General features: G+C 46.7%; 3 protein-coding genes and 1 long non-coding RNA gene across 4 annotated transcripts; 3 read left to right on the top strand and 1 right to left on the bottom strand.

Annotated features, from left to right (window-relative positions):
- The first annotated feature begins 19,698 nt into the window (after positions 1-19,698).
- On the top strand, positions 19,699-22,593 carry OTOS (otospiralin). Its single transcript, XM_013956774.2, has 3 exons — positions 19,699-19,750; positions 20,094-20,120; positions 22,215-22,593. Exons 1-3 carry the CDS (start codon positions 19,699-19,701, stop codon positions 22,397-22,399), a joined length of 264 nt encoding a protein of 87 aa, XP_013812228.2. The 3' UTR covers positions 22,400-22,593.
- A 1,123-nt stretch (positions 22,594-23,716) lies between these two features.
- LOC106496187 (uncharacterized) lies at positions 23,717-28,997 on the top strand. The gene is made up of 3 exons (XR_001294556.2): positions 23,717-23,801; positions 25,744-26,539; positions 28,508-28,997. It is a non-coding gene; the product is annotated as an uncharacterized lncRNA (long non-coding RNA).
- A 7,579-nt stretch (positions 28,998-36,576) lies between these two features.
- Positions 36,577-43,430, bottom strand: ADIPOQ (adiponectin, C1Q and collagen domain containing). The gene is made up of 3 exons (XM_013956768.2): positions 43,375-43,430; positions 39,598-39,841; positions 36,577-38,594 (listed from the first exon to the last, which is right to left on the bottom strand). The coding sequence occupies exons 2-3, from the start codon at positions 39,806-39,808 to the stop codon at positions 38,068-38,070; spliced, it is 738 nt and encodes a 245-aa protein (XP_013812222.2). The 5' UTR covers positions 39,809-39,841; positions 43,375-43,430; the 3' UTR covers positions 36,577-38,067.
- Positions 43,431-72,560: 29,130 nt separating this feature from the next.
- ST6GAL1 (ST6 beta-galactoside alpha-2,6-sialyltransferase 1) lies at positions 72,561-134,149 on the top strand. Its single transcript, XM_067301963.1, has 8 exons — positions 72,561-72,601; positions 74,470-74,631; positions 115,135-115,264; positions 116,904-117,585; positions 121,663-121,760; positions 127,581-127,682; positions 129,345-129,519; positions 131,460-134,149. The coding sequence occupies exons 4-8, from the start codon at positions 116,955-116,957 to the stop codon at positions 131,699-131,701; spliced, it is 1,248 nt and encodes a 415-aa protein (XP_067158064.1). The 5' UTR covers positions 72,561-72,601; positions 74,470-74,631; positions 115,135-115,264; positions 116,904-116,954; the 3' UTR covers positions 131,702-134,149.
- The last annotated feature ends 2,188 nt before the right edge of the window (positions 134,150-136,337 follow it).

The raw sequence follows: 136,337 nt of genomic DNA, 5'->3' as shown, positions 1-136,337 counted from the left end.
CCCTCTGCACACACATTGGGGGAAGCTTGCAGAAGGTGGAAATTCTGGTTCATTCTGTGCGCAACAGTCACAGAGAGGCCTGTAAAAGGCTTAGCTGTGCACTGCTCCTTCTTTGCCATGAGAGGAGCAGCAAGTTTCACTCCTGTCCATGCCTGCCTTTGCCTCCCGCAAGGAGGTGGGATACATGAAGTGCCTGCTACGGCACCCTGCTATGGCACTATAGCAGCACGCGCCATGGCCAGCGTGTCCTGCTTTGGAAAACAGACGTTTTCTAAGGCTCAGGGAAAGGCTGGCTACCTGACATGCATCGAGGAGGAAGGGGACTATGCTCATCTGGCAAATATAATCATTTCCCGATCTCATTCAGGCTGATGTAAATCAGTGTGAATTTGCATGGAAAACAATGAAGCAATAGTAGTATGAAGCCAGTACATGTGAGAGGAGACTCAAGCCTCATGCCTCCAGCTTATATTTAAAACACGTTGCCTACATGGATTGCTGAGTATGTGACATAATTAAGATAACACTTCATATAGTGCTGGAGCAACATGAAACAGCGCCTGCCCTACCTGACCTTCCCTGCATTATTGGGAGCTCATTCATACCCAGAGCACATATAGACTGAAACAACAAAAGCATATGCACTGCTATTGTCCCATATGTGCTCAATTTACTCTTGAATATTGTCATCTACAGAATATTCCTGAGCAGGAGAATAGCTGAGGTGATGGACAGTACCTGACCATTTTCTCAATGCAGTTTGATAGATATAGACTCTGGTCACAGCTGTTCAACATTATGCTGCTGTGGAGCTTCCATTTCTCTCTCCAGATCATCCCATATGATTTCAGTAGATCTGGAAGCTGGGCAGGCCTATAGCTATTTATTTACATGCTATCTGGCCGCTTCTTCAATGAACAGCCTTAAGCCATCCGGAAGATTCTCTAAATTACTGCCTTGCATTATGGCAAAATCCTCAGCAGATCAGAAGAAATGCTCAGGAATGCATTTCCCCAAATGGTCCCAATCCTGCAAAGACTTACGGACTGTGGATACTTCTATTAATGTCATTTTTATCTGCACTGCATAAAGATATCTGTATCTATCTACCTATCTATCTTTCTGTGGCTTACACATATGAAAGCAGGCTCAGGACCTCCATATATGAGGGAAAATGAGGATATGAGGGAACTAGAATCTGTGAATATATTGTAAACTCTCTGAAACAAATCCAGCCTCAGCATGAAAGCCCTACTGAAAAAGTACATAAATCCATGGGTAGGTTCACCAAACAGGACTTAAACACATTTTTCCAGTTAAGTACGTGCTTAAATGCTTTCCTCAATAGGAAAACATGAATGGATCAAGGTTAAAGTGAACACAACCACCCTGTCATCCCAGCAAGGCTATCTATGGCCCAGCTAGATTTGCTATATGATCTGTGAGTCATTCTAATACTACCCCATCTTTGCTTCTCTGCCCTTTCCCCAAAATGATCTGCTGTGTGGTACTAAAGCTGGTCTGAGGGAATAAATTTGCTTTGGTGCAGCAAAAAAAAAGATGTTAACCTGAAATCCTGCCATGATGGCCCTGGAAAGCTAAACATTTCCTTGCCTTTGATATGGTTTAGGGACTCCATTCCAGTTTTTCACTTACCAGCTGAAAGTATTCAAGTAATGTCTCTGAACAGCACTTCAGCCAGCTGATTTAGTTGCTCTGAGCTGCCCGTTTAACAGACCTCTCTTGAAATGGTTTCCTTTTCCAGTAAGATCTTCATTATGACCTACAGAGAGCCACATGTTGCCTGGTTTTGTAATCTAAAGCCAAAGAAGGGTGGATATCATCAAAAGCTGAGCGGTAAGATAAGGTCATAAGGACTGATGGGAAATGCTTTTCTGTGGAAAGCAAGGAAACTCAGCATATTTTGGCAACTTTCAAAATGTCTCAAGACTGGGATCTACACTTGTGCTATTTGGTATGATGACAGGCTTTAAAAGTGCTTTTCCCATGAAGGGAAAGGTACAGAGCACGTCACTGCTGCGGTCCAGGCAAGCGTCATTCCCAGGAGGGTCGCAGCACATGGACACATGCATCAATCCGAGTGAGGTCTGAGGCGAATGGCCTGATGACACCTATAACTTTCCATTACTCTTGATGTTTTTGTTTAAGCAAATGCAAAGCTGCAAAAGGTTTGATTTGCACTGAAGGATGTATTTTTTTTCCCAAAATAGTTGAACAAGAACAAGAAGCATAACGACAGAAAGAGAAGTAGAATGCAACAGTTAAAGTGATAACAGGGAAATCGGTCTAAGTTTCTGCATAAATATGTTTGCAGGAATAAGGCCCATCCTAGATCCAGGGACATGATTAAAACTAGAAATGCATATTCTATCTTTTATTATTATAGTTATTACTATTTAACTCAAAAGAATATTTTAGTCTGTAGTTTTCCATCCTTACAGAGAGGCCTTTTTAAATCTTGATCTATGCTTCAGAAAAGAGGTTTTTCTCTCTTCTGCTTAGTAACAGGAAAATGATATATATTAAAAAAATATTTTTCAAGCCAAGTTGTCAAAGTTTCACATTTCTCACTATGTAATCAGATCTAGCAAGATCCCAGATTCTGGAAATGAGGGTCAAGACTTTTGAGGTTTTCCCACCCATAGTATTTACATTTACAAATGCTTCACAAGATTCTGAGAAGTGCTCAGATTGATTTTCTCATGTTTGTTTATCTGCATTGACACTGTAGCAGGCTAGCTTATGAAATAATAATGAGGCTGTTTCAGTGTAACACATAAGGAACTGCAATTTTCATATAGATCCAAGTCAGACAGGGCCATTTGTCATATTTGTAGCTGACCTGAATGAAGTCGCTGCTGCTTTAAACCCGTATTATCTTTCCCACCCTGAATTACATTATGGAGCTCATTTAAATTCTGCAAATATCGATGAAGCGATAGTGCTTCTGTTGATAAAATTGTACCTTGGGGTGTTAGGCAGGCTGCACACATATGGGATTAAGCACTGAACCAGTACAGAAGATGAAATCCTGGCCTCATCAAAGCTGATGACAAATCTCCCTTTGACAGCAGTATGATTGGGCTTTCTCTTTGTCCTGAAGGTTTCCCAGAGAAGGAATTAGGAGGAAATAACAAAAATAATAAGGTGCTAAGCCCTGAGTGCACAGACCCCAAATGTAATCAGTTACACAGTGGCAGCAAACCTGAGAACTTCACATAGCCACTTGTTTTGCATCAAGAGACTATGTTTTTTCTGCAGGTCTTAATGCAGCGTTAAGGTCTGAAAAGGGGTTTCAATGAGAGTAACATGGCAATGTGCTGAATCTCAAGAATAAATCATGCCCATTATTTCTGAAGGTACTCTGCCCATTGCCATTTTCACCCACACCTGTGATGGCAACATTCACATTTTCTCTATATGCAGCCTCCATGAAATCACACACCTTAGAAAATGCCATGTGCTTTATGTCACTAACCCAGATAATTCAGGCAGCAAGCTACAAAATATTATTGTTGAATTTTTTGAAGATTTGTCTGTAGTGAAGTGACACATACAAAATATAAAACTGCTTCTATAAATGCTAAACAAACACTACAAGTTTTCCAGAAAGAAAACATAAAGAGCTACATGCAGATAATCCCTCTTCTGTCCAGCTAGTCCCTTCAGTGAAACAGCTCCTTGATACTCTAATACCCATACTTTTCTCTGTGAACTAGTCATACAGTGGTAAGCAGCTGGTAACCATCCTTCAGCAACAGTTTTATACTTCTGACTTTACATATTAAATTTTTTGATGGAGTTAGCTGTTGCTTCTGGGGAACACAAAAGAAAATAATGGTACACAAATGTATTTTGTCTTTGTGACCTTAGGAGGCCAGTTTTATTTCTTTTTGAGCAGCAAGAAGCATTTTTCAGCTCACCTACTTTTTCTCTGGTCCTTCTCTCTGAAACGCTGACTTACCAAGTTGGGCCATTTTGCAGGACCAGATGCTCTGGGCTTGTTAGCACTTTTCTATTGGCTTCATGTCATTTGTTCTAGCTGAAGAGGTGACGTTTGAATAGAGAAGCCCTAGGGCACCAGGGATGTGGGGTGCAGGGTGTCATGCCACAGTGTCCTGAGACGGGATGGGGCACGGAGGGAATAAAAGCCAACCCCGGTGGAAGTGGGGCGAAATGCCCTCTCTGTGAGCTGCGCTGGTAATGAGGAAGGCAGGGTATCGGGCGCTTTGAGGGCTTTTGTTGAAACCCCAAAGAGAAATTGTGCCAGGACCCAGGAGTTTAATGTCCATTTTTCTTGACAGCCGTTTTCAGTGTCCTTGCAACAACCGTAAGAGGGTGACATCTGTAAAACGGGACTAAGGCAGCTTCCTGGCCCTGCAATATGGGTAACTCGAGTAACACGGCGAAAGGGTTGTGTAATTCCCCGGAGGGAGACAAGGAGAGCCGGGATGACGGGGTAGACCAGGATCTCCATCTTGCGCCCCTTGTTTGCCTCAAGTCCTGTTTGTGTTTCTGTGAACTTTCAATGTGCAGCTTTGGCTGTTCTTATCTATCTTTGATACTAGATGCGCATTCAAATTGGTTTTCCACATATTTCCCAAATTTGGTCACATCAGCATCAGGAGGACACAAGCAATCCCAGCGGTGTTCAGTCTTCTCTAACGGCTGAACCAAATAATGAAAGGCATATGCCTTCCTATTGTGAAGATTTTCCCAGCCTTCCCTAAGTAATTGATGTCAGAATCAATATGCCCTTTTTTGCTGCTATATCTCAGCAGTTTATGGTAAGTTTCCTTTTTAACGGTGCCTTCATTTTTTCAATTTCCTGCTCTTAGAATCTGGTCCAGTAAATTCCTTATTTGGGTTTTATGGAGTTTTTGATCATACTTCTTAGAAGATAATTCTTTTGGGATGTCACAGGCACTGAGGAGCTCGAAAGAATTACCACTGTTGACAAGATGTTTGACCATGGACAAGTGTTCTTCATTAAGAACAGGTTTCATTTTCTACTTATAAAAACAAACTTCCTGCACATTCCTGTTTCAAGGAAATGGCCTTATTTTTATATAGACAATTTTATGTTTGAAGCCAGCAAGGGGCTTGGTCCTCCTTTGGCCTTTTATCACATTCCTGCTTGCTTTCCCTTGCCCTTGCTGAACTTTAGAGAAACTCCTCTCAGTAGATCATCAACCCCTGTCCTAAAACAACAAGAAAAAATCCACTAAAATGATCTTGTGTGGTTTTCACATACTAGCACAGACTGCTGAGCCTACCAAACCTCCACACTGGAACAAAGACTAAACTCATCCCACCCATCCTTGGTTCCTACTAGGTTTGTGCTTGCCTTATTTTATTAACGATAATTCCTAGTTCTTCTGCAGTGCTCTGTGTCCATAATCTTGCAGCACTTACACTGGTGTGGAAACAAATGCCCAGAACAATAGCACGAATTGCCCGTGGTTACCCAGAAATGCAGTGGTAGAGCTGTAAATAGAGCTTGGGTCTCTTGGGTCTCAATTGAATTAATTTTTTCTTCCTTCTTAGTGTCATCTGAGCAAAAAGCTCTTAACCAGCCTCCTTACCTGCAACTCAGTACAGCAGACTGCAGGCAGCTGTGCATGCGGGAGCAATCCAGCTGAAGTGAACAGAACTGCTTGAAGGCTTAAAACCAATCGTCTGGAGGAGTTACCTGATACCACACAGGGAAATCCAGCGTTTCCTGAAGACTCCTAAAGACTTCAATGGTTTCTAGTTTTGATCCTAGCAGAAGCCCTGACTCAATAGACATTAAAGCATGTACTTAATTAAAACATCCAACTTATCCCGTTCCTGGGGAAATAAGGCAGGTGAATGTGTGTTTAGCTTATTTTCTGTCTTTGCAGAATTGTCAGAAATATCTGTTGATTCCTCTGTTATCTAAAGCTAAGTAACTCTCACACTTTCCGCCTGGCTTTGGACCACTGCGGTGTTGTTTCTGGAAGAAATGCCAGCATTACAATTTATGGCCGTGTTGCAATAGGAAGACTGAGTCTCAGGCGTGTGGGTTGCCTCCTCCCCCCAGCCCTGCACCGTGCCTCCCCCTCGTCCTCTCTGTGGCCGCAAGACTGGGCATTTCCCTGTTCTGCTGGTACAGATCCCCTTGGCGGGGCTCGCGCAAGCAGATCTGTGGGCACCCCACTCATATGGGAGTCAGGCGCTGCTGCTGGGATGCATCCCACCTCTCTGCAGTGATCTTAAAGCCAGGCGGCCAGCGCAGAGCAGCAGCACCCAGGTCTGCGGGCCTGGCTCCGCAACCCATCCGGATTCAAAACGGTTAAGTATGGTCAAGGATTTCATGTTACCCTTGGTTTACTTCCATTGCAACAAACATCATTATTTCCTTTTAATCTTTTGTTAAGGACAAAGAGAAGAAGGCGGGGAATGGGAAGGAGGGGGAGTGCATTTACATCATTTGTAATTTAAAGCTTTAAATGAGGCTTTTATTTTATTTAAAGCCCGTATTCACTTAGCCTTTAGCAAAAATTTTCAAATAACAGAATTTCCCACGGAATGGCATTTCCACATTTTGAGCAGCTCTAATAGCAATACTTACCTCAAAGGGGCATTGTGAGCCTGAATTAATTAGGACTCCATCCTGACACGCACTGGGCCCTCTGGCCCCGGTCCAGCAGAGCACTTAAACTACATGTTTATCTTTACGCATGTGAACAGTCCCGTTGATTCAGCGGATCCCTATGCATGTGTTTAAAGTTGAGCATGTGCATAAGTGCTTTGCTGGAGCAAGCTCAAAATACTCAGCACCTTGCAGCCTGAGCCCCTCATATACCTATAAAGCATCTCCAGGTCTTCAGAAGAAAGGCAGTGCTGTATGAAAGAGGCATACGTTTATATACGGAACCACCTCCTTAAAATGTAACCGTGAAAGTCTCGGTAGATTTGGTAGTACTTTACCTTTGGTAGTACAAGGCCAGGGGAAAAGCACTTGTTTTTTTTATAAGTAGTATTTAAAATATTAGCTGCTTCAGAGCTGATACAAAAATACCAGCTGCATTCATTCCAGACAGGAAGAAAAAACATGCAAACAAGCTCACACGCACACACACACATGCGCCCAGTGCAAAATAGTTTATGTAGAAGGATTTATAGTCTTTATTTCTGGATCCTCCTGTTTCATGCAGATGAAAATGGGCATTTTATCATCAGTGTGATGATAAAAGCACTGGGAAGTATGTGAGAACAAGACAGAGCAAGAGAGAGAGGTGGGCCTGACTAAAAGCAAAGAGAAAAAACCCTGGTGTGAGGGTGGTCTCACATTAATGAGATAATGGCAAAGTTACAGGAATGGCAGTCGTTTGTTAAAAACTATTGCTGGTTATAATTGAGCTGAGGGGTGGGGAAGGGAGGTGTGCGTGGTGGGAATAGTAAATCATGTTTACAATGTTTTGATGAGGCCTGGAGTTGATTATGTGTGTCAGGCACCAGCTGCCACAGCGGTTTCAAAGGGATTAGGAACTGTGCTGGCTGAGGCTCCGAGGAGGTGTTGGGACTTTTTGTGCTGTCTCCCATACGTGCCGTTCAGATAATGAGGGAAGGGAGGACACTGGGGACTGGAGAGGAGAATGTAGATCTTTGCCTCTAGGCTAAGCAAAAGGTAATAAGCAGACTAGTGGGGACATTTTATAGAAAGGGTGAGGGATTTTCCGGCAACTTGTTCAGTGGGAGTAAGAAACTAGCATAGCAGTTAGGCTTCAGAGCTAAGGGGGAAAAAAGAGTCTTGTGGTTTAAATGTAAGGTTTGAAATACCTGCTAGTGGTCAGATTTTCCCTTGGCTGGAAATGGTGAAAATAGAAGAGACAACTGAGAGGATGTACAAACTTTGCGAAGCACGCTGTTTACAGAGGAATACGTGCCTTGGGCTAGAAATCAGAAAAAGATCTAAATAATAAAGTTCTTAACAGATATCTCCATTTATTAAGAAATATTGTAAGGAATGGGTTCCCTCTCCCTGTTTCTTTGCCCCAACTACCCCTTCTCTGCTGGATCTTGAGTGTGGGCAGCTTTCAAAAACAAGTAAGTAATGCTCGTGTGCTCTCCTCTAGAAATACAGACGTCTTCCAACACCCTCTTCCCACCAAAACACGGTTCCCGCTGTCTGGTCCCCTCCTAGGATGGTCTCAGCGTGAGAGGGCCTGGTTGCTGAATGCTTAGAAAGTGTATTTCGTCTTTGTTCCCATCCTGAGCTCCCACCAACACCAGAAGAGCTAGAAGTTGGAGGGAGAGAGGGGAGGGTTAAAGCTCAGCGTGTTTTAAAGATGTTAAAAACAGATTCAAGCATGATTTTAGATTGAACGTGCCCAGAAAGTGTTTCATGACTGTCCAAGATCATGCATTTATATGACTTGCCAAGATCACACAGGAAGGCTTTAGCAATACTAGGAACTGAACCCACATTTATTAAGTGATGATTGAGGGCCTTGCCAGTGAGACCCCCTTTCTCTCCTAACATGATCACAAACTCCTTAAGAAAAACATCAGTAGTTTGTTTCTTTCCCCTCTGAAAGAGAGACATGTTGTCAGGGCCCGGAGGGCAGTAATAGCCCTAATGGCCCTGACCAGCCTCACCTGGGACCCCCACACCTTCTCTGCCCCTGGGCCCAGGAGCCTATTTAAGCTCAGCCCAGGGCTATCATTCCTTGCTTGAGCTGTGCTGGAGAGGTGCTGGGTTCTAGAGCAGCTAAGGCTGTGTCCCTGTCTGACCATGGCCTCTAACCTGTGCCTGTGTTTCCTGGACCCCCAATGTGCTGGAGCCCTCCCCAAGGCAGGCTGGGCTCAGTCACTGGTTAGTGCTTCCTTATGTGGACAGTGAGAGCATAGCTGGGGTGAGCAGGGGGCCTGTGGGGAGGCCTGGGAAAGTGTGTGTGTGTGTGTGTGTGGGGGGGGGGGGTTGTGGCCTCTTTATCACTGCAAAGGCAAGTGGGTGTCTCTGCAGAAGGAGATTCTGGCTTGTCCTTGGGTACAGGGTAGGGACTAGGAGGAAATTGTGATACCTCCTTCAGTCCCAGGAACAGTCTGTCCAGGTGCTCAGGAAAATTAGTATATGTCTTGGGAGACTGGCTTGGCTAGGCAGAGATCTCATGACTGAGCTCCAAAGCAAACAGGCAGGGTGTAGGTGGTCCTTCTCTGCCTGGTCCTCACTGATGAGGTCTCCTAGGCCTTTGCTGTGTAGACAGGGTTCAAGGAGGAGAGGTGCTATAGGCACTGGGAGAGGAGGTAGGTATTGATCCCTGGCCAGGCTGGGGGAAGGAAAGCTATTGGGGGAGTTGAAATCATGATGTTGGAGCACCTGCTCCAAACCTACAGGTGCCTCAAATCCATTGATGTCTGTCAGCTTGGCTCTTCTCCTCTCCCTAGTGCTTTAACTCTGGCTTTTTGCATATCCCCAGAGGCACCTTTGCTTCAGTAGGTACTTCAGTACTGAGAAGATGCTGTGGACAGTGTTCTTGGTGTCTCATTCCTGGCTCAGTAGGGCTGCGCGCATGCGATGCCTGCTCTTCCACTGCATGTGTGGCCCTGCTCTTATGCAACACCATTGTGTCGGGACTCAGGCAGAAGGAGCTGGGGTACAGCTTCCCCCCACGCGGGGCAACCCGTGGCTGCCTCCCTAGGCACGTGCCCTGGATGATGCGCTACAGCCTATGTGTGCCTGCCAGCAAGCAGCATCGAAGCTGTGATGCTCTCTTGGTGCCATTTCTGCTCCCTGGGCCAAAGAGGCAGTGTAAGTGTGAGTACTCAGCTGAATATCCCCCAAGGAGAGGGTTCTCATCCTCAGTTCTGGGACTGGGACCCAAGAGTGGGAGGGAAAGGAGGAAACCTTTGTTTGACATGAGACAAAACCTGAGGGATGGAGGGTGTCCCTCATTGCTTAGGATGTTTCAGATAGTTTTAATCTCTGCATTGTTCCAGCAATCAGAATACCTTGTAGGCTTTTTACAGAGCGGGGGTGGGGGGCTAAAAGCTGTTGCAGTCAATAGCTGGGTTGGATTTTGCTAGACTTATTCACTCTAACTAGTGCTGTATTTGGTTGCCTTGCCTGAGATATCTTTGAGAGATACAAGTCTCTAGGGAAGGATCTTTACCCTTGTCTTATGGGAATAGGAATTTTTGCCTGCTGAAGCAATAAAAATTAATTTTTTTGACTTAAAGGTGGTGACAATAGACAATCATAAACCTGTAGAAAGAAATTACATAAATCCACCTTTTCAGTCTTCAGTGCATCTTTTCTTGGCATAATAACTGAGCCAGTTAATGGTGAAAGTGGTGAATGAGTACCAGCTCACTGGCAATGAGCTGTGTTGGAGAAAAGAGTTGGACTGTGCTTTGTATTGCATAGCTTGAGCTTTAAATGGAGTATTGACCCAAATACTTCTCATCCACTCCTGAAAACACTTAAGGAGAGAAGTGATGGTAGCAATAGCAGGAACTTGGAAGTTGTACTACCTCTTCTCCAGGATGAGAAGGAAAATCAGGAATAAATATTTGGACTTTTCTGAGCAAATGTTAATGCTATAAAACAGTGTCTTGAGATAACATCCCTTTCTCTTTTCTGAGATGGTTCTAATCTCCTAAGGCAGGCAAGTGTTGTCCTGACTGTAATTAAACTAGGTGACTAGCTAAATGTGTGTGAAATACAGGAAAAGTTTGAATGCCTGAGAACTTAACTAAATCCTGTCCTTACACCGGTACAGTTAGGAAGACAGGGACCTCCCAATGTCTGCTGCAGACAGCAGAGGGAGCCGGTCACCTTCCTACTGCAGTGGCCAAGGCTGGAGCTGCTGCGGGAGGCTGAGGGCTCTGAGCTTTTGCCTGCTTGGGAGCTGCAGGTTGCCTACTGTGTATTGCCACCCAAAAACAAGAGTAGGGAGGGCTTCCCAGGCTTCGTCTGTGTAACCAAAGAGCTCAGTGGCCGGAAACACACTGCCAACAGAAGACTTCCTACTTCATGCAGATTGTATTGGTCTGTCAATGAAGAGCTTCATACCATGGGTCCATTAAAGGTGCCTTGCAGATGCATGTGTCTTAACTTCAATCTGTAGTGACAAAAGTTGGCATTATAATTAATATTGAGTTATGTTGCAGTCCAGGTTGTCAGTCAATTTCAGCTGAAAATTAATAGGAAAATAACCTGTAGGATGTGGATTACAGGACATAACCATTAACTGAACTCTACAGCAAGTCATGCTGTAGATGAGAAATGCTTCACCTAGTGCTTAAATAATTGTAAACACATCAAGTTATTTCTGAGTGCCAAGGCCAACAGGCCAATATAAAAGCTAAGATAATTTCTTTCTACAAAGCAGATTGTGGATCTCAGATGAATAACTTGGATCCAAGAAGGCTTAAACACCCAATTAAAATAAACCCTTGAAGTAGGCTATCTACAAGACTAAGTTCTGCTTCTATTTAAGGCATGAACTACTTAGGTCACTGAAATGTTTGCGCTCTTACAGAAGTGCAGGGTTAGCTCTTTCTCTCCAAACGAAGCATTAGTATTGACCACTGTTACCCAGATAAAACTGGGGGAGGAAGATGACTGTTGTTCCATCTTGGGGTGGTGCCTGATCTTCCTCCCCTTCAGTCTGTTTTAAGAGAGCAAACCTTCTCAGGTTAGAAAAACAGTGATTCTCTCCTGATAAGCCCCTGACCCTCCTTGGTTGCTTTGCTAACCTTGAAGGCACATAGTGCAGAAGACAAGCATTCCCAAATCCTTGCTGCTCTGAGCTGGGGAGCTGTATGCCACTTTCTCCATGGGACTGGCCCAGGCTGTGGCAGGGGTTGGGAGTGTGGAAGGTGGCCACTCTTGCTCACAGTTTCTGATTATACGGATGGAGGCTCTTCCCCTGTCCTCTTCACGTTTCTTACTCAAAACCCAGTGGAATATGAGTTTTCAGCTGTAATGTCACTTGCAGGTGGGTTACATTGCAGCTCTCCCCATGGTAGAGCAAGGAGGAAGGCTGTGGTGACCACAGCGTGGTGTTTGTGGTACCCACTACTGGTCGGCCCTGGAGAGGCAGTGCCACAGACAGGCCAAACTGATGCTTGCAATTCTCAGTATGTTTTCCTTCCCACTGGCCAGGCAGAGCGACTGTTCAAAGCTGTGATAACAACTTGACTCTCTACTGTAGCCTTAAGTGAAGATGTCCTTCTTCTTGCAGGACAAAGAGGAACATAAACAGGCTTCTAGAGTAGTGAGGGACACTGTTCTCTCCAGTGGAAGTGCTTCCTGTGTTGGCATGTAGTTCTTCCACAACACATTAATGCACTTGTACAGTTTGAAAAGGCTTAAATATGCTTCTAGAAATAAAAATGCTGGGATGTAACATGTCTGTGCAGGTCCTTGCTGGTAGAGTGCTTGCAGTGCTGAGCAGCACTTCTTGGTGGTGAGCTGGGTCTGAAAATTATATCCAGATCAATGTATTTAACTTGATAAAAGCTACATCCTTGTAGAAGCCTGTCTTCCAAATGTATGTATCCCCATTTGCTGCTAAAAAAAGTCCCTGATAGCTGGCTGGACTCCCTTAGTCCTGGAGCAGTTGCATCTGCAGTCAGCAAACCTGGCCTGAAGGGCAGCTGCATAGGGCCCAATCTTCATGCTTGGCCTTTGGTGTGGAAACAGCTACAGTGGTACAGCCCCTAACATAGTCATCTGATTATTGGTATTAAATACACTAGCAACTTGCTCAGGTTTCCTTGATGGATTTTTTTTATAATCAAGTCTCTTTTCATCAATCTTTTTTCAGTCAATTTTATTCTTTCATAAAGACAGAGCTGCTAGTGGACAGGTACAACTCTGGTGATACTGAAGTAGCCTTGAAATATGAATCAAAGGAAAGAGGAAACCCTGGATGTAAAGAAGCTTCTGTTCATCCTACTAAAATCTTAACATTTAAAATATTTAATGTGGTCTTGTACTTAAATGATCTCTGCTTTGTGGAATGAAAACAATAAACAGTTGCTGATTGCTTAATAGCTTAAGTGCAGCTGGGGCATTCAATCAATCTGAAAAGCAATTTATATTTCAAAACTGTGGAGGTTATTGCTATGATGCATCTAACCATAATGGCAAGGGGAAAATATGACTTCTCTTGAGAGCTATGGAAGCGCTCAGCGGCCAGTCTGTCAGATGCCCTGCCAAGTTCATGCTAGGCTGTGGGGAAGAACTGAGCAGGGCTGAAGCGAAGAACTGACCAACTTATCCAAAGAGGTGTCTTGGAAACATTGAGGCCTAATGTGAGTGCAGAAAGGGAGAGGATGAGTCCCAGAGGATCTCCTGCCAGACCATGGGTGCTGCAGCCTCCTCTCCCCCCCTGCAAGCAGAGCAGCTCAGAGACAAATGCTCCTAATGGTGATAGTTATATAAGTGAAAAAGCAGGGATGATATCTGGCCCTATTGCTCTGAGCAGCTCAGTCTGGCAAGAGTTGGAAGGACACACCAGTGTCTGGCTTCCTGGCTCAGAGAAGAGCTGGAGAGCTTTGGTTTGTGTGGAAAGAGCCAGACTAGGCTATAACACAACTGATGATGATGCAGCCACCCTTATCTGTTGAAGAGTGCAGCTATGCTAGGCCTAAATAAGTTCTGTCACCTTGTGATTTAAATAAAGCTGGGTTGGTACAGCTGCAGTGAGCAGCAAAGCTGTCCCTGTTGTAAGAAGGGGGGAATGTGACTCTTCACTGCAGTACATCTTCTGTGATCCTTACTGGCATTTCCAGCCTGACTTCCTGTGGAAACAGGGCGTAGGCAACAAGGTGGGTCTCTTGAATCCAGTCTTCCATTTTGCTGATAGCATTTGAAACCATTAGCAAATTCCAACCAACTTTGGGAGAGGTGAGAGCCTAGATATTATGTTCCTATAATTTGCATGAAACTTGGTGGATGGACAGTGGAGAAAGCCTTATGTCAGTGGTGATAAGAAGGGAGAATTTGGCCCTTAGCCATTCTCTTTGGCCCCAGGAGCTGACTGGGAGTAGCTGCTGGGCTGGTGAGCAGCCTCCAGCAGCACATGCGCGGGCTGGGAAGCCAGACCTGCTGCTTGGAGCTGGTGGTTCTGCCTGAGGGCAAAAGGGACAGTGGAGGAGAGCTGAGTCCCGAGGAAGTGCTGAGGATACCATAGCTCCTCTGAGAAAAGGCACTGGGATAACTGGGAGTATCATATTGTGGGGAGCAAAGCTGCACTAGTTCTGCTTGTCAAGCTGCTTTCTTGCTTGAGTTTCATAACCTGCTGCTGCATATGGCACCTCCCACTATCTGTGGACACCTGAAAACTCACTTGTATCTGCAAAGCTAATCTTTCTTCAGGCAGGAGTTAAAATGCTATGTCGAAATGGATGTGGCTCTGTACTCTTTGCTCTGGTGTCTGACTTGCATGATAAGCATACAGCTATTCCTTAACCATACAGTTTATAAATCCTGACCTTTACTTTGACAGTTATTAGCCATAATGCATATGGAAGTAGTTCATTGCAATTTGGCTATTTCTAATTGCACTACAGTTATTCTGGTAATTGTCTTGTAAGTATTGACAGTCACTTGCCAGCAGAAAACATGTCTGCTAACAAGATCTGGAAACATGCAGTATTTCTCTAAAGCAGACTTTAACAGCCATAGGGTCAGCCAAGGAGTTCATCTGACTTAGCAACACAGGATGCTCAAGGAGGAGAATAAGACACAGGGCAAGCATGCAGTGCTGCTTTGTCAGGCTACTCTCGCAGCTCAGGTTCAGCCTTCCTGAGCCAGACAGCTATTGTGTAGTTGATAACACATGATGGACTAATCATTTAGTCTCCCCAGTGTCCTGTGACAAGGTCTTCCACAGCTTAACTGTATCAAGCCATACCTTTTGTTCTGAACCAGCTTTGCTAGTTCAAATTGCTTCTATTCATAGAGATCAATGTCTTTTTACCTCTTTGCCAGGCTGAAGAGTCCTAGTCTGCTTTAGCTGGTTCATGGCTTTGAACCTCCTCGCTTTCCTTGTCTGCACCTTTTTAGTTCTGTAACATATCATCCTGTGATGAAGAAACCAAAACTGCATGCAATAGGCCAAATGGGAGCAACCACAAATCCATACAATGGTTGAATCTCTCTCCATCTCCCTATTTGATTTGCCTTTTTGACTGACTGAATACTGAACAACATTTTATGAGAACTATAAATTGTAGCCCTTAATCTCATTTCTGACTGGGACTGGTTAGCTATCATGGGCCTTTAAAGTTGGGCAGATATTTCCCCAGGTACATCATTTTGTTTAGTTTCATTGGCCATTTTGTTATCCAGTCACTCAGAACTGAGGTCCTCATGCAATTCCTTCTCATCAGCCCTGGTCTTCGCCATTCTGAATAACGCAGTATCATCAGAAGACTTTGTAGCCTCAGTGTTTGGAAAAGTAGTAGAGCTCAAAGGAAAGAAAATAAGGCTGTGAATGCCACTAGCGCACTTCAGATCTGTAAGCAAAGGCTATTCTATTCACATGAATCTCCCTTTGGCCTGGACCATCTGGACCAAATTTCTGGAGGAAATAAACATTTTTTTTTTCCCAAGGATGTTCTATATATCATCTTCATAGGCTGTGTCTAAGGTACAAAAGTGATATAACCCTACAGAGTGCATTTTGTCTGTTCAAACCAAAGGCCAAACACTTCAGATGCAACTGTAAAGTGCTATTTATTTAAAAAGGTTCTTAGAGCTATGCATGCACTTTTGCCTAATGAGTAAATAAGAAACATTCTGTTTCTTTAAAACAATATACAGTTCCTTTCAGTGCTTGGGGAATTATGCAGTTTTGTGGGGTGTGCCATGTAGCAGCAGTCTAATATAGCTATGTGGAAGCAAAGGCATTCCAAAACTTGCTTTTTTAAAAATCCTTGTTTCTGGTAATAAGGAGAGCTGACTTGTTCCACAGTGGCTGGCTATGTGCAAAACAGTCCATTAGAAATGGGTCCACATGAAGGCAGGTTCCCGGTGTTGGCAATTTCAGGACTGTTCCCCATCAGGGAGCAAGCAGCACAAACAACTGCACTGCCCAGACTGCATTCCCCTCTTCCCCAGGGAGCTTCCTGAATGCTCCTATTGATTTCTGTCTGACAGAGCTGATTGATGGATGCGGGCTCTTTTGGCTTCTCACAGCCATCTACAAAACGTACATATTGATTGGATTCTCTTGGGATAGATTGGTGGGATAAACTCATTACCATGGGCCCCTCTTATAATGTAACAAAGCTTTTATGAGTCTATGGCCTTCCCATCCTAAAAAAAAGAAAATACTTATTGCAAATTTTGGGATAAGGTTCTTAAAGAACTTGCTGTCAGCAAATAAGTGTTTTGAACTAAGGTGCTCTGAGAAAAGAGCAAAAATACTGGCAAAGCAATGTTTTTTCAAAACAAGCAGAAACAAAAATACTGGACTCTTTCAGCGGCTACTGTGTTAAATGTTATAGCATCTACTGAAATGTGTGGTTGCTGCTGTGCTAAATTTGCATTTGCGGGCACCATGGAATTTTCAATTACTGCTCAGCAGTGTGAGAGCCTGCAAGGCAGTGACCACTAATAAAGGGTTCTGCCAGCTGATCCATACCAACATTTGTTTTGGGCATAGAGTGCTGTTTCATTTGCCTTTTGCTTCTGGAAAAAGGGAAAGGCTCTCTGGAGTAAAAAAGGATATTGAATGAATGTGCTTGCTGCATATTAAAAATGCAGCATGCTAGTGCACAGGGTGCTTGTTGGTAGCCCCCAGAAGATCCGGTGCTCTGTTTGGCATGCTGGACTCACCGTGCGCATTTATTATAACTAAGCAAGTGAGCAACTGGAGTAGCGCTCTCCTGTTCAACAGCTTCTGAATTAAAAAGCCAGTCCAACTCATTACTTCCTCTTCAGGTCAACATTGTGTTTAAAACAGACCCAGTGGCGGGAAGTAGTCATGTAAAGCAACAGAACCTTTGATAGAAAAGGGATTAAAATTAACATTTAAAATAACCATCTCTTGGCTCTATCCCCTGCTGTAACTGTTTTAATGTTAATTCTGATCCTCTTATTTCCTAGGCTTCTTTTAGCATGGAAAACCCAAGAATTTATTTGCAATTCTAACCTGTGCTTTAACAAATGGAAAACTCTGAGAAGAGTTATTGAAAGCCTGTAACTGCTAGACAATTGTCACACTACATCAGATCTGTGATCCTCCCTAGCACTGAAAGTGGGTGATTCCAAGCCTCAAAAGACAGAGTAAGAAACTAAAGGAGGCAGAGGTGGGGCACACTGCCAACGTATGTCTCATTGAGCCTCAATAGTTAGATGAATCCTCCTAATAAGATCATCCAGAGTTGCAGCAGACCACATCGTGATCTGAGTGATCTTGACCCTGATAACCTCAGTGACTGTAATCCTCCTACAGCACCAGTAATTCCTCAAGGGGACAGCTGCAAGATGTGGCTATGTCAGTAATGTTATTTTCCTTTGTCATCATCCAAAACACATTATCTTGCCACCCACTTGGAATTACACCTCTCTTATTGATAGCCAGAATAAAAAAGTATTGATGGATGCACACAGAAGCAGCCATATGGTACTTATTTAATTACAAGCTAACAACTTTTGTGTGTGTACCAGCATATGTCAGTGCTTCCCATGGCTTATTTGAATATGATCTACAGATTAGGCAGTGAAAGGGAAAGTGCGGTGTGTCTTTACAGCTTGCTGAGCGTGTAGCTGCACCAAAGGATATCATGGAGCGAGGGGTTACCTTGTTCCTGTGGTAGCTGCCATAACTCAGGCAATTGGGGCAGGGGTGCTGGCTGTATGTGGGTGATAGAGGAACCACTCCCGCAGGCCTTGAAAATACTGAATGGGAGAATTAAAGCCTTTTTAGAGATGGAATAGGTTCTGCTTTCATAATATTTTTCTTTTCAGCCTCCACAGGAGTTGGCACAGCTTGGTATGCTACAAAGCACTCTTTTTCCCTTGCTCAGAACATCTTTAATTCTTGGCAGGACTGTCTTAACTCTGCATGTAGATAGGAATAAACTCCAGCAAAGCTGGGGCCTCCTGCAAGGCCACTTGCTTGGGTCTGTCCACTCCCAGCCTTTGTGTGAGTATGCAGACTTTCCCTGCATGATGTTCCTGTGACAGACAAGTGGATGTGAAGTAGAGCACAGGGGCGATGTCCCATCCCACAACCACCACGAGAAAAAGAAGTAATAAGTCTCTAAGATCAAGACAGGGGAGTGATTTTTGTGGACTTGGAGGAAAGGCAACTGAAAACTCGCAGGGAGCATGTGAGCTTAATGACCGTGGTGAAAGTGAAGACTGCAATGATTGTATGATTGGCTCATCACAGGGTGAATGTGAGCGATGAGCTCTGCGCTGGTGTTTCAGGCTCTCCTTGCCAGAGTGGAGCTACCTGAAACAGCTGCAAAGCTTGGCAACGTGACCTGAACTGGCCACATCTGCACAAATCAAAGAGCTCTTCTGGCTATACTTTGTTCCATGAGTAGCCCTGCTGCCGTCAGGAGCTTTATGACAAAAGAAAACCAAGAGGTACACGTTGCTGGAATATCCTCCAAACTGCTTGTCTGCTCCAGGCTTTTTTAGGTGCTGGATACCTGCAGCAACCTGCAAAGGGTGGAGCCCAAAGCACCCGTTTGTCATTGGGAAAAGTCTTTTGGGGAAGTCAACATAATAGGAGAATGCCTTGGCAACACTCTTTGAAGGCAGCAGTACACTCACCATCATAACTGAGGTCATTAGGACCTAATCTCTTGTTTAATGTAAGCTAATTGATTTCTGTGGGCATTTGGTGCCTATATACATTTTAAGATCTTGATTTTAAGAATTCCAGGTAAGAATACAAAATCAGTGTAAAATGTTTAAGGTCCTGTGCTTCAGCTAGGGAGGGAACTTCATGTGGTTAGCAATTTGCTCAAATAACACTTCAAAAAATCTTTCTGAAGAGAAAGAATCAAGGAAATAACAAAAGTAGTAACTGCTGAACTTGCTTCTGGACTTTCTTCCTCTGTCTTCAAAATACAGAAATGTTGTACAGAAATGCCCAAGTTGATTCTGCAGCCTCTTGATATGGATGAGATTATGATATAATGCAGATGTGAGCAGTTGAAATGCTTTCAGATGAAGGTGACAAAATGAGATTAGGGTAGTAACTCAGTGACGTTTCTTTCCTTTTTCCCCACCCTTCCTTAAATGGTGCTGCTATTCTACAGCAATAGAAATCCTTCTGGAGTTTTGTAGCTAACTCTGAGCTATAGACCTTTACTATTCTAAGAAGAAAAAAAAAGGGGAGAGGTAATTCCTAAAGTGAAATTAAATTAGCCACAAAATAAAATATTTACAAGACACTTAATTTCTTGTCAGTTCAGAGGACCTTTCTGGATTTATGCCACCTAAAAATAAAATACCAGTACACAGTTCATTACTGTAGTTCTTTTAATATTTTTATGTTGCAATTAAGAAACTGTAAGGAAATGTAATTGGATCTTGTTATGCCAAAGCTGTTAATTAGAATCTATTTTGGAATAGGTTCTTCTAATAAAGAAATAATATGCTTTGAATAAATACTAATTTCTTATAATCTTTTATACAGTTTATTTTTCAGAAACATAGTAACTGGCAAAAAGATGAAGTTTATTGGCTTATTTTTCTTCTGTATGCTGATGAACATACTAAGAGGTAAGATTGCTGCTACATTTATTCTTGTTTATTTTTTTCAAGAAGCCAGAAATGGTTTTTATGTTACTAAATAGAAGAAAATGAATTAGTATCAAATATTGCTTGTGTATTAGTTGTAATTGCTCTGGCTGTTAATGAACAGTATTTGGTTTATACTACTGAATGACTGCAAACAAGGAATTCTTTCTTCGGCTGTTTTAAGAAACAAAAGGTTTGGCTACAAGTAGGGACCTACTTGTGCTTTAAAGAACTCGCCAGCTTCTAGCTATGCAGCAACCCTTTTGTAAACAGAAAACCCTTCTGGATGAGACCTGCCACTGATGAGTTTTCTGTTTGTTTACAGCTGGCCGGACAATCCAGGATGGAGATGGTAACTCTTAATGTTTTTTTTTCTTCCCCTTTGTATCACTAACAATTAGAGTCATTTGTAACTCCCAGACCTGATCCCTACCAGTGATTTCAGCAGGAACACTTACTAACCGCAGTGGGCTGTGATTCAGACTCAGTGTTTTCATCTAGTTCTGGTAGAGAAAGAGGAGAGTGAATTTTAAGAAATTTCTTTAGAAAAATCACTTAAAGGCTGACATATTAGTAAGCGTAGTGATAGAGCTAATATATTTGCAATCTTCAAATGAAAAAACTTGCAGCAAATATGATTCATTAAAGGCAAATCCTCAAGGAGGTTATGGTCAAGTCATTATCTGCTTTATGCAAAAATGACTTTAAAAACACCAGACTTCTAATCACACTAGGCTCTGAGAATTTTGGCTATCCTGAACCTTAATACTAGATGTGTGTTTGTTTATTGGCCAGAAGCAAGTTCCACAGCAAAAATCTTAAAACTTACAAATTGCCACAAATCCAGCTAAAAAAAGGAATATTGGAGCAATTCCCTAGAAGTTGCACAGATGTATCTGCAGTAACCATGTCCTATTGTGGGTGTGCATCTCGGTATAAACCTCATGGTAGCCAGTAGCATCCTGAGTACACAGATACAAATATGTAGAATATCATAACAGATATGGAAAAACAGAAATGTATACAGAATAACAGCAGAGTAGGATCTTAATTTGATTACTTTTAAAAAACATTTTTCCTCTGCTCCATTATCTTTCCTTATATCTCTAAACATGTATTGAATATCTCTTGTGTTTTCACAAATATAAGGTATAGAGGGCACTATTATGTTCATGTGCAGCAAATATTTCTAGTGGCAACTGAAGTCAGGTGTCAATTTAAAACCTCCAGGTAGTATTCTGTCACTCATTATCAGCATTTATGGATTTTTTTTCTTTCACACTGGGCCAATTAGCAGACTGCAAAGTGAATCTAAGGTCAGCTGGTATAAACAGTGAATTCTGCTCTGCAGACAGCATTTGGCTGGTTCATTTGACTTGTTATATGCCATCTGTGCTTGTGCACTGCAAATTTTACTTCTATGAAATTAAGGTCTGATGATAGGATTGTTGAAGGGTCTTAATTCTCACTAAAGACCCTGGTCTAAAGGAGAGTCTAATTAATGGAATGACTCCCATTTATTTAAATGGGCTTTAAATTAAATCAGAATAGTGGATTTAGCTTTGTAGCACAGAAAGACATTTGTAACAGTGGTCTCGGCCAGTATTCACATTTTTAATATGCGTCTGTGCTTGGCTGGATTTGGGTCCAATGGAGGTCAGCTCTTGGCATTTTCAGAACTTGTTTTGCTTTCCTTTTCCTGCTGAATTTGAAATCTTTTTTCAATGAGTATCTCAATTTGCCTCAGATATTCCTTGAGGATGGCCACATATGTGTCTATTCTAAGTGGCAGTGCCTTTCTTCTCCATTTACTGCCTGCTGAGAAGAGGCATAATCTAGGTCTTGGGTGATGCCCAGGCAGCCCCTGCAGCCCCGGCTTGCGCTGTGGTTTGCCCGGCTGCCTTTGCACTGAGACTGATGGGGCATAGCTGCCTGGCTCGAGGCACTGGCTCTGCTGTCAGGGATGACCTGCCTGCAGGCAGCTGCAGGCGCAGACTGTAGATGATACCCTCTTATTCCTGCCTCCTATTTTCATGTGGCAGAAGAAATGTAGTTGAGGAGGAATGGGAAAAAGTGACTTTAAATTGCAATTGCTTCTTATTTTTCAACAGTCAGGTGCCTTGCTAGAAATTAGGCAGCCTCAGGAATTGTTGAATTGCTCCAGCTGCTGAGAGCCCTATGTAAGGATCTAGTAGTCCCTTCATTCTCACCCTCTGCTGTCTGACTCATTCCTGCTGCAACTGGAGCAGAGGCTCCATCAGAAGAACAACCCCTTTTTGAGGAGAGGGGGGACTAAGGGCTGAACCACATAAAAGAGCACAGGCCAGAGGAAGTCACTAGCCTCCCAGTAAGACTTAGATCCCTAAACCATGTCGGCTCCTAGGACTGAGCTTTAACAGAAATGCTTTGTATTTTATTAATCTGATACTGCAATTTTTCATTGTAGATCTCTACCGGGAATCTGTAGCCATGCCATACTGGCCTTTCTCGGCCAACGATTTCTGGTCATATGTGGAATATTTCCGGACCCTGGGAGCCTACAACAGGATCAATGAAATGGCCAGAACCTTCTTTGCTCAAGTCCCTTTTGGAAGTCATTTTGGTTATAATGTCCCAAACCATGAGCACTAATCACTTTGCTCATCTCTGCTGAAGCTGGTGCTGAGATGTTTAAGGGAAGGTATGGCTGCCAGTGAATGCACCTGAGCTGCCAGTTCAGGCACTTGCATTATTTTCAGCACTCTTTAAACCCTGTAGCAGTCATACTTCTTGCTTTATAAAATCACAGACAAAATTAGCTTTCTTTTTACAATTTATGCTGTTGTGCAAAGCCAATAAACTCCTTGATTTTTGATTCTGTTGTGAGTTTTTTGAAGTTTTTAAATGTACAGTGCTCTTGCAGACTTGTCTGAAGATGCTGATCTCTCTGATCAGGTGCTGCCAGATCTCTTGCCTTTACTGTCAGACCCTCTAAACCTTGATTTTGCCCTGTTTGCTTGTTTTATCTGGTTGCAGAGGAGAGTGTTACTTCTGCTGCTAGCATTGCTGGCATAACAGACGCTACTTCAACAGAGTACTGGGTATAAAAACACTCTGCTACAGTGCATGCCCATCCCCTCTGCTTGGTAGTAATGCTTTGGTCTTTTCTCTGTCAGTCTATCCCCAATACTGGAGATGGACAACCAGTGTAATTTACTACAACAGAGATGCTCCTTGCAACAAAATAATGCTCTCTTAGCAATCTCCAACTAGTTCAAAGTCATTTTGTTCAGTTCAGCAAAGGCTTTAACTGATGGGCCAAGCTAGGTGTATTTGTTTAGCCACAGCTGAAAGAAGAAATGGTCGCAGGGTTGGCAAAAAATCAAAGGATGTTGTTTGTCTTCTTTTTGTACGTTTTCTCCTCTCTTTTCCCCTTTTTATGGGCAGGAGGGGGCAGTAAATTTTCTTGCCTTGTTTTCAGAGGCCCTGCAAGGGGGAGCTTGCTGCCAGATCTCCCCTCCTTTGCACTGTGTGGCTACACGGCTGTTGTCACTCAGTGACAATTTTCCTCTGCTTTGAGCAAGCTGAAATGACACCAGCCACAGGACAGCAGGGAAGAAAGCTTTTGTCTCCAGAACATTGCAGGCCATGTTCAAGTGCAACTGGTGAGCGCCCCTGGGGGGCCCGGGGCTGCCCCTGCATCCACCCACACCACACAGACAGACAGACACCCTGCCGAGCGCCCCTGGGGGGCCCGGGGCTGCCCCCAACACGCATACGCAGCACCCTCACACCAAGGGCCAAGATGGCGGTGGCCGCGCCCCGTTGCCGTGGCAACCACCGCGGGCCCGCCTCTGGGGCGCGACCATAGAGAGGCTGCACCGCCCAGCGTGCAGAGCGGCCTCGCGGCTGCTCGAGGGCACCGTAAAGCGGAAGCTGAGGGGCGGGCGGCCGGAAGCGAGGTCGTGGGGGCGAAGGGGAAGGCTGCGCCATGAAGCCGGCCGTGGACGAGATGTTCCCGGAGGGCGCGGGGCCGTACGTGGACCTCGACGAGGTGCGGGCGCGGGCAGGGAGGTGGGTTGGGGTCTGGGAGCCCTTGGGGGAGCCGGGGCCGGGCCGCCGGGCCGTGCTGCGGCCGGGCCTCAACGGCTGCGTTTTCAGGCAGGGGGAAGCACGGGCCTGCTGATGGACCTCGCCGCCAACGAGAAAGCGGTGCACGCCGACTTCTTCAACGGTAAGGGCCGCCCGCGGCGGGGGCATCGCCCCCGGCACCGCTGGCGTTGCTCTGCCCCGCTCCCTGCCTGCGGCCCCTGCCGGGGGCCGCCGCGGCTCTCGCTCCCTGCGCTTTTAACGGGCGCTGCTCGTAAAGGGTATTCCCGGGTTAACTGCTGCGGGCGGTGGTGAAATACTGCCTGCCTCTCCTCTCCCGAGCTTCCTAGGTGACTTATGAGTGTGAGGTGGCGTAATGAACGAGCTGTTCTTATAAGCAAAACTTTATATGTGCATGAACAGGACTTATTGTTTCAGGTATAGGCATTTTATAGGTAAATCTTTAATCTCATAAGATATATACATGTTTATATGTGTGTGTGTATATATATGTATGTATATAGCCAAATGGAACTTTGGCTTTGGTATATTTTCTGCAGTTGAAAGTCAGCCCCTCTCATACACACATATGTATATAGTTGTTTAGCTGGGTTTAGTTATAGATGGAAACAACCATCCAGCTGTGTAGGTCATCTTGTGTCTGGTCAATAAACACTTTAAAAAAGTACTTTTTCACAACTCAAGAGTGAATGTCTGATTTAGATATGTTATGAAATGTTTGCTGTTGTGGTGTTGATGTCACAAATGGTTGTGTTCCTTCTGAGATTAAGTGGCTTTCTCACACTACTCAATATTTAGAATACGGGGGGGAAAAAGAAAGCCAAAAAGAAAAAGCTAAAAATGATTTTAGTTTTGATATACTTTATAAAAATTTTACATAAAAACTTTTATGTAAAATATATCGAAACTTTTATATAAAAAAGAGAGGCAGCTCTCTTTTGTAAGAGCCAGCATATTCAGGAACAAATACTTTATCAAAGTTCTGCCATAAAGCTGAGATATTATATCCCAATACTATTCTAGTTTGAGACTCTTTTAAATAGAGATCAGCTCTCAGTTTATGGTATGGCAATGGCTGTATTTGACTTTTGTAAGAACAAAGACTTTGTTTCAGTTATGTTGCTAGTCTATGCTGACTACCCAAAGAAGACAAAAAACTAGGCAGTTGCAGTACTTCCCGGAATGATTAGAGCAATTGTGCTTGGATAGCCATATTGCACTACTGTGAGTGAGACTAGGATTTGAGGCGGGGAGGAGGGGGGTTCTTGGAGCAGGAGGAAGATGGTGAAAAATATTAGTAGCATCGTCTCAGCTGAAAACTTTCTTTTTCTTAATGAAGTGATTTTTAACAGTAAATCACAAATGTGAAACCGGAAATTATAAATCTGGAAAGTTCATAAGCACGTATGCTGGGATGCTATGAATTAAAGCCAAAATTCTGCAGAAGTGTGCCCACCTGAGACCTGTCCCATGCAATTGGCGCTTGTTTAGTTCTGGAGTCTGGGCTTCATGGTTGAACCATTCTGAATGTGATAGCTACTTAATGCATCTACTTAAAAAACAAACAAACAGTTTTTCAAGCTTTATTTTGTTTTCATGAATTTAATTGCAAATCTTTTATGGTGCAAGTGAAGTAGCTTTGTTTAATTGTTTTGTGGTAGGGATTACATACTTGGGTCTGCCTTTTGTCTCTCTCTTCCCCGCCCCAATGGGACGCTTCTAGAAACTGACAGTGTGGTAACTGTTACATACTTAATTCACATTTATTTCTGTCTTTAATCCAAATAATGAAAAATTGTACTTGTGTAGTATGTATATGGTGTGTATATATAAAGTAGTTTATTTTTTTAAAAGATTGATTTACCTTATTTTATTTTTCTGACTAGATTTTGAAGATCTCTTTGATGATGATGACATCCAGTGAACTTGGTCTTCCAGCTATGCAGTGCTGAGATGTGGAATTCTGCTCTAGGATCACCTGTGGTGTCTATTATTTATTCAAATAATCAAAACAGAAAAACCACAGAGAGGGGAAAAAAATAAATATATAAGCTTCTTGGGAATATGAAAGCCAGATCGTTAAAGATAACTATAAAAGGAATTGTGGACTGCCACCTCTAGGAAACTGTGTAGGGTTTTTTTGGTTTTGTTTCTTTTAAACTTTCCTTGCTGATGTGCTCATTTAATAAAATCTTGACAAAATCTCCTTCTGGGGTATACTTTGAAAGTAGTAGATATTGCTGTGTTCTGAACTTCCATACAGAACTGGTATTTTTATGAAATCATTCACTGGTTCTCTTAGATATTATGCAAAGATACCTGGCAAGACACATTACTGCTTAGAAAAGTCTTGTTCATCCCACAATATAGGATTATCTAGGACTAAGAAGGCTGCTTTTCCTGAATAGTGTCTTTGATGCATATATTTACCAGTATCGCTAAGAAGATTGTGCATTTTCTCCAGTTTCAGGTTAGATATTCAGCTGCTGTAGATACTCCAGCTTCAATCTAGGAAGCACAGGAATAAAAACTAGTAATTTTTTGATATTTTAAGGAGGAAAAAATGTTATGGCTGTGGACCATGGAAATCCTTGGATTTAAGCATCTAGTTTAATTCTTGAAATTGATTCTTCTCTTCATTCTACAGAGTCTGTATTCCAGGATTCTTTTCTCAGGCAGCAGGTAATGTAATTGTATTTGTGTTCAGGTGTGCAGTATATATGAATCTTTGTATCAGATGAATTTTGTTGTGCAGACTTTGACACAGGTTTTCATTTGTAGAAGAAAAGCAAATATGTTTGACATTGCGCCCTTCAGTGACCAAAGCAACTTTCAGAATGAAAGGAACAGGGGAGTTCTTAACATTTTGTTTCATACTCAAGAACTTTATCCTGTCTTGTCTTAAATTAGCGCTGTATTCCATACCATTCCATCAGAGAAATCACCCCTATGACTGATCTTTCTCAGGATCTGTATTTAAAATCCAGAATTGTCTTTTGTAAGTGGATAGCGTAGCTAAATGCAGTTGACTGTGTTTTATCAGACTTAGTCCACTGAATTTGTCATTATTTGAGTAGAGTGTATGAATTACTCAAATTCAGATAATCCTTAAATAATATAAGTCATCAGCAAGTTTAATTCTTAGATCCTCCTTTTCAATAAGAAAAACTGTTGTCAGTGTTAGCTTTAGCTCTTTATCTGAATTTTGCATCTGAATTTGATGAGGGAGGGAAAGGAAGAGGGACGGTTATGCAGTGAAGCTTTTAACCTTCATTTCCTCTTTAGTTTGACTTCTGTTTAGATTGTACCCTTTCAAACCGTTAATATTTCACACTTTTTACTTGGAGTGCTGATGACTGTACTAAACAATATGAAAAATCCAGAATGAAACCTTTCCCTCCTGACCTTTTTCACATACTTTCTTTGCTTGTTCTTTTATCTTAAAGCTATGTATCCCCTTTTCTTCAAGTCTTAAATGTAACAGTAAGTATGCTGACCTCTAAACTTAAAAATGTAAACATGGCAAAACTGTAGTCTGGCTGTGCTTTGTGTAGCAGAACTGTGTTGTTATACAGTAAGTCATCTTACTATGTTCCTGGGGATTCCTTAATATCCCTTGTTTCATCATTCAGATGATATTAAAGCAGCATTCTGACATTTACTCTTAGTATGTGACATTACAGCATGTCCCTCTGGAATAATGTTGCTGATGCAGTCTCATTTTTACTACACACTTGCTTAAAGAGAAAGAGTTAAGCTTTTTGCATCAAAAGAAATGTAAACATTTTTATTGCTGAGTGCTAGCAACTTCATTTGGACTGTTTTAGTTTTGCAACTTGAAACTAGGCTTGGAGAAATGAGCCGTTATCAGTAAACGGAGTTTGGAGCAGGCACCAAAGATGAAAAAGTTCTTAATTAAGAAGCATGTGTTGCCTCTCTTACTTCTTTAGCTGCTTGCTTTTGCTGGTGCCCAGTTTCTTCAAGATAGCCACTGTTTTTGTTTTGGAACACTTCCTTGTCCTAGTTTATGTATTTCTCCTTTGTTTTTCATTTATATTCATTAAACTGTGAAAAACCCAAGCCTTAAGTTTGCTCGCAGCAGGCAGAGTATATTTCATTATATCAATCCATCCTGAATAGTTAATCTTCATACATGAATGATGTTTCAGTCTGTTCCATCTTCTTTTCTAGAGATATTCAAAGGTGTTAATGCTAGTTTTGCTTGATCAAAACATGGAACCTATCTTTATGAAACTGGGTAGAGTGCAAGTAATCCTTGTGGGTCCAGCACAGTCTAAACTAAAGAAGAGTTTTCATTCCAAGTAGGTTTTTGTATCTGCAGCTAACTCCCTACTACCTTGTTCTGTTTGCCTCCAGAATCTGTCTATCGTGCTAAAAACAGTGTAAGTACTGCTGGCACTTGGGAAGTGGTATGTATTCTATCTGTAGGGAAGTGTGTTAAAGTTTTGAGTTAGTAAAATCCCTTATGAAGAATGCTGCTGAATTTCATGAGCTGTCTTAGTGTGCGCTGATACCATTGCAGATACTGTGAGTTCTAGTTGTTTCACATTACTTCCCAGGTGCTGAACTCGCACTTAAGGTCTCATACCTTCCTTTTTTTTTTTTCCCCCCCCCCTCTCCTGTCAGCAGGAAGCAAAATGAATGCGAACATTCTTCAAAGTCGGAACAGCATGATACCAAGGGTTGGCCAAGGCACTGGCTGTCAGTGCAACACCAGAAGGCAAGCGGGGAAAGCCTGTGCAGGGTATGCTGTGAGCACCTCCACTGACACTTTGAGGGAAGTGTATGAGTGTTGTGGTGTTAGCTGTCTTTATATGCTAAAGCTCTCTCTGCTTTGCAGTGAGAATGGGTGAGTGGGGTGTATGTGTGTATATAATTTTCTGAAAAAGATTGTACATTTGTAAGAATTTTCATTAGGGACTGTAATTTGTTTGGGTACTTTTGGGGGCAGTATTAAAATGGAATGGCCAATCTGAGGAACAGAATGCCTTTGAGTGTCAAGTTGCTTCTAAATTATCATTTGTCAAGTCTTTCAGTCTAATTAGACTGAGGCAATTAGCCTGTTGTCAGGAAATAATTGCAAGGTGTCAAAATCTCTAATAAAAATTGATTTAAAGGGCATTTGTCTGCCTTAACCATTTCACTTACTGAGCTTCCGTTGCTGCACCTTTAGTGGAGATTGACAACACTCATAATAGGTGTTTGAGTAAAAGAATGGATCTGACTTAACAGTATTTAACACACATTTAGGCTGGTGTATGTTACTTTATAAGCTGCTGAGTGCTCAGTATATCTAGACTGAAAAGGTTTATGGTGGAGGCAGTGAGTTTAGCATCATGAGTTGTCCTGCTGACTTCTGTGGGACAGCTTGCAGTGTGTAAAGTTGAGCATCTGCCTGAGTCTTGGCGGGATGAGGTCCTAAGTGACAAAATACTTCAGAATGGGCACAGCCGATTGTGCAGCAGGGGTGGAGGGAAATGGCTGTGAAACACTTTCCTTTTGATAGTCTCACATAGTTGATTCTCCATATGCAGGTAATTGGTAAGTGTTATACTATATACTTAAGAATGTGCAGTTCATTTTCAGTTGAAAATAATCAAGTCATTGTGAGGTTGTTCTCAGAGAGTTACAAGGTTAAAGGAAACTGGCTTTACTCTGTACATAATATTTGTGTAGTGCTTTTTCTGAGCTAGCTACCAGGTTAGCAGGAGAGCCTAGAGCTCCAGTGTTCTTCACGTCCTCTGAGAAGAATAGACAAGCTCAGACCTAGTGGGGTATTGGGTTTTCCTGGGTTCCTTTGTTTGGGGCTTTTTGTAGTTAACTTTTAGGGAAAGAGGAGAAAAGGTTTTCCTTTCAATATTTTACTTGAATAACAGTAGTAGGTATTTTTCTCAGTAAAGAAGGAATTGATTTAAGATGAATAAGTTGAGTTCTTTGAATAAACTGAGCTTCTCTGGGCTGTTGGGAAGCTGGCAGTCATCTTCCTCTTCTAAATGTGCAGTTGTTCTGCACATCAAAACAAGCTCTCTAGATGACAATGTAGCACTGTTCTCTCCAAGCTCCTGCCCTTATCAGTGAAGAGGGGTGGAATGTGACTGATGTGAGGGCTCTTCTGAAAAAGCACTAGCACAACACAAGTTGAAGCCCTTGCCAGTAGGGATGGGTTTGAGGACAAGGATGTGCTTCCATGTTACTACTTCCAGTTTTTTTCCTCTCTTACAGGCTGCCTTTTGTGTTCTCTCAAATGTCTGTCTTTGCTAAGCAGTAGAGTCAGAATTGTAATCCAAATTAGGGCTCTTTTCTCAAGTTGCTACAGGGACTTCAGAGCACAGGGACAGCAAGGCAGTGCTTTCTAAAGCTTTTTAAACTGACAGGAGCTTTTTTTGTGTGTGTGTGTGAATATTTTCTTGTTTATGGAAACTTCAGTTTGCATGTAGCAAATTTTCAGTCATCTGTAATTTTAACGGTGGTCGTCCTAGTTAGTTTGTAGTTGTGGCATAAATGTATGAACCTTGCATAACTATGTAAGTTCTTTTGAGAGAAAAGACCGTGGTTTGTATGTCACTCTGAGTATACAGTCATACAGTTTAGAGTGTTACGTACAGGGTGACTGCAGGCGAGGGACTGTGTGTCAACAAGGGAATGTATCAAAACTTTGACAAAGCAGATAGTCATGTACAAAGCATCTCTGGTACAGAGAGGAGTTGCCCGCACCAGTGTCTGGAGAGTCTCCCTGACCCAGCTGAAGATGCTTCCATGAGGGCACTTGCAGGGGGGACTTGGTCCTCAACACTGGCTGTCCTGTCTGAGAGCTTTCTCATCAACGTGTACCCTGATTCACAGATCCCAATAAAGCTTGTTCAGCAACATGCTGCTGCAGTCTTTTGGCTAGCACATTCTGTCTGCGAGATCCATCTCCTGCCCCTCTGTGCTGAGGGGCAAGAGATACCTGGCCTTGCCTGCTCGAAACCTGGAAGGACCCTCCATGCACTCACCTTCAGGTTGTTTGTTTTTCCTCTCTGGATATCACAGATGACACTGCTAAGCTGGCTCTTACTGCTTTGAAATGGTTTCTGCATCACTGTGATACAGGTAGAGTGGTGTGGGAATGTCTCTGTGTTTTCACCTCCTCCACGTTGACAGATTCACCTTTGCCGACAGATTCACTTTTGCCTTATGGTACTTAACAAAATATGGTGCACATCTAAAATAGCTTCTTTAAACAATGACTTTTCAAGGAAGTGGAGAAAGTCACACTGGCTTAAGAACAGTTGTGTGTTGGTTCATACCCCCTCTTCCTTCCCCTTCCTGATTCTATAAGGGGATTTAGAGATGAGCTTCAAGTGGGATCTACCCGTTTTTCTCCCTCCCCAGTGTCCTTTTATGGGAAGGATCCCACAGATTTCCTTTGGGGAGGGAATTGTCTGGTATACCACACAGAGGAAGTATCAGGTGGTGGGTTGGTGGTGTTTAATGTTTCCTTTTCACTGGGAATAAACCTTTTTTTTTCCCCCCATTGGAATGGTGGAAGATTAACAAATTGAGCCTGCAGTCCTGTCATATGTGTAAGAAAATTACACAGCTGTCCTGAAAGAGCAACTGCATTATGTAGAACTGGTATCCTGGCATGAGCCTAAGGATGAGCTGAGATGAGGTTTTCTGACCTACAATCTCAGCAGTTATCAGACTGAGAGTCTTTTCGTCATATACCTACATCTAACACAAACACATACCATAAAAACATGGCAGTCTTGCTCCTGGTCGGGGTACACTCAGATTGATTCCCTCCTAAGTATTCAAAGAGTAAACTTAAGTTTGATGGCATGGAAGTACAATGATTAATTAGGTAAATGTAGGACATTATTCTAATTGCTGTGTCTTCTTTCATGCCTAAGTGCCTCTAGCAAATTTATATTCAGCAAGTAAATATGATACAGTCTTATGTCTCTTTCTTGTAGCTGTTCACAGTTCAGTGCAGCTCCTATTTGTATTCCTAGTAGTTACTGGCACACAGATTACATGGGATTGAGGCACAATTATGATCAGTTTATAATTGTGTCTGAAAGGGGCATGGATGCTTTCACAGATGGTTTCCCTGCTGGAATGAGAGACTTCTAGCCAGACTCTCCTTTTTCATGCCAGCTGTAAACATGTTACTTCTCACTAGCTGCTAGTGCGGTGACTTTAATCTTTTATTAGTGGGTGTTCTTGCAAGAATTTTCTAATCCTGCCCCTTCTCTCTGCGGTCTGTGGGGTTGTGCTCTTCATGGACTTGCAGTACAGTGCTAGTTCAGAGCTTTGCAGCTGCTTAGTGTCCAAGCAGCAAGGCAGGGAGGAAAGGGTCAAACAGAACCATTATGATCAAAGGATCTGAGTGCTCTTTTTATAACCTGTCCTCATTAAAGTGACAAATAAGATGTCATTCTTGGTGTCTTAGTCATATTATTTGTGATCTAATAGGAGCTGCTGGCAACATTTACACCAAGAACAGTCTGATTTGTGTTCCTGTAGCAATACATTAGTTTCAAAGACAAAACCAGCCATTTGAACCTGCCACAGCTAAAATGGCAAAATAGTGAGACCTAATTTTGTACGAGGCATCTATTGTAGGAGTTGGTTTAAAAAAAAAAAGCGCCTTTAAATTTGTCAGGGAGCAGATGGTTCTGGGTCCTTTCCATATGCTAATGTCATTCTCAGCTGTTTTGTTATATTTTAATCAGTTGTTCAAAGCACTGCAATCCAGGGGAGCCAGCCCCTGCCTGGGATGACAGTACCTGTTTTGGCCAGGTTTGACACCCCACAGGATTATGGAGGGTGAGTATAAGCACACAGTGCCTTAGTAATGGAAAAGGCTGGCTTCATTTAAAAAAAAAAAAAAAAAAAAAGACCCTGAGCTCTTTGGCCGTAACCTCCTTACTCTCCCAAACCCCTTGGGCAGCTGTCCCCCAAATGCAGCATGGGGGCAGCTCCCTGCCCCTGGGCTACCGCGGTCAGCCTGGCTGGGTGCCTGCGAGAGCTGGCTCTGCACCCAGTGCCCCCCAGGTGGCAGGGACCCGGTTGGTGCCTGCTGCCCAGGGAACAGCTGAGGCGTCAAGGAGAGGTGTGGGTACAACACCCGTAGCATGCGTAGGGATTCGGACACTTTGGCAGCCATTAGGACTTATGGCCCCGTGGGGTCATGGCCAGCCGTGCTTGGCTGCTCCTTCTGAAGCTCTCCAGCATGATTTTGGTGTGAGTGACTCGTCAAGCACCTGCACACAGATGCCTGCAGGGCCTGGGCCTGCCTCTGGAGGTAGTAACGGAGGTGGTAAGCATGGCTTTGGGGCTCGTCTCCAGCTGCAATGGAGCAGGAGTGTTTCTGCACCTGCCCTGCTCAGCGCAGGCTGTGGCTGTTTGCTTCGCTTTTTGGGGAGAGCCCCTGTCAGGAGAGCGTTAGCCCCTGAGGAGAGCTGGGACGGGGTGGCTGCTGCTTCTGGAGGTGCAAAGTGGCTTTCGGGCAGATCGCAGGCTGGTGTTGGCTAGTTTCTGAGGCACCTGGAGGTGACAAGGGGTGACACAGGTAGCCTGCATGGCGCATCCTTGTCACGCAGCAGAGAGCAAGCAGTTGTCTCTGGGGGATGTGGGAGGAACATATGTCTCTGCAAACATGCCAAAGGGCAAGTTGTCTGGTGAAATCGTATTTGTGTATTTACAGCTCTAACAGTGTGGAAAAGTCAGTATAAAAAACACCAGTACTTTTAACGGCTTTCATTTATACCTTATTCTAAGTGTTTCATCTTGACTGTGTTTGTGGTGTTTTCTTTCTTGATAAAACATACAGTTAACATAGAAATCGTGCTGTTCTGCCTTTAAATGGAACTAGGAAATCCCTACTCGATCAGGTTTTTAGCCTGCAACTTAAACCTTGAGGTGCTGAATTCATGCTCGGTGGCTCTGTGTGAGCAGAGCAGCACAGATCATGGGGACCTTCGTTCCAATGACCCCAAGCAGCCTGCAAGGAGGCAGTCCTGCACATGAGGCTGCAGTTTATAGAAGAGTTTGGAAAAGCCATCTACAAGGGGGTAAAGAAGCTAAACAATGGCATAGATAAAAGATTATTTGTAGGAATATTCGGCATTCTTGTGGGGCGTATATGAATATGCATCTTACAAATATATTGCCATCACTCTGACATTTTTATGCCTATTTCTGGATACACAGCCTCCAAGCACGCCCACAGCTAGGACAGTGGAACCAGGACGGTGCTAAACCCAGGACCCAAACCAGAGCCAGGCTTTGAAACAAGGATACACAGGCTGGGGCCCTCCTGCAGGGCCTAGCAGCCCCGAGGGCAGCGTTGCGGTCCTTCGCGCAGCCCCCGGCTGTGCTGCTGTCACGGCGGCAAGGAGGCCAACTGGGGGATGATGGTGACCTTGGGCCTCTTCCAGGCAGTGGATCATCTGCTGCAAGGTCCGATGGCATCTGCGAGCATCCCAGATGGGGCAAATTCTGGCTGCTGGAGTGGGATGATGTGGAGGGCAAGCAACACTCTGGGATTGGGAGGGACTGCTGTAAGGGATGGTGTAGACCCAGTCCCTGAGTTTCTACCACACACTGCAGTCGTGACACTACAGCCATGGTAATTTCAGGTGGAAGATGGTGTTGGCGTGGGTAGAAGTTGTATTGATATAGGTCACACAGATGATGGGGCTGTTGGACCAGGTGGATGAGAAATCCTGGTCTCTCTCCTAGCTTTAAGCATACAAATATGCAACATCAGATGTATGTGGCAGTGTGAAAAGCTGTATCTCAGTCTCTCAAGTCCTAGTGCATGGGATAAAACTGTAAGCATATATGCTCCTGATGCGTGGTAGCAGGGAAAGGAAAAATTCATTTTGGCTGCTTCTTTAGGAACCAGCCTTTAAACGAGTGTTTTTCTGGTGTTTATCCCAAATGTCTTTTTAGTGCTTTTAGGTCATTTCCTTTTTCACTGCCTTCAGAAAATCCATCTGAATATACCTGAAAAAACACTGCAAAAGCTCTAACTTGTTCCTTTAGATTTAAGCCTCTTATGGCATTTGATCCAGCAATTGCTGCATTTTTAAATCGCCTTTTGTTTATGGATTAGTCGCTCCTCCTCCTCCTCCTCTCCCCCACCCCCCTTCCCTGTTCCCTTACCAGTAATTCACACAATAGAAGCTGGATTTTTCCCAGTTGTCTGAATTCAACGTGATCAGCTTAAGCATCGGTTTAGTCCTTGATAAATCTAGTATGGGCATTTTGGTGTTCAAAGCCTCCTGGGCTACAGGAGCTTCTCTCTTTGGCTGATCAGTCATGATGAATTCAGACTTGACAGTTTGGGGTAAACAGTCTGGACGCTAAAGTTCATCTCATTCAAGAAGGAGGCAGCCTTACAGTGTAAGGTGGTGAGATAGTAAAGCCTCGATGAAAGCTAGGAAGATAGGCAGTTTCTTGGGAAAGCAAGAGGGACCCGTCTGCATGCCTACTAGCTCAGGGTGCCACCACCTTGTCATCTGGGCAGGCGCTGTGCTTTAGTCCCCCAGCTCCCACCGCAGAGCTGGGGCTCTCCGGGGACTTGGGCAGCTACTGGCATGGCTCTCTGCTAGGAGAGGTTTCATCTTAAATTAGAATTTATTACTCAGTGCAAGGAGCCTCAGCTCCTTATTCATGTGCATTGTGCAGATGTATGTTGTAAATCTGGAGCAGTAAAACAGACATGAAAGCCTTTATCTGGATAAAGACTCTGGATTTAGTCTACGTAGCCTGAGGACGGGAGTAAATTTTGAGATCCATTTGCAAAACTAATGCCTGCAAATGTATTGCTAGATGATCTTTTTTATTGCTGCATCTGGCCGGAGACAGGGGAACTGCATTCCTCGAGATGCTCTAGCTGGCTGGCTGATGGTGGAAATACCAAAACTCAAAAAAGAGGGAGAGAGAAACCCACCTTAAGTTCGGTTTTGCTGAAACACACAGACTGACTTGACTTATTTAATGGGGATTCAATCACCTGAAGGAAAGGATAATTCTGTGATAGAGATGTTGTAGAGGACTCTCTGGAGGTAGTGTTTAGATACTACAATTATCTCCACAGAATCATTGTCTTAGTTCATGTAAATCAAATAAGCTGCTATTCTAGGGCTGCTCTGTTTGTCTGAGGCTTCTGAACATGTGTCTCTGTGTCTGTGCTTCTGGGACATGTCATGCTTCCTGGCTCTGGGCTGCAGAGCCGATCTCCCACATGAGCCTCCAGGACTCTGCAGAGCTCCCCCCTACCTTTGCCATGTGTCCAAATCTGGACAAATGCAGAAAGTTTCCAAATTCCACCTGGAGAAAACTCCTCATGAGAAAGGAGAAAATTTATCATCAGAAAGGAGGATATGTACCCTAAAATTGGATGCGTGGAAACCTTCTGGCCAGTGCTTTCAGTAAAGCTTTCTCTGAAATACCTTGCATCATGGACTTGGCCACAATGGGCCAAACTATGCACTTGCACATTCCTGCGTCGCTGAGTCTGGAGTCCATGGGAGCCCAGCACCTTTGGGAAAGTTTCTGTTCTATTAATGTTTCAACCAGCAGATGGTTTCTCCAGTTTCCCTGCTAGATTTTTTTTTTTTCCCCGAGCAGCCTGGTGAGGGTAGAAAAATGTCCCTTTCTTTAAACCCTTCCCAATGACACATATAATAATGCTGGTGCATTCTTACTGAGAGAGTTTTTTATTGTTATTATTTGTAATGTGGTAATTCACTGGAGTGTAGAAAATGCTGCTGTTGGAAATATTTTCAGTTGAAGTTCTTAATGCTGTTCTGTGCTTGTAATAATACATTAGCTCTGATGTGTGTTAGCTTGTTCTGAAGCTTAACAGGAGTCTTCTTCTTTGAACATATCTGAGAAGCTATCAAATCATCTTTTAGCTGAAAGTTGACAAACCTCCTTGGAAAAGGAGTTTGAGACCTGGCTGTTACTAGTCTCAGTCTTAGTACTCTTCACAGCATTGAGCTAACCTTGTGGAGAGCTGGGGCAGATCCCAGGTGTTAATCCTGGTAGCCCTTTCAGTGTGTGAAGCTGCACCAACTGAAGCCCTGCCCAGCTGACATGCTAACCCTTACTAACGGCATACTTACTGAGTGGGAAAAATGGTTGCTTGTCCTCAACTTCCGACTGCACTTGGGAGTTATTCAGGTAGGAGATGGGACGGGATCTTTCCTAGCTTGCCCCATGCCTACAGCCTCCGAGCTGAATGAGATGGCGTCACTTCCAGGGCCAGGGCAGTGATTTGGGAAGGAACATCTCCACCCTGATATCTGCTCTGCCCAGGAACCTCGAGGGGCCTTCTGCTTTCTGGGTCAGGCATCATGTTTGCAGGGGAGCTGCTCTCATTTCCCAATGTTGCCAGCTCTGAGACCAACACATCTGTAACCACTTCAGGATGCCCAAAGCCATGTGGTCAAAGGGTTGCTTTTGTTATGTAGCCTTGTGGGTGTTCATAAGACTTTTCAGACAAATAAAAAGAGAAGATCCCTGCCCTGAGTATGCAGTCTAAATTAGAGATAATGTTGGGTGATAAACATAAAAGGAAAAACAGAGGATTAAAATCAATGAGAGGTGCAAATCTGAATACATGTAGGGATCTGGGCTGAAGAAGGGAACCAACAAACCGTGGGCGGAAGTCAAAGGCCCTAATAAGATAGGGGGTTTCAACAGCAAAAACAAAGCCATCTGTTGCCTGTTGAAAATGAGAACAGATACAGTTTTCATGAATAACTTTCTCCCTGTTCTACTCAAATTGTAAAATGTTGGCTGAATTGTGTGACAATATTTTGAATGAATTTTTAAGTGGTTATTTTAAATTTTGTATTTAAATGTAACAATTATTTTACAGTTTTAAAATTTTTTTAAAAGGCCAACCTTATCTCAGGAGTTACTGTTTCATGATGTGTTAGGAAGGGTGTTGAACTTTGGGCCCAGATTTTTGCGAGGAGAACAAGAGCGGGGGTATGAGTGAACTCTTGGTCCCACTGAAGTCACTTGTGTAACCTCATTGATTTCCTGGGAGATAGGATCCCACCCTTGGCAACTGTAGTACCCACAAAAGACAATTTTCCAAGAAGTATAGTATAGCTGTGGTGCCCTAGGACTCAATTCTGGGGTTAAGCCACCGTGTCCCCTCTTGTGTACAACCTCCTGCTTTAATGGAGATCCAAGTCTGGGTAAAGGAGGAATCCCATGAAAGTAGAATCGTTGATGTTGTCGGCGTAGACGCCGTTGTTTTCCCCTTCCCCGTACACTTGAAGCCAGACTTCTTCCCCAGCACTGAGGTGAAGCAACACAGAACCGCTTGCTTGGTCGACGTTGTTCTTCTGGAACTGGTCGTAGGTGAAGAGCACCGCCTTGTCCTTCTTGTACAGGCTGACCTTGACGTCCGACAGGTACACCGTGAGGTGGTAGGCGAAATAGTACATGCCGGGGATGCTGCAGTGGAACTTGCCCGTGGTTGCGTCGTAGTGGTTCTGCTCGTTGTAGAAGATCTTGCTGAATCGGATGGGGACGTTGGGGTGAGGGGCTCTGCCTGCAAGCCCCACACTGAAGGCAGAGCGGTAAACGTAGGCACCTTCTCCCTTCTCCCCTTTCATCCCCGGGTTTCCTGGAAATCCTCTTGGGCCTTCAATTCCACGGCTTCCTATTTCGCCACTGTCGCCTTTGCGGCCTTGCTCACCTAGGGCACAGAGTTGGGGTTGTTTGCACTGTGCTGACGGCTGCTACACGCTGCCCCAAAATACAGAAGGAACAGCTCGACATTGTGAAATGAGGGTTGTGTCCCCTAAGTGAGGGCAGGGTTGCATGAGGAGGCATAGGGACGTTGCCTCTGTTGATGTCAGGAGAGCGTGCCTGGTGCTTGTCAGGAAGAGAGGGTGAATGGCAGAGTTACCTGCATGCAGGAATGTTGCAGGACTGTTTAGGAAAGGTCAGATTAGTTCAACATCCCCAGGACCAGAGACAGCAAGTTTAAAACCCGCTCCACACCACGCTGTGGTCCTCTCTGTGACGGTGTGGCAAGCACTCCTTCAGGCACTGCCATGTTTGTGTGTGTGCAGAGCTGCTGAGAGCAAGTGTCTGGAAAACCTCGTTAATTAAAAATGAACAACCAGCCAAACCAAACCCTTTGACTTGCTGAGAGCAGCCGAAGCACGGGCAGTGCAGCAAAGAAAGCAGTTCCTCCCCCTGCACCGGTCTCGAGAACTAAGTGCTTTGTTACTCCCAGCCACAGGGTTCGTTTGCTTTCTGGCCTCTTTTTTTTGTCTTGTGCTCTCCCGTGTTTAATAAGAAGAGACATGTTGTCTATCTGAAGACAGCTGAGAGATTTGGGGTTTACTGGGCACTCGGGGAAATCACTGGTAGTCTTTCTGTTGACCCCCCCATAAATATTGTATCTGGTTCCTGTTAAGGTGCCTGTCTACCCTGAAGGTCTGGAGAGGCTCTTGGGGGCTGGGTTTCGTGCTTGGAGTAGATGGGTGCTGCCCTGAAAGGGGAGGACAGGGCTGAGCCCGGCGCGCGGGCGCTCCGCGTCTCGAGCCTCTCCTCCTGCATTTTCCCACGGGTGGGTGCTGGGGGGGCGCGCTGTGACCCCCCACCCCATCCACCCGCTTGGGGCTCATGGGGCACAAGGCTTGGGTCTGCCGTGGGCTCTGGGGGTGGCGTTCCCAAAGCTCCTCACCAACCTTGCTCGCCTTTCTCTCCCTTTAGTCCGTCTTTGCCGTCCTTCCCGTCCCGGCCAGGGAGCCCGTTGTGGCCGGGGTAGCCGGGTGCTCCTCCCATCCAGTTGGCACACGGCGCTTTGGGGTCAGGCTGGACCTCCTGCGCGGCCGTCTCTGTGCCGTGGAGGGTCGCCAGCAGCAGCGAGCACAGCAGGAAGCGGGTTGCGCCCCGCATTGTGGATCCCGGAACGGACAACGGCTTCCTCACCTTTAAAGATAAAAAAAAAAAAAAAAAGAAACAATGGAATAACAGAGGCACATGATAATAAACAAGGAGTCTGAAGTCTGAATCAACATGCCCAACGGGAAGCGATTCCGCGTGGTGGAACGACCCTTCCACGTTCAGCGCTCTTCTGGCGCGAGCTCCAGCGCGTGGGGTCGGGATCAGGCCCCGGGAGCAGCGGCTGGCCTCGGCCCCGGGGAAAGCCGGCGCGGGGAGGAGCAGCCCCAGCAGTGCTTGCTCCCTGGTGCTCGCGGAGCTCCTCCGCGCTGGTGCGGCCGTCGGCGAGCCCGGCAGACGTCCCGATACGCGGGGCCGGTTTCTCTGCGACGCTCCGCGCAGTTCGCGACAGCGCGCTTCACTGCCCGCTCGGCTGAGCGACCGGCCGGTTGAAAGTACGGATCTGGCAGCGCTCGTGTCAAATCCCCCAGCCTTTGCGCTGGGCAGGTGCTTTCTTGCTACGGACAGAGTTTGCTAACCGTGGTCTGTTTGATGTTAGCAGAAATTACAGTCAGTTTCAATCGCTTCCGAGTGACACTAACTTTAATACTTTTTTCCACCGGAGTTATGTTTTGGGACTAAAACAACACAATTTGCAGAGTGCCTAGGAATTGCAGAGCCTCGTTCTTCCTTCGAACCAGCTGCGTTGCTCCGCAAAGCAATTAGTGCAGCTTCCCAGGCGAGCTGCTTGGTAATACGCTATGGCCAACTTGAGGCTTTGCTCTAAGGCTCGCGGAGATCGATGGGACCTTAGCGGGTTTTGGATCAGGCTTTTAGGAAGCAGACACTTTAAAATGACGGTTGTTGTGTGATACTGCTCCCTGGGCAGAGATTATACCCTGGAACAAAAAGGTTATGAGGGTTGTAAGTGGCATAATGGGCGATAAAAAAGTGAGTAACAGCATAGCCATTAGAGTCCCTTAGCTTTGTAATTTCCAAGAAAAATAGTATTACAGAATAACTCCTTTGATGGGTTGATTTTCCTTGTGAAAGCTATTTAAGTGTCATATTTTAAATAATGTCTTCTTAGCTCTGGCATAATGGCTTCCAAGGAAGTTAAACAGCAGAGGTTGCCACCATTTCAGTTTTGCAAGACGTGGGGGGCTTTAAAGAAAATTGCAAAGCTCTGCATTATAAGGCTCCAGTAGGCAGTAACAAACAAACGAAAAACGGGGAAACCTTAAAACTGTGCCCATTTAGCCTGGCTCTGCCGCTCTAATGGCTGCGCTGGAGCCGCTGCAACGGGGACGTCGCCCTTGTCTGCAGGCAGCTGCGGGGCCGAGCTGTGCGACGCCTGGGTGTTTGCAAACCGCGCTAGCTGCTGAGGCTTGTAACTTAACAGCATTACTGTGTCTTTGTGCTTTGGCAAGAAAAAGGCCGTTGTTCCTTCGGAGCGAGGGTGTCGCAGAGCCTTCCGAACCGGGGCGGACAAATGAAGCGGGTCTAGAAATCCGAAAAGCTGTTTTTGAGGAGGAAGCGTCTCTGGGAGTGTCTGGCAAGCTGCGGCGTGCATACGTGGGCGCGCTGTGAGGCGGCCGCTTGGCCGGACCCCGGGGACGGCGCACGGAAAGGCCTGCCGTGCCGGGAGCGCGGGGCCCCGCTCCGGCCCCGCTCGGCCCCCCGTGCGTGCCTCCCTCGCCTCGCCTCGCCTCGCCTTGCCTCGCCAGCCAGCTACTTGGCTGTGTGACTGTGCTGTGAAAGCACGATAGAATTAAGTAAAAACCTGTGCAAAAATTGCGTTTCTTGAGCTGTGTTTTGGTGATCTTGTCTGCGGTTTGTTCCGTTTTCTCATACGCTGCCTGGAATCGGAATAGCTTCGCAGTCGCCGCGATGCGTGCTCAGCGCACAGCCCAGCGCCGGGCCTTCTGCCGGTGCGAACTGCGACCCTCCTTTAGGTTCGGAAGTGGTGCAAACCTGAACCAGCAGGGCACCAGGTCAGCCGCCGCCTCGGGCCCGGGGAAGAGGCGTACCGGCCCCGGGGAGAGCAAACGCGTCTTAAGCGGCCTTCGCTCTGCGCTGGCGCATCGGCGCGTCGGTCGCAACCCCTGCAGGTCGGTGCCCGCTCCGGCCCGGGGAAGCTCCCGGCTTGGCTTCTCCCGAAGGCGAACCGCAGCGCTCGAGGCCCGCGGGAGCCCCGGCGGGGTGGCGGGCGCGCTGCGCGGGAGGAGGAGGAGGGAGGGCGGCGGGGGCAGGTGGGCGCCCAGCACCCGCCGTTCCCCCGCCGGGCCGCTGCTGCCCCGCGCGGGCGGTGCTCGGGCCCCTCGCCGTCCCGGGGGGCAGCACGGGGGGCAGCAGGGCAGGACGGAGGGCAGGACGGAGGGCAGCCCCCCGGCAGCGGCCTCTCCGGCCCCCTCCGAGGCGGTGCACGGCCCGCCGTCTGCCTGCGGGGCTGCTCGCTGCCGCGGTTGCCTTACGCTGTCTGTTCTTCTCCCTTCCGACATGAAAACCAGTGATATGCAAATACAAAATGATTTTCATGAGGAATTGCTATAATTTGACACTAATCGTAAGTGCTCTGCTTACCTGAGAAACTAAATTCTCTGCTATAAGCATGTCTCATGTAAGAAAAGTTTTAAGCTGTGTTTGCTAGGGCTGAGCTAGAGCAAAACTACAGCTATAACAGCCCGTTACAAAGTCTTTACCGTTTCTTTTTGTACTTCAGTCTGACACTCATTAACCTAATATGAAATGATCTGCAGATGTGGTTATGTCTGAATGTCAGCTGTACATTTTTGGACAAGTAATAGATAAACTAAGTACTTTTAGTGCTTTTCAGTTAACATAGAAGCTACCAAGGGAATAAAAGCTCCTATGCATTATGTAGAATTTATTTATTTATCAGCAGATATATCATCCATAAGAGCAACACCATTAATAAGTGCTACATGGTGACTCAGACTGTGATTCAGAATTAAAATTTCATATAACACTATACATACTTACATATATATGAGAGAACACTTTTCACAAAGCACAGAAAAAAATCAAGCTATGTTTCCCTGCTCCGATATTTCCTCGCAAAAGGAACTAACCAGTGACTTAGATTATGTTAATCTCTTTCCTTTTTGTGATCACTTCTATGCAGTATAGATAGCATACTTTCTGCCGGAGCGACAGTGGTGACTTGCTCCATGGCGCTCACGGCTGAAATCGGAGGAGCACGGGTCTCTGGCTATGAGCGGATACAGTTTGGCGAGATCTGGACCCAAACCAATCGTCCTGGGATTCTTCTAGGAAAGAAGTGAATCGAAAGCGCGGCACTGTTTACGGTAAAAGCCATGTGTTTCTCGCTGTTGCTCCTGACCGCTTTTGATTTAGGCGTTTTGATCTTTAAATGAAGAATGTTTCTAGAAGTAGGAGTATAAATCTAAATGAGATCTGCTATTCTTGGTTTAAAATAGTTGCTAGCTATTCTGAGAATAACTCTAATAAAGGAAACTTCCTGTGAACAGAAAAGTCTTTATGATTCAGCCCAAAAGAAGAGAAAACAGAACTTAAGGGGAAAAAAAAATCATGCTTACCAGCTGTTTTGAGTCCTAGTTGGCTTGCTGCAGTCTCTTTGGAAATGAAGTCCTGCTACTGCATCACTATCCCTAAGGGCATGAGGAACTGTCAGCTAAGATACTGTATTTTCCATTTGCTATTGCGCATGCTGATTTAAAAGTTGGGATTTCCCATTAATTTTTCCTGGCCATCACTTAGTTTATGGCCACTTATGTAAAATCCAGTCATGAAGTGAGAGCTTGAAAGATATCCTTAAAGGGGAAAAATAGTGGTTTGGAAATTTCGAAGGAACTGAAACAGAAATGGGTTGTTAGAAAAGTCTGTATTTGAAAGCTGAGTTGTCAAGGGCTTGACTTTTACAATCCCTTGTGAACAAGCTGCAGCTCAGTGTAAATTGGGAAATCTTGTTAGCAGCTGATGGAGAAAGTACATCTACAGACTTGCACTAACACATCTGAATGCGTTTTTTTTCGATGCGTCAGTAAATGAATTATTGTGTGAGACGCTTTTGCTTCTCTTTTAATAGCGAGTGCCGTGCCAGTGCGGAGGAATGCGCAGCGGCTCCCGGCCCCGCCACCAAAGAAGGGAATCGCCCAAGGAAAGGGGCAGCGCTGCTGGGGAGAGAATTTCACTTTAAACAAACCAAACCAAACCACTTAGTCCTTCTAAGCCACTGGCACATGTGAGTCCTGCTGTAAATCTTCAGAGTAATTTTAGCCCTATGGGTGGTTTTCAACCTATCACAAATTCTGGATTTAGGCCAAAACAAAGTAAGTCTTTTTTTTTTTCCGCTGTGCATCTTGCCTTCCTAACTGGCAGCTGCGGGATGTTGAACCTAAACTAGCTTAGGCTCTCCTCTCCGGTCGTTCCAGTGCAGGTCACAGTTAACTAGATGTAACCTAGACAAACCTCTCGCATTAAAATTGGATGAGAATAGTTACTCTGCACAGGAAAGGATGCGGGGGTGCTTCTCTACCAACGCAAGTTGCTGCTGACCCTGCTCCCTACACACCACTAGAAAAAGAGGTGCAGTCCTCAGGAACAGGAAAAATTCACCCAAGTGAATGTTAACAGGACAGTTTCCCAAACTACTGAGTTGTCGTAAAGAACTGGCTATCCAGAAAGAATAAAAGGATATTTAAATAAATACATAAATAGTTTCTTCTGTGTGCAGCTGAGAGTCAGCAAGGGTAGGTTATAAAGCATAGAAGAGAAGAATGAGAAAGGGAGGAGCTGTGAGAGAGCTACTTTCTTTCTCCCTTATTTTGGTCAAGTTGTTAGTCCAGCATTTGAAGAATTTGCTTCTTTTTCTTTCTCCCCCCCTCCACCTCTTGACGATGGTTTTTCCAGGCAGTGTTGAGACTTAAAACAATCATCCCTCATGCAACCCCGGTAAAATGTGACGGGGATCTAGCTGGACCCGTAGTATTCTTGTAAATGTAGTTTGCTACAGCTTACAGCGAGGATCCCATCCTGTTAACATAAAACAACTTGCCCTGAATAAAATAGCGGGCTTTGCAAGACCCGTTCCCGGGGCGCTTCGAGGTCCGGCCGGGCGCAGGGCGGCGGCGGCGGCGGCCCTGGTGCCTCCCCTGCTCCCGCGCAGCATCGCCGGGAGCTCGGGGCCGTGCTGCGCGGGCAGAGCCTGGGCGCGCTCTGCCCAGGGTTCGTCTCGCCTGCCTCAGACACCCCCGGAGTGTTGTTTCCTGAGGAATCGGTGGAGGAGTGGGCTCTGGGAGCTGAGATTTGAACTTCCTTTTTGTAAGCAGAGATTAGTTTTTCAGCTCTCTCTCCCCTGGGTGTGGGCAAGAAAACTAGACTGCTTTCTATGCCAGCTCCTGGCTTGAACTCCGAAATGCATGATTTGGGTATTTTATTGGGCTGCTAGTATTTGAAAATCGGACCTGAGGCGTTCAAGAGGTAACGTTCCAACTAAGGAATGGCATTTCGGTGCAGTTAGAAAAACACCACGGTGACAAACCACTCACTGGTCCAGCGAGCCGTTTCCCCAATGCTCTCGCCGTTCCAGGAACTGTGTGGAAGCAATGCTGCGTCCGTTTTACGTCGGGAGCCGCAACCAGCGGGCGCGACCCCTCGACGCGCTTGCTCCTGTTCGTGTCTGCTGGCGCCGGCTCCCGTTCCCGCTGCAGAGCGAGATACTGCAGGATGCGGCGAGCTCCGTCTGGCTGCGCGACAGGAAAACGGGCAAACCGCTCTGCGTCCTGCCCCGTGACAAGGCAAGCCCCAAACCGGGACGAGGCCGGCGGCGCCTGCGGTTGCGGTGCTGTTCAGAGGCGGGCGCTCCGGCCGGGGCTGGGGGTCTTCTCGGCACGGGGAGAAAGCTGCCGCCTGAACGATGATTATTAATTCCCAAAATACCTTCTCCTATTTACACGGTAGGCACCAGGTCTGCAGCGCGGGAAGCACTGCCGGTGTCTAATTTAGCCAGAAGTGTCTGGGTGAGTCTGACCTGGTTTTTCTCTCTTTGGGCCTCATCCAAATGCAAAGATGGATCCGAGTTTTCACTGTGAATAAAAATAAGCAGAACGTTATATTTAGCCATCTATAAACAGGAATAAAACAAAGCGGGAGGCGCTCGTTGTATCAGCTGTGCTCTGCGAGCACCATCACGTTCCCTGCTGGGACGACGTGGTCAGGGAAGAGCCAGCCTGGCGCGGGCAGCGGCGAGGTGGCAGGAATGTGCCATTCCTGGCGAAGCCTTGCGGTTGCCCAGGTCGGTCTGACCCTGCAGCCCCGGAGCCTCCCCTTGCAGCGGGAGCCGCCGCCGCTGTCGCCTTCCCACGAGGACCGAGCTCGCTGGCACGTCAGAAAACGCTATTTCTGCGAGCGCGGGGCTGCCCGCACCGAGCTGCCCGCACCGAGCTGCCCATGGCAGGACGCTGCAGGTCCGGCACCAAAGCCCAGCGGTCAGGAAGCCCTTCGCGGCCCCCCAACAGCAGCTCTCCCCCGTCAGGTGCGCGGCATCGGGCTTCCTCTAGCGGCTCATCGCCAAGGGGAAGAGCAGCCGGGGCCGGGAGCCCTCGCCCTCCGCCGGCCGCGGGCCACCGCGTCCCCCCGAACCCCTCTGCCCTCGGTGCGTGAACAAGTTTCGCTGCTTCTGAGCCAAGCTACCAATTTCTCGGCCCATTTCCCACAGACAGACGGGCTCTTTTACTCCCCTGCAACAGGCAGCTGAGGCAGAAAAGCTCGTGCCGGGCTGGAGCAGTAGCGTCTTCTGCTTCGCAGCGCTCGCGGACGAACTTCCTCCGGCTCAAGGGATTTCTGCTCGGCTCCCGGTAAGGGATCTTTGCACATCAGGGTTTCTCGTGCAGAAAGGGCCGTAGACATGTTCGTTTGGGAAATACGGACCTGTAAATATGACTCTCAGCTTCTTCTCTTAACATTACAGCTGGTCCCAGAGTGCTCATTTCTCCATGGGAAGTTTGGGTGCCGCTTTGGCTTAACTTTGCTATGTCCGCCCAGAAACAAAGCCAAATATCTGCACGCTGAGCCTTCAGGCCTCTTGGGCTATGTGTTACTCCCTCCAGCCCCTGTCATCTCACACGCAAGCATACAGCTGAGCCAGTGTGCTTCAGCACAGTTTAGCCTTGTTTGGGGATCTGGTTTGGGATGGGAAGTGACTGGGCAGGGAATAGAGTGAAAACCTCAAATATCTGGTATGCAGAGAACTCCTCCAAAATACTCCGGTGAAAACTTCATCACCAAACTCTGCTTCCAACGGTGAGCTCATCTTTCCTGTGGGAACCTGCGAGAATCGGTTCCCCAGCTCACCCTGCAGCCTGACTCTGCTAGCCACCCCGCTGAGATATTTAATGAGATTTCTGCTTGCCCGTTAAAATCAACAACTCAAGCCGGGCAACTGGAAGGACAGAATTCAGATGAAATAACCTGAATAGCTGATAATCATGCAGTCACCTGAAGCCTAGTTGCGTGCATTGAAAAGCATTTTCAAAAATACATACGTTATTTATTAAGAGAGCATATCTGAATAATTTAAATATCGAGAAGAACCGTTTTCTTTGCATAAATGAATTTCCACCTTATCCGAATCAGCAAGTCCCTTCAGCTGTGTGTTCCCGACAATAGATGGTGCTAACGGCGTTTCCCAGCTGCAGCCTGCGCGGCAGCCTCTGCGGGCCACAGCCGCTGCCGGAGGCCAGCGTGCAGCCCCGGGATGCTGCTGCAGCTTTCCGGAGAGCCCGCTTCGGGGTGAGCGAGCTCCCGGTGGCCTGTGCTGGGGCTTTGCTGCCCAAGCAAACCCTTCTGAGCGCGTGACCAAGCACGCCTTCCTCCATTCATTCAGCCCTGAGTTTACTGCCTTTCTAATGAGTGTTTCTATACCAGAAACCTCTTTTTGTACATTCAAGTCTATTTTGCAGTCATCCTCCCCCTGGAAAAGCTGCCTGCTCAAATGAGCAGCGAGCGGTTGCATGGTGGCTTCCTGCTGGTGTTTCAAGACATCAAGAATGTAGTCAGCTTTTGATGGCAATATTGGCAGAAGGTGCTCCTGCATTTTCCGTCTGCTCGGTCCAGCCACATCTGTTTCCCCATCTATTTGTGGGACTGTACTGTGCACAGGATCAGAGATTTGACCCAGCCTAAAATAAAAAGGAAAATAAACAGGTATGGTTTTTGTTTGGGTCTTTGCTGTGTTGGTACAGCATGACTGAGGGACAGAAAAAAGTGGGAGCCGGTGGCCTGTTTTTCATCACTGAGGTGCTGAGGGACAGAAGCGGCAGCATCCTCCACTGGCCACACTGCGTAGCCACGGCCTCATCACTCCCCTTCACCACGAGGCTCTCTGCTTTTAGAGCCTGTACCTGGTGCTCTTGATTTGGAGTAAAATTGTTGCTGGGAAGAGCAGCATACACCAAAAGACTATGCTTGTTCCAGGTCTGACAGGAAAAGGGAGTGGACTTCTTTCCTAAACTGCAAAATACAAATGAAAGAATGAAGCCAAATCCAATATTTGGCAGTACAGTGTCAGGAAACAGAAACTCAAAAGCAAGAAATCCACAGATCCCCCTAAGTGCTGGGGTTTCTGCTACTGACTTCAAAGCCAGCAGGACTTTGCTCCTAGCATGAACCACCTCTTTGCGTCCGCGCCTGATGGTACGCAGTAGCGTTTAGGCAGGCACTGAGTTGGGTGAGCTTTGAAATGCACTTGTCCCTGTATAAGTGACAGCACTGTCACCTGCTTGGAGCGAGGCTGGGGCAGACAAACAGTGAAAATATTTCCTAACCGTAGCCCTGTAGAGCAACCCGAAACGGGTGCAGAGCTAAAGCACACGTGTGCTTGGGAGCCAGCAGCCCCCCGAGCGTCCGCTTTCTCCTGGCCGATCTCGGCCGGCTCCGCAGCGCTGACGGGAAGGGTGACAGAACAGCTTAGCTTTGGCGGGGAGCCGGCGGTGGGGCTGGGTCTGCGCAGGCGGAGGATCCGCTAGCCGAGGAAGTGCCACGGATGCAAAAACCTCCCGAAGGCGGCTCAGAATTAGCCGAAGCACGGGAGGCTACGCCGAACTTCGCAGGCGTCCCGGCAGAAATGCCCAGGCTTGGGCGGGTGAGCGGTGCTGCCGGAGCCGCCGAGGCTGCCCCGCCAGCGCGGCCCCGGCACGCAGGGAGGGCGGCGGGCGCACCCCGGGGCCCTGCCGTGCCGCTCGCCCCCGCCGCGGGGCCGCCGTGCCACCGCCCTCGGGAGAGCTCCCCCGCGCTGCCCGGCGGCTGTCGGCTGTTGCAGCCCCCCGCAAGTGCGCGCCTCCCTTGGGGTCTCTGGTAAGGCTCCTCGGCTTTTGGTGGTGCTCCCGGGCTGCCAGCTCTGTCTGGGCTCATCGAACCGCAGCCTTAAGCTGCTGTGTTTAGAAGCATTGCCTGGGGACTGCGCCCGGAGCAGTCTCGCGCGGGCTTCTGGGGCAGCAGCGATGAGCTGCAGAGTGGGATAATGTCCTTCCATCATACTTTTCTTTGCATTACCTAAATTCACAAGAATAATTTTTGGTGATAATGGTTTCTCTATTGACTCCAGTATTGATCCAGAGCCACCAGTTCCCAGTAACCTCTGCCTGGAAGTAGCTGACGCCCTGCCTTTTGCACAGCGATCAATGTAGCTTTTGCAACGCTGGTTTTTGCAGGTCTTCCTGGGCACAGCCCTGGGGCACCTCTGAGCGCCTCCTGGAAGGCAAGGACTCCGCGAAGCAGCCTTTGCGGGAGTTAATGCAAATGCAAATGCCTGGCATTTGCAGAGGTGAGATGTGACGGATGCCCAGCTCTCCCAGGGATGTGCCGCTGTCCATGGGAGCACATGGAAAGGCATCAGCCTGGGCTTGACGAGGGAAAGCAGGGTGTCACCTCTCATCACTCCGTGGGACGCTGAGGCTGCTGTGTGCCACGGCGAGCAAAGGCCCACCACGGCCATCTGAGGTGGCACCACAAGGGTGCCCAGGGTCACTCAGCTGCTGCTTCCTTGCACGGCCTTGAGCTTCTTTTGCATCAAGTTCGCCCACTTTTTCCACTTCAGGAAAAAAAAAAATGTTTAACTCTTTTGGTGAAATTCATATTTAGAAAATAAATCCTTTCATCTTCTCCTTTTCCCTATTTCTTCAACACACAGACACACACACTTTTCTGCATGTCACCACCTTGTCACCCCATGCTGATCCACAGCTGAGAAGACTCTGTGTTGCAGATGTGACCGCAAGGTAGGGCAGGTAGGCTGGACAGCCCATGTTGGATTTTGGCACCGTTTCCCCAGTGCAGGACCTGGATTGTCATTCTGGGGAGCAACTGTTAAATATTATCTACGAAATGCAGTCCCTGTATTCTAACCCTACGGCCAAGATTTTATTTCATGACAAACATTCCCTGTATGACTTGCAGATAATCTGTGTTTTGTGGGTGATGTGGCAAATTCAGCACTGCGGTGAACATGCATTTCTGGTTGGGTGTCTGGATACACCAGGAGACCACTGCTGCGAAGCTGGCGTGTGCCACTCACTCGCTCCTTTATAACATATATCTCCACCCCGTCCTAGTAATTTACAAAATTGGCCCCAAACCAATAATCTTTACTTCAAAACACAAGTAAAGCACTAAGGGATAACAGCTTCTGTATTTCTCCCATCATTTACAAAATCGAATCACTTGCAAACAAGGACATGATTAATTAAAGATGCTATGTATCTTACACTCTCCATAAAATGAAATATTATTGTGGAGTATGAATAAGCCATATTTCGTCAAAAAACTGTAAATCTGACCAAAAGTGATTACTATATGTTTTTTCTTTGGGCATGTCAGGGTGTAAATCAGCACAAAATGCTCTTTGAGAAGTCACACAGAACGATACAACAATGACACTTTCAATGAGCGTTTATTTATATTTAGTAGAATGCATTTATGGTTGTTGCAGAGCTAGTACAAGACTTATAAAAATGAATAATTAAAGACATCGTAAGTGCTTGTTCTTCTGATGTGAACAGCCAAAACCGCACTGTGACTGGTTTTAGCAGTAAATTGTTTTTTTCTGGAATCAAATTACTTTGCCTCTGCTATGCACTTTGCCTCCCTTTCATTTGAAAGACCATGACAGTTCACTTTTAGCTATCACAATATTTTATACCTCTCCAGCTTTGGAAACCGTCTTTCAGTCTCCCAGCCCGGGAGACAGGCCACCAGCCAGGGCACTGTGGCAGGGTTTGTTCTCGCTTGCATTGCAGCATCTTGCACAGCGTCTGCTGAGATGCTCAAGCGCAAGATGAAGGAAATGGTCTGGCAAATGAGAGCGGACTTGGGTCCTCATGCAGTGTCACTGCAGAAACGCTGACAACCTTTTGCTGAATATAACGAGTGCTGTATTCAAGCATGGCATTCGCTGGAGTGAGCTGCGCTTAGCAGCCTCAGCCACAGGCAGAGCCCTCGTGGGCTTCTCTTGTGTGCTTGCAACTCAAGCCCACCACCCTCAGCGGAGGCCACATTTCCTGCTGCTACAAAACCTCATGTTTTAAAAAGCCTCTACAAATGCACATGCAGCAATTTGTGTGTGCAGAGACCCAAAGCCATGGTAAAAGACCAGTTATCTGCTGGTATAGGCTGGGTAGAAATGGGTGCCACGAGCAGCTAGCTGTACACGTTAACTACTGCACCCGCACCTTTTGTGACTGTAAGTTAGGAAGGCCGCCTCAAAATTATTCCTGAAGACTGCTGTTGGCAAATGAGTATGTAGATTTTCCTAAGTAGAAGGTTTTAACCTGAACTGTATGGAATGGGTACAGGTTTTTTTCAAATAGAGGATAAGTATGAAGGGACAAACAGGATACAGAGCTCAGGGAACAGGCGTGTGTGAGCTGCTGTGATGCTATATGGTCCCAAAGATGCCAGCGAGGAGTATTAGGGCCTCGTCACTTTAATTTAATCATCACAGAGATGCAAACTGCGCAAGGATGAGCTGCCTCGCTTTCGCCTCGGCCGCTGTCGAGAAGGGAGCGTTTGCAAGAGGCTCTCGCTGTGCCTCCCTGAGGAGGACAACGTGGGGACGGTGCTGCGAACGCTGGGGCTGGGCAGTGGCCGTGGGCCTCCCGCTCCTCAGCACCGGGGCAGTGAGAAAGGCCCTCCACAAAAGCCGTGAAGCGGGGCAACCTGGAGAGAAAGCACTTCTATATTAAAAGGCCTTTTCTGGTGCTCCTCTGTAGGTTTTTAACATGATTCATCCGTCACCACCTGGCTGGTTGCCTACAGCTAGCCATCAGGCTCGCTCTCCTGTCTCCCGGTCCTCTCCGCAGTGTTTTCTATGGATTAGGTTCAACTGTACAAATTCATCTCCTTTTACATTTATAATCCCTACGAGGCTGGTGTCTTTAGCAGAGATTATTCCTTCTTGTCGCTCTGGCAAGCCAGTACCAACCCCCTGCTGTCTCTCGTCTCAGATAACACGGAGGTTCTCTGAATAACAAGGAGAAAAAAACAAAAAAGGATTTCAGTTGTTTCCTTCTGAGATAGCTATGCATATCTGCTTCACTGAAAATTCCCCCAAATGCTTCTCTTTTTTGACTTTCTGAATGTTTGCATCCTTAAGACTCTGCCTGTGAAGCACATCGCTGGCTCATTGATTGAGATGGGTATAGAGAATCTTTCTGATAGAAAAAAAGGAGGGGAGGAGAAGAGGGTTTTTTTCTCACAACCAAAGAGGAAAAATGAAGGAAATTCCAGAAATCAAACCAGGGTATGACATGTACATTTGCCATGAAAAACACCTAAACACCTTTAGTCTGGGAACCAAAGTGGCCTCTATTAACCCCACAAGTCCAGATAAAATGTGTAATGTAATTCACATCATGGCAAAAACAGTTCCTGTGCCTGACCAAGACTGCTGATCCTAGGCAGAAATCGGTATTTGCATTATTACCTTATTTTCGGGAGGGCATGCCAGCAGCTGGGCTCTTTCCCAGCCCATCGGCTCTCTCGGCAGGGAAACCATCGAGCAAACTTTTCATCTCTGTGGTTTTGGCCGGGGTCGGTGATGTCCCTGCTGTCTGAGCCCCTCGCTCCCCGGCCCGTCGGCGCCGAGACGGCACCCTGCGCCGCCTAACCGGAGGCAAGCTGCAGAAAGCACCGGGGATGGACGGTCCCCCTCGCAGAGCAGGCGGGGAAGGAAGGGCAGCGCCGCTGCAGGCGCGGGAACTGCCGGCTCCCAGGGGGTTTCTGCTCTTCCACAGCAGCTGCGGGACACACGAATGGTCCACGCGGCCCATACGCCGGCCTGAGCAGTGACGCGGGGCAGGATCTGGCCCCAGACTATAGCTCGTTTGTTTGTTTTCACTTGGCTTTGTCTCTGCAAATATTTTCATTAGACTGAACCACAAATAATTGCTTACAGCTTTGCCATTTTGGTTTGTGATGAGCCTGCAAATGTCAACATATGTTTATCAGAGACAATCAGGAAGCTTTTGTGCTTAGTGGCTTTGTCACCTCTCACTCTCCTCTTCCTTTTGTTCCTGGGCTTGCTTTGTCTCCCACCCTCCTCTTAGTGCATGGTGCCTTTTTTAATACCTCAGAAAATAATTGACTTCAGGTCTCCATCATTTTTTATGCTTATTTTTGAAATGTAGCAAATCAGCATCTTAAGCAGTGTGTGCCTCAGCATGTGTTTCTTAGCGATTGCTGTTTGTATGATGTGCTGCTTTATGGTTCAATTAAGTGTTACGTTGCTTCCCCAGCAGACCCTGCCACCATCCCCGCAAGATGTTTTCTACCTTGGTAGCATTTTGCAGTTCATGAGTGCAACATATTATAACAGTCTTTCCCGTTCTTTGGGACTGTGTGCTCACGCTGCATTACTGGTAACTTTAAATGCAGAATGTTTCTGACTCTCTGAAATTTAGAGAAAGAAAAAGAGCAGCCCCAGCGGTATTGCTCAGCCTAAGCATTTCTCCAAGACTGAGATTGCCATTAACCAAAATGCCTCTCTTTTTCCTCTCTTCCTTCAGTAAGCCCCTCACATTTCAAGCAAGACATATAGGCCCCTTTATAGCGCAGGTTAACGGAGGCTGGTTCTGCCATTTCCTAGAGTGGCTCTGTTGTCTTCAGGAGATTTCTTGCATCCTTGTCAAAGGAACTGACCATGTTGTACTGGCCACAAGAAATCTTCTTCCTTCTCTATCCCATTTTACACAGCTTCTTCAAATGTGTTCATCATTCTCCTTGTCATATCCTACATCATTCATCTCACGTTTGTTGTTTCCTCCATCTTCTGTATGTTCATAGTTCCTTATTTTCTGTCTGTCCTAAGCAGAACATGATCCCAGAAACATCTGAACCGTGTTTTCTACTGCTGGTGTTGGAGGACAACAAAAATTAGCTGTTACAGCTGCTAATAGGTCTGTGGTTGGAGACCCTATATATGATGAGATTTAACTGACAGGTGGGTTAGAAAACACTAGTGAAAACAGGTGGTAAAGGAGTGTGTGGGGAAACTGTCTCAGCTGTAGCTCATCTACATCGGAGCATCTTTTCTACATTAGAGCCATGCACCAGCCCAGCCCTGGGTGGCCTCCTGCTCCCCTTCTCAAGGGGAGGTTGCAAGCTATGGTGGTTCAGCAAGCTTCCTGGGTCAAGCTGTGAGTTAGTTGCTGTTGCTTTACAGAACATTGATGCTTCTGGTAGATTTTAATCTTAATACTGCTCAGCTTAGTCCTTTCCACTCTTGTCTGACTCGTTGGCTCCTTCACAACCTCTTCTGTTTCAGAGCTCAGGAACCTGATTTCCATTTCTTTCCTCTTGTGGGAGAAGCTAAAGGTGTTTCCTATAATGACATTTCATGCATGGAAGCCATTAAGGTAGCAGTTTTAGTGCAGAGGCTGTGCATTTTGCATCTTAAAGTAAAACTTAATGCTCCTGGTAAGCTTGTCTTTGTAGGTGGAGGACTATTACTAATTCCTTGTAACAGACTGGAATTTATCTGTAGTCATTGGTCAGTTACTTTATTTTCTAGGAAGGCTGTTAAACTTCTGTCTGTTGGGTTTTAAACTAGAATGTCATAAGTCTGAAGTCTTGGTTGTGTTCTACTGTTTATCACCATTCCCATATATCAATTACATAAGTCTTAAAGCTTTTGGTGTTCACTGCATGCTTCTGTGACCTGTTTCAGGTGCAGTCCAAACATCTGTCTCCTAAAGCAATACCTTGCAAAGACTGTGGAGAGCTAAAGTTTGTTTTTACCAGCAGAGGAGGACAGCTGAGGCCTCCAGTATGGGAAATGCTCTGGCATCTGTCCCTTCACTAAAGATAAGTCTTCTTCCAAGCATGAAGAAAGATTTTTCTCTCTTTGCATACTTGTTTAGCTCTTCTGGGCCTGGACATGGAAAATGGGCTCCATCCTTTCATTTTCTGTAGAAAATGAACCTGGTCTGTTGTGTGATTTTCTTTTAACTGCGTACTTTAACAGTTCCTTCATGTTATGTCTAAGCGCCTGCAGGATGTTTCCTGGTGTGTATACGACCGGATGGTTAGGGTCTCGCAACCTGCTGCTGTCACCGAAGACACCTTAGACCTGAAACTTGCACTGCCTCATCTCCACCTGGGATAGCGCACACTGAGGCAGGGGTTTTCAGCAGGGCTAAAGCACCTCTTCAGCGTCAAACTTTCTTTTCAGAAGTTACCTTTCACTCAAGCTCTGGAATAGGCATCAATATGAATTATTCCCCTGCTAAATAGTCTAAGGATTACCCATTGGCGCTCAGCATACCTTGGCATTTTCTCCCACCCCTTGCTGTAGCTTCAAGCTGTCGCATTGTTCAGGGCAGAAATCTAATCGAAGGAAGCAACTATCCCTTGAGCGAACTTCATATGGAAATCTCTCTTGCTGTTGTTAAGACAACTTAATTCATTCGGCCCTCTCTGTACAGAGTGCTACTGAAGTCTTCTTCACTGCGCAAAGTACATGTGTTTTATTTCTCTACAGAAAAGATCTTTATCTCTTTTCATACTTCTGCAAAAGGGTTTTTCTTCATGCAAGTTCAGCAGGCCTTTCCACAGGTAGGATGCTGGTTGGATCTGTGTTTATTCCTACCATCTGTGCATTCCTCCTTACTGTTTCCTGCTTTTTGCTTGGTTTGGATTTTGCAATCACTTCTGCGGAGCTCCTGTTTCTGCCCTGTTTTAGCCTGTTGCTGCGGTGTGTGGTTTCTGTACCGGTCTGCTGTGATATCACCCTGTTTTCCTACCCAAACCTTGCAGCATGTCTCATCCATGTGCTACAGATTCTGCTCAATTCTTGCTGTGCTCTTCTATGTTCAAAGAGGATATTCTAGCAAACATTGCCTCAGTTTTAGGTTTCTGAGCCCATTACAATCTGACGGATTTCTATATCCTCCAAAAGAGCATGTTTAGTTCAACTGTGTCTGGGCCATATATAGAAACTTCTGAGGAAGTTGCTTTCCTCTTTTGTGTTTCTCTTAAAAAGCCATTATTTTTCAAGGTTTAATTCCACCTATGAATCCAATACTCCTAAAATCCATGTAGCACAGTATGATAACTTGCTTACTATCTTCCACTTAACTACTGAATAGACCTGTTGCCTCTGATTTAGAAGTATTAAGTCAAAAATGTAGCTTTTATACATCCTCCCTTTCAGACTCCATCTATCTCCTTAAAGAGCTGAAGCTCTTGCTTGAGTCTTTCCCAGCTGCCAAAAGTATTTAAGAGTCTGATTGCGTTTCATAGCTACTTTTCAGTGTTGTGCACCTGTCACCTCTGCTTCTCCCCATCTGTGTCCAGACAGGCTCTTCTGTGCTTATACCTTCATCTTTGGTATCATGCAGCATCATGGTGACCAGGAAGAACCTGGGAGTATGAAAAGGATGAGTCATTAATATAGGGGAAGATGGGAAGACTTGCATGTTTCTGTTAGGCTGCTACCACTAAAATAACAGCAGCTGCTCTAAACCCAAACCACTTTTTGGCTGCAGCCTCACAGTATTTGCAATCCAAAACCCCTCACGTATGGGGCTGCAGGCAACAACCCTATTCTATGAATACGTGCATAGGGGTCTTTGCTGACTTCAGACGTTTTACTGTATTCCTGTGGGTAAATACACATGCATGAGGCGATAAGGCCAATGAATGCAGATGGCCTTTTGCCAATGCATTCAAAGGACAGTTGAGAAAAGCTTGACTTTTCTTTCAAGGAAGCTGCTGTCAAGGATGGTTCCCTCTTCCCAAACAAACATGTTGAGGAGACTCTGTTACTCATCCCCCTGTGTGGCAAAGGCAGCTGACCTGACATCTTTCACTTGACAGTATTCAACTTTACCACCGCTATACTCTTAAAACCAAGGATTGAATCTCTTATCAAAAGAAAGTAGAAGATGAATCATTTAATATTGAAAACAGGAAGTGGTAAAAGACTTTTTTTTTATATAGCTCAGTTGACTACTGAGAAAATGAAAAGTTTCTGGTGTTATTACCTAATACTGACTCTTGTTTCCTGTGTTATTGTAGTTAACATAGAAATAATATTCCCTTGTAAATGTCATTTCCTTTGGATCTTTTCTTAATTCACAGCTTCCCCTTCACACAATGTTACATAAGCAGCTTTCAGGTTGCATCCCATTTAAAAGTCGTATGCTCTCAAAAAGGAGAGGTGCAGGAGATGTGGGCTGAGGTAGCTCAGGAATAACTCCTCTTGTGAAGCTTGCAGATTTGCAGTTGGCATCTATCCAGTCAAAGATGGAAGAATAATGTTCAAATACAGGTGGAAAAGAGTTACCATGAAAGATGTCACTTCTGCATCAAATAACCTGTTAGGGGCCAGACCCTGGGCTGGGGCTAGCTTAACATCACTGCACTGAAGTCAAAGGAGTGACGCCAGTTGACATCAGCTAGTGCTCCCGCTCTTAAAACTATGCTCTCGCATGCTGTGCTGGGAAATCCAGTGCCAATGGGGCACTTGTGACAGATAGGGAGGGTGGTGCCAGACAGCGTGCAAGTACCAGGGTGGGCTGGCTGTTCTCACACCTTTTGGTATGAGAGGAACACAAAAAAGCCTCCGAAGTGACATGGGCAGGCCCTGGAGGGGAGAGTCCCCTTTGCAGGGTGTTGTGTACCAAGAAGCATGAGTCAGACTGCTTCTGTGGTAGGTTTGCAGACTGCGGGTGGAAGGATAATTTCATGGACTGAAGAAGTAGTCAGGCTTGGGCCGAGCATTTCCCTTTGTAAGTACTCAGGGTCATTTCTCTTTGCTTCTTTGGCTTGGGGGAATTTTAAGCAAACAAATGTGGTGAAGGGCAGGAGTGAGCTGTGTTAGCTGTGCTCTGGGCTGGGTGGGCAGGCTGTAAGGACAGATTTTCTACCACTGCTTTTAACTTGAAAATTAGTCACATTACTACCTCTTGCTGGGAAACCTCTTTGCTTTGAGAGCCTGTGCGGATGTGCCCAGAGGGTGGTGGGGAGCTGCCAGCCTGGGCTGTGAGCCCTGCACAGCCCTTGCTGCTCAGGGCAGACTGTCTCTCGGCTCTTGCAGAGCTCGGAGCCACATCCCTGCTTTTCCTCTCCTCCCTTTGGGCTCCCAGTCCAACTCCCTTTGAGGAGACCTTCCTTCAAATGGCGCATCGGGGTGAACCACTGCAGACTTTAAAGGCACTGACAGTGAAGGTTGTCAGATGGTCAGTCCACTCTCCTTTCCTGCCCTGCTGCTATTTCCATGCAAGTCCTTCAGGAAGGGTGAATTGCTGTTGTTACCACCCTGGTTGTATTAATGTGAGAAGAGAATTTGGCCTGAAACATACCTTTGCATCAAGTGTATGCCTAGGGAAAACAGCAGGAGAAAAAGCGCTCTGAGGATGCTGGACTTTGGAGCTGGGCAATGAAGGTGCTCATGTCCATGTTTGCAGAGCCTGGAGACGCACAAGTTTACACAGGTGAGGGATTTGGTGTGTGCTGCAGAGGGAAATTCCGTGACAGCGATTCTGTCCATGTTTAAACAGAGCAGGGCTGTTCTGCAGTTGAAATGGGCCGTGGGCAAGCAGGGAAAGAAAAGCATTGCGACACGAATGCAAATAAGAGGCAAAGTGCTGCACGGAGCAGGAGAGAAATTGAAGGCTGTACTGAGAAATGCTTTTGGAAAGAAATGCTCACAACTGAAGGAGGTGGTGAGAAAGCAAGACATCAAAACAACATGCAGAAGGGTTGTGTTGCATGGAAATGTGATCAGGCCAGCATCAGGAGCAGCTGAGAGCTGAACGGTGAGCAAAGCCTGGCAATAAAGAACAAGTACTGGCACTTGAGCTATGAGAGATGAACAAGGCCCCTTCCAAGGCAGTGTGGGCACCAGGGCTGAAGCATCCCTTGCCAGAGGAAATGGGATATACAATAATAACAAAACAGAGGAGAGTGCTGCTATAATATCTATAGTGACAACTACTCTGTTAAAAGCATGAAAGACAAACATCAACATGGTACTAGAAATAAAATATATGAAGAAGGCATAGGAGAAACAGGCAGCACCATAAGACTGAAAGAAAATAGCTACAGTAATCATGAAGAAATATGATCCTACACATCCAAATAATGGTAGAGGAGTACAGTTATTGTTAGCACTATGAAAAATTAAGGTGAAAGTAATTGAGGCCAGTCTTGCAGAAAATAGTGGGTGAGACTGACTTAAGAGAAGGCTAATGTTCCTCTGAGCTATTCCTGTTCTAGCAGCTGGGGAGTGAAATGGAGGAAGAAATGAGCAGGGCATGAAAGATGTTTGCCATTTTCCTCAACTTTAGAAAGATATCTCCTTCCTTTCTAAGGAGGCATTACAGAAAGCAGCAGGAATCACCTGGTGCTCCTAATGTGATAACTACAAGTGTGCAGAGATGTGTGGGTGAGGAGGCTCCTGCGGTGCTTGGAGTTGCAAAAGAGGCCGTAGTCTTGAGTCAATGGCAAGAGGAACTGGTATCCTTGTTACCCTTCTGTGATTATCTTATTTTCTTTTAAACCTTGCGCATTGGCCGAACCCTGGCAAGACCAGCGGTGCTAGTGGATGTGGCTGGATGCGTGGCGAAAGGCCCCAGTCCAAGGCACGCAACAGTTTTGTGGGGGTGGCTGTCTACAGGTAGGTAGTAGCACTGCACCGCTAAGATCAGGTAGATGACATTTGAGCTCTACTTTGAACGCTGCCTCTGTGTAAAAGGGCTGTCAAGGTTCTGTGTTGGAAACATTTCTGCATCAAAGCAGTTCAAACAGAGCTAACCAGCAGTACCTTGCCCCGCGATAGTCAGAAATGAGGCAACTTTGAAAAGCCTCTGTAAATAACGGCAACTTTTCCTGATAACTGGTTGTACTAGCGCTCGGCGCTCATGCCTTTGCTACCATGCTGTTGGAATAAGCACAGTGGTGTTCCCCGGCACCTTAATACCAGATGGAGCATTGCACTGCGGTTTCCTGAGTATTGCTCACAAAACCAGAGAGGTATTCAGGGCTGCTAGTGAAGGGGCTGCTGTGTGAATGCTTAGGAGGTGTCTCTAGACTCTTATTTAAACGCTTCCAAAGCAAACTAGAGCAAATGCTGGGGGCGTGATGTGTCCAGGGAGGGCAGTGTCCCCAGCGCTGTGCTTACGATTGCATTCTCATGCTAGCAAATGCACCAGCGTCTTTATAAATCATTGCCTGGAAATTCCTGTGCATATTTTATCAATCGGTGACACTTTTATGTCCTGACTCTTTGTTTATCTGGGTTCTCAAGGCCAGGGAAGAATTCCCTGTAAGTTTTCCCTTTAACAGTATAAACACAGATTATCTCTTGCATCAGCTGTGAGCTTTGCAGTGGGCCCTGGGGTCCTGGAGTCATTCCAGCGCTTTCAGGGATGCAGTGTTTTCCAGTAAGCGCTTGGGTGCTAGTGCTGATCCTGCAGAGCCTGGTATGCCTTCAGATGCTGATCAATAGTATTTGATAGTGTTGCGTTAGAGCTGATTGCTTGGGCAGATAAATAGCACCAGCAGCTCTCCGTCTCGCCCTGCACGCATTCAGTGCCTCCTTTAGGAGCATGGGGAGCATCTCTCCCCGTGCCGGCACGCCTTGGCCACAGGCAGGTGGTCTCCCCTCCTCACCCCTGCTGCATCCCCTCCACCTCCACTTGGAAGCAGTGGAGCAGCCGGGGATCCCTGTAGCACTGCCGGCTCCGGCTGCCCAGCCACATCGCTGTGCCAGGTCTGCAGTTTGCAGGGCAGTGGGGATGGGGAAGGGTTTCCTTGGCTCCTGGCCACTGAATATAACCAGCATAATCTATATATAAAATATTTTATTTCAACTACTTTGATCAGTTAAGCTGCTGATCTCTTGGGCAGGCGGGGAAGCACCAAGTACCTGGTGGGTCAGTACTGTACGGACTTCTGTGGTGCCAATGGAATCACACTGCTCACAGGGTGGTTAAAAATCTGTTACTTGAGACACTGGTTTTTTTTTTTCATTCTTTCCCATTCCCCCCCTTTTTTTTTTTCTCCTGAGAAACCCAACAGTTTTATATAAGCTATTGGAGAGTCCATTGCAAGCATGATGGACAGCTATGTCTAAGAAGCATGCATGCATGCTGTGAATTTTAAGGAGAGATGTTTTGAACTCTGTTTAGCATATTGGGGGCAACCTGGGGCATTTCGGAGGAGGTAGGAGGGCTGTGCTGTGAGGAGAAGTCTGCTCTCCTGCTGTGGCAGCTCAGCCCTGCAGCGCCCAGCTGCTCCTGCTGCGGCCCTCTGGGCAGCGGGAGAGAAAAACCCTTGCTGGGCTTGTATCGGCAAGAGTCCTTCCTGTGGGTTATTTTGAAATCCAGTTCCAAAGAACTATCTTGATGTTAAATTATAGTAACAGATGGGCAACCTGTCCTGACAACCTCTAGGATTTTTTCTACTAGAAACATAGTATAGATGTTTTATTAAATCATGAGGTTTGTGGCCCCGTGCAGACAGGACTTCAGTTCCAGGCTCCAGTTTGTCACGTCTGTGCTCATCTGGAGTAAATGATGCTGTTATGGTCCAAGTACAGTGAAGCTGCATGAGCATCAAAGCTCCTATAAAGTGCCTTTCCAGGCAGTGTTGAAGTAGGCATTGTATCTTTATTTTTTTAATCCTACTTTGGATATAGATGAAAAGCCAGCACATCAGATAGTCAAGCCTTGTTGGACACCTTTCCTTCCCTTTCTCAACAGGTGACTTGCATGTACTGTGGGTATGGGTCAAAACACAGGACATATTGTAATCAGCATTTCTAGTACCCGTACAGCAACCTCTTGTACTTCCTCAGGAAACCAGCACTAAGATCTGGACAGAAAATGGAAGAGTTTACTTGTTGATCTTAAAATTCCCTGAAGAACAGGCTTCAGAATTGGAATGGAGTAAATTTGAGCTTTGAGTTTCAAATGAACCATCACAAAATATGAGTCCCAGGCTAGAGACTTAAAACTCCACTTCCCCAAATGTTTCTCAGGAAATCATAAAAGCTCAGAGTCCATCTGTGGCATTTTGCCATGTTGAGCAATAGCTCACTGTGATTGTGGCAGAACCCCTTGCACAAATAAGGGTTGATCAACATGCCTAAGGATTGTAAAATCTATCCCTGAACTTTCACACTTTCCTACCTGAAAATGCAGTTAATTGGTTTGCAATTCAGTTTGGGATCTCAAGCTGTTAAAAGTGTTAAAGATGCAGGCACTTGCATGATAATTAAAATATACTTAGCCATTTCCCCTAGCTTCTCCTAACTTTTAATGCAAAACAACACATGATGGAAACATCCTGCTGCTTCCCTGTTAGGGACAGTGGAAGAGCCATACCCTTTCCAGCCCAGCACTGCACAACATCATGTAGCCCATTACTTCAAAAAGAAATTTTATGCTTGCATAATTTCAAACCACCTTTCTTGATCTAAAGGAAAGAAGGGGTCATAGAACAATGTGAAGTCCTGGTGCATTGTAGGTATTTTTAGTATATGCCTACAACTGTACTGGAAACTCTTTAGCTGGGATGAGACAGCTCACCAGTGGCTGTGGATCTGGCTCCTGAAGTACATGGTACCATCAGTTTCGGTTAATATGATAAATAGAAGAAACTGCTGCAAAGCACAAGAAGATGGAAAAACTTGTATTTTGCACAAGCATGCCCAAATGGCACGCGCTTGAACCTTGTAAAATCATGTAGCTTGTCACATGTTCACCCTAAAGGAAGGTAAGAAATGATTTGCTTCCTTAAAGCTTGCCTAAACGTATCAGTTAATTTCAGTCCTGCTTGGTAAACTGGACAACCCAATTAATCTGCGTGGGAACACCCTATGGAAGTATGTGAGGCTGTGCAATGCCCCCAGAGCCCTCTCCGTTATGGATGGCAAACAGGGAGTAGCTGCATTTGATGCTCTCTGGTAGGCAGAGCCAAAATCCCAGGTCTGACCTGAAAGACTCCTTCCGTATACTGCAATTGCATGCTGCATACTTGGGGGGGGGGGGGGGAAGAGTCTACAGACCAGAAGAATCTGGAAATGGTGGCTGCTGGGTTTCAGCTGACCCAAGGCATGTGCAGTCTGCTCTCTTCCTGTTCAGCATGCAGCTGAGCAGCTGGGTCTGGCTGGAGCAGTTTGGAGACCCTGGCCACAGCAACAGAAGGTGAGCTGGACACCCCCGTTGTGTACAGCATGGTTGCTTGATGACTGGGCTGGGTGGGCAGCTGGCAAAACAAACCCCTGTGTTTCTATCGCACCTTATCCCACCTCCCGAGACAGCGAACTGGTGCAGGAATGGCAGTTGGGCAGGTGATAGCAGACGCATGGCCATCAGCTTAGACCATGCCTACACCATTGCATGGGGCCTCTTTCTTTCATACTGTCCCCAAGCCAGCGAAAGTCTTCCCCAGGCAGGACAGCCACTTCTATGGCTTTTGGCAGGAGCTTGGTCGGAGAACATGGCCTCCTTGTAAAAGCTGATGCTGTCAAATCTAATTATAGGGGTGACCAGGAGCCACAGGTAGTCTTTTCCAGCTCTGGTCCTGCTAGGAAATGCTTAGCCCAGATTTCCTCCTGTGGAAGTGTACCTGGCAAGCATGGGACTGGCACAGTGCTTTGGGCTGCAGCGAACAAACCCAGGAAAGTGTAATCTGAATGCTGACTGCCCTGCGTCTGCGGTAGGACGACTGCCCCTGCGGCGCCGAGAGCGGGGTGCTGGGCCTGCATGGTTAGCTGCAGGCTGTCAGGGGCCGTAACGTGCACTTGTCCTGAAGCGCTTTCAAGCTAGGGCGTTGGTTTTTGTACATCTGTAAAGGTTTCTTAGCTGAACTTAAGAGGTTGTCTGAGTTTTACTGCATTCATTCTTCATCTCTGCACATACATACACTGGGCAGAGGGTGAAATAACTATGCTGGATCCACTGTTTCTTAATTCTGGTTTGGGCTGGTACATCCCCTCTACAGGAGTTGGCTCATGCACCCCATTGGTATTTGTCCTGGACTCTGAAGTGGTGGACAGCTGTATGTCCTGATGAGAACTACTTGCAAATGTTTTGTTGAAGTTATTTTTCTGTATTTAAAAAAAGGGGTTTTTTTTGGTCTACCATTTAAGAAAAGTCTTTTTATTAGAATTCTAACAGGAAGAATATTTCAAATTGACCAGTTTTCATGCTGGAATTCTGGAATTTCATTAGAACTCTATGTTGCTGTGGTTTCCCATTTGTGTATTTACAGCGTTTCATGGCAAGTCAGTGGTGATGCTGCAAAACTCCCGAAACCTACTGCGAAGTCATATTATGACACAATACGGTAGAAGTAGCTCTCCTCACTATTTTTGCACCATCAATGACAGGTGCTGCTAGGACTGGTCCGAGTGCCTGATCCTTTCTTTCCCAGGTCTGACTCTCTGGGGTGCCTCGTAATGAAATGGTTTAGTGCCCTCGGTCTAATCACCGGAGACTGTTGCCAGTCGCATGCGATGACTCAGCCAGCCCCATACCAACTCGCTCCGAATTTTGAGCTGAGTGGTTTGCATTTCACAGCAAAGAGAATAAAATTAAAACTCGGCTGTAAAAGCAGTTTCCATCTCAGAATAGTTCTGTCTCAAAATAGAAAAAGGACCCACCAAAACTTGTGATGTGCTCGGGGCGCTCTGAAGCGCCTTTGCCTTTAACCCGTGACAGCTCACAGAGAGGAGAGGCAAAGGGCTGGCGTGGGCAGTCACCGGAGAGGTGGGTGGCACCGGCGCCGGAGGGGTGCTTGTGATATGAAATGGAGCCTGCGATGCATGGTGTGCATCTACCTGCTGGTGGTTGCAGCATGCACCACCTGATGGGCAGGGAGGGCTGGCCTGCTCCTCGGGCACCGCGCTTGTCTGCTTCGATAGGAACAGGTTATAAAATCCACCCCAGATGGTAGCAGTTGTGGTTGGCCAGCTGCTGTCTCAGTTGTGAACAAAAACATGGTCTGAGCTGCTTTTAGCTGCCGAAGCAGCTCTTCTTCCTGCCTCAAGCTGTGGTTGGGTGATCACGGCAAAGATGGGGAGGTTTTGGTGTGCTGCTGCTTCAGAGCTGTACAACGTGCCCTTCTGGGGAAGAGTGTCGCCTCCCCCTACCCTTGCAAAGAAAGGAGAGGAGGGGGGGAAAACAAAGAAAAGGGGAAACGCTCGCGCGTGCGTACGAAGAAACCCCGCGTGGCTGTAGACCAGAGTGCGGGACAGGCGGGTGACTCCCCTCTCGCTGAAGGCGGGTGGAAGTCTGCGCTGACGCTGCGGGGAGGCAGGGGCAGCGGGTGCCGGGGGCGGCTCCTGCTGCGGTGGCTGCCCAACGCTGCCTTGGCCGCGGCCCGCTGGCGCGGAGCCCCACGCGAGCAGGAACCGGCACGGCCAGGGAGAGCGGAGCTGCTTAAGTGAACCTGCCCCCCCCCCCCCCCCAAACGGTTCACTTGTGAAAACAGGAGTCTGGGGGAAGCAAAACAGCACCGTGAGGAGGAATGGGGCACTGCCCGTGAGCCGGGGCTGGCGACCACTGCTCTTGTCCAAGGAAATTCCTCGTGCTCATCCCTGACCTCTCTGACTTGCTGGCTGCTGCTCGGGGAAGGTCTTCTCCTCCACCGGAGCTGTCATGTGGTGGTACAGTGCGACTGCGGGGTGCCTGACCACCCGGAAACGAGTGGAAAACTACAAAACCTCCCTTGTCCCTTCGAACTCGTAACAGCTCTGTGCAAATACCCGATTACCTCTTGTTGTCGCTTCACTAGGTTTACGGCTTGCCGTGTAGGTAGGACTGGATGTTCTTCCAGAATTATGATAAGGCTTTGGACATTTGAAAGATTTTAAAGGTATTGCAGTTGTTCTGAACTTAACCACTACACGCTGGTTTTCAGACCACAGCGGCTTCTGTAGCAATAGCTAGGACCTCAAGATCTCCTGTCTGAGGCTGTGTGATCGGCTGGGTTCAACGATTGTTCTCCCTTCAGCAGAGAAGGATGTCCCTGTTTGCTTGGGCACAAAGGCTAATTTACCTTTCCTCCTCGTAATCAAGATAAGGGGAGGGCGAAAAATATCTTCCGTGCCATCAGGTTCTGTTAAGCTGTGAAGTATGTGAACTCTTCTCTTGCCTAAACAACACCTTGTGCCGTTTGCTCCTTCTCTCCCAATAAATCGTATTTTCCCCATTTTTAGACTTGCAGGGGCTGACGACGTTAGCAGCGTACATGATCCTGTTGGAACCGTGATCCCAGGAGCCGTTCTGGGTGTTAAGCGTTCGGACTCGAATACCTGTGAAGGAAACGAAGACAGCAGTACCTCCCGTCGGATAAGCCGCTGTTTTTAGCTTGACTGAAAGACAAGACGGGAGGGAGGGCTGCGACTTTTCTCACCTGCGCGTCGCAGCCTGGCTGTGTAACACCGGCCCCCCGTGCCTGCCCGGTGGTGTCCGCAGGGGAGCGAAGGCGGGTTACCCGCGCCTGCGCGTCCCCTCCGCCCGGCTGCCGCGGAAGCGGGGAGGCGTTTCTCGCCGCGAGCCATCCAGGCCGCGAGAAACCAGCGCTGCTCCGCTCTGCTCCGGTTTTCAGGAGGGAGCAGGGCAGGGCGATGACATGGGTAATAACCGCTGAGAGGAGATAGAGGGGCACGTGGGACGGTTTGTTCCAGGCCCGTTTTGAGAGGGACCTGCCACGTCCTAATCTGCGGAAGAAGTCACGCTTCCAGTTTCTGCTTGGAACTTCTGCGTGCGCCTCGCTTGGGGAAGCGATTTACGGGGACGTGGGTGGGATGATAAAGCTGGTGCCCGGATGGGTAGTGTGTGGAGAGGGTGAGCCTCCTTTAATATATTCGGTTATCTTTCCCCGTGGTTTTGCGTGTTGCTTTGACTCTTCCCGTGTGAGCTGCAGAGGCCCGAGGTGAAGCTGGAAAGCAGCTGGGCCCCTGAGGAGGAGGAGAAGCTTCCTCCCAGGCGCCGTGAGCCGCTCTCCGCATCCCTGAATTACGTCGCTGCTCAGGGCCTGGCCCCTCTCCTGCCTCTGACAGACGGCAGGAAGATGCTCCAAGCAAATTCCCTGGTCGCTGTACCAGCCTAGGGTCTTTGCTGGGGTGGACAGGAGGTGGGGTGGGAAATTTGGCCCATAGGCTGATGGGATTTGTGCTAACTCCTTCCCAGGTAGAATCCTGGCTTTAAGTGAAATTTTACTTTCTCCCATGTGTTGCAACTCAGTGACACAGAATTTTCCAGCAAAACAAATGGATCTGGCTGTCTTTAGCTCAGGCTGTGTGTGGACTTGCATTTGTAATGTTGCCTGCAACTGCGATCTGAGACAACTGAACCTTCCTAGCTGCTGCTGTGTGTATACACTGCATGCCAGCAGGGACTGTAAATCCTTCCTTGTTGCTGCCTGGGGTCTGTCATTTATCTACCAGTTAAATATGTCGTATTTTTATAGAATACCAACATCATAACACTAAGATAAATACAGTATGGGCATAATGAATCATGGGCTCTGGTAGCCTTGCTCAGTCCCAGGAGACTGTCTGGAGCTGCTCAGAGGATAAAATGCTGTAGCCTAACTCTTGTTTTTCTTCACTTTTGCCTGGAAAGTGCACCCACGGGAATTCAGAAAAACAAGACTCATCCTGCCTGTGCAAGAATCCAGGATCCTGAACGGGAGGAGGAGCGTGAGCAGGAGTGCAAGTAAACCCGTTGGCACTGCTGTCCGCTCTGCCCAGGGTGTCTCACTGGCAAGGGAGCTGGCTGCTGCTGCTGGCCAAGAAAGTCTAACGAGAGTCTGGCCGGGCACTGGTTTTACAGAAGAAGACTTGGTCATTATAGGGCATCCCAAGTTGAAGGTGAGTCAGTAACACCTTTACCATCCTGTGAAAGAACAAAATGAAATGGCCAATACGAGCAGAAGTGTCTCGCGTACAACACGATGCAAACCTTTCCTCCTGCGTGGGGTAGCCTAGGCCTCAGCCCAGAGGCCTGTGCTCAATTCTGGGCACAGCGTGTCAGGAAAGATGAAGCCCAACTGGTGAGGAACCAGAGGTGGGCAGCAAGGATGGTCATGGAAACATGACCTCTGGGGACAGGTTGAAAGAACTGGCGTTGTTTAATCTAGGGGAAGGAAGGCTGTGGGACACTTGTTAAGCCTTTACATGTAAAACAGGCTGCTGCACAAGAAGACAAACTGGTCTGCATGTCAACTGGGGGTAGGAGAAGAATTACAGCAACAAAAATTTTGACTAGACATTGGGACAAACTTTCCATCAGTAAGATAATTAAGCCTGGGAAAAAATATCGTTTGGGAAATCTCCATCAGTGGATGTTCTTAAGAGTAGGTTGGATAAACCTCTGTTGCCAATGCTGATTTGGGGCAGCAATTATAAACAGATGGACTTTTGGGGTCGTCTGAACCCTAATTTCTATTTTTAGTTAGTTTGACTGTGCTTTGGTTTGGGGCTGCAGGAGAAAATTTCTGCTATTGCACAGGGTAAAGATATACCTGCATGCCCCGAGTGGTGGAACTTCTGTGTAATTAGTCTGCCTAGTATGTGTGGTTTCCCTTGGTTTCAAGGAAAGTCAGGTTAGGCAGCTGAGAAGGACGTGACTCTTTATAATAAAGCTATTAAAGATTTAATCAGAGAGTTAAGGAAGTCAAGATGTGAGAAAATATTTTTTTCATTTAAAAACCATTCAAAAACCACTTTACATGCCTCTGAGTAAAGGAGCCTCAGAAAGATTCCTTTTAACAGGTCCCTCAAAACTTTTATCTGTTATTCTTGAACTCTTAATACTAGCAGTCAGGAAGCATCGATATTAACCATTTCTCTGAACAGCCGAGCGCTTGGCTGTAGCACTTGTAGCAATGCACCAGTAACTGTGCCACACAAACTCCTCCCGAGCAGCTGTAACTAGCGGCTGCATGAGTGCAGCCAGAGGGCAAGGCTGTTTCAGCCACTAACCTATAGACCTATTTGCTTCTTTCCCCAAAAGCCACGAAGGGGACTGCAAACTGAATCTGAAGCAGCCGATGGGGAATCGGTAACCCTGGACGTGCTTCCTCAGTCTGCAAATGGCTACTGATACCAGGAGTGGTCCAGGTACAGCCTGATGCAGCTATACCTGGGATGCGGCCAGGACGGGGCAAGGGCATGCCAGGAGAAAAGCCCTCAGTTATGATGCTCCCCCTTCAAAGCTCTGCACCTCTCTGGAGTGACGGATAGCGAGGAGCGCCCACGAGTCCCAGCGGTTACGGCCTGCTCTCCTGCAGCACGGGAAGACCTGACTTGGACCACGGTGCGATGTGCTCCACCAAAAGCCCTGCTGGGAGGTAGGAGTCATGAGCGTGGAAGAGCCAGCGCAGCCCCGCGCATCTCTGCAGTTTGGATGCTTGCCCCGGCTCCCGCTGTGGTCTCGGCTGCCGGGGGGCAGGGAAGGCGGATGGGTGAGGCTCGCCCTGGGGCGGCTCCCCGGCTCCAGGAAAGGCTGCTTTCCTTTCTCTGCAGCTTTGTAATAACTGCTAAAGGTAGGGGAAGGCCTCCCTCCACGCTGGGTGGTCCTTTTCAAGCAAGGTCCTGGTTTGAAAACTCGATGCAGCGAGGGGGAGGGAAGAACAGGGTGCTGGGAGGCAACAGGGCCAGGGTACGGTGCTCCCAGGCAGACCCGCGTGGAGCCACGCTCCTGCCTGCAAGCAGCGCGGCACACGGGCGACGGGAGATGTAGCTGAGGACCTGTAAGGGGGGGACGTCTCGGCAGTCACGTGCTTGGAAGTGGAGACAGAGCGAGCCGCTCTGTTACTGATCTTGGGCACCCGAGGGGGAGAGCATGAGGCTTTTTGTCCAGACCTTGCACTGGTGTCTTCCTCCTCCTCAGAGTCTAAATGCAAAAGGACTGGGAAGATGCTCAGTGAAGGATCTCATCCCAGGACAAGACTTTTCTTAGCAAGCATCCACATAAACACACCACAATTAGTGGTAAGTGCAGGCTGGCCAGCTGCTTGGCTCACTTCTGCCCCAAATTAAAAGACCAGCACAAACTCATACTGGCTTCAGATTCAGCCTGTATATAAGGCTTAACCTGCTCTTAAACACCTGCAAGTGCCCTAAACCATTTTGTGTCTATGCAGGGAAGTGCCTGCCTCTCCCGAAAGCCGGGCTCCGGTGCTGGAGCTCCAAGAGCAGCGTGCTCAGCTGGGGCCCCGGGAGCGTGCACCATGCAGACGGACCGTGGGAACGCTGCCAGTGGTCGAGTCCCACACACCATCACCACCTGTCCTCGTGATAGTCCCTGCTCCCCTCTTTTTCCAGGCAGGACATCAAGCTGCTTGTGAAGAGCATCTTACCCTGTCTCTGCCCTTCTGCTCCCTCCTCTCTCTGCAGCCTGGGAGAGGCACCAGGAGTCAAGCAAATTGTTCGCAAAAGCTGCGTCTCCCACCCCAGTTCTCCTCAGCATGCCTGGCTCGGAACAGCACAGGCTATAACTGAAATACTTGCAGAAGGCACAGTTTTGCAATAAGTGAACATGTATTCTGTAATATCACTACCGGTTGTTTGTTTTCTCTTTCTGAGGGCTCATTTCAAAATACTTGGTATGTCCTTACAGATATTTTATCTCCTCCGATTTCAGAAAGCCTTTGGGAAGACTTCACTGCAGTGAACTGAAGAGCTGGAAGAGGAAGAGCGAGGTCTGTGTGCAGGAGGCTGTCGCCTGCAGTCAGGTGAGATTAACACATGGTTAGATGTGCAGTTTGCACACAAACTTGTGGGGCAGGACCCCACACCTTAAGCAAGCTCATTTAAAGGCAGAAACATATGGGTATGCCTCAGAAACGGCGTGCTTGCTCTTTCCGTTTGGGCTAGCAGTGGAGGCAGCAGCGGGACCTAGGCTGCAGTGGGTACAACATGCTGCGCCCTGCGCAGCACCCGCTTCCCCTTTCTCCGTGGGGTTGGTAGTGAAAGCCACCCCGCCACGGAGCCGGGGCAGGTACCACTACTTGGCAGCTGTAAAGGACCCCTAAAGGTCGCAGTATAGGCGTAACCATAAAAACTCACTCTTTTCTTACTCTTCCACTGAGAAGATACGACTTGTTACCAGCCAAATTCTGCCTTCTCTTATGCCAGTAAAATGCAGCTGCCCAGGGAAGTGCTGTGATTTAAGCGGGATCTTTGCTTCAGCTCACGTGGCAAGGAGCTCTCCTGTTCCAGGATTCAAGCTTTTTATAACAACACTAGCCACATTAGCAGCTTGCCTGGAGCCTAATTAGCATCTAACTTAGCAAATTGTATTTGTGCACAGTGATACTTGCTTGTGCTTGTATCTTTGACAGAAAAATGGAAGAGTCTGAAAACAGTTTATGCCTAAACCTAGCTTAAGCCAGAAGGTGCTTGTGAGCCATATTTTTCATGCTTTGGGCTGTAGCTAGCGGTTGGGTACCTGCTCCATGCTGCTGTGTTACGCCATGGTGTTAGGTGTCCAAAGGTGCTTTGGAGCATGCCGGAGCGGTCAGCAGAGCAGCTGCAGGCAGCGTGGCGGCCAAACCGCTCTCCCGGAGATGGCAGGCAAATACCATGCCAGGGAAAACTGTCTGGCTGTATTTTCCTTATGAAATATTGATAATGTCTGCTTTGCGTATTCAAAATTAGCCTCTGATAATCAAGATAGACGACAGCGCTGCTGTAACTAGTCTGTATTTATAATACGGATAAAGCAGCTCGCTTTTTGTTTGTTTCCAAAAAAAATCACGTACCTAGAAGCAAGCTGGGCAGGGAGAAGGCTTTGCGGACTGCCAGGGAAGCGCTCCTCCGGGGGCTGGGGAAACTTTCCCACAGGGCAGGTACGACGCGAAAGACTCTTTCCCAGTTCGTTCTTTGTCCCCGTTAATATTTCTATCGGATTCGGCGCTTCCCGGGTCGGGCGGGCGGGCGGGCGGGCGGGGAACCCAACGCCTCCGTGCCGGGGGGACGCCAGGAAGGGAGGTGCCGGCGAGCAGCGAGGCCGCGCGGGGGGGGGGGCGGGCGGGCAGCGCGGGGGGCCGCGGAGCGGAGCGGCGCGGCGGGGGCGGGTGCAGCGGCGGCGGCGCCCCGTGCCCGCCCCGCGCCTGCCCGCGGGGGGGTCCGCGCCGGCCCCGGCCCGGCCCGCGCTGCTGCCGCCGCCGCCGCCGCGCAGCGCCGCGCCGCGCGGGGGAGCGCCGCTTAAATGCCGCTTAAAAGCCGCGGCGGCAACAAAGGCGGGCGGCGGCGGCGAGCACCGCGGAGCGGAGCGGCCCCGCGCGCAGGTGCCGCGGCGCGGAGGGCCGGGGGCAGGCGGGGGGCGGCGGCGCGGCCCCGGGCGCTCGGCGGGCGGGCACCGGGCGGGCGGCTCCGCGGCGCGGCGGGGGGCGGCGGGGCGGCAGGGGGGCAGCGGGCGGCCTTCGCCCCGGCCGGGGCGGCGCGGGCAGGCGGTGGCGGGGGGAGGCAGCCGGAGCTGCGTGATGCTCAGAGGGAACCGGGCGAGGCGGCCGCTTGGTGTAGCAGTGCGGTCTCCGGCTGGAGATAACTTTACGCTTAAAAAATGTATATATTTTTAAAAAATCCTTATAAATGCAAAAGAGAAGATGTTAAACTTCTTAACAGACCTGTAATTGCCTGTGCCTGTAGCTGACCGGGCTGTTCCTCCTCTGCGGCTTGTGAGCCTTTGTCCTTAGTCGCCACATCCTCCCTTTCCGTCGCCGTTAGCCCGGCTCGGGGGGGCAGGGAGGGGGCGCCGGGCAGAGCCGCCCCCGCCGCGGCGGAGCCCCGCGTGGGCCCCGGCCCCGCAGCGCCGCGCGCCCCCGGCTCCGGCGGCCTCAGCAGCGGGCAGAGCCGGCCGGGGAGAGGGAGCGTGCATGAGACGAATGAAAAACGCATCCTCTGCTTCCAGTTCCTCCCCCTCTTGCTGTTTGTCCGTGTTCTCGTCTGAATTTCTCGTTTAATTGACCTTTGCTGGTGTGAATCGGTGTCTACAGGCCTACGAGTTGCGGCAAGGGATACGCTGGACGCGTTTGTAGAAAGGACTAAGCTCGTTCTTAAGAATTAAAAGCAAGTTGGACTATGGAGGAGGAAAAATATCTGTTTAACCACTTAACTTTTCTTGTTGTCATTCACTGCCGCTTTCCTTTGAGGGCCAAATCTTGTTTGCTTTGTTTTTTATAAGCCTGCCTATGAGTAGGCACAGTAGAGGAGAAACTGGAGAAATAAAGGAAGGGAATCTGCTGGTCCTTTAGATGAAGTGTTTCTGATGTTATTCTCATAACTATTTACTGTAACTTGATCTAATCACTGACAATGTCAAAACCAAAATATCTGAGCGGGAAAAAGTGTTATCAAAGGGCAGCTGAATGTAATGGGAGACTTTCTTTGCTCGGCTCCGAGGGGATGAGACGTCAGAACTGCCTATTCTAAGTTGTACTCCTTTCTCCCGTGTTACGCTGTGAGGCTCGTTTCTTGCCTAGTGGCTCACTCACTGGACTGTGCTTGCCTAAAAGGTCAATAAATAACCTCACTGGATTTTAAAACCCTGTTTACAGAAAGGTTTGCGGAATAACTTTCCTGGGCTGAGCTGAACTGAGCTAACTTAAATATTTGGGAGCACTCTGTGGAATGGCTGCACCATCCTCCTGAGAAGGGCAGGGACATAGGGATGAATTCAAAACTGTGCAGGTTAAGCCTGTTACGGAGAAGGAAACGGGAAGAGAGAGACTGCTTGTTTTCTGACCTCATCTTTTGCTGCGTAACCTGATTCTTGTAGCTGGTCCTGTATCTTAAAAGGTTGTCCTCATCTGCTGGAGTCCAGGATAAGATAAGATTATAGTGATGCTGAATGTTCCCCAGGAGGAAGAGTATTCCCAGGAAAAATGTTGCCTAGAAGGCCTCTGGGACAGGAGCCAAGAGAGTCTAGTGAGGCAAACTTTTTTTCCTGTTAGTTTTAGCTTTTCCTCTTGGAGGGCGAGGGCTGAGGGGGCTGGCGTCAGCCGGCCTGGGGACCTCAGCGGGCTCCGAGGGCACTAGCCTTTCCCCGAGGCTCCCCTATTCCGGGCAGCAGGTCTCCTCATCTCAGCAAAAGCTGCTGCTTGGGGATGATGCAGGTGCTGAGTCTAGTCGAATCATCTGTTTTCTTCTGGTTTAGCTAATGAATCTGCTTGCTGCTGCTGGAGGCGATCGCGCTGCAGAGACGAGTAGCTCGGTGGCACCGAGGCGTACGCGCTGGGACGAGCTCCAGCACAGCCGCCTGCGGGTACCAGCCAGGGACACCCTCATGGGACTGCAGCTGCTCTGCTGACGGCTCACGGTAAGTCTGTCTGCTCTGGCTTCTTGCGTGCGTCTTTGCAGACCCTTCCTTTAGGTTGGTAAAATGCTCCTCAAGTTACCGTGGAGAGAGCTCTGTTTTGGGCTGTGTTCGTAAGGAACAGGGGCTATTTAGTGCGGGCTTTCTGGGTTTGTTGTGCTGCCTTTTGCCTATGTGTTCATCTCTGTGACAAAAGCTGTAGCTGAGCTTAAAACTCTTCTTGCCAAGGAGACTGACACCTGGTCTAGCGAGCTGCCACGTGTCAGCTGTGCTGCAGTCATCGACTGCATGTGTGTCTGTTTCCAGCAAGGTTAATTTTCTTAGTTTAAATGGCCATAAAACAGGATCTTTTCTCTTCTATCTTATTCCTGTGCAAACAAATATTTGTTGATGAGGCTTAGATAACAAGACTGCATGTTTGGTAACTACTGCTTGTTTGGAAATACTCTGTAAGTTGGTTAAAACCAAATTGCAGAAATGGAGGCGTACTATCACTGACTGAGACCTAATTTTCTGGAGACAAATGGGGCGAGTACTTGAATCTTGGTTTGTAGCAGTTGCTAAGAGTACTGTAGCGGTTCGGTACTGCAGGAGCTGGAAATGCATGGGAGGAGACTAGAGTTCCCAGTATGACATGGCAAACTGGATGCAGCCAGTGGTGTTTCATATCTCTAGTGCTCTCCTTGAGACTGTGGCTCGAGAGGTACTTGGCAGAAGTGGGATTACTCAATATTCAAAGGCTTGTTTCCCTGCCTATCTTTGAGAGGCTAAATGGCCCGCTGAAGGGCAGACTTTTGCCAAAGGTGGCACAAACATGACGCCACCCATGCAGGTGTCTTAACCTTAGATAACTGTGAAGCACAAGTCTCTTCCTGCTTCAGTTTTGCTCCCGGCGGGAGGAAATGCAGAATAAGTGCTGGCCAAAATCCGCATCAGGTTCTCCTGCCATTTGCGCTCAGGCTGGCGCGGCTGGCTGGCCCTGAGGAGAGGTCTGAACTAAAGCTCTCCCCCCTTCCTCTGCTTCTCCTGACCCACTTGATCTGTTGCCTCAGCAGCTTTTGTGAAGGGATGGAAATGCTGCAGTAGGGTCGGAGTCTTTCACAGGAAAGTCTAAGCTTCAGGCTACTATAGTGCTAGGTAAAAATATCTTTTTCCTATTCTCAGCTCATCATTTATAAGGATCATGAGAAAAGATCTGACAAAATCGTTTTGATGATGTCTTACAAAATGCACAGACCTTTCCTGTGGTCCTTGGATTTGCCGGGGTAATGTAAATCAGAATTCTGCAAAGGATTAGCAGTCAGAGAGCATTATGACTCAATTTGATACTTTATCTTAAACAGCCTTTCTTAGATTGCTGACCTACTTTCACTGTAACTGCTTCAGTGTGCACGGGCTTCGTTTCTGAATCTAAGGTGGTATACGTCCTTCCGAACTCCTGGAGATCTCTTCATGTTTGGAGAACATTTCCTTTGAGATTGCATACAGACTTACTAAAATTCCTGATTGCTATGGATGTGCTTGAAGCTTGTGCCACTTGATTGGCAACTTTTCTATTAAGTGCTAGTATAAGTGATTCCTTTGAATGTTCTTTCAGTCGGAAATGGGCTGATTATATTGATTACAAAACTAGAACATGAAAGAAGACACTTTCCATATAAAGTGCTCTTAGATGTTTAGGCCAGCAGGAATCATTGTGATCAGATGTTCTAATTACTCAGGTGATTAAAACCTTGAAATACTTTATATATTTAGACCACTTGCTGATAGGTAGAATTAAGGTTTGTTGTCTTTCTAATAGGTGCACTGCAGTTCAGCCTGTAGTGAAATGTGAACCCCAAGCTTCCTTCATGAAGTCCATCCCAGTGGTTCACAGATTGTACTGATGCAAATGCAGGTCTGATTAAGTTTGTAATGTTTAGACTGTGTTCTGCTCACTTGATCTTTGGCAATATTTTTGCTTGCTAAATTATTTGGCCCTAGTGTCACATCTTCTCTCTGTAGTGCTAGATTACTGTCTTCCTCTGGTTTAGGTGCAAGTGCGCGTGGGCATGACCTAGTTGTGCATTGACATAGGCTGGAAATGAGAAGAAGGTTCTTTCTATCGGAGTGTTGACATTTCAGATCAACCTTTCAGTAGAAATAGCTGTAAACAGCAGCAAAGCTGCTTTGGAGATGGACTGTTACCGATTTGCGAAGGGTTTTGTACAGTGTGCTGACCTGCAGGAGAATGGCCTTTGTGAATGAGGAGGTCCTTTCCAGCGTTATGTTCCTGTTGGCTGGAAGCCTTTTTAGTTGTCATGCTAACACATTTTTAAGAACTCTGTTCTTTTTGGAAGCTCTCCTATGAACTAGTGTACCTTGTAGTACCAGTTTATCACTTCAGAAATTCACTCAGGCACCCAGGTCACCAGAACATGGCCAGCAGGGAAGAGAAAGATGACAGAAAAGTGCTGTCAGGAAAAGCTGCCAAGGCCAACTTCAGGGACCAGGACATAGTCATGGTAAACTCCGTGCCGTTACCTTGGGGCACTTAGCAGATACTGAATAATGACCAGTCTGTTAAAGACAGCGGGAGCAAAAGGCTGATCACAGGTATGGATAATTCCACTGAAGCCTAAGCAGGGTTGCAAGGTTCCCGTCTGATCGATGGGGACAGCCGAATTACTGAGCTGGTTTTGTCTGTTAGCTCAGCTGCCTGCTGCCGAGGACTGCGAGTGCAAAGCAGTCTATTCCTTGCTAAACTTGAACATCCTGGATCCTCTCTGGGGGCTTGGTCCTCATCTCCTGACAAGAAGCGCTTTGATGCGGTGGATCGGAGCGTGTGCATCTCTGCCATTTTGGCAGTTTACTTCTCCAAAGGGTGATTTTGTTTGTTTATTAACTTTCCTGTCTGTTGACATTCACTTTGTAGTGGGTGAAATGTTTCTGCTCTTCTGTCCCTTTTCCATTTCCATTAATAACTCTAGGACAACCTGTGCAGAGTTTTCCCGAGCCTCAACCAAATGAAACTGGTACAATTCCTGTTAGTAAGTGACAGCAAAAGTCGACAAAGTTCTGGTTAGCTTTCCTTCTGCCGCAGCTTGGGAAGGCAATGAACGGTAAGAAATACAGCAGCTGTTGGCATACGTTTCTAAGAAGACCCTTGGGGCATTGATCTATGCTCAGTGTCACAAGAGAACAGGACTCTGCAATTTATACTTGGATGGGGAACTGGCAATGTTGGCTTCCTCACTGAGTAAGGGGAAGCCCTGCATAAACAAGCCTCTGGGTATTAAATCCAGTCTGGTCCTAAGAGTTATCAGGAGCTCATTTCTGGAAGAAGTGCCAGGGCTGTGTGGTGGAGCGCCTTTGTGTAACACCCTTGTGTCAGTCTTCTGGTTTCTGTCTGTGTAGGCTCCGAGTGGTGCCTTTGCTTAGCTCAGGGTTTGCAGATATCTCGGCAGTGTTTGGAAGCTGCCTGCCGAGTTTTTGCCCTGTGTACTTGGCTTTGGGTGTTTCTGAAGTTGCAACTCTGCTAGCAAGTTATCAGATGCTGAGCTTAATCATTTGCTCACTATCTGTCCCTCAGAAGTTATCGTAACCTCTGGTTTTTGGGTTTTTTTTTGCTTTTTTCAACAAAAGTTGCACAGAAAGCTGCAAGATAACATCTTGCTTATTCTTGTTTCCTCATACCTTAAACGCCCATTGGGGAGATCTTTATTTAAAATAGAAACAGATTGCGCAGCGTATCCCCGCCTTTAACCAACAGGAGGTTGAAGGGCAGGGAGGCCTCCAGCTCTTTGCTTTTGCTCTTGTGTCCCAGGAACCTTTGCCTGGGAACGGTACCTCCATAAGTGCAGAAGAGTGCTGTACTGTGCTAAACTTTCTGTGCACCCTTGATGTGTGCTTCCTCTGGGAACCATCAGCTGCTGAAAACTGAACTCAGCTGCCTTGGTTCTGCTTGCTAATATCTACCCCTGCACTACTGCAACAAGCACCTAAATTGGGCTAAGGAGCTGATACCCCCCCCCCCCAACTTAAATTCTCATTCAAGGTTTCATAGAGATAAGTTCATGCAAATAAGTTGATAAGCTGATTTATCTCTGTAAAAATGTCCTTCGGATCACGGTTACAGCACAGAGCTGTTGGTCCTGCACAAGACTGTGGTTGGCATTTTGCTGTTGAGCAAGACTGAAATACATGATGGGAGGACTGGGCTTTAGTATGCACCTTTCTGCCTGCGTTATGCAGACCTCATGCAGGAAGGATTGGCTTGCGCAGAGCTGCTGAATGGGCTCAGGCTGTTTGCAGAGAGCTCCGGAGCTGCGTTTAGTGCCATGCCTTTCGGCGCTTTCCTGAAGCATTTAGAGGCTGGACCTGAGCGCGGGCTCAGTGCTGTGGTTGGCAGTGGGACTATATATCTCCTGGCAGAATTGCCGTCTGCTCGGGTACTCGGGCAAGCGTTTGAATCTGTGTTGTGTGAATGCAGGAGATCTGATCCCCAGATGAGTGATTATTAACCTTGGTGGTCTTTGGAAGGGGCCCAAGGACAGCTGGAGTCTGCACCAGCCAGAGGGTACAGCCAGCACAGGCGTGTTGCAGGACGATGCTGTTCCCAGTCATCGTGGTCCCTTTTCCCACAGCACCTGGAAGCGTTTTGAAACCTTACCCAAATCTACAGTGCAACTTCTAAATACGTATTGACAGCTGCTACAGACTGCTTGTGGGAGAGCGACTGAGCAAGATCCAGAGACGGTGAGCAGCGTCAGCATCCCTAGCGACATTAGTTGTTGCCTGCTTTCTGCTGCATAATTTGGTGGAGAGGGTCATCAGCTGAGCAGGAACAAGTGAGGATACTGGTATTCTGCTGGGCCCAGGCCCTCGCCTGGGACAGTGGAGATCAGCAAAACTCTCTTAGTTCTGGCTGTACAAAGTTTATTGGCTGAAGTACTGAGCTGGAGACTGGCCTGTCAATCTGTACAACTATAAAGTGTTGCAGAAAAATTGAAGTTGTTGACAGCATTAATCAAAATTTTAATATGCTTTATGGCTTGTCTTTTGTGCCATTATAATACAGCATTCACTGACTGGAAAATCAGAGGGGTTCAAAGAGGCCTGCCTACATTCACTAGATTTTCTGGAAATACCCGATGTGTACCAACACAGTTTGCAGTCTGTCAGAAAAATATGTTGACGATATAACAATGGGATGGAATGACAATAAAAAATTGTCACGGCAATCTTGCAGCAATAATAACTATTTCACTAAAGTGGATCTCTCAGAGACTAAGAGATCTGTGGTCATTGTTTTCCCCCTGCAGATCACTAATCTTGAGGAAATGCTTTTATCTTGAAATAGCATTTAATTCACAATACCAGAATAACAGTTTCTCTGTTTTTCTAAATTTGTTTATAAGACATAACCCTCAGAAAAGGCTCCTAAATGGAGGATAATGTAGAAATCCACATGCCTTCTAAACAGTAATTAGGCACAGAGCATCTTAAACCAATTAATTTGCAAAGAATGGATGCAAATTGCAAGGCTTCCAGGGGCTTCTAGATCTTTGACACGGTCAAAGTGTGCTTGAAAATGTACTCTGATAGATCAGAGAAGAGGTCTTCCTGTTATCTGAGTTGCTTTGTCTATCAAGAGTATTTAAGAATTTGAGTTAGAACTTTTAATTTTGGACTACATTTTTCAGAGCGGACAAATAATCGCTCTGCTCACTGGGTTATTTCTGAATGCGTGCCATTGGTGTGGTGCATTGAATTGATGTTTCAAAGCTGCTCCTTTTGTTTGTCTTACCCAAGTGAGGATGTTCCCTTGTTAGCTAAATTGGGATGTTAGGGTTTCATCTTTTTTTGAGGTATTTGGCCTGTGTTCTAATTAAGAAATAAAAGTTTAGTTCTGCATAAGATTTTACTGCTCTCCAGGTCTGGATAATCAGGGTGTTAGTTCTTCATTCTCCTTATGACCTGATGCTAATCCTGTGACCCTTTGTGCTTGCAAGGGATCTTATGGAAATTAGAGATCTGGATGTAAAAGATTATAGTTTTTGGATTAAAACTATATTTTATATTATTTGTACTTTCAATATAAATATTAACCCAGCTTTTATTTCCCTATTACAGATTCAGTATAAAGAATTGTGAGGGAGCTGGGCACATCATAACTGAGATCCATCAGCAGAGATGTAAACCTTGTGCACTGTCTTCTCTGTACCGATTTTTCACGGGCAAGTTTGATTGAAATACTGCATATGCTTTATGAAAGCCTGGAAGGTGTTTCATGGATCTTGCTTTCTTCCAGGACAGATATTGTGTCTGAATTTAAAGTTCATTTCCTGTTAATAGTTGTTCTTGCAGTCTTGAAATTCACTTTCTACAAATGTTTATGCCAATAAAAGAGCAGAGCTTTCCTGGGGAGACTGTAAAAGAGTAACCAGTTCTGCTTTAACAAATTCCTTCTGAAACTTGATGGAATTTACAGAATCTGTAGCTCTGCTTACTAAGCTGCCTTATGCCTTTTTGGGTAAAACGCTTTCTGGAAAGGAATAGCCAGTAAGTCATATTCTATAAGTTACTTTCAACAAGCACTGGTGGGACAGGTATTCCCCCCCTCCGGCAAAACTCCCCAAGCAGGGCAGAATCCAGAGAAAAAAGTAAACTGAGAAAATCCATACCAGGCCAAATGAAAACATTTTTTCTTCTTATGTATTTGATTTTCCAGGATTTTATTACCCAGTACTTCACAATCTTACACTTCCCTCCTTTTAAAGGGACCTTTCCCAGCTTTGAAGAAGGAATTTTGCTTTTGGCTAGCCCATAAGCATATAGACCTTTATACAAAATACTGACAGCCTATTGGTGTCATTAAGGGGATGTCTGCAAATGTGTGAGGATTGTGTGAAGGAGGGATCTGAGAAGTAGATTTGGTATTAACCAGTGCAAACGTAATGCAAGTGGGCAAAGTTGCTTGGGATTTAGTGCAGCGAGGCGAAAAAAACAGATTTTTTCCTTTTTCTTACTCCCAGTCTGTTGACACCTTTTAGGGTTAAATGTGGCCAGTTGTGTTGTGGAAGGAACGGTCATTGTAGAAGGCCAGAAAAGCACTGACTCAATAAAGGCACGAAAGGGGAAAGATGACCCAGTGAAGATACTGGGGCAACAAAGGAGGATATGCATGTTAAGGAGAGCTTTGTGTTAACCTAGAGAAGATCACTGTTGATCTGGAGAAATCTTTTGGACCAGAGAATATAGAAAGAAGCTGAGGACAAAATAGTCAAGGCAGCAGGTGCTTGAAGGCATCAGAAACGAAAAGCAGATTAGGCTGAAAACTACAGAGGCATGTAGCTTCAAAGGAGAGCTTCTTAGGATTTTGGAGATGATGACATGCTTTTGGATGCTGGGAGGGAAAGCCGTTTTGGGTAAGAGAAACTGTGGATAACCTGAGTGTAGTGAGGGAGAAGACAACCATGTGTGTACTAGAAAAACACCAAAGACTGATGGTGGAGAAAAGGAAAGGAACATACAATAAAGATGGTATCAGACAGTGTTCTTCACGGAGCTGCTTTGTGGAGAAAGGCCCGATCGTGAAAAGAAGTATGGTGGAGGATGGAGCTGTCTTCAGGAATAAGAGAAACAAGGGTATTCGGTGTAGGAAGGAGTGGCAAAATGGATTTAAGATTGAAAAGGACTGTCCAGCATCAAGGAGACAAGTGGAACAGAGAAGGGGTTCAGCTTGAAGGAAAATGGAGCAGAGATGAAGCAAATAGTCCCAGGGACATGTTTTGGTGTCAGGGAGAAAGGGGAATCCCAGGAGACAGAGGGGATTGATGGAGAGAAATGTTATTTATGCCTGTGACTTGCAAAGGCTGGTTTTGAGAGATGTGGGAGTGGCAACCTGGAAAAGAAGAAACAGCAACACTGGAAGAACACTTTAACTCAACAATGAATTGCATGATGAGTTAGTCAGACTTTCTGTTTATGATGCAAGTTGGTGACTCTGAGATGGTTGGAACTTTCTTGCTCTTCAAACTTTAATGTGTGTTTAAAGAATAACTCTCTGAAACACATGATGAATAGTTCACCTGTGGATTGAAAAGCCTGAAAATGTAGCCGGCGCTTGGCTTTGAGTAATGGCCTGATGGTTCTGTTTATGGACCTTCACGGTGTTGACTGTGCTGAGCCTCGCTGCAAAACTGGGCTTTGTAGCAGGGGGTCTGAAAGGTGGGATGAGTCCTAGGGAGATGGGAGAGATGCAAGGAAGGAATCCCACTTTATTTAGGTTTATCTGCTAATTTTCATAGCAGTTGCTATGTGCTCTTTTATTTAGTTCCTTTACAGTCTAGTGTGGGTGTGGCCTGGGAATATTTTAGGTATTTTTGGATGGAGCTCAGCAGTTTTACATGTGGTTAGGAGCACCTTTTCAAAAACAGAGTGATAACTACTCCAAAACTGCACTTGAGGTAAAAATTGAGTTCATTTAGAAATGAGACGTAGCTCCTTTCTGTCTTTCCTCGCTCAATTTTGGATGCTGCTTCTCTTTTCAACTTTTGCTCTGGCTAAGTGCGGGTGATATGGAGGTCCTGTGACTCTGTTCTTGCTGTGATCGTGATCCCTGGCAACCAGGGAGAAATCCCAAGAACAGGTTCTCATGACCATCTCTATCAGGTTTGTAGTTCAAAATTCACATGTGTAACCAGTCCATTTGAGAGTCACCAGTCTGATTTTGACTGAACCCTGGGGAAGGGTTTCTGACTGGGGTTTTAGAAAGATGAATTCACCTTTGTGCTTCGTTGTAGTCTCCAGGTAAATCACTGTGAAAGACACCAGCATTGTCCATCTGAAAGTGGGTGGTGTTTTGCAGTGAAATACATGCTTTAAGGTTGGGAAATGCTCCTCATTATTATGGTAATGTAATTAGATAAATATTTGTGGACTATTTAATTAGATGGACGGATAATCACATAGTTACAATCTAAGGAGAACGATTCAGAAAGGTCAACTAATTTAATTAAAAACCTGAAGTCATAAACCTGTGTTAAGCCTCAGTGTGGACACTCTTAATTTAATTTAGGTTAATTCATGCTGGAAGAGCATCTGCTGCTGTCTGAAGACCTCACTCTCTCTTCCCAGCTCCCATCCGCGCTGTCTTGCTGTTCCCCTGCCCACTTCTTGATCACTGCACCTCTGTCACTCATGGATCCCCCGTGGTTGCTTTAACTCACCAATCTGGAAGAAAACCACCCTGGGGTGTGACGAACCCCATCTGTGGCTCACAGGGAGCAGCGTGAGCGTGCAGTGGCCACGAGCATGCGTCATTGTCAGCCCCTGTGTCCCAAGGACCGTAGCGTGCACGCTCGTTCCCGTGCGCGGCATCTCCAGTCACCTGGCGCTCGGAGGGCTCAGCGAGGCTGTGATTACTTTTGGAGAGCCTAGCTTGGCATTTCTACCCTAAACTCAGCTGCCTGAATTTCAGCAACCGCAGGCTGATGCTGTTGGCAGGGATTTCATTGCTATCTTTTTCCATAGTTGGCTCATTTTAATAAAATAAAAATGCTCAGGTTGTGCAAGGAGGTAATCATGTTCTATTTCTCCCAGTCTGGGCATACCCCACAGGTATTGCCTATTTGAATACTGTGTGTCATAATCTTGCAATTATTTTTAAGTGTTTCTTAGCTCAGCAGCCTAAAGAGCATCTTGCAGGCATGCCCAGAATACCAAGTCTGTACACCGTTTTTCTTTGCCCAAATGCCAGCCTAATTACGTGCTCCAAGAAACCTTCTCCCCCTGCCGGTATTGCTCCTCTTAGCCTTTTGCCCCACATACTTAAAAAATTTTTTTTGTTTTAAACAGGTACCAGATTCTGATGTGTTGGAGCCCCCACAACTCCTGTCAGAACATAATGTGGTCTGCTCCTAAGCAGCTATCTCCTAGGAGCTGGCTCACCTTTGGGTCTCTCTGGTCCTTGGGAGCCTCTGAGCCCACACACATCCTTTGCCTTTTTCTCTTAGATTTCATGAAAACAAACTCTAGAATTAAAGAAATGTCTAGACCCATTCTTCTCTTCTCTGTAGTTACACTTCCTTCCTTTCAAAACTGAGGTTAGCTATTGTTACTGTGAAAAGTAACTTTAATGAACTTTTTATAGGCAGTTACCTTAAGACTATTAGGTATGTGTTTGTATCGAAAGATAGGTGTACCAGTCCTTATGTATTTCTTTTTTCCCCAGGAGAGTTTCTTTCCCAAAGGTGATGCTGCAGGCCTGTCTCTGAGCGCCGGACAGAAAGCTGTCTTGAGCACTGGTTCATGCCGTCTTGGTCACAGTGGGTAGATAAGGAAGCAGAGTGGGTGGGTTGTATAAACTATCCCCTTACAAGGGTTAACCAAAGCCTGGAGGAGAGAGGCTAGGGAGAAGCTACTTCTGTATTATTAACTGAAAAAAGCAGTTTTTCACCTCTGATTTGGGGAAGTGGATCAAGGAGGCTGAGCTTGAAATGGCAGTACTGTTCATGCTTGTAGTGCCTCGTCTGTGGAAGGTAGCGAGGAAAATTGTTTCGCAAAGCTGATAGGTCTGAGAAAAGGATCCTAGTGGGATATTGCCCGGATGAGGCTGCTTCTGGGTAAAAGCAATTGGCTTAGCCACGATTTGCGTAGATGGTCTTTCTTCCTGGCCTTGATGCAGCTCCCACCTGAAATGCGGATGCCGTGGGAGCTGTTGTGTGGGTTCAGCTGCCCGGATTGCGTCCCACTGGGAGCCTCTTCTTGTGAAGCGGGAGAAGAAGGTGCTGCTTGAACTTGCCTTCCTAATGGACAAGTTTCCAGTCCTGTTAACGGGGAGGTGGTGGCAGTAATGGGAGATTTCTTAGCTGGCATATCCTATTGCTGTTACAGCTAAAGTGTGCGCTTTCCCTGGCTTGCGGCAAAGATAGTAATCAGTAACGAGCGTTTCAATTCCAGCCCTTGAGGGTTGTTCCCAGGTGACAGAGGTTAAGGTCTCGCAATCTCGGATGTGCCAGGCAGCAGTCGCATCCTCCCTAAATTCCTGCCAAAGGCACTGCCTTAGTGCCTGCGCTTCTCTCTGCTGCTTGGCCTCTAAGCCTCTTCTCTGCTCCCAGTGGAAGAAGGATCCTGCCAGTTGTGTGTTTTGTCCTGAGCCTGCAGGCTAGCTAGTCTCACATGTGGGTTGGCATGCTGTGCACAGGCTGGTGTCCCTATGAGTGAATCGCTGTCGCGCTTGCTGCTGGTTCAGCACAAGCTCAGTGAATACTTCCTCTTCCGTTCACTCGTATTCAGGGGCTGGCATCTGAATTTCTCTGTCTTCTGCAATGCCATTGAATTTGTCCAGTGTTTGCAAAGACCTGTTTCTCTAAGGTGGAGACTGTTTTTCTGTCTAGGTGTAAGCTGCACAGAGGAGGGAATGTAGCTGGCGTGAATTGCAGCAGTCCGCAGTAGTCCTAGGCGTGTCCTAAAAGTTGCTTTAATAGAGAGAGAAGGGGTCTTTAATGAAAACGAAAGGACTTTTGTAGTTCGCCTTGCAATTTCTGCTTTCTGCTCGTCTAGTTTCAGCAGTGGTTGGTGTGCCAAGTCTCTTTCTCGAGCAGGATTGTGAAGCGATTGAATTGAAGTAAAGGTGAGCAATGGCCTCTTGAGCTGAGGGCATTAGGCCAAGCAAAGTCGCATCCCATCAAAGTGAATGTAATGTGCGTGTCTTTTTTTTTTTTTAATTCCGTTTTGTAGCAGAGGTGTTATTCTAGTAGTACCTGGCACTTCAGAAATTTAAATATAAATGCAACAGTTTACCTGGTATTAATGGGAGGCTTATCAAGTAGTACTGGTCCTTGTGGAGTTGTTAAGCACTCAGACATGGGTCTTAATAGCGCAAGAGAAGGGCTGTAAAGTCAGGTGCTCAAAATGCAGGATAGACTAGTATTTAAGTCATTTACGTAGCCCAAATCCATCTTTTAAATGTGTGCTACAGCTTCCAATTATGTGATTTTACAGTTTTTTCCCAGCTTGTCAGTACCTTGCTCGTTGTATAAAATGAGCGGGTATTTGTTTTGCTTTGTTTTTTCTTCTCGCTGCTCTGAGACAGTGCTCTATTCTCTGTGCTCTTAAGCCCTGCCCCAGGACACAACCATAAATTCTCCAATAAGCTTCTCTGAGGTGTCCCTCGTGAATGTCTGCATACCCGCATTCATAATGCATTGGTAGGAAAGCATCTCGGTACAGGTGGAGACACCTGCGGCACGCATAGGGTACCCAGGTGATTTTGGGTTTTCTGCTGGGAGATTGTCAGGACCTCACACCTCTAAATGCGTAGTGCTTAATAATCTCTGACTTCCGTGGAACTCTGTTTTGGTGCTGAGCACTCGGCCAACGTGCGGACTGGATCGTGGGTCTGACCCCGTGCAAGAGTCTGACAATAAGGGATATGAAAATTTGATTTTCAAGATGTTTGTCTGGTATCATAGCAGTTCTAACAGAGGTGCGGCAGGAATCACTTCTCTCTGGCAGCTTTAGTTTGCCTTTGCCCTGACGCTTTATTTGGCCTTTATGCCTTATTTGCTACACGCTTAACTTCTTCAGTGAAAAAACAGGAAGAAGCTTGCTTCTATGTTCTCATTTAGAGAGCACTTCTGTTGCATGAAGGAAGTGTCCTGTGGCAAAATGAGGCACAGGATTATAATGTTTATCAGATTTTGGGGTAGGGGAGGGAGCTATTCTGTCAGGCGTTGGGCTCCAAAGTCCACCATGCAGATTTCTGCCACTTGAGTGACTGACGGGCACTAGCAATGAAACACTGATCCTCTGTATAGACCATCAGTGGGGAAGATAAGTTGATCTGAAGCTCCGCAGTACTTCATTCTGGTTCCTAGCAGAGCCATCTTTTGGTCTCCATGTCCCACTCCCCCAGGTCAGGTAGTCCTATTTTACTCGGGCATCTTCATTCCTCACATCTTCTCCTTCTCTGATGGACCTGGCAATCCCTGTTTCTGTTGTTTGTCTCCCCCTAACCTCTAGTGCCCGTTTCACTTCTTTCCCCGTTGTTCCCTTTGGTCTGCTGCCCTGCCTGAGCCTCTGTTTGGCTTCTTTCCTTCTGTATTTGAATTAGAAAAGCTGGTAGAGGAAAAGTACAGAATTGTCTGCAATCTCATTTAACTTTGTGTCTGGTCGTCGCCTGGTCCTTGGAGTCTGTGCTGCAGTTGCAGGGAAAGTTTTGCTCGGTTCTGGGATAACCAAGTGGTGATCAGTGGGTGCAGCTGCCCTTGAGCTCCAGTCCAGAGGTTACGGGCTCCGTGTTCCTTCCTACACAGCATATGGTCCAGGGTACCATGACAAGCTTGTTAACTGACTATGTGAGTTTTGGGTCTTCAACTGATGATGAAGTAATCATCATGATGAAGGTATATATATTCATTTGACCAAGTCTATTTGGTTTGAAGTGATTCCAACTCATGGAACTAGGAAAATATATATATATATACACACACACACACACACACATACACACATATATATACATACACACACACATACATACAAATTATGTTCCCCATGATGCAAGGATTCTTGCAGACAATTTCCCTGCTATATGCCAATGCAGATTATCCCTGTGATCTGTTGTACCCAAGCTGCCCTGTGGACGCTCAGTTAGCATAGTGAGGAGCGTGCTCTGAAACCATGCAGCGAAAGTGGGCCTTCCCTTCCCTCGGGTGCTGCGCTTGCGCTAGGGTTAAAGATTGGCCGTCTCTCTCCTTTGTCCATGTCGTTCTTGGTTGCACCATGTGCGCCTCTGTGACCGTGTGTGCCTTCGTGGTCTGACACATGGCATGCACATACCAGCCATAGGCTGACAGCGTGCAAGCTGCCGTGTGAGCTGGGCTGAGTCATTACGAGCTTGGGAAGAGCTTTCTACTTAGCCTCGTGTGAACAGCTTTTACTGAGATGCTAGCTACAACCACAGGATAGTTTTAAAAGATGATGTTCAGAGAGTGCTTCCCTGTCATCTCGGAATTACTTGTGCTCATCTCGCAAATGCTAGCGTGGCTGCAGGCTAATTGCACTATATTTGCAGTCTTAGAAAGGTTCCTACATGTGTGGCTTATTCTCCCTGACCTGAGCAGACCTGATGCCTGATAAAAAGGACAGGCATCCTTTTATATTATATTATATCCTTTTATACTATAACACATCCATTCGAGGACATTCCTCTCTGCACAGTGTGTATAGCTGTGCTTGCTGTTTCCTGGAAAATTTTCTCTTGATTGTCATACGTAGGTGCTGCTTTTTTATTGATGATGTAGATGCATTCAGAGTTCATCCTGAATGGGTAATTGATAGCTGAAGCTGTGCGAAGTCTAAGCATTGGCCAAAGAAACGATCGCTTGCTGAGAGTATTCAGGCTTTTAGGGGAAAAAGCGTGCTTCAAAACAAGGCTGCTAATCTGGGAATGACATTTTTGCTCCATTCTTTATTCTGACTTGAGGCAAATCACCTTGCTTCTTCGTGCCTCCATAAAATGGAGATAGCTCTTTTCTATCTCGCTAGGGCCCTGTGAATCACAAAGAGATTCTGTGGTCTTCTGAAACTGTAAGTGTCTCTTCAGAGAAGCATACCATTTAATTCTGCCACTCTGGGGTTTGCCTGGGGCACTCCGTGTGTTGCTTTGCCGGCTGCTGTGCCAATGTCAAGTCCAAACAAGGATCGTTTTGTTGGAGATGGGGACTGTGTGGATCCCCTCTAGCTCCAGTGATGCCACGTTTTGTGGCCCGTGTCTCAACAGGCCTGCAAAGGACAGGAACCTGGAAGGGTCTGAACCTTGCACTTGGGGAAAAAAAGCGGGAGAGCGCTGTTCCTTTAGTGGTGCAAGTTGTAACTGCTGAGCAAAGAAGGACCAAGTTGAATGCATGGTGCTTTAGAGGTCTCTTCCCTTTCACAGAAACATAACTCTAGGTGAAATTAGTATATTTTCACTGGCTCCCTTGCTTCACTCCAGTTTGTGGCATCTCCTGCCTTCTCTATAGACCCAAGGTTTTATAGCGCTAGTCACCAGTTGTTCATCCTTTTCATTCCAAGCCCCACAGGCTCTTTCCCCTCGCCTGTGGTGGACTTGCTGACCTGGTGAAGCAGATAACTTTCTGCGATGCCTCAGTTCAGTCTTCAAGTCTAAGCGTAAACGAGAGTAAAGGATTTGAAGATCCCAGCACACCAAATTCTGTCCTAACAGCTGGCAGTTGAGTATTTTCTGGTTTTTGCTCTCTGGCAGGAGACCATGTAGCTCGAACAACTGTGTTTATATTAATATCCTCTTAGCCAATCCCCCTCCTCTGTGTCAGCCGCTGGAAAGAGAGAGCGGCTGGTGTGTTTGACCTGGAGGCATTCTTGGATTGTGCGCTGTTTTTCTGGTAATGGTTTAATGATTTTCTATTTAATTGTAATTAACCTGACAGGGTTTTGATTATTATGTTTTAGAAGAATTGTGGTGGCAAGGGCTTCTAATTCTCGGATGAATCAGCATTAACATTGAAGCAATAAACAAATATTTCTTCTCCCAGAATACAGAGAGCAGAAGGGTTTCTTCTGTCAGAGGGACACTTGTTTGTGTTGCAGCTGGGTAAGGTGGAGGAGGCATAATTTTTCACCTGTAGGAAGAAGATAAACTCTTCCTGCTATTCCAGATTTCTGCTGGCTGCTGGTAGGAGGGATGCTGGAAGGGAAAGTGGAGGCTTGCTGCTTTCTCTCCCTCCTCTTGTTCTGATCATCAGTAATTGCTGTGACTATTAGTGCCACATACCTGTCGCATTGAAGCCTGAAGGTTCGTAGGGTATTGGCTAATTTCCTCCAAGTGGATAAACTCACCTGAGCAGGTACTAGACTGTCGGCATCCTCCAGTATCTGTCAATGCAGACCCTCTGTCTGGGGAGGGAAGAAGAATTAACAAACAATAAATTTGTCTACTCTTGCTCACCTTTTTTCTGCCTCTGGAAGATGGAAGGATATGCTTGAATTGGTCGTGGTATTCAGAATAGTCCTAGAAGGGCTTTGGGGAATTTTATAGCACTGTTTTAGGGTAAGAGGGTGTGAGTAAACTTCAAATTTCTCAACTTGCTTGACTCTGGCATCCTCGATGGTAACCTCCCTTCTGATAACTGTCTTCTGGTGGTGCTCGTGCTTGCCCTGCAGGTAGCTGTATGCCCCTTTTGAGAGCAAAACTTTCCGCACTGTGTCAGCATCTGGCTAAGCAATGCCTAAGGAAAAGCAGGATGGTGCCTGTGCCTATACTGAATGAACGTGCAGCCGAGCTTCCTGGTGTGCTAGCCTTGGGTCTGCGGGGTAAGCTCCAGGCAGGTTTTTGGAGCTTTAGCTTTGGCCGGGTGCTCTGAGGCGCCTTTCGTACCCTGGGAAGCCTTGGCCTCCGTGGGAGGCTCGAGCGCCGGCTGCTGCCCTGCTCCGCCGTGGGGCTGGACGGCTCCGGCACAGGCGGTGCGGAGATGGGTCCTGTGCTAGCTGGGTCTGGCCAGGCACCCCTCCCCTGCAGCGTGCGGATCCGGGCAATGGCTTAAAAATTACCCGGGACAAAATAGTCTTACCTCCGAGCTGTCTGTAGGACCTCCTAGTGCCTAGGGAGGATCTGGTGATGGTACTGGTAAAGTACCAGCAATTCATCAGGCAGCTGATGTCAGACTGGGCCACTGTGGTTTTGGGGTTTTTTTTTAGCTTGTCTATTTTTTTTTCTCCCATCTCCTACTCGATGTTAAAAGAGAAGGGGCTAGTTCATTTTCTTTCTCTTCCAAATTAAAGCCTCTTGTTCCTTCCCTTCCCATTCCCCTGTTGAGGAGCTGTACTGCAGCTAGTCCTGTCTTGCGCTCTTTGGCTGAGATGTCCAGCGTTAAACCCCGCAGAGGTGATATGTCGCTTTTGTTAGGGGAACAGAATTAACCCTCTTGTGCCAGCTGCGTTCCCTTTGGCTCCACGTATCCTGTTGCAGAGCTGTGTATTTCCAGTATAAAGCAACACTGTTGTTTTAAATCAGTGCTGCGCTGTGGTGTTCCACCCTGGTGACCTTGCAGGCTTGGGTTCTTGAAGACCAGGGAGTCGCAGGGGACGTGGTGTAAAAGATGCTCATTATTTTAAAGGAGGAAAATATGCTGCTTTGTGGAAGCAGGTCGGGCTGCCGGGAGTCCTCTGCACACAGCTGAGCTCTGACTTGGCGAGCGCTGGCCTCCCTGCGGCCTGGGAACACGCTGCCCATCACTGCTGACATCGGGAGTGGACCCGCTCTTGACCCCAGAGTTGGGGTGTGTGTGTGTGTGGTTTTTTTTTCTTCCCCCCCTTCCTATCAAGTTCTGTAAAGCAGAATAAAGGGAGCAACTGCGTGAAGCTGTCTGTTTTGAGCAGCTGCAGGCTAAAATGGGGACGGAGATGTCTGTGCTTCAGCCCGCAATTGCTTTGTGTGGAAAGGACTCGAGGTTTTCCTCCCCTGCCGGGGGGAGCAGGAGGAGAGCTGCCTTGCAGAAGGCTGCTGTAAGGAAACAGCTTAACTGTAGAATGCCTTCTGCCCAGAAAAGTAGGAAAATACTTTGGCAAGCCTCACAAAAGTGAGGCCCTTTCTTTCTAAGGCTCAGTAGGTGGTTTCCTAACGTTAGCTGTTTTATTGACAGTCTAGGCCGTGTCTTATCAAGTAGATTTGTGGCCTTTTCCATGAGAGGTGGCAAAGAAGATGAAAAGTCTTCTGGACCCCTTACTGCACTCCAGATGAATTAGGCTTCCCCCCAGCCCCTGGGGATCCGTATCAAAAACTGTCAAAAAGAAATAAAAATTGTGCTTGAATGAGCAAGAAATAACTCAGACCTTTGTCTCAGCCAAATTCACCCCTTGCGTGGCAAGAAGGGTAGTGTGCAAGCCATGCCTTTCTTAAGACTTCGGGGACTACTGCGGGCAGAGCTTCTCCTCCTGCACCAACATAAGTGACCGTTGGGGGTGACAGTGCGGTGCTCCCAGGTGTGTTGGTGCGTCCCCTGGAGAAGGAGCACCTTTGGGTCCGTCACAGCCATTTACACCTCTGCTGGGGGTGCAGGTCACCTAAGATAGTGACATAGGGGTGGTTGTATCTGTTGCTGTATGGTGTGAGGAGTAATGAAGCTGGGTGCCCAGTGCAAGTGTCCTTCAGGGGGGAAGCATCTCCCTGCTGGAGAGTTCAGCAGGGGGAGGCTGCTGGGCAGGAGCTCCCTTGACTTCCTCCCCACATGGGTGATGCTGATTCCCAGCCTGCACGTTAGCTTTTGCCTCAGCAGAAAAATCTTCCCTTTTTCCCTGTCCTGACAGACATCTTTCCTAGCAGCCTGAATCACTTTCTGGGTGGTGTCCACATCTCTGGTCAGCATCTGTCTGTAGGTCTGAATGAAGACTGTGTCTCAGACTGCTCAGACGCAGGAGCTAGAACACATCATTTTTTTGTTTGTTTGTTTTGTTCCAGACTGTTTTACTGACTTTAGCACAGGGGTAAGTATTTTTTTTGGCTTGTCCCCTCTTGCATCAGCAGCGCTGTATTGATGAATTGGCCAAATCATTCTCATGCTGGTGGCTTGCAAGACAAGTAAAGAGGATTCGAGCCCTCATGAGGGAGGCTGCTCCTCCTGTGGCTCGCAGCTCCTGACAGCCAGTTCAGGCACTGTGCTTCTGCCTCCGTGTCCCCAAGAAAGCACGGCTGGGAAGGGCCAGGCTGCCAGCAGTGTGCCTGAGCAGGCAGCCTTGGTGTCTTTGCTGTCAGCACAGAGCTAATGAACTGGAGCAGCGAATGGGGTGGCTTTAAAGCCGTGTGCTTATCTGTTTTGCTATCTGGGCGTGAAAGGGCTTAAAAACATATTGGGAGACGCAGGAGCCAAGCCTCCAGCGTGGCATGTGCATTGTTGTGCTGCTGCACCGCAAGGCGGGTCTGGCTCTGTGTCCTGCAGGGCTTGGGCTCGCCGGTCCTGCTGCTGCCCTTCCTCTCAAGATTCAGATCGGCTCCTTTCCCATTTTTGTTCCTATGATTTCCTTCCCAGGTGCTCTGTTGTATTAAGTGCACGTCGGCTTGCTCCTCTTACCTCCTGGAGATGTGGTGGATACCTCTGCTGGCTTTGTGCCCTGTGAGCGGGGAGGAGAAGGGAGGTAGCTCAGCAGCTCTGACGGTTCGAGGCTGGGCCGGAGCGCTTCCCTCTTCCAGGCTGCAGCTGCCTGAGATCCACGTGTGCACGTTTGGTTCCACACCAGAAGCTGGGCGTCTCTGGCTTTGAAGCCTCTCCTAGTTTGCTGTTCAGTCACGTATAAAGGAGGACTCAAAGTAGGGGAGGGAGGGAGGGGAGGAACCAGATGCGGAATGTCATATGCTTTTAAAAATAATGTTCCTGGCCGTGTGCTGCTGGGACGTGTCTGTCTCACTGTGTGGCTAGTTGACCTATGTGTAGGACTAGCTCAATTTTTTGTGGTCCTCTCCTCTGTTTCCTCTTCTGTTCAGTCCTTTTCTTTCACTTAAAGGTGTCTTTACTTACCATCCATAAAGCCTTATGTGAATACAGCCTGTAGCAAGGGGTTCCTGCTAATTTGCTGAGGTTGCTGGCTGGGGATTTCCTAGCATTGCGTATAAATGTGTTAGGGCTCAGACTCACAATTACTCATGCAGTGTTCCCATACTACACTAAAATTCTGCCTGTGGGCTGCTTATCCGAATTACCTCACCCAAGGGTGACTTGCTGCGGTTGTTTGCTCTGATGCCTCAGCTGGTGTTGGCTGAGGTGGATCTTGAAGGTGCAGCAACCCAAGGATACCACTGTTGTTCTGAAGAAGCATTGCTTTCCTTCCCTGCCATGGTATGCCGCGATGGCGTAGGGTCCTTGGACTCGGCCAGAGTTGGCAGTGGTGTTTGGGATGTCATCGTATTAGGACTCTAACCTGTGAGCACTTTGATTCCCTGCCTGATAGCAGAAAGCTGAGCTGCTAGACGCCATCGGTCAAACGTATGCCAGGCCATGCATGTAAACTGGAAACTTGCCCCAGGCAGGATAATTATGGGAGGAGGCGTTTTTAGAGCAGGCTGTATGCACTCACTTGCTAAAATAGTCTTGTGATTAATATCTTATTTAAGAGGATTTTAGAACACGTGCTGTAGTTAGACTGCGTTTCTTGTAGAAGTAGGGTCGAGGTTAGAAATAAACTCTGCCAAGCACTTGTGTGCTTTCCAGCAAGGGTCGCTCCTCAAGGGCAGTGCGTTGCTGCTCCGTGGCATCTGTGTATGCAGTGAGTTTTGCTGTTACTGCGGACCCCTGACCCTCTGGACCATTATGTGCTTCACCTCTGTCGTTTATGTAGGCTGCATCCCTGAGACACCCTTAAAGCCTCAGAAGTTCAGTTCTAAGGATAATTTCTGTTGTTCTGTGCTGTAGTCCTGGGCATAAGCATCTCTTCTCTCTGGCCTTGGGTCCTGATTTTAGACTCTTGGGAGTTCTACAGCCAGCAGATCTTTGCCAGCAGATCTTTACCAGCAGACTTTGCCTTCAAAACTGGGTTTCATGGCTTGCTTCTCCAGGCTCTGTTTAAACACAGCTTAGGTTTAAAGATGTTGGCTGCTCAGTCATTGGTCTTGCCCAGGACTCCCTTGCCCGTCGTATGGGCACAGCCACAACAGCAGTGCGCACAGGCTCTGTGTGGTTTCCCTGTCTGTGTTGCCTTGTGTGGTCCCCTCTGTTATCTTTGGCTGGCAGTTGTAGTTCCAAGTCCAGTAGCTCCTAATCAGTCTGACTGCTATGGCTGTGTAACATCTTCCTCTTAATTTCTTTCCTAGGCCAGAGACCTTGATTAGTAGTGAGCTGGGGGCATGACGAATTGAGTGCGCAGCTCAGATGTGGCTGCTCGCAGCATAAGGCCGCATATATTCAAAAGCATTGCTATTTGCGCTGGAGTTGTCTCCTATCGCATGCAGAGTTGGGAGGGGATAAAGGAAAGAGGAGGGGTTCTCTGCTTTCCCCTTGCACCTATTCTATATTTCCTTTTTAATGCAAAAAAAAAATATATTCAGCTCCTTGTGGAAGCCTTTGGAGATGTTGGTATGTATTGGCTAAACTCCAGAGAAAAATGTCTAAGATCCAGTGGTTATTCTGACTTGCATAAAATTAATGTAAGATAAGTGCTGGGGTTAATTCTGGCTAGGCCTTTCCCCAAAGCCCTTCAGGGATGTTGCTGGTGGCAATGGGTTAGAGTATCAGCTGGCTGCTTCCTAAGCTGACATCTCTGCTGAACACACCTGACGGCCTGAGTGCTTTCACTGTTGGTGCCACTTGTTATTATTACTTTTCCCCCCCCCTCACTCCCTCTCTCTTTCCCATTGGCATCCTGCTCCTTAGCCCAGCACTGCAAGTGTTCACTAACTGTCTCCTTGGATGACCAGCTAGTCCAAAAGATTTGTGCCACGCATTGAACAGTCCTTGAGCTCTGCACTTTCGCATTGGGCCTGATCATGCTGCAAATTGTGCAAATGCCACTACCCTTTGGTGTACAATTTGCATACATCACTTAAGCAAAGCAAGGCTCTTGGGTAACCTGAGCCCAGACAGGGAGTGGGGAAGGTGACAGGCAGGAGCCCTCGGAGTGCACCGAACTTTGCTTGATCCCATTCTTTGTTTAACACCATATTCTCCTGCACCGGGAAAAACAAAAGAAAGCAAATCTGGTGGGGGGTGAGGGTAGAGGTGACTGCAAATAAAAGTATTGAGTTTATGCCTGTCATCTTGTGTGAGGAAGGTTTGAGAGGACTTCATTGTATAGCTGCTTGTTTAAATCCTTAGCTTCCTGACATCAGGAATGCCGGATGAGGGGTGGCCTCTTTGCCCCCCTCCCCACTTCCTTGTCTGTTGGAGTTATGCTAATATTCCCTCCCCTGGTTAAAACCTGAATCTTTAATATGGAAAATGCATCACCCTTCCTTCCCATCTGGCCAGGGAACGCTGCATCTTCTCAGTGTTGTATTACCTTTAGCATTGCAAACTGAAGTGCTTCGGCAGCAGTGGTGGTGGTGGTGCTCCAGCAGCCTGCCGACCCGCGGGCTGGTGGGTTTTCCCGCACAAAAGCGGCTGAACCTTGCGCTGGTGCCTTCCTGTTGCCCTGGTGTGCTGTGATGGGGCGGTAGGTCCTGGGCAGGATGGGGAATGCACTGCTGGAGGCAGGGGGGTGGAGAAGAGAAGGGGCACGGCAGACCGGCTTGGTCTTCCTGGGCAGCTGTTGGTATGTCATGGGGAAAGAAGGAAAGTGGTATGGAGACAGTTTGGTTTCTGCTTGGACAGGGTTGTGGGTATAGACTAGAGGGTCAAAAAAGCACATGAGCCATTGTGCTCTGCCACAGGAAAAGCTTTTGTTCTTTTGCGCGCGCCTGGGGGGTGGAGGGAGGAGAGATGGATGGACGAACATCAAGGGTTTTCTTTCTTCATGATCTCTTTGGAAATTCTGCGCTCACTGACAGAGCAAGTGCCTTAGGGTGTGATCTCAGGCTTGCTGGTGAGGGAGCAGGATCCTACAGGCCTGCACAATGTGTAGAAGTGGGGCTAGTACACTTCAGGGAGATGTAGGAACACAGAGACACTGTATGTGCATGTGCAAAGTATAAATTTTTCAACAGTGACTGAGTATTATTCAGGCTTTGATTGGAATGCTAGACTTGGGAATAGCTGGGGTTTAAGACCAGCTCATCTCTAATGCACAGCTTTCACTTATAATGCAGAGAGATCCCTTCTCTTAACATGCCTAGGTCATACCGAACAAAGAATTACCTTGCATTTGTGCTGAGAGAAAGCCTCTAGCTGCTTTTGAAATGCTCAGAAGTCTTTCTGTTGAAGAACTAATAAGGTTTCAGACTATGCAGTCCAGTTAGCCCTGGCTTGTAATGTGCAAAGACTGCTGGTAGGGCTGAATATTTGAGAACTAATAAGGTGATTTATTTGGTCTGCATCTCTCAGTCTGCACGATTTTAGTGTCAGTGTTTACACTGTGTGTTTAATTCTGACATACCTGAAATGGAAAGGGGGCTTTTCTCTTTCCGCTTTTGGGCTCACCCAGAATACTCAGTGCTCTATGTGGTTGTCTGTCCGCAAGTCTCTAACCCAGCTGATTTAGAAAGTTCAGCACCTTCTTTCCGCTCAGCTTCTTGCGGCTGGGCAAAGCCCTGCTTGCCGCATGCTGGAGCGGCTGCCTGTTTGAGAAGAGGGCCCATTGCTGCGTTTGGTCTGGGTGGTCAAAGGCAGAGGAGAAGCACAGCCATGCGTGAGTGAGATCAGTGTGGTGCGTTCGGGTTTGGCAGTGGTTCTTAAAGGTGGGTTTCCTGACCAGTCAAGCACAATCAGCAAAACCTTAAACCAAATACTAAAATGCCGTTCCCTTTAGTGAAAATAGGATGATTCATGCATACCACAGGCCTGTGTGAGGTAACGGAGTGGTTAATTCTGCATGCTTGATTCTGAGGTGTGGTGCCAGCATATCTGGTTATTTTTGGCACATCTACTTGTTTTTGTCTCCCATATGCTTTAGAAATGGCTTCACCAGTGCTATCATCAGGTCTGGTGAGCTTTCTTTATCAGTAATTGGCCATTTGTACATGTAGCGCTGGGGCCTCTGATACCAGCCTGTTACTGTATATTCGAGGCTTCTGCTATCTTATACTCACTGGGATCCCCGAATCACAGATTTGTTGGGGTTGGCAGGGACCGCTGGAGATCATCTGGTCCAATCCCCCTGCTCAAGCAGGTCACCTAAAGCAGGCTGCCAAAGACCATGTCCAGTCAGGTTTTGAGCATCTCCAAGGATGGAGACTCCACAACCTCTCTGGGCAACCTGTTCCAGTGCTCTGTCACCCTCACAGTAAAGACGTTTCTCCTGATGTTCAGACGGAACTTCCTGTGTTTCAGTTTGTGCCCGTTGCCTCTCGTCCTATTGCTGGGCACCACTGAAAAGAGTCTGGCCCCAAACTCTCAACACCCTCCCTTCAGATACTTATACACACTGATAAGATCCCCCCCTGAGCCTTCTCTTCTCCAGGCTGAACAGGCCCACTCTCTCACATGAGAGATGCTCCAGCGCCTTCATCACCTTTGTGGCCCTTTGCTGGACTCACTGCAGTAGGTCCATGTCTGTCTTGCACTGGGTCTTGTTACAGTCTGCTGCTGATTCAGCCTTGTGACGGTTCACTTCTATATACGGTCTTATTTTGAAGTCATTGGTGATAGTTAACTCTACATGACAGTAGAGTTTAAAAGCGCATTTATATGTATGTGTATGTATAAATATATATAAAATGTATGTGTGTATGTTTGTGTATATGGTTTTATATATGTGTACATGTGTTTGTTATTAATGACAAGTAGTTGAGAAATTGTAGCTATGTGAATACAGTAGTTACTGGTATGGGTTACGGTTCTGTTGCTATAGCAGGTGTCTCGCTCACCTTCCTTCCAGATTTTTCGATGCGGCTGCTGCTTCTGCTGTCTGCCGCTGGCACAGGCGATGGCCATCGCAGGCATTGCTTCGGAGTGGAAGCATGCTGTGGGACTCGCTTTCCTGTGTCAGCTCTGAAACACGTGGCATCTTAGTGGGCACAGGACGTGAGCCTGGAACGGGCACTGCACGCAGAGGGGCTTGGGAAGGACAGGAGAAAAACTGATCCCCCTCTCCCCTCCAAAAAGGGCAGATGAGAAAAGGATAGGGTTTTGAGGAAGAAAAGTTGATGAAGGTGAGGACAAGGGGTGGAGGATGGACTGAAGGATCTGACCACGGCAGGAGGCTGACTCCTGCACCCTTACCACGGTGAAAGACCCCTGGAGTTAGTCCTTGCATGGAGCAGATGTTGGAAGGAGCATGAAGAGCCTTAGGAGAGATCGCCCAGGAGCCAGAGGAGGGTCCTGCGGATGCGGATGTGGCAGGAGGGCACCTGGTCCCTCACAGGTAATGCAGGCAGTGGCAAGGAGCTGTGTGGTGGGAACTCCTTCAGCAGGCACTGCGATGGCTTAGGGAGAGCCTCCCCAGTTTGGTAAGCGTAGCTCTGGAAGGTGTCACCTATCCTTGGTCTTTTTAAAATAGCTCTCTTAAGTGTCACCCCAGTCAGGGAAGTGGTTTTGTTAAGCGCTAACTATTAGGACGTTGGTTCTAGCTGCTCTAGCGTGTGTTTAGTCAGATCGTGCTGAGCATGGTACTTTCATCTCTCCCAATAACAGCAGTGGCCTTGCAAAGTCACAAAGTGCTCAGGGGAATTGGTGCCTCCAGATAAGCACCTGTGAAACTTCCATTCAGCTTCTCTGTTCCCACGCAGACGTTTCCACCTCTGTTGGCTGTAATCTGCCAAGATCTCTAGAAGAATACTTACTTCTTCACCTCTTGCTCACGCTGCCTCCTGTGAGCGAAGCCGTGGAGAACAGGTATGAGAATCAGGAAGCCACTATAGATTGAAGACAAGTGGCTTGATTTGACTGAGTTTTGTGTAGATTACCTAGGTGAGCGGTTTAGTACTGAATTCTCTCCAAGCAGACCTCCAAGGGATGGTAATTTTTAGGCCAGTTGAGGAAAGGGTGCCATGTTAGCTTTGCCTGGGTGCCAGTGTGTTGCAACTCTGATATTTGGTGAGCTTTTAAAGCCCTCCGAAAAAGTATATAAGGTAAGCTACAAGTGTGCCTGTTTCTGGAGTACGGGTCTCAGTCGTATTTGAGGTGCAGTACAGATAAAGCTTTATGGAAATACAGACAAGTTAAGTCTTTATATGCAACCCAAAGTGAGAGGAACCTAAAAATTGGGGCAAGCTGTAATTTTGATTCCTGTATTTTGGAAACAGTTGTTGCTGGGAGACTTCAGAGAATATTCATTAAATTAGTGAATTTCTTTTACTATTTTCTTTTTTTTAATCTAGCACTTCAGAAAGAGGAAGAAAAATTCAGAAAAGAAGACTTGCAGGAGTAATTTTTCTTGATGACATACAACCTTGGCCCATATGCATGTGTTGGCTATCTTACAAAAAAGCTTTCATTTCTGTTAAATCACTTTCTTATTCTATCTTGAATGAATTATTTCCTAACTCAAGACTAGTTGGGGATGGATATATATATACATTCTATGTGTGTGTACCTGTGTGCATATATATGTATATATAGGTGTGTGTATGCATATATATATATATATATATGCATGCGCACACATATTTCAGTGCAGGCAGAAGAAGCTTAGTTGAATTGTCCTGATGTTTGCGGAAAAAAAAACAAACCAAAAAGGCCAATGAAATGCAAATTAATAATCCCATAATAGTTTGAGGGGACTTTGCTAGGCTTTTCTGTAGTTTTTCTTAGCTTTCATAATGGAACGATGGGACTCCGTCTAAATAAGAGGGAGATAATCTAGTGGTTTCCCTGAGGGTTTAGGATTCTCTGCTGGTTTTGCCTGAGGGGGATACTGGGCTGCTGGCATGTTCCCAAATAATACTCTGAGGTCTCTTTTCCCCTCTGGATTACTGCCAAAGGGATACCCTTGCTACAAAGCAAGCTTGCGTGTCGGGGGGTTCCCAGCGTGAAGGACAGGACTGGTTCTCGGTGCTTCTGAACCTGGGAGCGAGCATCACCGCTGGATCTGGGAGGTGTTTGGTAGCCAGAGCGGTTGTATTTAGATATGCAGAAGTGGTTCGTGATTCTGGCTTTCTCTGTGCTTGCAGTGCAGCTGTTGACTTACCTGTCTTCAGTAAGTGAACAGGGGAATCGGTTCCCCCTTTCAACTGTGCTGGAGTAAAAGCAGGCAGGTTTGTTTAAATAAAATAAATGAGGAACTTTAACCTAATGCTTGATCTGGGCCACATCAAAAGTCAGCCTTGTTTAAAGTTCAGTGACCTTTAAGCTTGACACTATTCATTGCCGGACATGGATCAGATGTTGAACAACAAGAAAAAATTGCCTTGTTCTAGATAAATTGGATATATGGATATATGCATGAGATCACCCTTGCAATCTTTATTGCTGTTTGAGATATTACTGCCTGTGATATCACCATGGTGTCAGAACAATGGATTCTTGCTTTAAAGCAGTTAGACATGTGGTCAAATATCGTAGGCTTCCTGCACATCACCCGCCAGCAGCTAACACAGAAAGTGGATCACCTCTGAGAGCTCAAAGGGATTTTGCTTGTGGGTAAAGGGAGCCTGGGATCCTTGTTTGCACTTAAGTGCATCTACTTCTGACATGAAGTTGGTTTTAGGACTCCTCTTTGTATGTGTGGTCTGTCTAGCTGTTTTACTATAGGAGATGAGAACTGTAAATAGTATTTACTGCACCACCTAGTCTCAGGAGACAAGTTTTGTAGTATTCTATCCATTTTGTGTGATTTGTAATGGCTTGTTTCAACTGGATGTTGAACATCTGGCACTGAGGTTCAGTCCCTGTCCTTAGGGGTGGGGGAAGCCTCGGTGAAGCATTTTGGCCTCCTCAGTTTGCATTGAGGACATGTTACTTTTAAAGAATTGCCTGGATTTTGCAATTAGGCTTCCTGAATTGAGAGCCCTGTGTTGTAGATTTGATTAATGTTGAAGTTGGGGCCTTGACTTTAGTGATGTACGTTGGATCAGGCGTGTGCTGTTGAAGCAGATCAGCTTGTCGTCCCCCCCTCCCCCCAATGTTTCCATTTATATTAGGAAGTAGTTTCTGATCAAATAAGATTCATTCAGGTGAAACGAGACCAAAAGAAGCTTTCCAGAAATGGTCTAACACCTAGGGGTTAGACCAGCTACTGGGTTTGTTGCATTGCATAGCAGCAGGATATCTAAAAAAGTTCTAGTCATAAGGAACCCTCCCCAATTTTTTACTTTTTTTGGGGGGGGGGGCTTCTGTTTAGGATTTACTCTCTGAAGAAGATGAAATCAGGATTGGCAGTTCTATGTAATAGTTGACCTCATGAGTAAACTGACTGAAATGGCAAAATGCTAACACTGATAGCACTTAAATATCTAAACAGGAACAATTTGTGATGTTAGAAAATATATATATATATATATATATATACACACAGTTGAGTATGGACTCTTTAAAGCTATCCATCCCAGGCATAAAAGATGCCTGATTTCTGCTGTATTTGGGGGAGTTTCCTCAGGGAGGAAGAGCTGGCTGACTTCTTCACGGCCAAGCGGCACAGACTGGTTGGGAAGAGAGCTGCATGCTTGTGGAGCTCGCTCCTAGGAGCCGCTCTCTTGTGTGGCTGTGTAGGAGCCCAGTTCTTCGCAGTAACATCTTCCATCTGTAGCTCATCTCCTCCTTCCAGCAAAGGGTTTGCTTGCCTCGGAGGCAGGCAGGCATCTCTCGTTTCTCTAGGAAGCTCAGGCAGCTCTAGGTCGTACGAGACCTGTCTGAGACTGCCACAATGTGTTGCGCTAAAGACGTTGCAAGAGCCAATATTGAATGGAGGAGTTATGGAAACGTCTGGGGCCTCCTTTGCTGTGCTTTTGGAAGCAACTTATGTTTTTGTTGAAATTATCCACCTATAACTCTTCCTGATGCCTCTAAGTTGCTGTCTGGTGTTGATGAGAAACTCGTTTGTGCTGATATTCGTGGGCTGCCTCGCTGCTTCTCTGTTTTCGCCGCCACCTCTTTCTCTGTTTCGTGCACCTGCTGTAGCCGCGTGCACGGCGCGCTCAGCCTGTCTCTGCCGGTCGCCCTCGCGCTGGGCATCAGCAGCGCCTCCCTCCTCCGGAGCCCCCTCGCAGGTGGCGCCAGCTGGCTGCCTCCGCTCCGCTCCGCTCCGCCGCCCGGGGCAAGGTGGGCCACCGTTAGTGACGGCCTGGGAAAGCAGGCTGCGGCTTTGGGGAGCCGGTGGCAGGGTGGGCAGTGACCACGTTACCCGCGTGTGCGTGTGCCGGCAAGGCAGAGCTGTGCGGGATCCGGGCGGCGGGCTCCCGCAGAGGCGCGGGCTCCCGCGGGCAGGAGGCTGCTGCGGGCTGGAAGGTCCGGAGGGAAGAGCAGCCTGCTCCCACGCGAGGTGCGCAGCTCAGAGCCGTGATGGCAAGCGTGCCCCTGTGGTGTTTGCCTTTAATCTGGCCACCGCCGGCAAGTTTGGCTGGCCAACCTTGTGATCGGCCGCATTTCTGAAACGCTGGCTGTGAGGAGTGAGCGATGTGCTTGGGGATGGGAGCTCGACAGTGCTTTGCAGGTTTCGGACGGGTTTCTCTGTGAGAGGAAAAAGCAGGCTAAAAACTGTTGCAGAAGGAAATATTATTAATTAGACCTGAGAGACACTAAAATGGCCTTTACTGCACTTGTGGCCTCTTTCAACTTCAGTAAATATATCTCAATTTCCGGACCTGCACGTTGTCTTTTCTCCAGCAACTATGTTAATCCTCCTTAATTATTTTGCTGCACTTAAATTCTATAATACACATAACCACCCTGATCCTTCACTGGGACACCTGTGGTGTCCAAGAGGGACAGAAAAAGTGAAATCTCTGTTTTCCTGGGAGAAGAAATCTTGATGGCTCGTTTCTGGCTGGCGCACCGCATGGAGCACTCTCTGGTCGGGAGCTTAGAGCTCATGCTGGTGCTAAGACCTACGCCAGGTCCTCCACCCTACTCAAGAGTCGTGGCTGCATGCAGGAGCCAACAAATGTCTCAGAACTAAAAAGTGTTCTCAGTTGTTGGATTCTTAAGCAAATGGCATGTTCAAGACTGATTTTTGGATAGGATGTACCACTGAACGTGTTTTCCTTTCCTAAGCTTTCGGACAGGGGGATGTTGAGGAAAGAAAATAGCAAGGATGTTTTAAATGGAGACTTGTTTGGGAAAATTTCATTGTTTTCTGTTTTTTGTAAATACATCTGTGAAACTTGGAGCAGGTGAGGAGTGTCTTAAGTTCTTTAAATGTGTCTTGATTGTGTCTAGAAGCCCAGAATATCTCTCAAAAAGTAAATTGTGCTATACACTTATATTTCATGTGACTTATAAAAGTGAATTTTATTCAGAACAAACACAATGGGCTTGATCTTCAGTTACTTTAATCCCACTGTTTGGAGATATGTCAGATACCACGCTAGTTCAAGACTTGGATTGATATTGGAAGTAGACTGTCCAAATGCATGACCTACCAGGAACAGCCAAGGTCATTTTCCTGGCAACTTCCTTATGATGATAGTTAGATTTGAAATGATGTTACAGGGGAATAGTGTTACCAGATCAATAAATCAAACTTGTGTTTAACAAGCATGTCTTTGAGTTCCTGTTTTTATAACTGAATCAGCTGTTTCTGGTAGGAGATTGCACGAATTAACTAGAGCTGGCCCCTTCTCCCGCTTTTCTGAAAGCTCAGTATCCCCAAACTCATGAGAAAACAATCTGCTTGTTCCTTAAATTTTGTGAATACAAATTTAAACTTAGGTCCATTATAATGTAATGTATCCTGGAATTCATCTTTGAAATAGTAGCTTGGAATCAGAACTAACACAGAACAGTACTTGCTATTATTCATTATGAAGTACAGATAGGGTGTGAAATCACCGCATGGGATGGGACTTGGGGACTTCGCTTGGCAAAAGGTATATCTGACACCTGCCAGTGAGCACACTTGGAGTGCTGAGAACCTGGCTGCTGCTTCAACAGCTTTAATCGGTGACCAGTGTTCAGGGTTTGGTATATGGATTCCTGCGTATCTGTTATGTTTGGCGGCTTTGTCACAGTCTGGCACTTAACTTGGACAAGGGTTTCTCTATAGCTTTTGTTTAGTTATATCCAGCTTTCCTGTGGTAATTTCAGTCTTTGTTTTACTAGCTGAAACTGATGGTGCATGGCAAGAAGAGGTATCAGTTTAACTCGCTTCATGCTGTGTGTAGGAGACAGCAGAAAAGCAAGTGTTTTTAGGTCTGGGGAAAACATCTGACTATTCAGAGGGGTTTTCCCCTTCATTTTCTGTCAGAGATGAAATAGTTAATTGATTGTAATTTTGATCTTTCCATTTCTCTTGCATGACTGTAAATTCCTTGTATAGTTAGGAATTTTTTTTGCCAAATAAGTAATTGAAGTTATTGTTAAGTGATTTTCACAATTTATCTGAAAGCTGCTTGTTCTAATGGGTGTTCATTCTAGTTATGTGTTTACTGTAGTCTGGGTGTGCTTTTTTCCAGCAACTGATACTTGACAAGCGTTCTTGACATCTATATGTCCTTCTTACATTACAGTATTATGGATTTCCTAGTGAAAGCAGACTTATTTTGAATGCAGTGCAAGAAGTCTTTTGCTTTAACATGCAGGGACTTGGTCAGTGCTTATTGCAGTCTGTGGTCAGAATTGCCATTTTACTTCCATAGCCTAGACTCGAGTGAAGTCGGTCTGGTGGCATGCTGCTGGCCGGTGCTAGCCATGTGGAAGTCCAGCTCCCACTGGCCAGGATGAGCTGGGAGTATGGAGAGAGGAACCAAATCTGAGCAGAGCTGCTGTTCCAAATCTAGAAATGATAGACCTACAGTTCAGCAAGTTTCTTTTATTTCACTTGGTTTAGATTGAATTAGTGTGTGGTTTTTTTTCTCTCTGAGCCAGTTATAAGAGCTTTATTGCATTGTCCTTGAAGAGAGAGAGATATTATACCCACCTGCAAAAGGCTGGCTGTTAAGTCATAGAAAGAATATCCTGAAGGGCAGCATATCTACAGCTGGCACAAAATATATTAGCTGTTGTGGAGCCAGAGAATACCAATTATGTGTCTTAATGTGCAGTGATATTTGCAGAGGCAATGACCTGCTACATGCTACAAATTTAAAATAAAGAGATGCTTCCCTCTCATTTCCGAAGGTAAACATCCTGGAGAAACATATTATTTGAGGATGAGGGGGGAAAAACTGAATAAATGATTTCTTTGGTTTGAAGGCATAATGTTTTATGTAAACTCAGTAGTTCTAAATGAATGATCAGTCTTTAAAGCTGAGGGGAATTTTTGCTGTTGACTTCAACGTGGGAATGGTTATGATGAAGCTGACTGATACTGAAAATCTCACCAGTAAAGTCATGACACTGGAGGGGTGGAAGTAAAGGAGAAGCAATGCCTTTTGGAATGAGTACTGTTCATACAGGGTGTGAAATTCTTTTTCTTCCATTTGAACTTGAAACTGGCAATTTCAGAATTGATGATGATTGTTACTGTCAGTGTGCCTCAAATATCTTGCTGCAATGAGGATTCTTCTCTCTGAAAAATATGAAGTGCCAGCATGGCTTGCAGTAGTCTCTCAGCGGTGTGCGCCCATCGAGAAATTACTTCTGTTTTACACCAAACTGAGAGCTTCTCCCAGTCTGGAGTGAGTATTGCCAGCGCTCGGCGGTGATTTGGCATGTTCTCTGTTCAGGATCTTTCTGTTTTGGAACCTGAGCAGAACTGAGAGAAGAGGTCTGGAGCCGTGGGCAGGCGGTCCCTGCCCGGATGCATTTAGGGAGGCGTCCCTGGGGATGCTTGGGTCTTGGCAGGCTGGTGGCACAGCGTAATTCTGTTCGGAAAAGTGAACCGAAGAAACGTGCTCCTGTGGCCCCACTGCGCCCGAGTAGAAGGTGCTACCAGAGCCCTTGGTTGAACCGGGGCATGCTGGGCTCTGGGGTGGGGGGTCCCTTTCCAGGCCGTTTTCATTGAGGAGGAATGGTCTGCACATGTCTGCACCCAGAATAGGAGGCCATGTTTGTAATGGAGCAGTGCCAGTCCCACCCGACAAGAACTTGGCCCTGCGCCTGAGATCATAAATGCAAAGTCCCTCTCAGTGGGTAACCTGCCAAACAAGAAACGCCTGGCTAGCTGAGAGCCCTATTCTTTAAACAAACAAAAAAAAGTATTCTCAGCCACTGCATGCCGTGATCTTTTTTTTTTCCTATCCTAAGAGCGAGATTGTCTTCCTGTGTTCGTGCAAGACCAACCATAAAGGACCACTCAATAACCCTTATGCCAGGCTTTCCTGCTGGTGTCTCTGGCCGTGTTAGCTTCTCTAAGGGAGTGAGTCTTAGCCAGACCCCTCTTCTCATAGCGGTTGCTTTCTGACCAATGCTAAAGAGGACATGTGCTGTAGTGGTAATGACAGTGGTTTTGCCTTTCGTGTTGCACTTCCGCAGGGCCTCCCTGGTGGCTGGGAGCCACCACCTTCTCGCTGCCACCCTTGTTCCTCAGAGGAACCTTTAAGAGGACTTCTACTGCAGCTTGTAGCTATAAACACCACAGTCTCACCCTTCATGTGCAAAATAGCTGCCAGAGTGCTCCAGCATCACCACTGACGTGTTACAAAGCGTTCTCCATGACCCTCAGATACTTGCTCTACCTACCAGAATTGCATTAGCCTGGGAGGAGATGCTGAATGCTGCTTTTATATCACACTGCAGCTGTGTTTTACGCTTTAATTTTGGTCCATGTTAGTCAGAAACTTCAAGCCCATCCTGAAGTCAGCTGGCTCCTGCATCTGGTGGAGCTCCCCTTTCTGAAAGCTTCCTCACCCCTTCCTCTTCCTCCTAAACAAGACGTACGGTCGGTCCCAAGCAGGGGTGAGTGGGACCCAGTTTCTCCCCTGTGGCAGCATCCCTCTGTGCCATGATGGACTGGAGCATGTGTAGCGCTGGGAGAGGCTGGACTGTCGTGGCTGCCACCATCAGTATGGTGACCACGGAGGGCACTGCCCAGCCGCAAGGCGTCGTATTGCCCTGTTCATCGCCCTGGCTCCGTTACGCATGAACATGTGCTTAAACCCCCCTTTGTGCTGATACCAGAGCCCGGTGGATAAATGGGTTGGCATGCGATTCCTCACTTTCCCATCAGAGTCCAGGACTAACAGTGCTGGTCCGGGGGGGCGGCTACAGAGCGATTAAACCAGCAGAGCTGTACTATAAAACTTTGTTGAATTCCCTCCTCCCACTCTTGTTTTTCCAGTATTGAAAAAAGGTAGTCCCTGTCTGTGTACATTTGTTTTTGCCCTGGATTTGGACAGGAGTGTAATGGCAACCTGAGGTTGGCTTCTTTGGAGAGCTGTCTTTCCGACCTGATGGGTGTTGCTGGACATACTGCTGCTTGTTCTTGGGTGGTTATGACTGTTAGGGTGTCACTAAGTGCATGGATTAGCTGATTCAATGCCCTGGAGAAGATTTGTCATTTGGTTATGTAACACTGGCTAACACAAAGTGATTTATTGGGCCTGAACTCCAACAGCTCCAAACATGCTCTTCATTTAAGACCATGCCCTGGTACGGTGTGGGTGAGGCTCCATTTGTTGGACCCAAACAGTGCAAACGTCCCACCATGCTGGTGGGAACGAAAAATGGGCAGCTGCATCGGTGCAGCTGGCTTCTTGCCTTCGGTCTTGCTGGCCATTTATTGCAGTGCGGTCTCGCAGGTGCCTGGTGGAGCACGTGCCAGAGCACTTGCATGAATGAAAGCAAAACTGCTGCTTTTTAAATTTGGGCAGAAGGGAAGGTGCTTTGGTGCTACGTGTCACACAGTTACCCTCCAAAAGCAGCAAGGGAGTGGACTTTGGAAAAGAGAGGGAACAAAGTGCTGATGCAGCCAGAAAGGAAGGCCTCTGCCTATTAAACTCCCAATTTTTTGACACTTAAAAATGAAACATATGTGCTCAAACTCTAACCCCTGCTCCCCGCCACTGAAATGTGCCTCTCCTGTTTTGAAGGTTTTTTCCAGCTGTGGCACCATCATATCTTTTCCGGCACATGTAGAGGTTTTTAGTGCATGCAAGATGGACAGAATGATTTATTCCCATAGCAGGTGACTTGTTCTGTAGCTTTTCAGCATGTCATCTGAAATTTAATTGTGCTTCTCCTTCGAAACAGCACTACTTTTTTTCTTTTTCCGCCTGTTTTTTGTTCTGTTTGGTGGCATTAGAAGTACTTAAGTGTATGGCTCAATAGCAGTTTTGTTTTCATATCACAGTGAGGTTTTGGAGAAAAAAAAAAACCAAAAAAGCCAGAAGGTGAGTCTTCTCAGTTTATACATTCGTAAAATTGAAGTCCCCCCGTCCCCCAACTCCATTTGGATTAACTGGCCAGGCTCAATAGAGTAACAGAGAGATGTTCTGAAACTGTCAGGTTCAGAGGGACAGATCTTTAGCTTTAATAAATTTATTATCACCTTTCATCTGATGCTATCAGTGTATCAAAAATGTATTTTCTTTGTTTGCAAAATGGCACAATCATACTTTATTTAAAACTATGTAGGCTCTTGTTAATTTTTTACCAGGACAAGAAGTGGGAATATTAAGAACAGTTGTGGATTTGAGGTGACTTCTTGAATCCGTTTTTTTTTTTTTTTCCTTCTTCTTCTTCTTCCTTCAGTTTCCTTGAGTATGTCACTTTGTTTTGAATGGAGAGATGCCTTCCCTGCACCTCCATGTCTTTCCCCTTCTGGTATCCTCTTCTCACACACTTGTGTGTGAACTCATTCTGCCTTTTCTGCCAGCCACTTCTCCAGCAGCTCCTTGGAAAGGTTGGCTCCGTGTCCTCCCCCTGGAGGAGAATGGGGAATGGGGGCAGAAGTGGCAGTACTCAGGAGAAGTGCGAGTAGCACGATAACACATTATAGATGATGTTGCATGGAAGAAGGGTAGTACTAAGAGCTTAAAAAATGGATATAAGCTAAAAGGTGCGATTGAAGTGTAAAATGTTTGCTGTGGCATGAAAACGTTAAAAAATACTCTAGCAAAAGCTTGGAATAGAGCTATACCACTTTTGTGTTTAAGCATGCTAGCGGAGTGGGTACAGGTGGAAAGGAGCCATGCATAAATGAAGGAGACCTGGAAAGGAATATAGATGCTGCAACTTTAAATATGAAATGACTATTGCAGTACCCCAAAAAAGATTGAGGAACAAATTGCTAAAATAAAGTCTTTGCAAATACATCAAAGGCAAGGAAACTGCAGGTGATTGATTCTGCTGTATAAGAGGAGGGACCAAGGAGAGGCAGAGCAGAACAGGTCGAAGTGTTCCCTTCGTGTGCCTAGCCCCAGAGGTTGCATTTCAGCGGTTATCTTTTAATTTAAAAGCTTTATTCGACATGATTGCTGAACATCTTAGAGACAACTGGTCTGCACCAGTAGTTCAAAGGGAGCTCAAGGATGGAGCACCTCAAGTACTGTGGAGTGGGACCCGTTTAGTTTGGCCTCTGAACCGCAAAATAGAAGGTGCCAAACAGGATGCTGTATTTTAAAAGGGCTCTGAGATCTGTCACTTCAGACCAGTAAGTATAGTAATAATAAAACCCACTAATTAACCACATATAGAATACCTAACAGTTAATGCAGAAGTCTTATTCATCCCTTTGTAGAGGACAATCACACTTCAAATCTATTTGCTTTTTTTCCCCTCTTCTCTCTTTTTAAGAAGTTAGCAAGCCTACAGAGAGGGGTACAGCATACTTGGATTTCCAAGTTTTTGATGAGATCATTTACCAAAAGCCCTGGAGCAAAAAGCTAAGCTGACCCGGGCTAAGGCAAGTCCTGTCTCGGCTTGGTAACTACCCGATGGAGAGGATGCGAGCGGGTGAGGCCGTGGGTGCTGCCGTTCTCCCACGGGACTTGTTTGGGATCTCTGCTGCTCAGCCGTCCTAACGGACCCTGGAGGGACTGGCACGCTTAGCTTGTAGGCCTGGTTTGCTCCGTCTTCAGAGGCCCACTGAAACCAGAGGAAAAACCGAAAAGCTGCAGAGAGATCTGGTGGTACTGGGGACTAGGCAGTCGTGTTAGCAAAGGTAAAATAATGCACTTAAAGTGCATTTTGTTTTTCTCCCCTGGTACTGGGGAAAACCCTTGGCGAGTAATTATGGCTCACAAAATATCTTGAAGTCGTTACACAGAACAGAGCTCGACCCGTTGCCGCCGGAGGTATGCAAACCCTGCTGGGCAAGGGGAGGTTGAATCGAGCGGATCTTGGCTTGGAAAAGAAATGAGAGGGGAAAGGATGGTGTTAGACACGTACAGCTGTGAATAGCATAGAAAAAGTAGAGACAGAAAAATGATTCCAGGCACGGTCAGGTTAGCTGGTCAGAACCAAAGGGGAGGAGGGACTCTCCTTGCCCAGCACACGATTGCAGGATTCATTGCCTCGGGCTGTTTTGAAAGTGTGAGTGGTTGCAAGAAGCAATTAAACAAATGATGGGCATTATTACAGCTGACGATAAAGCTGCATCCCTAAACCGTGTTGGAAACTGTGTGGGATTACTGGGAGAGAAGTAGTCTCTTAAATTTGTCAATACTTGCATGGTTCCCAACACATCTCCTATTGGTCACTGTGGGAAACAGGTAAGGGCTTGACTGACTTCTTGTCTACTGCAGTGCAGTCGCTGTTGTAAGCGCTTTTAGGGAAAATCTGCTTTGGGTGGTGGAAATGTAGATCGTCAGCTGTTCTCGGCTACCTAATTGAAGCAGCTGCTCTCCCCCACCATTCAGCAGACAAAAATAACATGACCTTGCCTGGCAGTATATACCAGGACATTGCTGCATGCAGCTCCCTGGGCGGGTGAAAGAGCCTCGGACGTAAGAGGAGGCAGGCTTTTGACACCTTTCCAGACTTTGATTAAGGCCTGAGTTCAGGGAGACACTTGAGCGTGAAGGTTAACTGTAAGAGCGTGTGGATAGGATGTAATTCCCTGAGTGCCTTGAAAATGCTACATCATCTGTTCTCCACGTAGGACCAAAACTTGCCCCCAGAGGATTTACACTGTAGTGTTAGCCTGCCTGCCAACAAATGCTGCACCCTCTAGGGTCTGATGCTGAGGGTCAGGCTCTGGGTCTCGAGGAGGCAGCAGCTATTTGCTCAGGTAGATTTTTTTTTGGTAAATGTTTTGGGGTTTGGGTGGTGCGTGGGAGTTTGTCTGTTTGTCCTTTCTTTCGCAGTACTGGTAACTCGCACTCGTGCTTTGGCTGGAGATGGCAAGAAATAATTTTGTCACCTCCAAAAGAGCACATGTATACTAACCGCCACGATACAGAAGTGTACCCAAATGATTTACCTACAGATCTGGAAAGAGAGCATCACTGATGTGTACAATCCTGCCTTGCAAAGCTTATCCTTTGCCTGGAAAAGCAGCTGTTTTCCCACTTGGCAGAAAAGATACCGTGGCAAAATATTTGAGAGGAATCTTATGTTAGGACACTCTTTGCGCAAGTAAACTAGATGATACTGTATATGAGATAGTTGTAATAAACTGAACTGCAGTGAACATCTGATGCACAAAAGGCACCTTGAAATGCTGTGGCTCTGCTAAAATGTATTTGTTTGCAGAACCTACTTTGCCAGCTTACAAATAGAAGCAATATAACCGTTCATGTTACAGTAACGTATGCAGTTATTGAAAGTGGGGACTGCCTTGTGCCAAGTGCTTATGGTGAGCTTTGCAGGTTCCTCTGCATGGGTTGGGTTGGAGAGGAGGCGTTTGGGCTTGTTTGCCCCCCTCTGTGGTGTGGCATCGGGAAGAGTGCCTGGGCACGGTCTGGGAATGAGTTTGCAGTTCCTATGAGACTCCTCTCCTGTGATGTGCCTGCCACTCCTCTAGATTATCCCAGCCTTGGGAAACAAAAGCTGAGCAAGACTGCCTTGGCTGCAGCAGCTCGGGAGGGAAGGAGGCAAGGGTGGCCCTCAGCCAGCTGGTTTTGCGGCAGTGCTGGCTCGAGTGTATTTGCCACGCTTGGATGCTTGGATACAAGGGGATCTTGGCTGGCCATACCAAGGAATTAATGCCCTTCTGTCCCCTTGATCCCCTCTCCAGTTGTTATAGGGTGGCTGGACATAGCTCTAAAAATCTCATGAGAGTCCCCCTTGGAAGGAGAGTAACCTGCAAACCCAGTGGGGAGGGACTCCTGAAGTCAACGGCATGGTGCTACGGCTTCATCCTTCCAAACAGAAGACTTTTGGTTACGTTTTCTAGAAGTCATGCCCTCGTTTTGTGTAAATAAGTACGATGCAAGTAGAATCAGATTGAGCGTCTGCACGCAGCATGGTTAAAGGGAGGTGTCTTAGTGTCTTATGCTAAAAAACTGACACAGATGTCTGACAACTCTATTTCAGTGTTCCTGTTTCTCTCATTTACAAATATAGCTTTTCAAAACCCTTGCTATCTAAGTTTGGCTTCCCTGCAGAGCCTCTGACAGCGGTGTCTGACTCATAGCAGTGTTTTCCTGTTGAGCAGATTGGCTTGTGCGCTCTCCTGCCTTCGCTGTGCTCTTCCTGTTGGCGAGGTCACCCAGATGAGCCCGGGGGAGCTGGCCCAGCGGGGACGGCAGGCAATGCAGAGGGGAAAGGAGAGGGAGGAAAGATACTCCTGCCCTAACCATTGCAGGACGGGAACCGCGGACGGCGCGGGTAACCGTGCCTGAGCTGCTCGTGGACGAGGCTGCAGCAAAGCCCTCATCCCCTCCCCGCGCGCCCCTTCCTCGCCTGCTGGAGCTCGCTGCCCGAAAGGATGCTGGTAAAAGGCTTCAATGTGCCTTTCTAGCACTCACTTCTCACGCAAATGGAAGACGAGATAATCTGTCAGGGAAAGGGAAGTTACTTCAATGAAAACTAGAATTATTGGTGCTTCTTTAATCTTGTTTGTAGCTCATGAAGTGAGGATGGAAGAATGTTTGCTTTTCAGCCGTGAGTTGCTCTGGGAGAAGTCAGGATGATTATCTTAATAGAGTTAAAAGAAAATGTAAGTAATCAGCGTTAGGACACTTTAATAATTTAGGACTTAATCTGGTGAACTGCAGCATTTGTAATTTAGCATATGTGGCATTGTGCTGACTCAGTGTTCCTGCAAAAGCAAGTATAAGCTACTTCTCAAATTGAGTAGCACTATGTGAAATCTCCCTTTTTCTTACTGCATTTCCTTGGTAGCATAAAGCTGTCTCTACCTTTTTAAAGCAGCTATGAGGTTTAAAATACATTGGTCTGGACAATATTTTGGGAGGACCTGTGGATAAAACATTGTGTAATAAAGTGACTTTTCCATACCGCTCACTCTTACTTGCTCCAGAAAAGAAGGATGTGTTCTCTGCCATTGCTTTTGAGGGGGATTGTGTGAAACGCTGAAGAATAGGCAGTAAAATCTTTCCCTAGGAAAAGCTAGCTTTTTCTTCCCCTGCGCAATGTTCATGGCTTGAGTGAAGCATCAGCACTGGGATTTTTACTTCACTGTACGAGGGATGTATCCTACTGTTAGGAGCCTCCTCCCCTGAGGAGGTCACCAGTCTTGCGGGAGCAGCAAGACTACTGCTCAGCAGGCAAGCTACTGGCTCCCAGCTTAGCTGAGACTAGATTTTCGGCTAAGAAGGAAGGTGACTGTTGCAAGCAAAACTTGAACCATTCGTTTTGAGCAGGCATTTAAGCTTTTTAAAAACTCATGTGTTAATAATATCTTTGCTGCTGGCCCTGCCACAAGGCTGGATAACAGCTTTTGTGGGAACACAGTGCTTATCTAAGAAAATACTTGTTTATCCCCAGGGCCATATGGTTCTTCTGTAATGGCTTTTTTTTTTTTCTTTCTCTCTTTTTGCAGGTGTTTCTTGAACTCTTCAATAAGTCTCCAAACTGTTGTATTTTGGGATATCCTGCTTTTAACCCTTGGAAGAAAATTTGCTAACAGCCAAAAATGACTTGAGCTGGAAAACTGCTGCTTTATCCAACAGGTATTATGTATTGGCACTTCAGTGGCTTCTTAAATATCACAGCTGAGTACAGCTTGCTTTCAACAGGTTGTTCAAGGAGGGAGTTACTGCCAGTGCACCTCGAGGAGGTATAGCGATCTGCGTATTTTGGTCTATCTACTGGGCACTGCAAGGAGGTTCATTTCAAAACCATTTCACTAGGAAAATAGCGTTGCAGAAGAGGCATGTGGGGGGATCTGAAGACTGGCTAATTTCTAAAGAGTTTTCTGTTGCCAGTGTTTTTCTGTGCTAGAAAAACAAATATTGGGCAAACTAAGGTTTGCCTGGGTGGGGAGGTGCAGACCCAAATTGCATGCCTGTTGGAACTGGTAAGAAGTGCACAGCTCCACACGTGCTTAGTCTTGACTGAGGGGATGGCTGCAACTTCGCACTCGTAGCAAGACCTGGAAACATTTCCAGGTGACCTACGCAGAAAAGGACAGGTATTAAGGCAGAACGAGAGGATCTCTGAGGCAATAATGGTCAATTTTAAGAGTTAGGTGCATTTTCCTTCCTCTCTGCCGCCTCCGCCTGTTTGCAAGCTGGCCCAAGCACTCAGAAGTCTCTAGACGATGGACATGGTAGTATGTGGCCAGTCCTGGTCATGGCCCTCCAGCACACCTGCTGTCTCCAAACCATCCCCGTATTCTGGAAGCAGATTCAAAACAACACATCCAGGAGCAACCATGCAGGGAAACAAGCAGCTGCCCTCCTGTCTTCTGTGGTCCCGTGTGTCACTCATGAGGCATTTATACTTCAGCATATTTTTTCCTACACCAGTCCATTGTGCTCACTGGATTGAGCTGCCCTTTGCACACTCCTGCCTGTTGAATTGTTGCCCTTTACAACATATGTGATGGAAGCTGGAACTGTCTACTAATATGAGGACAGGCAGCGCTGTACAACAGGTTCTTGCTTTGCTTTTTCAGGGTAATGTATCCTAGAAAAATATTTATCAAAGCACAGTTATGAAGCCCAAACACACCTCAAACCCTACTGTGGATTAATTGGCTCCCAGCAGCTATTTAATGAGGCTTCACATTGGGAGTGCACTCAGCCTGCTGCAGATTTGCAGAAGTTTCCTATGAAGTCACCAGATGTGTCAGCACCGGGCTGGTGAAACTCCTGGTGTTCATGAACTCATGTTTTTTTCCACAGTTATGTGCTTCATTATTTGGAAACATCATTTTTATTAGTGTTTGTGCCTGTGGTCAAGTGGAAGCCGAGTCCTGGAAATGCCAGTGGTGGAATGTGGGGTTTTGACTGGTTGGGATGGGAGATAAAGGAAAGCAAAATGGAGACTTCCCCTCCTGCTGGTGTGATACTTGCTGTGTTAAACTTGACTGTTGTTTGAGTGGCAGTGACCTCAGATCACTGTTATATAGCATGTGATGGCATAACTGCCCATTTAGAGCTCAGTCTGAGTCCTGTCAAGTCTTCTCATTTGGTATTTGTTGTGGTGGACTTTGAAATGAGATCTTTAAATGACCTGGAATTTTAAAATTGCCTCTCTTCTCCCTGTTCCTCTCCCTTGCCCACAGGAACCTACTTATAACTTTATATGTATATATACGTGTGTACATACACACACCTTTGACTGAGATGTGTTCCTCTCTCCCAGGACCAGCTTCGTGCCCTGTGTTAATTGTCCCATTCGGATGCACCGTACACTATGGTTCACATCAATGTGTTGAAAAAATTTATGTGTATTCTTGTGGTGATACTGGTCGCTCTGACAGTTTGCCTGTGGAGAGAGACGAGAAGAAGCTACTATGTTCCCTTCAAGACCGAGAGTGGTGATTTGCAGGTTCACAGGACTTTGGGAAAATGGAGCGCAGTTAAATCACAGGGCTTTTTCCATGAAGCAGCCAGTGAAATGGGTCAGGTACCCAAAACTTTGCTCAGTAACCAGAATAAAGTAAAAGGCAGCACCTCTGTGTCAGTGGAAAAGTCCAAGAAAGCAGCAGACTCTGTGAAGGTGTGGGATAAGGACAGCTCATCCAAGAATCTCATACCCAGGCTGCAGAAGGTCAGAAGAAACTACTTGTCCATGAACAAGTACAACGTGACTTACAGTGGGAAGAGGAACACTGCTAAACTCAGCCCAGAGAAGCTGCTGTGTCAGCTACGGGACAGGGTGAACGTGACGATGATACAGGGATCAGATGATCTGTTTAATACCTCTGCATGGCAGCAGTACCTACCAAGGAAAAGCCTCAATGAAACGGTGGGCCGCCTGGGACGCTGTGCTGTTGTGTCCTCAGCAGGGTCTCTGAAATCATCTCATTTGGGACCAGAAATAGGTTGGTATTTTTCTATTAGGATAAAGTCAAATAGCGTTGTTTCATAACTTACATTGAACAGAAAGGTGATGATCATGCTGTTACCGATAAGTCTTTACTTTAATCACAGAGGTGCTTAAATAAGTTGAAATATTGTCCTCAGAACTCTCCTGTAGTTAGTGAACGTTGCCGCGTAGGAGGAGATGGGAGTAATAACTAGATACTCCCCTCCTCTCTGGGGGTCCACAGCGCACTGTGTATGCTGCCTTACGATGGCCTAGGTCACAGCGCCTGTGAAGTGTTAGACCTTGGGCAAAACTTAGCCATAACAGCTCTCATGATCAACCCCTGCTGGCAGCAACCATCTCTCAGTAGTAAAAATAGAATGGATTTTAATACAAAAAAAAGTTGCAGTCTCAACTCTGGAAACTTGTGAAGCTTTGGCTGTGGTATAACACTATCCTTCTTCAGCAGGAAAACAAGAAGTAGAAATATTTACCCAAATAGGCAAGCCCCAGGGGAGTTGAGGGGCCTGGGTTGAGTTGAGAAGACATGATTTATGTGTAGGTATTTCCATCCCGAATAGTTTACCCCTGTGAAATCTTCTTTCAATTCTTGTGACTGTGTTGACGTTAGATACAGCAGATACTGGAAGCCAGGAAAATGTCTTGTGTTTGTTTCTGGAGGAGGTGTGGGGTGGGTTGAGTAATGGCCAGGGTTCTCATCTGTGACAAGCCAACAGTTGGAAAGCATTCTGCAGAGAATGAAGTAAAGGAAAACACTCAAGGGAGAGGCCTCTGGAGATACTGAAAACCCAACTGGACACAGGTCCTGAGCAATCTGCTGTGGTTGACCCTGCTTTGAGCACAGGGGTTGGACTAGGCAGTCTTCAGGGGTGCCTTCCAACCGTGGCCGTGCTGTGATCCTGTTTATTTGATCATGAGTTTCAAAAGTGGCACTGCAGAGTACTCGTCCTGAGCTATGAGGCAGCAGCTGAGTTTGGGTGGCCCAGAAGGCCACAGTCTGCACTGTGCTGTCGCTGTGGTGTCTGTACTGAAGCTACCTCACTAGTTCAGAGCCTCTTCCTTACCCCAGCTGAATCTACCAACAACCACAGAACAAGAGATACTTTAACCAGCAGGACAAGACTGTCCCTTGCTCAAATTAGGGCTAACTACAGTAGAAAACTTTAGAGGGCTCTATTTTATCTTTCCCTTAAACAAAGATTGGTGATAGTTTGCAAATTCCTATATCTGACCATATTTATTTGAAGTTTTAAAGCCTACGAATGTTCCCTTCTGTAGAAATCGTTCCCAGACTTCAGTGTGTTTGCAAGCGATCTGTTGGATCAGATCCCTTTGGCCTGTATGAATCTGGAAGTAATCTTCATCCTCTGAAGTAGACAGATAGCCCTTTAATACCTTATTGATGGACAACCTAGGCAAAACCTTCAGAATCATAGTGCCAAGATGCTCTTGGGAGGGTAAGGGTTTGCTATGCTACTTGTTCCAAAGTTCTTCCCTTAAACTTCTGCGTGCTCCACCGGATAGGTAGGCAGGCGCTAGAATGAGGTTGAACAGTCTCTGAAGGGTGTTAAGGTGCTGCGAAAGATGCTATGAAGAAGATAGTGGCAATATTAACCAGGAGAGGGATTGCCTTGTGGTAAAACTGACAGTTGGGAGTTGATTGACATAATTGTTTCAGCCTCTTAGAGTATTCAAGCCCAGGTAGGCCGAGGCTTGGGAAGTCAGTCGTGACTTTTTCTGAGTGGCTATTTTGGGTTGTTTAGGTGCCTCTTGAAGTTCAATAGCTGAAGGTTTCTACAGAAGTGACCCAAATCTTTTTGGTTTAACACAGAATGACACAGCTGTGACAGAGCTGCCTTGATTGCAAAGGCATCTTTGATAGACTCCTGCATATTGATGAGAGACTCCTGCTTGCTCCTCCATAACGGGATTCTCTCAGAATCTGCAGATATTTGTGTGTGTGTGTTGTAATTCAGTTCTTGAAACTGCTGGATTCAGTACCTGAGTAGCCAAAAAGTGTAATGGGCTGTGCTCTGACTGCTGCGCAGTTGAAAGCACCTCATACGTGGAAAGCAGTGTCGTTGTTCCTGCAGCCAGTCTCTTAGTCTGTCTTTTGAACTGAAGCACCACTTTGTTCCAGATTGCCGTGGACGGATTCTTAAAAGGTCATTGTCTAATGTGCCAAAGGCATGTTCCGTTAACCCCTGCTGGTGTCCCTGGCTAGGTTGCCTCATGGCTGAATCTCGAACTTCAACCATTCTGCTTGAGAAGTCATCTCTGCTAATGATTCTGCAAAGTTTTAAGCACTTAAAGCCTAGAGACTTGTCTCAGTACAACCCCTTGAGCTGGGAGCTGTGTATAGAGAAGGATACAGGGGAGTGTGCGTGTGTTTATATACTCATTTTTTTCTAACCTATTTCCGTGTAGGAGAAGGTGTTGGAGGAAGTTGTCAAAAAGGTACTAAATCAGACATGCTGAAAATTAAGCTTTTGCTTGTGCTTGGATGAGCACAATGAATTGCTGAATTATTTTTCCTTAAAGGCCCAAGAAATATTTGCTGTGTGTAATCACAGTGATTGCTTTAAGTGAAATGAGCAATTAGTCAATGGAAGAAGGCTCATGGGGTGGAAGGAGAAGCTTGTGAACAGGAAGTTCCTTATCTTCGTGGGTGCTTGATATTAGAGGAGGTTATGAATCACCGGTGAAAGATCTGATAGGGGAAATACTGAATGGCAACGTAACTGCCTGGAGACAGAGTGCTTCACAGAGACCTAGCCACTTTGCCTGTGCTGGGCTCTGCGCGAGACTCATCAAATGGCATTCGTTAAACACGATTTTAAAATGTAAATTTAGGGCATAAAAACGCTTGTTTTCTGGCTCAAATTGTGTGGGGAAATTCTAACGCTGTGCTCCAATGACAATAGGTATAAGGTAGGATGTGGAATTAAGGGTCTGTAATGGTAGCCACAAAACTTCTCTATGTGGACACCGCTTTTATTCAGAAACATCACTTTTCTGGTTTGTGTGTATTGTTTTGGAAGGGCTCTAAACAAGATTCGCTTGTCTATGAGAATAAGTAGCTGAGAAACTAGTCTTCTCTGCAAGTAGTTACCGATCCTCCAGAACTGCTTGTGTGATTGCCCCTTTCTTCATGAAAACAATCAAGATGGTCAGGCTGCTTCACAGCTGGTTCGGGATGGCATGAGCAGTTTTGCCACCATCTGAGGAGTCGGTCGCTTCTCCACTGCCATCAGCTGCAGCTGGACCAAGCTGCAGTCGTGTGTCCATCGCATGAGCGCAGGGAAGCTGGGGGCGCTCATGTAAGCGAACGGCCATGACCCCTCTGAGTGCATAAAAGGTTTCCTACCCGAGTCTAGCCAGCAGGTTTGGAGCGTGGGGTGTCAGGGTGAAGGGCATGTGCACCTTTCCTGCAAGAGCAGCAGCACCTCTGGCCTGAACTGCTAGTGCCTGGTGGCCTTACGGCAGTATGGGTGACTGGGGGCAGAGGAGGAAGCTCAGGGATGCCAACAGGCAAGCCATGCCTGTTGAATACTCAGCAGTGGTTTGTTTTCGGTAACATGGGTGGTGTGCTGGCAGGTGGAGCCGGCTCCGTTTGCCGCTGTGGTTGTTACGCGTGCTCCTCAGGTTGGTAATCCCCCAGGCTCCAAGAGAGGACACTGGTTCTCCGTTATTTCCTGCTTCCTTATTTTGCAGCCAGCCGTGTGGAAAATTAGTTGTACATCAGTGTATCTCCTCGTAATGTGTTTGGAAGGAAGGAGAGGGAGGGGGATGCTGCACTCTTCTGTGCACCACAGGTGGTAGGGCTACTCTCTCAACCTGCGAGCAGCTGGTATTTTTTAAAAAGTGGATTTTTAAAAACATATTGATCATGAAGTTAGGCCAACAACTTTTTCCACAGAATCTGGCTTAGTAGTTTCAGTAGTTACATGGAAAGTCGTCTGTGACTAGCCAGATTGTATTAGAAATGCAAGTGAGTAACTTACTATACATCTCTTTCATATCTTGGAAGACTGTTGTTAGCTAACTGGTTTTCACCATTTTTTGCTTTCAGACAGCCACGACGCCGTCTTACGCTTTAATGGGGCTCCTACCAAGGGATTTCAAGATGATGTGGGGGAAAAGACAACAGTTCGTCTTGTTAACTCCCAGGTGGGTCTGACAAATGCCTGCCAAAGGGACCGAGCTCAGCAGAGTTGTGTACATCCCCTTTATCTGCCCGGGAGCTGAGTGGCAGGCTGCACTGGCAACATCCATATGGGACTTCTGTGCACCGAAAGCTGCAGTTCGTCTGCCGCTAGGATCTCTTTAAAATGAAGCTGGGAAAAATAAATGTTTCCATGCAATTTCTCTTCTCCCTACCAGATATGTATAGGATGGGACTCTGACCTCCCCTGTATAGGGCGACAGTGGACAAAGCTTTTTCCCATAGCTGAAATATCTGCTGAGGTTACTGCAGTTGAATTGTCATGTGCTAGCTAACCTGCATTAACCTGTTTGCAGTTTACTGCAGGCACAAGATAATTTGATTTTTGGCTTGGCCAAAGTCCTCTTTCCGAGTTTATGAAGCCCGGTTGCATGCTTGCTGCCGTGCTTTGGGCGTGCAAGGCACAAGCAGGGTACAGCAGCTCAGCTCATGCAGCTGAGCAAACTAAAGTGTCTCAAGAGGTGAGCTGTGCCTGCCTCAAGGATGGGTGTGAAGGCTGAAAGGTGTTTATTTGGTTTTAAAAAAGAAAATGACTCCGCTGTGCACAGCGATGTTGCAGACTCTGTGGATAACACATTAACCAGGGTTGTTAAATGACTGCAGATAACTGGCACAGTACATAGCTTTAAAGCTGTAGCCTGCACAGAGGCGGGAGGGTGTATGAACGCTTTGGTGTGTGAATCGGAGATTCCCGCCGTCCATCCAGGACCTCGGTGTAAAGAATGGCAGAAATTACCTTTTCACGCAAGGCATTGCTTCCTAAAACTGCACTTAGGAAGCGATGCCCTGCGTGAAAAGGTAATGGCTCTTTGAGAGCTCTTTCTTGAGGTGAGGCACTCTGTGCTGATGGATCTTTTGACTTCAGCAGGCTTTGAAGCAGATCCTCAATTTAAGAGCCAAGTTCAGCAGTGCAGTGTCAGGGATAGTAAATCACCTGTTCAGGGGCTGAGTGAGACCTACCACACAGACCCTTGCTCCTCTAGGTGCAGCCTAGGAGGTTGTTTTTGTCCTGCTTCCATGTTGCTGTTGCACTTAAAATGCTTGTCCAGTTTTTTTGTTCTGGAGAAACTTTCAAATGCAAATCACAGTAGTCTGTGCTGGTGAGAGAATGGAAGGGGAGAGTGAAAAACACAAAATTGGACCAAGTCACATAGGTCAAAACTGCTGCAGCGTTGCAGTGCAGAGAAGAGCACCCCAAATCCAGGAAAAGAGGAGGAGGCGGTAGGACCATGAAGAATAAGGGAGGTAAACTGGAAAGAGGAGGGACTGAGACTTAGCTTTTGTGCTCCAGAACCGGTAAGATTGTGTGCTTTGTTCATCGTAGAGCTGAGATCTCTAGGCCTGGAGCTGTCTTATCCGCTCCTGTCTGATGGGGCCTGTGGGCACTGCCGTGGAACGAGGTTTGAAGTTTCTCAAAGCGGCACCAGGACCTTGGCCATCCATTTTAAGGGAAAGATGTGGAGCCAGTGTCTGGCTAGCTTTCGCCCAGTTTCCCCAGCTCATTTTGTGTCTCTCAAAATATGTTGCTGCTGCTTGTACAAACGCTTTTGCTACCTGTTTCTCCTCCTGGGTCTTGCCGCATCCCCTTGCTACGGTGCTCTGCCTTGCAGCTTTTTACATCTCAATTCCTCTGAGCTAAAACAGCATTCAGAAGTGGGACAGTTTGTCCTTTCTGAAGCAATCTTTTCTTAGCAGACATCTGGCTGTTATCACCCTTCTTCCTCTGCCCTCTTCGACCTCTCCATTCTGTATCTTTTCCTTCTGTGTGTACTTTTATAATGTCAGATAGGTGTTATCACTTAAGAAAACTTTCTCTGGGGATGTGGCCATAGCCAACCTTATTGTGATATGAAGTCATTTGCCAGTGAAAACATGTATGTGGCCTATGCTGTACCAGGGTTATCTGCACAGGGAGAAGAATAGCACTGTAATTGCACAGCTGTAATACAGCAGTAATAACTTTTTGTGTGACTGCTCTTATTTTGGATGAAGTGTGAACTTGAGTTACACCAGTGTAGTTATAGCCATGTGATTACAGTGCATCTGTTCTCCATGCAGATCAGCCTGCAGCCATGGATGACATTTTTCATCTGCCATCATTCCCTCAAAATAGAGACACCAGCTTAGAAAACTGTGATTAGAGGGAGAGCAAAATTGTTGCAGTTCTTAGAGGCTGAAGCTATATCAAAAATGCAGTGTTGAACCTAGCTGCTGCACAGGGCAAAAGTCCCTCTATGAGAATAAGGCAGGAGTTGCTCTTCTGGGGTTTCTAAGCAGAACTGTGAACTGGGGCCTGCTCTAAGCACAGTCCCTGTTGTCTCCCAGGATAACTGGGTGGGGGATTTGTTTTTATTCTGTGCTTCTATTTACACACTGCATATTTCAATGCAGTTCTATTCATGGCAACATCTTAATCAGCCACCTTCTTGTTGCTGGCGTTGTCTGACTTTATTTTGTCTTCAGCCTTGCTGCAGAGCTGTACCGTACCTCAGAGAGGGCTGCTGTAGGCGTCCCTGGTGAGAACGTGGGGTAGAGCCTTCAAAAGGAGCTGGAGGACAACTTGCATTTGGGGCAGGAGGGCTGTAGGCTAGTAGGGGTTCCCAGCTGGATTCACTTCCAAAGGAGATGGGGAGTCCTGAAGCTGGTACCATGACTGGGCAGGCTGTATTTAGTACTCATGTAACCTGTTCTTGTTTTGGAGTTGGCTTTTCTTATGTTGGAAGTGGTCACTGGAAGCAAAGATGGGTGTAGGGGTTGGCTGCTCTTATGTTGGCTCCTATTACTGATCAATCCATTCCTAAAATGAAGCAAATGAGACATCCTGAATCTAATTTGTCAAAACTAGTCTGCGTTAGATAGTATCCCTGTGGCATGTGCAGCTGATAGCCCGAAGCTGCTTAACAATTTTTTTAATGTAATTTTTTGTAATGCGCAAAACCAAGTAGGTTAGGGAACAGTCCCCTGTTGTTTGCTGACCAGTCTCTAGCAAATGTTGGGGGCGGGGGGGAATGTTTTTTGCAGTAGGGTGGGATACCTTCTGCATCTGTGTTGAAAGGGAAAGATTTATAGACTGGTACTGGGAGAAGAAATTTGGCATCCTCTGATTTGAGGAGAATCCTGGTAGTTAGTTTAAGCTTGGTAGTTTGTCTGAATAAAGAAGTTCTTTAACATTGCCTTGCTTATTTCCTTTGACCTTCCCTGTTACATCCGTACTGCCTCCTTTAATGGCATTTTTTCTTGCAGTCTAATGCAAGACAGGTTTGCTCTGGGACAGCATTTGCATCTTAAGAAGTAAGGCCAAAGACTTCAGGGGCGGGAGGGGAAGCACCATTACGTAGCACTTGGATCCTTTCTGCAGGGCTGGCGAAGGAGCGCGGTATCTCATTCCTGCAGTCCTCCGTGGCTGACCGCGCTGCGATGGGGCGCGCGCTCCGCTCTGGCTGCATTTGCTGTTACCGGCGCTAATGAGCCTGTGGGGAGGATGCGAAAGGAGACAGCGAGACAGTGGTGGGAAAGGGGGCCCGTGTTTGGATTACAGGCCAGTGACTGCGGGACCGCAGCGAAGGAACACGTTTTGATATAGGCAGGAAACTTAGCGGGAAGGCAGGTGCTGTATTAGCAAGGTATTTGCTAAACAGTGAGTTGTCTAAATAACAGATATAACCAGGAAATCAATGATTTGGTTGACTAATTAGGATCAGAACAGCTGGGAAAGACAAATAAGTGTGGTGGCAATTTAAATGACATCTAACTACTTGGCAAGACTCAGTCACACTAGTAAACAGAAGACAGGGGCACTAAAGGTATCTACTGAGCCAGATTCCTGGAGTAAATTGGTTAAGTGACTGATAGGTGACTAAACTGATGCTACGAAGAACCAGCGCTGTGGTATAGGGAAGGCAACGGCAGCGGCCTTACGGCGGTGGAGGTGCCCCCACCACCTCTGCTGTGGTGCCCGTGGGCAGCTCCTTGGAGGCGGGGGGACCTCTGCTAACTCGCGTGCTCGTTCTTGGTCCGCCTCTCCTTTCCAAATGAACTTGCCCTTCTTTGATCGCTGGTGCTCCGTCTCACTTGAATCCTCCTTTCCCATCAGTCATCTTTTTTCCAGGAAAAGTTCCTGAAAGATTTCTAGCCTTTAAATAGAAACAAGGGAATGAAAATAAAATACTGATGATGCTTGCCCTATTTCAGTCCTGGCATGGTGCTTCGTCCCCCTCTTCCCCGGTGAGGGGCTGGCCAGCTGGCCCGCCTCTCTCCGTCGCAGGCCCGCGCTTCCGGCGTTGGCAGAACCGAGTTAAAAATTCACACTGCGTGGTTCACACCTGCAAACTCCAGCTTGGAGGCATGCTTTTAACCAGTGACCTAGATATTTTAACTGCTAGAAGGAAGTGAAGCCATGCGGTGCCCGTGGCCAAGGCCAATCCTTTGGAATTAAGAGCAGATGCAAGGAAGCCCTTTGCGCTGTGGAGCAGCGCACATCTGGGCTGGCCAGACTGCCCTGGCGCTGTGGGTAACGGCGACGAGCAGAAAAGCAGTTGGCTGCTAGAGGCGCCCGGGGTGATTAGGGATCAATTGCCTGGCTCTTAATTAGATCCTAGGAGAAAACCAGGACAAGTGGGAGTAGATTTTTATGACAGTGTTTCTCTTAAGCAGATGTTTACAAGCTGCATCTGTATGGATCGTGCTTATGGGAAGGGACGAGAGAGGATCAGTCCCTGTCTCATTTGATTCTGACTGTGTTTACTTTTTGCTGCAAACCTGAATTAGCCAGGGCTGTAAAGAGCCGTGCCAGTTGTGTCCAGGAGGTATCTAAAGTATACAGGGTGTTTTTTTCACCTGGAACTATCTTATTTTGTTTACCTGGGAAAGCTTATTGCGCTCTGGGCCTGGTGGAGCGGTTTCTATCCCCTGCTGCTTTTGCTAGGCAGGGTGCTTTGCTGTAACGGTGCCTGCCGCCTCACCACTGCGCTTGCAGGGCTCGAGTCCCCCTTGCCTGGCTGGTGTCACGCAGCTTTGGGGAGCTCTGGGGCAGTTCAGCGCACGGCAATGCCCGTGGTGCGGGCTGTGGTGCCCCCTCTCCTGTGCCGGTGGTCTCGCAGGACTGCGCAGGAAGAGACATTAGCCATGGGCAGAGCTTTTTGGAACAAGTGCCATGCACACTTGAGGTGAAGTTGAGCATGACTGCAGAGCTGGCCATGTTTAAATGTCTCCTATCTATGATACTTTTTTCTTAATTAAATCTAGATCTTCATGCTCGGTGGTCTTCCCCCCAGCGCCCATGCACTGTGGGGTGGTAGCGTCACCCCATAAGCAGCCAGTGGTGCCATGTAACCAAGATACCCGTCAAAGTCAGTGTGTTTGCCTTAGGCTGGTACTGGACTATCTTGCTGCCTGGTTGGCAGCAATTATATTTCACTTGTTTTTGGTAATTCTAGCAACTGAATTCATTGTATGAGCTGAGCCACTGTGTGGGTCCTGTCCTTGCTTTTTATTAAAGACAGGTAGAGACAACCTTCTTGTAAAGCACGATGACAGTTTTTCACATGACTCTCCGCCGAATCCTTTGTTCCTAGATAGGACCGGCATAAGCATCGGAATGAAGTAACTGGGAATTGTGTCCTTGCATGAGCGTGGTGGGACCAGTTCAGTTACCAGCAGTGGGGGGGCTGCAGCTGTATTCATGAATGTTTTACTGCTTGACTGCCTGCTTCTTCAACAGCAGACCAAATATGTATGTATTGTATTTGTTGTTGTTGTTGTTCAAGCTGGTAACTGTTGAGGAGCAGCAGTTCCTGACAGACGCGCTATATAACACTGGAATCTTAATTGTCTGGGACCCGGCACCGTATCATGCAGATATTCATGAGGTAAGCCTGCGTTCGCTCCGGTAAAATTAGATGCAAATGCTTTGAAGTGCATCTGTTAACTCGCTTCCTCCTAACATGTGCAGGCACTCATGTTAAAACTGTTCTTGTTTACTTCCTCACTGCCGTGGCTATACCCATAAGTACTTCTGCAAATATCCCCTACATGAGTGTACCTAGTAGAAACACCCTCTCCAGACCACTGTGAAGGCCCTGGGGCCAAATATAATAGGTCACCACCGTGACTTTTCCCAGGGCTGACACCACAGAAAGGGGATCACTGCTGGCTGCAGCCGTTGCAAAATCACCATGGAAGACTGAGCTCCTCTTTCTGCCTGTTGCTGTAAGATTTGTTGTCTGTAGATGCTTGGATAGTTAAAGGCAGCAGTCAGACATGAGAGATACTTGATGCATTGTGAAAGGAATAGGAAACCCTCCTAAGATCTTAGTGAATGTGTCTCCTCTCTGTGTCAGCTAGATTTTCACTTGTGGGTGTCGTAATCCCTCTAGCATTCCCTTTGCTTTTTCAGTGCAAAAGGGTGTCGTTTGATAAGTGGTACACTGCGGAGGCTAATCCAGGGTGCATGCAGCTAGGAGCGAATAGGCCCATCCCTGCTTTTATTTTAGGCTCTTTCTGTGCCTGTGAGGTCTTTGCCATTTCTTTCCCTGGACTGGCATTTCTGATTTTCTCACCGGCATTTATCCTTGTGTCTAGTTCCACATCTCCAGGAGACACAAGGTATTTGTACAGTGTGTATAAGAGCGAGTTAAATGAGGATGGGATATTTTTAGCATAGTGAAAAATCTCTAGAGGACTTCAAGAAAACATAAACCCTTCCTCAGTATTTTTTACTGAAAGTAGAAGTGTTGAGATGCAAATCAGCTCAGCCTGTTTTATAAGGCTGTGCTGAAGACACTTGCATCCAAATAGTACCACCTTGGTACTGCGAGAGTGCTGGGGGAAGAGGTCTGATAACATGTAAGGCAGACTGCTCAACATCATCTCCTAGTCTGTAGTGGGCATGTGTGGGGGTGGGTGGGTGGTTTTGGGGTTTGTTTGTTTGTTTTGGTGGCGGTATGTTTTCAAGTCTTTTGGGTGTACTCCTGCTGCTTGTCCCAGCGTCCTGCTGCAGTTTGCTACCCTCTCTGTGGTTGCAGTGGCTGTGTGATCAACCTGATCAGGGAACTGATCTGGCTCAAACTTTATTTCCAGATTTTTTTTTTTTATTTTTAAGACTGATCCATTGCTTGATCTGGTTCATAGCACAGTCACAAACAGTTGTGTTGATGCAGCTGTGGGCTCCAGTTAGAGAGGAACCAGCTGCAGGACAGTGTGTGTTGCGTGGGGGAATGCAGAAATGTGGCTGATATTTCTAGCAAAAAGACTGGGGTTGTAGAATGAAGCTCTACATGAGGCGAATCTCATTTAACGGTCCTTCACTGCCAAAGAGAGGAGCTTTGGCTCCTCTTGCTCTCTTCGCCGAGGCGAGTCACCTTGCTAATCTGAAGAGCAGATGGGGGGAGCGTGAGCGTGTGTGTATATGCATAGCTGGACCTTTTTCCCTTGGCAGCAGCAGCAGCTTAAGTCATCTTAAGCAATCTTATTTAACATTGATTATGGGAAAGAGTGCTGGAAATAAAAGGCTCTGACTTTCTGTTTTCCAGTGGTACAGAAAACCAGACTACAAATTCTTTGAAAACTACAAGCTGTTTCGGATTAAACATCCAGAGCAGCCCTTTTATATCCTAAATCCAAAAATGCAGTGGCAACTCTGGGATATTCTGCAGGAGAATTCCCTGGAGCATATTCAGCCTAATCCACCTTCTTCAGGAATGCTGGGTAAGACAATAACCCTCTCGACTTCTTGTTCCGTTTGCAGGAACCAGTATGCCTGTTTTAAAGACATCTATGGGTTTATGTTGCTCAAAGCCAAAGAGCTTATCAGAGTTGCTTCTACAGTGTTTGTCTGATGCCAGAAATTAAGCTTCCTGTCTTAAAAGTAGCAGCTCAATTGTGTTAAAATACACAGTTTGCAGCACCCCTCTGAAACAGCAGTTATAAACATGGCCTGGTTCCATGTAGAAGCAGGAGAACAGATTGCAACCTCAAGATGTTTTATAGCATGTTTAGCTTCTAGAGCCAGAGCAGTTCACATGGGGTGCTGAGATGAAGGACGTGGCTCTTGTGGGCTCAGATCTTGTCAGGCAAATAAACCTGTCATCTGCAGATGAAATCTAAGTGTTTACCTGCTGTGTATATAGTTAAAGACTTAGTGGAGGGTTGGGGATGATCAGACTGAAAAGTCACCCTGAAAAGGTCAGTGATATTCTCCCTTACTCAGTATGTTAATCTTGTTTGTCAGTGTGCTAAATTCAGCCTCTCTGAGAAGAGGCTCATTTTATGTTCTGCTGTTGCAAAGCTTTTCCTTCCTATTGGAAGGCAAATCTCATCATCAGCTAAATGAAAAGGGGTGAACTTCTCGGGACCAACACATATCTGAAGTGAGAGCCTAGAAGTACGGTCTTGCCTGCCATGGGGCTATCAAAGTGCTGTACTTCAGCCATTGCTCTATTTCTGTCTTGAGGTGGCTGCCAGAGGAGCAGAGGCACACATGGACGTGTGTGTAAACAGAGGAACTTCTTATTTCTGCCAACCAAACTTCTAGTTTTCTTCTTTGCTCTTGCCTACCAGCTATTACATCATTACTTGGATGCATACAAGACAACAGCATAACAGTACAGTCACTGACTTCAGGAGTAAGATCGCTGTGACCTGAGGTAGGGGCTCGAAGACAGGGCTCTGGTCCAGTTCTGACAACAAATTCCTTTGTGACTTAACTTTGGGCGAGGTTATGCCCGCGTTGAAACAAGTGACCTCAATGGACAAAAGGGAGCAAAAACGAGCTCTGGTTTGCAACTCTGGGTTTCTTGGAAGGCTCAGTGGAGAGGAAAATTGTCATTTGGAAAGGTGGATGAAAATGTTTTTAAAATGCATCTTAGTTTAACAAGTGGCTTCACAAATGGGGTTCCTCTAATGTCTTGTGAATTCAGCTTTCCTCTGACTGGTTCCTGAAAGTCTCTGAGATAGTGCATGAATTTTATGGGATATTATACATTGGTTCTATTTTCCTAGCACATTCTTGCTATTTCTTGCACTTCTTTGGCTACGCAGGGAATAAATATGGCTTATTTCCGTCAACTTCCAGCCACAGTTGTGTGTGATTCTGGCCTCTGGGCTCCAGAGTTGTTAGTGTGCCTCTCAGAAGACACAGGAGGGCAGCACTGCTCTGTCGCGGGGAAGCTGCATGAGCTTGAAGAGCGGCTTTCTGTTCAGTGCCTGTGTGCATTCATACCAAGAGTCATCTCCAAGCATCGTCACTTTTGTATCTTCTGCATTAACCGGAGGCAAATGGGAAAGGCCGAACGTCTCATCTCTGCTTACCCAAGCAGGTTTGAGCTGGGCAGTTTGCATCAGTTAATGTAGCACACAGCTGGCAGATGCTCAAGTCTCCATGAAGGTCCTGGAGAATGGCAGCAGTCCTAAATGTTGGCCTTTAGGTGTGGCCATCACTGTAAACTACCTGCTTTAGTCAGATTGATCATATGCTTTGCAAGAGGGAGTTCAGAAAAAAGCCCCATCAGACTTATTTTCTTCCTCTCTGGTCTGAACTTTCAGAAGGGAAACCCTTCCCACTGGACTCGGACACTTCTTGCTTGACTGTCTTGTCTCACTAGTTCTGTGATTTTAACTGGGGATGTCTGTTTTCCCTCCCTCCGTAGGCATTGTGATCATGATGACTCTCTGCGACGAAGTGCACGTGTATGAATTTCTCCCCTCCAAGCGGCAGACGGACATTTGCCACTATTACCAGAAGTTCCACGACCGTGCCTGCACCATGGGGGCTTACCACCCCCTGTTGTTCGAGAAGAACTTGGTGAAGCATATAAACCAGGGGACGGACGAGGACATCTATATTCGCGGGAAAGTGACTTTGCCCGGTTTCCGAAATGTACGTTGTTAACAAATCAGTCTGTGCTGTGTTTAGTCATTTTTCTTGACTTTTCTTGACTGTCGAAGCACTTTTTAGATCAGGGTTGTCAAATTTGTTAAGTCTAAACACTGTTGTGTTTTGACAGCTCTTCCATATTGCAACACCTGCTCTTAGGACTTCGGTTGCATACCATCTTTGAACTTTAAGGCCCTGTAATGCGTTGCGGTACGTCCACTCGGTATGTGCGAGAGCCACTGCAATAGGCTTACTCCTCGTGGAGCCAGGCTCACGCAGCAGATGGATGTCACCATCTCAACTGATGAGGGTGAACAGGAAACACAGGAGATGCTTTCTAAGCAGAGATCACCCAAGTCTGGATCAAATGCTGATACAAGTCAGGCTGCTTCAAAGGGATTATGACAGCTGACAAGCTGGTCCATTTAAGAACAAGAAAAAAAATTAAAAAACTTGATCCCATAGCCCTGGAGCTCTTTGGAGCAGGGCCGACTTATGGAAACACTGTCAAGACTGGGTACTGATAAGCTAAACTCTTAGTCCAAAATACTTGATTTTATGAACAGTTAGAACAACTGTGGCAACTTCCTTTCAAATTTTAAGAAATTCTGAAATCATGCTGGTAGCTTTAGCAAACAAAGGGGAAGGCAATTCACAGTTCAGTGATTCGTGCAAGATGTTTTTAAACTTTTTACTTTTTTCTTTTAAATCATTTAAAATTTATGTGAACATTCACTTCTCCAGTACAGTGTTCTGCTTGGTACAGAAGAAAGCTTATTTCTGAAACATTTTGGGGAAGATGTTCCCCAAATGGGAACATCTGTTTTGTGCCCAAAAGGTACAAACGGGAGCCTAAAGCAAGTTGGTACCTCACTGCAGCTGTACGCGGCCTCTCCTGTATGCCGTGGTGGAAGCGGCCCCTCCATGGGCTCTGTGCACATGCAAGGAGCACACACATCATCCCCACCTGTCCTGCTCCGTACTGCTGCATTTCGTGATGTCTGTAAAAAGCTTTCTTCTGTTTCGAATAAATCCTGTGAAGTCACTGGCCCATTCTTGCCTTGCTGAAACTGGTGTAATATAGCTGCTGCTTGGACCCGGGAGACTCGTAGCAGGCTCGTGCCGGAGCAGAGATATCTGGAGCCGGACATGCTCACATGCCCGTTTCTGTAAGAGGCAGCACCTCTTTGCCCACTTCGTGGTGGGAGTGCGGCTCTCCTGCTGGTTTCCCCCAGCAGGCAGCAATCACATTTCAAACAGAGCAAGCTGTAAGGCTGGCTTTCTGCACGCTCGCATCTCAGTTACATGGTGGGGTAGTGTTGCAGTGGGCACGACACGTCCAACGTGAGGCTGGGAATCCTGGCCGGATCCAGTATGGGGTCCACTTGTACTCTATTTAGCGTTTTTACAGGAATTATGACAGAGTTTAAAGTAGACCAGTGTTGGCCCTTCTTTATTTTGTTTGCTGGCTGCATAGATGCAGATCTAGTATAAATTGCAAGTGAAGTTGGGTATTTAGAAGAGCCAAGTTTAAGTTAGTGGGCAATAACAGGCTGCAACGAAAGCCTTGTGCCCCGTGAAGTCTCTCCTGAAATGGCTCCAGGATGCGAACCGCTTTCTCTGTGTATAATGCTGCCATTTCCAGGTAGCCATCTGAAGTGCCAAGTCCTTCGAAAGATGTTCCACAACGTTGTGGGGTGGATGTGGGGAAAGGCTAGCAAGGCTGGAGACTGGGGGGATGAGGGGATAGTGTCATTTCTTGATGTAGTGGAAGCCTATTAAAGATTATTAAAACCTCATGACAGTTGTTATTCTGCTCCTGAATGTTTCGCAGAAATATTCTGCAGAAACACTCCTCCGTAGCCGTGACTTCGTTTTCCTTCTCCCTGAGGACAAGTGGAGTCTGTAGCACTAGCGAAACTATGGCCTGTGAAGTACTGATGGGGAGTGGGAGAGGAAAGGGAATGAAAGGGAAAAACTGAAAGGGGATAGGAACTGGGACACTGCGACATCACCACTGAATTATCCTGACTTCAAGTTTAAACTTGGCATTACCCAGTACCCTACCTGTTTCCACGGCTCTGCTTATTAATCTGCAGAAAGTATATTTCAGTAAGACAGTAGGTCAGTAGGGAAACATCATCAAGATGTCTCCTTTCCAAGCGTGGACTCTTGGGAACGCATAGCTGTCCTTGCTTGCACTTCTGAAAACCTCGCAGATGCAGATTTTAAAAGATAGTCTGAAAGATCTAAAATTCTAAAACTAGAGATGGTTTCTGGAGAAAATTGCAACCTTTGATAAGGCTTTTGATAATTAAATGTTACTTTTTTTTTTTAAGATAAGGCAGTAGAAACTGTATTGTGATGTTAAGATATTAGAAAATGAAAGGATCTTTTCCCTCTTAATAAATATACCCATCTTACAAAAAGAGTATAGTCTTCAATGTACTAACATGCAATAAAGAGCAGTGATTATTCTGGATCTAACACTCCACCCAGAAGCCATTTCTTCCTCTTTGCTTTTAGGTATATTAGTGAATCATGACCACAGGTGCTCAGCATTTATCTTTTAACAGTCAAATCTAAAGGAGATGAGGTAAGTGCAGCTGTTGGAGGGCTTGTGATCACTCTAGAAAATATTTAGTCAATGCAAAAAAGTAATGATAGTATGTTACTGGTAAAGTAATATTGGGCTTAATTTTCTTTGAAGGAGAGCTTTTATTGTCAGGTCTGGCAAAATTGTGTGTGTTTTTTCTTTTGCTTTTACAAAAGAAAAAAAAAATCAAAACAGGTATTTAAATTGTATATGCCTGAGTCAACACATCCTTCCTCACCTCCCCAAGAAGAATATAGTGGCTCAGCAGGAACTGCCTCTGACAAGACTCTGATTTTTCAACAGTGAATGTTTAAAACAACCCATGCTGGCACTCGCGCGAGAGAAACCCACGCCACCTTGGCAGAATATCCCCTTGGTTTGCTGCGTGCACCCTAACGAAGATCCAGGTACAAGCAAGAGGCGGCTAATGCTCTGCTGCATGGTCTCGTGGTCCGACGCTGTTGCCCTGCACTTTGGGTGTTTGTTTTCGCTTGTAAATTCTGCCAGCACATGTTTACGTGCTTCAGGTGACAGGGCACAGCACAGAAGAATCAAGCTTCACTTTGAAATGCATGTGTGCAGGGAGGACATAGGGATCTTGCGTCCCGGCTAGCGCTCCAGGAGCAGTACGCCACGGAGATGGGAACGCCCCAGTGTGTGCATGGGGGGCAAAGGTGGGGAAGAGCCTGGAAGGGGGCAGGGGGGATATGAATTAATGCCCTGAGCAGGGAGCTGCCTGCAGGGCCTGTGGTCAGGATGGGGTTGCCCAGTGCTAACGAGCTAATTGAGAGCTGCTGAGAGCAAGGTGGTGACCCAGCCTGCCTTGGGCCTCACTGCAGGTGGGAAAGAGCCCCTGTTTTCTCAGGATCTGCAGAGCAGGATGCCTTCTGGAAGACAGAACTTGGAAGGAGCAGGATGGGCTTGTTTCTAGCTTGTTTTTAAAACGCAGATGGAAGAGAACTGGTAAGTGTCCCTCTTTGGCGTTTGCTCTTTATCGGACAGCGGGCAGTGTGTTTTCAGTGGGAGAGCAAACGCTCCTGCCTGCATGGGCAGAAGGTTGAGGTGGCTCAATAGGGTGTTGTGTCTCCCTGTTTTGTATGAGGCTCTGTTTGTTCTCTTGCTATCTACACTTACCTTGTAACTTCATATGTGAGAAGGGGAGATTTTCATATTAATTGCATCTTTTGATAGTCAAGTCTGTCTTGGAGCTTCTCCTACACTTAATGCTCTACCGTTAAACTTTGTTCAATGTACAATGAACACAACTAACTCAGGAGAAGAAAAAATCTAAGCAATGCATATTTGAAAAAAAAAACCCACATCTTTTTAAAAATCTCTGTTTTGGCAGGGGGATACATGGGTGTTTGCAAAGGCGAAAGAGCTAACAGGGAAAAACTGACCCCAGAAATGGTCTGAAAAAATGTACATTTAATGCAATTTGTTACAAAATTGTTTTGTTAAATTAATCTACTATTGTATTCGTTTTCTGCATAACCTTTGGTGCGTTAGCCAGCACAAGGGGAAAAGCAGATGCGTGTCTACCTACAGCAGCTGCTTTTAAGTTCAGAAGCCCAGGAGTTGACAGGAAGTCCCTACCATACTGCTAAAGCCATACTGAAAATGATTATCAGTATGCTATAAAAACCGATGGAGGAAGAGGAATGGAGAGAAGTAGAGAGGGAGCTGACTGAGAGTGTTTTGTTTTGATGCAAGTAACTCCTGGCAGATAGTGGGGCTGTTTAAAGAGAAACAGGTACTTCCCCAAACGCAGTGAACTCGGTACACTGTCTACATGGCAGCTCTGAGCATGCTGCCTGTTTTGAAGGTCAGTGTGCACTGAAAGCTGTCCTTCTGGGAACAAAACCAACTTGAAATGTTGTTATTTCCATTCATGTAAAAATCTTGCAGTGCTTTTCCTGCTTGGCCCCGGAGTCATTTGCAAAGACAATAGCAAGGCGCTTCCAGGAGCCAGCTCGGTTTTAAGCCAACAAAACCTTTTGCAGCAGATGCTGTTGGCTGTTCTTCATGTTCGAAAAAGTTGCAATTTTAGCCTGT

Source organism: Apteryx mantelli, chromosome 9 (assembly GCF_036417845.1).
Source record: "Apteryx mantelli isolate bAptMan1 chromosome 9, bAptMan1.hap1, whole genome shotgun sequence".
Taxonomy (NCBI): domain Eukaryota; kingdom Metazoa; phylum Chordata; class Aves; order Apterygiformes; family Apterygidae; genus Apteryx; species Apteryx mantelli.
The sequence above is the reverse complement of the archived record's forward strand: the minus strand, read 5'-3'. Positions and strand labels throughout refer to the sequence as shown.

Bases quoted from the DNA above. Each gene is read 5' to 3' on its own strand.
- OTOS (XM_013956774.2), top strand. From the start codon at position 19,699: ATGAAGTTTATTGGCTTATTTTTCTTCTGTATGCTGATGAACATACTA. The intron at 19,751-20,093 runs GTAAGATTGCTG...GTTTGTTTACAG, and splicing joins GCTGATGAACATACTAAGAG to CTGGCCGGACAATCCAGGAT. The intron at 20,121-22,214 runs GTAACTCTTAAT...TTTTCATTGTAG, and splicing joins GACAATCCAGGATGGAGATG to ATCTCTACCGGGAATCTGTA.
- ADIPOQ (XM_013956768.2), bottom strand. From the start codon at position 39,808: ATGCGGGGCGCAACCCGCTTCCTGCTGTGCTCGCTGCTGCTGGCGACC. The intron at 38,595-39,597 runs GTTGGTGAGGAG...TCTGTGCCCTAG, and splicing joins GGGAGAGAAAGGCGAGCAAG to GTGAGCAAGGCCGCAAAGGC.
- ST6GAL1 (XM_067301963.1), top strand. From the start codon at position 116,955: ATGGTTCACATCAATGTGTTGAAAAAATTTATGTGTATTCTTGTGGTG. The intron at 127,683-129,344 runs GTAAGCCTGCGT...TCTGTTTTCCAG, and splicing joins ATCATGCAGATATTCATGAG to TGGTACAGAAAACCAGACTA. The intron at 129,520-131,459 runs GTAAGACAATAA...CTCCCTCCGTAG, and splicing joins ACCTTCTTCAGGAATGCTGG to GCATTGTGATCATGATGACT.